The sequence below is a fragment of the Rissa tridactyla genome, chromosome 3 (assembly GCF_028500815.1).
Source record: "Rissa tridactyla isolate bRisTri1 chromosome 3, bRisTri1.patW.cur.20221130, whole genome shotgun sequence".
NCBI lineage: Eukaryota > Metazoa > Chordata > Aves > Charadriiformes > Laridae > Rissa > Rissa tridactyla.
In genome coordinates, this window is record NC_071468.1 from 20,102,558 (window position 1) to 20,234,940 (window position 132,383).

The 132,383-nt window shown below is 46.3% G+C and overlaps 1 protein-coding gene across 9 annotated transcripts; it reads right to left on the reverse strand.

Moving 5' to 3' along the window:
• Positions 1 to 2,331: 2,331 nt before the first annotated feature.
• SERTAD2 (SERTA domain containing 2) lies at positions 2,332 to 85,434 on the reverse strand. Of its 9 annotated transcripts, none has more exons than XM_054195238.1 (4): positions 84,970 to 85,434; positions 83,290 to 83,441; positions 83,094 to 83,188; positions 2,332 to 5,377 (listed from the first exon to the last, which is right to left on the reverse strand). In XM_054195238.1, the coding sequence occupies exon 4, from the start codon at positions 5,371 to 5,373 to the stop codon at positions 4,426 to 4,428; it is 948 nt and encodes a 315-aa protein (XP_054051213.1). In that variant the 5' UTR covers positions 5,374 to 5,377; positions 83,094 to 83,188; positions 83,290 to 83,441; positions 84,970 to 85,434; the 3' UTR covers positions 2,332 to 4,425. The 9 variants fall into 9 exon arrangements, with proteins under 9 accessions (XP_054051213.1, XP_054051212.1, XP_054051210.1 ...); XM_054195237.1 differs by having other exon boundaries at positions 83,285 to 83,441; XM_054195235.1 differs by lacking the exon at positions 83,094 to 83,188 and having other exon boundaries at positions 83,290 to 83,437.
• Positions 85,435 to 132,383: the final 46,949 nt, after the last annotated feature.

The window sequence follows — 132,383 nt, forward strand, 5'->3', positions numbered from 1 at the left end:
ACATGTCACACTATTTACACCTTTTTCCAGAATCTTGGCCTTTACAGGCACTAGTATGGATTACGCTCAGAACTAGAGAGGAGTCGAGGGTGGGAGTTTTAGCTGCAATTTGGGGGTTGTTAAAGAGGTTCCAGAACTTGCATTAGGCTTATTTTCAGGAAAAGAAAAAGTGCTTAAAAAAGAACTAATTTCTTTCAAAATGTTCAGTGTCAAGAATTAATAGAAGCACTGAAAGCAACTTGCACAAAAGCGGGGTACTGAAACCTGACTGGGGAGGAGGGGGGCAAAAACCCACCCAAAACCAAAAGAAACCCTGTAAAAGACGTTCACAATATGCCGGAGTGAATCAAACTGTTTGTCAGACAGGACCCATTACGAATTTACTCAATTTAATGGTGATAAAAGTGTAAACTTTGGATTCAAAACATTGGTTTTTAAACAACCCACGGGCAACGACCACACTGCATTGAGGAAAAACCAAATTACCTTTCGCAAGGTCCCAATTTATTCTTACAGTTAATTGCTGCAGACGGTGGCTTTGCTGTCAGGCTGGAAGGTGCCAGGTTGACGTGTCAGTGGATGACGCTGCTCGATGACGTTCTCCTGAAGAGGGAAGGTCCCCATCCCTTGCATACAGAGCTGCGCCGTCCCCTCGGGCCCTGGAGGGGACCTGCGGTGGCTAAGGACGGGCTGGTGGGACGGGGGTAGTTCAACCTTGAGCAAGGAAACCCTCTGCCGCAAATGCCGAGTGGGGTGGTGGCTTCTTGTCCAGCCTTATCTCCTGGTGGTGCCAGCTCTGTCACAGCTCCTGGGGCTGGAGGGCACATCCTGCCACCTTATTCAGCCCTCCAGCCTCACGGACTTCAGCTGGGCTTCCCGTGCGTGTTAAATAATTTAAAAAAAAAAATAAAAAAAAAATCTTTTTTCAAATGTTTTTGCCAGCCCAGCCGGATGGAGGTGATTGCATTGGCTCCTGGCTCCCGTTGCAGATTCCAGCAGCGTGCCGGAGGAGGCCTGTCTTGAGAGGCTGGCAGGGTAGGAGCCTGACTTAGGACTAATTTTTGCACATCAAACTGTCCCTCATCCATACCTTTTTTTTGCATATTTCAAACAACCAGACCCATATTAGAAAAAGAGGCGGGAGGGGAGAGGGGAAGTCGTGTGAACCATGCATATCCTGACTGCAACTCAATTCATCTTCTCTGAATCTGGCTCCCATACCCTTTTTTTTTTTTTTCATACAGATTTACATTCCTACAAGAGAATACATTCCTACCATACATTCTGTACATGTTACAATCCAGATGTTGTTAGCTTCACAATAAAATAAATATATTTACAGAAGGAAAAAAAAAAGAATAAATAATTTATGAAAAACAACAAAAAAAATCACTTCAAATCCAAAGCTCTTTTATTCTGCTCCCATCTTGTCACTTCATTGCACATTAATGTCGCTTCTCCATCCCTGGTGTAGGTCTCACGAGATGTTCTAGCCGTGGCTGCTGTTGGGACCATGGCAAAGGCCACCGCGCCAGAGACAGCACGTGCCCGTGCAGGGAGGAAGCCACAGCGGGAGCCCTGCCCTCCTACAGACCGGCACCAGCCTGGCTACCTTTTCCCTAGCCCCGTAAGTCAGGTACGGTTCGTGTCCTCTGGGACTGCCGTAAGGATGCGCGCGTCAGCACCAAGGATACACAGACATTGTCCTCCCAGTGGGAAAGTGGATTTAGAGCTCGTCTCCTCTGCTGCCGATACAGAAACGCCGACTAACCCCACTTAGCACAGCTCTCCAAAAATGGCACGGATAGGAACTTCTGCCTGGCATACGGGACTTGTTTAAATGCATAATAACTTCCCCCCCCCAAAAAAAAGGGGCAGCTCCAGCATACTGTAAATCAGTTTTTAACCATGGTAAAGCAAGTGCTCACCGCGTTACCCTGTGAAACTGCCTACAGCGTCCTGCAGACACAACCCTCGCATGGCTAACGTTTTTCCCAGTTACTCCAGTTACAAGAGGTGCAGAATCCGGCGGGGCTGTTGGTTTCCCTGCAGGGGCCGAGGTCTGCAGCTGAGTGACGGAGCCGTGTCCCCCCCTCCTTCCCCACTCCCGATGGTCCCTAAAGCTACACTTGGTCAATGGTTTTCTGTTTGAAGCAATAACTAACGTTTTCTCCTTTTTTCTTTTTCTTTTTTTAAGCCCGCATAAGGAAACAGCTGGGAATCCCTCAGCAGCCCCTTGCTTCACTGAGCTGAGCTTGGAAAACTAGAAGAAAGCAAAACCCACCCCCTCAGCCGGTCGTGTGTCGTTCCCCCACCCCCACCCCCCCCCTCACCTCCACCCATGAATTAGGAGCCAGAAGCACGTTTCGGAATCGTACGTGACGCATTTCATTTCGATTAGGAATTCCTTCATTGCAAAACGTATTCGCGTTTATACTGTGTCTGTGTGCATATCTATATCACGTCTATCTAGCTATACACTAATAAATAGATATGGCCTGGTTTAAAGTGCCAATTTATAAAAAGCCGCCTCCTTAAAAGGCAGACAAGACCCAATTTCATCCATGACAAGAAGGGAGCAGAATGGACTGAATATTGCCAAATGACGTAAAATATAATTTAAAATTTCTTAAATAAATATAAAAGTTATTCCTAAAGAAGCCATAGGCATGTCAACAATATAGGTTGTAACCGGCGCTCAACAGCTAAAGTACCATTGAAAAAAACCTAAAATGCCGTAGCAACTTCAGCAATAGGCATGAAACATTGCAAACGTATTTTTTTGTTGTTGTTTTAAATTAAATGTACACCACGATGAACTAAAAAAAAAAATAAAAATGCTATTGGTGCAGTAATGAGAAGACTTCTCGGGTGTTACGGGGAACGGGACCATGCATAGAAAGCTGTGTCTGTATATTCGTTGTAAAATGGGTCTATAAAGTGTAAAGCAGGTAACGCAGTTGATACAAGAAACCAACCCGACAGGAGATGCCAAGTGCTGGGACACGACTGGCTCCAGTTTCAACAGCAATGGATGTGAACACAAGTCCATCCAGTGCAGGTTGGAGATGAGCTTCGCTGCAGTAATACTGAAGTTGCCTTTTTCAGCACTTAGCACAGTGAGGCGGGGCGAGGGGAAGGAGAAATGCTCCAAGAAAGGGCGAGTGGATGCCGCGGACGCCGGTCTGCTGGCCGTCGGTCTGCAGGAAGATCGCTGCGAGAGGTTGGCTCTCGGTGGGCAACAGGCACGTTCCCCCCCGCCCCCCGCCAAAACCGTTCCCAGGAGCTTCAGGTGAGGAAATGCCGATGGGCTGCCGTCAGGCGCGATCGACGCCCCGGCCAGGGGACGCGGGCGAGCTCGGGGACACCGGTGCCAGGACGGGGAGGCTGCGGCCGTGGTGGCGCTCCGGACCTCTCGGGGTGAAGTTCCACAACTGTTTCCTGCCAACTGCTTCACATACGTGTTGGAAAAAGGACATGGCTCTGAGTTTCAGGAATCACAGTAGTGCGCAGTGGGTACAGCAGGGAGCAAACACTTGTGAAACTCCTACAAAAGCAGCTCCCAGCCCTTTCTTAAAGCACTTTTTTGTTTGTTTGTTTGTTTGTTTGTTTGCATTCAGGGAAACCGACTGCAGGCTTATTTGATCCAATTTTCTCTTTGCACCATACACATATAAAACATTACAACTCTGTATAAAAGTACAAGTGGTTCTTGTACATCTGAATTATGCAGGAACTATGTGAGCAAATCCTATCAAAATAGCTATTTTTTTTGTGTGTATAAACAGCATTTGTTTTTAGAAAAAACAATATCATAAACTGCAGAATCTGTACAAAAATATAAAATAAATTTGGGCAGCAGTTTCTAAACAGCCATGTAAATGCAACACTTAAAGAGGAGCAGGTTAATGCCTCCAAAAGGCTGAATCGCTAAGTCAACCTATACAGGGCTAAAATGGTATTGAGATTATCTAAATAATAAAATTTTTTTACCTCTTGCAATAAAACTTATAGAAAAAATAGACAAATATGCACATGCAATTTACAGCTTTCCCCAACATAATCCTTGTGCTTAGCTTTTACAATTTTTTTTCTTCTTTTTTTTTTCTCCTTTTCTTTTTTTTGTAATAACATAACATTGTCTACAATACATATTCTTTCCTATCCCAGGATATTCGGTCTTCCGTGAGGAACCACTTTTAAAAAAAACACATTAGAAGTGGTCATACATGGATGAAGGCACTCCAACTCTGCTCGAAGCAAAAACTAGTGTGATCCTTTTCTTTTCAAAAAAGGCAAGCAAGGACGCATGCACAGTGCTGTGAATCGGGGGGGTGGGAGGGACTATGGAAATACTACCAAGTGTATATACTGGTACTTAAAATAATTAAAAAAAAAAAAAAAAGTTGCTATATTTCTATATTTTTAAGACCCAACAAGCACCTCCATGATGTGATCCAGTTCTGTGAGGTCCATTTTGAAAGGCTGATTTGGAGTTACTGGTTGACTGCTGTAGGGAGCCAGAGTTTTTAGGAGCTCATCCGCTGAGACGGGAGCCATTTTTGAGGCAGCCCCCGTGGCAGACGTGCAGGGGTCAAAATCATACATGGACGTATCAATGTCAGCGAAGAGAATATCATCCAGGGTCAAGTCTGTGAGGAAACCTGTGGAAGTCGTTATCTCAAAGTTGCTGGGCAGCGAGTCCATGAGTTTCGATTCGGCCGTTCTGCCCTCCGGGAGGCCCTCGGGCTTTTGAACGTTGGACTCGCTGGGGTGGTCTTTAGAGTCATGGGCTGCTGTTTCGGCTGCTGCTACTGCCTCTGCGGAGGTAGGTGCTGGACAAAGCTCCTCGATTTCGTCCAAGGCTGAGGAGAAGCTGTCCTTTACTGGTTGGAGAGCAGGAGGTGGTGGTTTTGTCGGACCGTCATGCTGGACGGTCGGGGAAGTGCAAAAAGTGTCGTCCTCGAGCAAAGAGGCTGGGGTGAGGCAGGACTCCAGGGGCGTAGTGCTTACCAAGTCGGTGGGGAGAAGGGGCTGGGAGGCGAGATGGCTGAACGCCGGCTGAGCCTCGCGGAAGTTGTCGCCGAGCGGGTCGGTGGGCTGCGAAGCGGTCACGAACACGGGCCTCAAGCTGCCTTCTTGTTTGAGTTCTTCCTGGATTCGCCTCAGCATGTTGTTAATTAAAACTGTCTTTTGCAAGCTCGGCTCGGTTAATGGCCTGTGGTTGTAAAGTTTCATAAGGGAAATGTTGAAGATAGTCTGACGCTGTAAGGTGTAAGACACCTTAGAGGGACCGTCAGTAGGAGACACCACTTTGCCTTCCAACCCATCTTCATGCTCGTCAAACTTCCGCTTTCCTCCTTTCCCCAACATATATCTGAAAGGAAAGAGAAGAGACCGATGAAGCCACCAAAGTCTGTTCTTCCCGCCTGGATCACTACCCCAGCCCACCTCCTCCCTTCCACCGGCGGAGGGGATGGATTGGCCGCTCTGTCCCCTCCTCGCGTACCCCTAACAGTCATGAGTGGAAATCTGTCCACATAAAGAACTCGCTCCTGGCCCACAGCAGCGTGATGGGGAAGCAGAAGCCGCCTTAACACAGGGCTCTGGTCCATCGTGTTTAAGCACAGCTACACTGGTAAATTCCAAGCGGGAATTCAAACAGCATCTATAAAACTCCAGCCCTTGCACGCTTGGCAGCAAATTTCACTCTCGCATAGGTTAAGCGTATGGTCCCCAAATATCTGTACACGGGTGCACAAGCTACAGGCACAATATTAACCATTCCTTTAAATTTCCGGAGTGATGCAGTACTATGCCTGGGAATACAAACATAACCCAGGTTCTTACAGTGAATTTCCCTTTTTAGTCAAAAGCGTGGTCATGGGGGGAAGCAATTGCACCCTCAGAGAAACCTTCCAGGTGAAGTCGGGAGACACAACCCTTGGCACAGCAGGACATATCCACACCTGGGTTTATTTAACTGAGCACCTAAGGACTAAACTGCAGGAAAAGCAGTTATTGCACTCCGATAAAGAAGATCCATCGGGTCTTCTAGTTTAATCTCCAAGACCATTCTCTGCAGCAGCCAGGGCATTCCATCCCGACCGTGCTGGGTCCCAGTTCGACCCAGCCTCGGAAAGCTTCACAGGAGTTTGGTGTCTCCTGAAGTGCTCCAGTTCCTCCAGGAACTGGGTCCCCAGGAGCACCCTTAGTCCCACACTCTGCGTCCATCCAGGTGGGAGGCCTGTGTGCCCCTGCCCTGTGTGTGTCCCCATCTGTGCACGCAGCAGTGGCAGCTCTCAACCCCCCTGCTTTTCTGGCTATGGGAAGCATTTTCAGACAGCGGTGGTGGAAATCCTTTCCTCAGCTTCTGCCTGGCTAAGGCGTCCTCCGGTAAGACTTCCAGGAGTTTACTAGCCACAGACAGAACAGACATCCCTCCAGATGCACCATTCGCCTTCGCTTCTCCCCCAGCAAAGCGTGCTCCTCACTCAGGACTACATCCATGTCAGGTTTCATCTGAGAACAAAAGAATGCCGTAGGGCTTTCTAAAGAACAAAAGTCAGCGTAAACGCGTGTGCTTTTCTCCTGGTCAGATGGCAGATTTTGAAGAAGGAAACAAAGGGAATTTTACCAAACTTGCCCCGCGTCATAAATCATTTCTGAGCTAAGAGTAAGTAGGGCAGTTCGCTCCCCAGTGCTGTTTCTTCCAGGATCTTTCAGAGCGCCTGGAAATGCTCGTCTACGCAGCACAGTCCCAGCCTCATTTTGTCACCATTATTTTCGTGACATGAAGATCCCCCCGCAAACGCAGAGGAATGCAGGAACTGCTGTGCTGTGACATTATGCATCTGAACAGTGGGGGCGTTAGGGTCAGCAACCACCACCCATCTCCGGTGAGTAACCGGGGTCTGGTTTATTGAAATATCCGTGATTACTTGGGTGAAACAGCAGGGTGCCTGTGACAGGCACTTCCTTCAGTGCTTGTGAGATGGCAGGTTCCCTCAGACTCTCTCCCCCACTACCCGCATGGACCCGGTTTACCAGACGAGCTGTTTTATCACATCTAAATCACAACTAGGAGGAGCAGAGGCCATTCCTACACTTCGCTTGCCTGTCCCATGGGCTGCATCGAATGAGACGAGGAAAAGTCCTGCGGAGGCAGGGGTTGGATCGCAGGTGTTGCAGAGCAGCACCCCGCACTCGGCCGGCTGCCACGTCTCAGGGCAAACGCTTGCCCTTCCTCTCTCATTTTCCCAGGCAGAGCCGTGAGGTGCTGGAGAGCCAGCCCAGTCGCTCTTTCAATAGGATCACAGACAGACCCCTGTTCATCCCTGCATCCCTCCCTCCATTTAACAAAATGCAAATCACAGAATCACAGAATGGTTAGAGTTGGAAGGGACCTTAAAGATCACCTAGTTCCAACCCCCTGCCATGGGCTGGGACACCTCCCACCACACCAGGTTGCTCAAAGCCCCATCCAGCCTGGCCTTGAACACCTCCAGGGATGGGGCAGCTACAGCTTCTCTGGGCAACCTGGGCCAGTGTCTCACCACCCTCACAGGAAACAATTGCTTCCTGATATCTAATCTAAATCTCCCCTCTTTCAGTTTGAAACCATTTCCCCTCGTCCTATCGCTCCACTCCCTGATCCAGAGTCCCTCCCCATCTTCCTGTAGCCCCTTTAGGTACTGGTGGGGGCTCTAAGGTCTCCCCAGAGCCTTCTCTTTTCCAGTCTGGAGAACCCCAACTCTCTCAGCCTGTCCTCACAGCAGAGGTGCTCCAGCCCTCTCAGCATCTTCGTGGCCTCCTCTGGTCCTGCTCCAAGAGGCCCATGTCCTTCTGATGTTGGTGGCCCCAGAGCTGGAGGCAGTACTCCAGGTGGGGTCTCATGAGAACAGAGCGGGGGGGTAGAATCACCTCCCATGCACCCTCCATGCACCCTAAAATAGCATTAATATTTCTGCCTCGTTTTTCTTATTTTAAAAAAGTGGAAGATGCTTTCCAGCCCCAGCTAACCAGAGAGAAATTGCAACAGGGATATAGATTTTTAACCCCATACCCGAGTCCTCTCATATGAGCTTTATTATGCGGTTATCACCTACCTATCATCTAGAAGACAAAACTCGCCTTCCTCATTTGAGTACAATTCCCGGTTCCCCAGTGGGATCCGTGCCTGCAAAATGACTGCACCAGGCAGGTCTAACACCAGTTTGATCGCCACACACCGGTCCTGCAGACAGACAACGTAGCTAAAGACTGGCAAACATCCCCAAGACAAACATTTAAAAGCAAAGAGCCCTTGTGAAGCGGGAGAGGGGGCAAAAGAAGTCAAGGTTTCAATGCAAAAACAAAAGAGCTTCAGAAAGCATTTGCTGGATGTTAAATCCAAAATCAGATTGGGTGAAGTGAGCCTCTTCTGGTTAAAAATAAGTCCCAAATCCAGATCATTTTCTAGCATATTATGCAATTAAAAAAAGAAAGGCGGGGGATAGGGAGCAAGCTGAGCGGAGCTGAGGAACGGGTAGGCTGCCATCCAAGCTCCTTGGCCAGCTACCAGCAATCCCCGCGCCTGGAATCTCGGGTGAACAAAACCTCTGAAATTTAGCACTACTGCCGAAGTCTGGTTTTTCTCTGCTCCCTAGTTTCACTTCCATGGACTACTCCAGAGCTGTGCACGTGGGTTGGGGGTGTGAGGGGGAGCTTTGCCGTTCAAATGTTCACGACGGACAGGCTTCCTTCCACTTCAGACAGACAGAGCAAGAAAAGGAGGACTGGGCTTGCAAGAACCCAAACCCCTGCCCAAGCCCAGCACATTTCCAAAGCAGTGATGGGTTAGGAGGAGAGCGAGCAGCTTTCTGTCCCTTCCTACTAGCTCCTCCCCCTGAAAAAAGACAGACTCTGTCCTAAAGACATACCAATGCTCCTTCCACAATGCTCTATTTAAAGGAGAAATTTTTAAATGGCTTGGGGACTAGGAGAGTTTTGAAGTTTTTCAGGCTCAGCGAGGAATGTATAAAAATATTCACCGCATAAAGCAAACCTTTTTTCCCTGATGATAAAGAAAACAGCCCATTCAGGTGGCCACGCTCTGTCCTCTGCGCTCGATTATTAATTATTATTGTCAGGGGACGTTGGCCGGCCGGCATTTCGAATGAATCCAATTGAGCCCATTTGTATCTAAGATTGAGGGGCTGGTAGTTAAGACATTTTTTTAAGCTGGTAGGTAAGAGCGATGGGATCATCATTAGTAAACACGACAATAACTTCACTACGTCATTTTCCAGGAAGCTCAGAAATGATTCAAGGTTTCCTGTATGCATGACTGTCAAGCTTTCGCATCTCACTCCATCTCCACACAGCTCGGTTCAGAGCTTGTCCTTTGAAAAGATAAAAACTCCCAATTTCACCTACTCGCTTTTCAGCGCAGCTTTCGGTTTCCTTTTCCCCAGAAATGATCTCTGAAGTGAGTTTTAACTATTAAAGGGGAGAAGCAGGATGCCAGCCTAAGCAAGGGGGGTTTTATTCCCCAAAAGAGGGGTTCAAATGAGCCCCTTCTAGACTCTCAGCTTTACAGAGTTTTCTTTTATCCCCTTCTCCTCTGGCATACAAATGGGAATTGTAAAAACATTTTCCTCCAGTTTCCATAAATCCCTTTATTCATTCTAAGCAAAGTAAGGAGGCGGTATCTTTTTAGACCAACTGATGGAGCTGATAAAAACAAACAGGTTTCAGGCTTGCAAGCTTTTCTCCGGATCTCCAAAAAGGAATTTTATAGTTTCTGACCACCACCGCTTAAGACAACGTTGCCTGTTTGTTCTTTACAGTTCAAACCATCTCTTCCCTCCTTCAATCCTTTCACGCCTACATTAAAGAGATTGATTTTGTACGTCTTAAAATACTAAGATGCTGAACAACATTAGGAAAAAAAAAAAAAAGCAGCAAGCTGTACAAAGACAACATTTGATCTGTTTCAGTTCTGTTCATCTCAAAAAAAACTTTGCTCCTAGCCTTTCCAGCCAAAGCTCCTGCTGGGAAAATGAAAATGCCAAACTTACAGATCAGCTTGGCCAAAATCAGTACAAAATGAGATATACTCACACCCTCCCAAGTGTCAGAAAACAGAGTTGGCCTACCAAGTCCTATGGCCATAATGGGGATGGCCAGACAATGGCAACGCCCCCCAAAACGCAAGACTGGACAGGCAGCGACAAAGGATCACGTCCATGGAGGGTCTTTCGTGTATCTATTTTGGCGGAGCCACAATCCCAGCCAGATGTATTTCTGCTGCATTTCCATCCGTCTGCCAGCAAACGTCATTTTGGGGCCAAGCGTTAAGAGTTGAGATGGGATGTCGCTTTGTTTTTGTTGTTGTTTTAATAAAGGGTGTTGCAGGGTTTTAGTATGCAAGTTAGTTTTCAATGTCACTTAGGTATGTGGAACCAGAAAGCTGAAGAAAGGCAACGGAAAAACTGCATTTATCCGGGGACTGGGGTGGGTGGGAGTTACTTGGAGATCTTCCCCGATATTATCCACCAGTTGGCTCCAGCTCTGGAAGACCCAGGCCCAAAAGCTGAACCATTGTTGCCGAGAAAGATTCAACTTGCTTTTTTGCCCATTTAGGGCGATTGCACGCGCCTCAGAGCCAGAGAAACCCTCGCATTGTTTGGGAGTTGGCTTTTCTTAATTGAAAAACAAAAGTAATATATATTTTTTTCATTTGCATGTCATTTAGCTTCCTTTTATTGGCCCTGCATGCTCTTCAGACAGAGCTGGGAAAAAAACGCAGTCGGGGCTCAGTGGAAGAGATAATCAGCCTGGAGCGGGTGGTTCTCTGGAGTCAACCATCATCGATTAAACGCAGAAAAGCTTGTGCAATGCCTGATGATGTCTCCGAGCCCACTTAGTGACGAATCCTCCGCTCTCCAGAGGACAGGGGTACGCGCACATCGTGAGAGAAGTACCGTATTTATCGACTGTACTTAGGACGTTATACCTTGTCACTGCTGGACTATTTCTTAAGTCTTTAATAATTGGGAGTTCAGCATAGGGAAGCACTGGATATATAAAAATGGAGGGGAATAAGTGATTTGGTTATCTCACCAATAATAAAAATACCCTTTCATGTTAATTCTCAAAGGCTTTTAACAGGTTAGTTTAAAACGCCTCTCAAGACTGAGGGCTTTTCTTGGAAATCAATTCCACAACCCACTAGTCCCTCCCCGCTCATCAAGGCAGACAGGAAGGAAAAAAGAGGAACCGAACACCAAGAGAGACGGTAGAAAAGGATCTTTAAAAAGTCACCTTTCCACTCGCATATTTATGCCACCATATCAGTCAGTTTAGAGGATGATCAGCTTAATACAGTGAAATTCACTTCTAGAACTAACACCACGTTGCTCAGAAAGGTAAAAGCATCAAACCCCAGAGTCCACAGGCCCCAGAGTCCCCATTCCTCCCCACACAGCTGAAAGTCGAGGGAGTCACGTGAGCAGCAGGGACTCATGCAAAAAGTGGAGTTTAAGGCAGGACCTGTTACTTTCTGAAATCTTGGGTTATTAAAACCACAGGGGGAAATTAAAAAAAAAAAAAAAAAAAAAAGAGAGAGAGAGAGAAAGAAAAAGGCAACTTGGGGGAATTAAAATAGAACACTAACTTCACACACATATGTGCGCAGAAAAAAAACCAAGACGAAACAGAAAAGCCCCCCATAAAAGCCCCCCAAACCGCAAAGAGAGTACTGAATTTATATATTTCATTCCCAAAACAAAGTTTCCAAACCTCAGGTGTAAATGAACCTCACCAGGGTTTCTCCGAGACTCTATCCAGTAAATTACGCAAGCGCTTTCTGTGTCACTTCTGGCACATGAAATATTATTTTCCTCTCCTCCATCCCTCACCCCTCATCCTTGAGGGTTGCATTGGCTGTATCCTGGCCCAACGGTAGTCAATGAGTGTTTTGTTACTGACTTCAGCAGGATCAGGATTTGGCATAGATAGCTGCAGGACCAAAATAAAAAGGCCTTTTGTGCCAACTGGGTTCAACTGGCAAGAGGAGGGCTAGATCCTCTCAGCGAGCAGAGTCAGGCTGGGCTGCCGTGAGGCATTTCAGCGCTGCTGGCTCCAGCCTGAGGGACCACCTGAACTTCTAACCAGTCCCCAGGACTTCAAAGCATCTGTCCCCTGGAGCTAGGGAGGCAAACGGGTAAAACGCTCCCTCCCCATCCATGTTTCCACATCCCCAAGGCCACGGCAGGGAGAGCGGCCGCCTCTTGGGAAGACCCCCACGGGCTCACCCACTGCAGAACGACGCTCCTTGGCCTGCAGGACCCTGGCAAAGCAAAGCAAACCTGCCCCAGCAGCTGGGAACCGGCCTGCCCCCCGAGAACGCAGGCATCCTCCTCCCATTCAAAGTTGGAAAGGAAGGGAAAGAGTCGAGGGGAACGTCAGCATAAATCTGGCACCCTTCTCCCAGCCTCCCTAAAAACAAGGAAGCACGCTGCACAGCCCAGGTGTGGAGGTTTAACTCCAGGACTGGAGCAAATAAGCAACGTGGACTTTCAGAGGCGACAGCCACCGCGCGATGAAAACCGTCCCTCCTTCACGATTTAATCTGTTGACACCGGCATCTTTAAATCCTGGCACGGCAGCATCCCTGGGAGCTAGTACAGCGTGTACCCCGCAGTAACGCACGGCTACGTTCAATATCCTGCAGCTGGCTCACGATTTGTGCACTGACGGGTGGTGTGGGGTTGTGTAGTGTTTGGTTATTTTCTTTTGCAAGGCTGCTTCTCAGGATCTGATGCAGATTTTACTTGTTCGAGTGCAATGTGTCCCTGTTGCCTGGCTAGAGAGGATTCCTGACAACTGCGGCCTGGTAAGAACTGGGTCTCATGTCACATGTGAGAAAATAACCTCCCCCCAACCCTAGGCAAGAGGTACAAGGAATGGAGCCGTGCTGGGGTTCCTGTCCTCTCCAGACCCAGTGCTCAGACATTCCCCATTTACAAGATTTGTTTTCCCTGACACTTACATTTTACATTAATTCTGGCAGGTTAGTTTTTTTGGTTTTTTAAATATTTTTTCTTTAAACTGAGTGAAGTTTAATAAGCACGTACAAAATTCTCCTTTAGAGCTATATCAAAAAATTGGCCTCCTGGGTAGCTCTGTGCTTCCAGAGAGTACAGGGAATTGTTTTTATGTTTGCAAGCCTTTGCTGCAAGGCTGGGGGTGCCAGCAGTAACTATAAGTGACAGGTACTTCTCACGTATATTTTACAGGGACCCAACTCTTCCCATGTCCTGTGGTGGATGGGTGAACCTCGGCTCCCCCAGAAGAAGCAGAGGCGCAAGCAGAGCTGCTCAGCGCCCCATCGGGATGCACCCCACTCCTGAATATTTGGCAAGAAAGGCAGCTTCCCTCTCCCTGCAGAAACGCAGCCTTGGCCCCCCGCTATAGGCACCTACAAATGAAGATTGGAGGAGAACAATTAGCAAGCTGAGTGACAGCAGTCTTTTTCTAGCCTCAAGTTAAAATCAAATAATACGGGAACCCATAGTGGGTGACTTTCAGAGGCTAATCTATGCAGGAATTAGCAGGGAAACCTCCCAGCAAACAGGAGACAAGACATCAGAGGAAGCTCAGACTCGCATCCGAGGAGCATCTGAAGTCACACAGCTCTCGAGGGGCTTGGACTTCGGTACTCAGAGCCCAGAGTCCCCAAGCCCCCAAAGGAGCGTCCGTGTTAATCACAAAGTAAGGTGAAGCCTTGCCTAGCAAATAAGCAATGCAATTATAAAGCCAGTCAATAGCGTAACGCCAGCCAACGTGTTCCAGCGATATTTTGAAACTGTAATCTGATCCTACTGTTTCCATCCTCGTGCCTTGCCTGCTCTCCCTTGTTGCATACTGTACTATTTGAGGCCCAGAGGGCAAACCAAGCTCTTGCTGTTTGTTAATGATCAGAAACTGCATTTCAAGCGAGAGCTCTACACACGCCGCCCACACTACTTTCTTGATAGTTTCTTAAAACTTGCAGCCCATCGAAGCCCTGCTAGAAGGCTCTCTGAAAAACAAAAGCCAGCAAAACAACCAAAAACACCGCTACAAACTCCACTTCTGCCTTCAGTTTCCAGCTCCTTTTTACCACGCTTTAAAAAAAAAAAAAAAAAAAAAAAAAAAAAAGGCAAAGCCGCAGTCTCAGGCAATCTCCGACTCTGTAGTGTGTTAAGTCTTGCAGGAAACATATGCTTCTATTAAATTGGAAACAGTTTCTAATGCTGTCAGTTTGCTAAATGTAACATGTTCCCTTGGAAGAAGTGGAGCAGTTTTAACGTTTTTGACTAACTGCACACACCAAACAGAGTATGTCTGATAAAGCTGGAATGGGCTCCAATAAATATAGCTTAGAATAAATTACTGCCTCATTAAGTAATTGTTTGGAAAAAGGAGAGCAGGTTTTCTCGATTATAGCCGTGTTATTAAGGGTGTTTATAATATTAGGAATTCTATCAGGGTAGCAGAATGTAATGCAAGTTTAAATCAGACGAGCACTTGTTAGCTTGTTAAGCCATTAAAGACTACCTTGGCAGAATTAGAAGGTGAACAAGACGGCACAGGTTCTGTGCATGGAAAGCTAGCGAGGTGCATTTCAAACCGGCCCAAGTCAAGAAGCAAAAGCTCCAAGCAACTCTGACAACAACTTTTCAGCACGAAGCAAGAGGGGGTGAATGCAGCTTTGCAACATACTGAGGCTGGAAAACATTTATTCAAAAATAAGTTTTATTCACGTGCAGGAAGGCAGTTGTCCTTACTGGAAGAAAGAACGGGTTTGGATTGCCCAGCAGAAGTCATTTCTGTGTCAGAAGTATCACACAGCCAAACTGTCAATTCTCACATGTTCTGCTTCAGACAGGACTTCCCATCAGCATCCTTCCAACACCGCCCAGCAGATGCAAACAAGACCCCAGCCTGTCCTTTTTTGGTCTTGTCCTTAACTGGAAGTTTTATGAAACAAGCTTTCACGATTGCTAACGCCACCTCAGCCCTCCCCAGGCCCAGTGCAGATGTAGCCCTGCTGACCACCAACCCCAGCAGTACCTGCTTTGAGCCCAACTAGGGTGGAGGATTCCCCCCTTCCCGCTACCGGGAGCTGTTTTGTTAGGGTTAGTCACAGCAGGGAGAGAGATTTCCAGCAAGACCCTCTCCTCAGTCACCTCGGCGCAGAATCCTCTTTACATCCTTCTCCAGGATGGCTGCACGCACCGTCTCCTCACGAGAGCGCCTGTGCCACCACAGGGGAACTTCCCAAGGGCGAACGGCTTGCCTGAGACTCTGCACTTCCAAGAGCCACCCCAAAGAGCTGGGACGAGGCGATTCTGAAATTCGGGTCTCCACATGGCAGCGTTAAGGAAGCAGCCAGGCCTGCCAAGCACGAATCAAATTATACCGTGCTGCGTACACATGGGCTGAGCAACTCTGCTGCCAACAGCAAAAGCTGGAGGACCCGGAGCCGCATTACACACCTGGGCATCAGTAGGAAATCAGAGCTGCAGGAAACAAAACCAGGCACAGTGCTAGGCCAAGCTCCTCAGACTTTACTACGTGATTAGCTGATTATTCAGCATCCTCTGCATGTTGTCACCCGAAAAATATGCAAGGGCTTCTACGCACGAACCTCCCCAGGATCAGCCAAGAAGCTCCCCCTGCTCCACATCGTGGTTTCTTTTCCCCAAGTCCGGCACCCTGGGCCTCCCTTGCCTGGAAGCAGGAGATGCCGGTCCCAAAAGCAGGACCACAGCACGACGACAACTCTGTGCCGGTGGGCAAGGTGCCACACTGGAACCGGTGAGCACAGCTCCGCGCTGGGAGAACCGGGGCCATAATCTCTTCAAGCGGTGGAGCGGCAGCAATTAAGGCGGCTGTCGACCGCTTCAGGGCCCAATTCAGCCAAGGGCTGACTGCCTTCCATTTCTTCCCACTGCAGAGCCCCGGAGGCATCGAGCGCTGGCTAAAAAGAGGCACCCGACTTGTAAATGAAATTCAAAACAATCTGAAACAGCTAGTATGGCCACCAGAAAGTGACATGGGCTAGCAAACACACGCTCCCTTTTCACTGCTAAAATTACACGCCTGTAACGACAAGATACAGGTCAGACTCTAAGGGAGAGTGATGAAATAGCAGGACCGGCCATACACCATACACCCCTCCTCCCCTGCAATGTCGCTCGGAACAATAGATTACAGCGACGTTGTGTTATATTGTACAAGACATCTCTATTGGCACCGGCGTGTCACGGTCTAGCTGATATTTTTAGCATACGTAGGGACTGAGTATTGTAGACCCATCTTCGCTGGATGTGTATAATTCCTACAAAGGTTAATGAGAATTGTGCGTGCATCCAAGAGAGACGAGACCCCTTTGTGTATAATGAGTGAGTTTTCCTCTCGTATGTATAATTACTTGGATTGAATCCTTGCTTTCAAGCGTATCGTAGCATCTTTTCCCCAAAGATACCTTGTTTTTCCCCCTTGTCGCAGACCCTTAATAAATACATGGGGGAAAAAAAAAATACCCACGCTACTGTGGAAAGAACTGAATGGTTTGCCAAAAAGTAGGTTATTGCTCTGAAAACACTGTTGAATAAATTATCACAGTCAAACTGAAAAGCAGCGAATGGCAGGGGGGGAAGGAGAGGGGGGAAAAAAAAAAACAACCAACCAAAAAACACAACTCTGAAGAAACGCATACTGCAAAATGCAACATCCATCCCAGCAATGGCAAGTCATTTTCATTTCTGGCCTGCAGGTTTTATTTGCTAACCAGTTTCTCGCTACTGAAAGTTAAAAGGGGAGAAAAGAAAGAAGGTGTTTCCCTGGCATTTTTAAAAGCAGTTAAAAGCATGAGTCGTTTTCAACATTTTTGCTTAAATGAAATGAAAACAGGCCTGCAAACAACTACATCGTGTGAAAAAGCACCCACCCACCCACCCCCAAGTTTCTCTTAAAGAGGTGGAAAAGCTGTTGGGCATTTCTCTACCAGCAGTGAAAACAAAACACACACGCAAAAAAAAAAAAGGTAGTTTGACATGCAAGTTTGCTAAGATGGTGTTAAGTGATGTTAGACAAGATGATAACTGTTGGCCTTTCAGTCCAGTGGACTAAAGCTCTGGCGGCTGTTGAAATACAGCATGTGTTTTCACGTCCAAGGAAGGAGCCTTCTGAAAACTGATAAAGGGAACTTTGGACAGCCTTGAACTATTCTCAACCTCTAGCAGCTACAAGTTGGAGATGAAAGAGATGCCATTTTTCGTGGCACCTGCTTGATTTCACAATAAAAACTACTACACCAAAGCGATACCCTTTAAAACAGGCACCACGGGATCCACGTAACTTTTATGCGTAGTAATTTAAATCTCAAAGAAATCGTTTAAACTTACACGGGGACACCCTTTTAATAGCATATTTTAAAGGCATATGTATTAAACCAGTATTTTGAAGCAGGCTTAGTACAGGTCAATTAACATGGAACAAACAAACCTAACCACAAACTAAGTCTTTGGAAATTGGGAGTGGAAAATACAGAAGGAGAAGAGAACAGGAAACTGAAACTAAATGTCCTAAACTTCATTTCATATTCAGTCAGGCACAACCCATTCACCTCACCCAAGATAGTATTACACTGATTTTCCCCACAATTTAAGAAAAAAAAAATAAACAAAAAACCAAAACAAAACCAACAACCCAACTGTCAGAGCACATACGTATCACATATGTTCCACTGCCAGCGAGAGGAAGCCGAGCAGCAACAAGGAAGCTTTACGCTGCATGTTACACACACAGAAAATATTCTCTCCTATTCATCCGCAAGTTATTTGCGGAATACTCTAGTTGGGGGAGGAAAAAGGGGAAGGGTTGTATAGAAGAGCCAATTTTGCCAAACAGATGGAGTAGGAGGGTAAGGGAGACCGTGAGCTAGATGACGGGAGGGTAACCTAAGCAGGTTATTGTACCCCTGGGACAGCCAGCATGAAAGTAGCCCGGACCAAAATCCCTCTGACCGCAGCATAGACTAATAAAGTGTAAGTCACTCCTCCTACACAGGGACAGGCACAAAAACTGACAGGCAACAAATCATGCTATACAAAAAAAAATGCTTCAATAGAGTGGCTTCTCTCTCACATGGACAGAGAGTGGTAAGAAAGCAAAACGTTACCGCTGTTTAAAAAAAAAAAAAGCGCACTGTGGTTTGTGCATGAACGCCCGTCTCCTATCTTGATGAAATGTATATTTTAAAAATACGCAAATGATATGCATGCACGTGTGCGTGTATCTATTAAACACTTCTTCCAAGGGTGAAAGACTGCCTGCAAAAACACATGAAAAGTAAAGAGTTTGTGGAGGCACCGGAAGATGATGATGATGTATTTCTGAATTAGGCTTTAAAACTTCATTTTGCAGCTACCTGAAGTCAAGACAAAGCTGCCTTTAGGCATCTCAAACTAGTCAGACCTGCTGTAGCAGTTGCACAGTCTGCTTCAAATATGCCCTCCACGCTCCTTCCAACCTCCACCCCAACATATATCCGCATAGTTTACCTCCAATCATGGGTGGTTCTTTCTATAGCGCAGTTCACTCAACCCTATTGCCTGCCTGGCATGGCAGGAGGGGTTTTTTAACGACTAATGTTACAGGCTACTATAAGAAACTGTAAGAAAACAGCTGATAATTGTCACCTTACCATTAAAGGTGAATGTGGTTTGAACAGCACAAAGGTTTCCCGGGGGATGGAAAATCTGGGATCAAGAAAACAGTTTTATTTGTTACAGATCATCCGAGCAAGATTTAGGGCGAGTTTAGATCTTTCCACCAACTTCGGAGTCCTTTGAAAAGGGAACTTCTTTCTTCTGCTACTTCCATATACCACCCAGTTTTAAAAATAACATTAAAAGAAAACAACCCACATTTGTACTTTTCGTATTCTACTACATTAAGAACACGATTTTTATTCTGACTTCACTGGAAGCAGAAGCTGTCAGATGAAATCCAATACATCTTACTGGTGTGAAAGCAAATTAAACAGGCTTTCGCTCCTAATAATTACACAGACTGAGACTCATGTCATTCAACGCCACTTAAAACTCAATTCCAGAGCGGTATTAACGAGAAATTCCTCTTTAAGCCCACTGCTCCTCAAAACACCAATCATGTTGCATAGGTTGGGAACTTCAGGCGTTGTATGGCAACACCTATGGTTTCACGTGCCGAGCAGAGCAGAGCAGAGTTCTCAACCCGGCCCCTTATTTGGAAGAATAATGGTTTGAACTCGCCTAATGCGGGACTCTGAGTATGGTTTTAATATCACTGCAGCAGCCTGAATCCACAGTCACTCTGATGTGGTAGTGGCTGCTGTCTCACTTGAGCTTGCTGAGCCTCCACCCTCAAAAGGACATGTGAAAACCAAAAAACTGGCTCTCTGGTGACTTGACAGCTTCTTTGGTCTTTTCAAACCACCTTGCTCCTTGTCACGACTTAAAGTCATTTCTGAAGATGGATGAGGCTGTACCGCCAGCTGCCCAATGCCCCTGGAGACCGGCCCCGCTCTCCCTTGGAAATGCCCCCGAGATCAGCTCTTCCCCACCCAGGAATTCCCCTTTGTGCTGGAGGAATCCCCAGTTGCAGGTCCGGCCCGTCTTCACAGCTCCTCCTGGCCACTTCGCATTGACACCAAGCATCCGACAGAGTCATCGGGAGCCATCAGTGAAGCAAGTGTGGACGTGCAGTTTCTATTCTGCATGACGATAGATGGTCTAATACCCGTACAGCCGTGAGACGGAGGGCAGGGACCCTGCTGTCATCAGTGCAGGACGTACAGGCCTATTTCCTCCACAAAACCTCTGCCGACTCCCAGCCACACGTTTGCTTTGGACTCCGTTTTGCTCCACTTCAGCGCACCCAATGGCAAAGTTAGCACGGCATTTCCAGGGCTTTCTTTCCCCACTTGTGTTGAACAGTCAGCATTGTTATCTCATTTTTTGTTATAGTGTTTGCGTTGCTAATGCTGAACAAACCTGAAGCCTCCACTATAGCAAACACAAAAATTGACTTTGTTTATAAAAGAATTGAAGAACTAACACATGTTGAGGGTCTCTTGTCATTTACAGAAAACAGGCAGTTCTTCGTGACAGCACAGTTTCTCTGATTGATGGAAGTTTAGAAATAAAACAAGTGGCAGAAAACAGGCAATTATATCCCCCAGAAGAAAATGAGCTCTGTTCTCAGACTGGCAAATTCCATTTTCTACCAACTATTAATTAGCAAAAGATTCATCTACGCTAAAGATCTGTGCTGACTGCCAGCCTGCTTACATTGAAGCTGAACCTTGCTCTCTCCTTTGGAACGCTCCTGATCTTTGGACTTGGTAACTGAAAGCTGCTGTTTCTGGCACAGATCCGCGTGCGTGTTAAGGAACCCTCCGCAACTGGAGCCGTCTCCTCATGAGCTGGTTACACGTACAAAGCTGACTCAAAAGAAGGTGTCTCTCCTGCTACCCAGCCCTTCTAAAAAGTAGATCACCAGAAGACTACTTACGCTTTCAAAGTACTGCATTCTCTTTGCTTGACAGATTACACTTTAAGATGTTACATAAAAGCAAAAATAGTCACAAGTATTTTGGATCACCTGTCTAGTGTTAGCACTGCTGGAGATGAATTGTGCCAGGAGTGTTTTACATCAGTGTGAAAAAAGTCAGAGTTTCCAAAAAAAAAAAAAAAAAAAGAAAATTTTTCCCTATTGATTATTTATTGGGAAAATAAAAGCAGCTTGTGTAAATGATGGTAAAATCCTTCAAACTAGATATTGCATAAGATCTGCTGTACTTCACGAAAAGCTAAAAAATAAAACATTAGAATATGCAATTTGAGGTTTTCCTTGATATTAGGACATTATCTCAAACTCCATGAGGCCTCTCAGGCAGACAATTCGAGCACTTGGATTATTTATATTATTATTTCCACCAAAACACTCAGAAACTGTCATTATTTCATCTTTTCCATTCAAAGGAGCAGGTGTATAAAGGAATACAATTACAATTCTTAATAAATCAGCACCTACAGATGTATTTAGTGCTCTTTAAGACTGCTTCATCTATAGACAAAACCTGAAGTACCTACGGCTAGCAAGTTTCTTTTTGTTTGTTTTTAATCAGCTTCAGAGGGAAAGAAATCAGCTTGACACAAAAATCAAAGCGGTGTTTTAATATGCACAAAGTCTAGCTTCGTTCGTTAGCAGTCCAATCCAGTTCCTGCAGAAAAGGAGTGGGTGGTTTTTGCTACCAACTTAAATGGAAGTAGGATCAGTCACAAAAGAAGGAAGATCTACAGCTGTTACGCTAGATGCTGCAATACTCGCCTGGACAATGGAAGTATTCCCTAGAACATGCTGTCAGGTACCTGTCTGGCAGCACAAACTGCTAATCCTCTTCCTATCTCTACCACCACCACTTGCTCATTAGGTTAAATCAGACTCCAGAGATACCACCTTTTTATGTAAAAATGTACGCATTTTAACTTCAAGCAGAAAGGGCTACTTTCAATTTACCCCGGTTAATCAAACTGCCTTATTTCTACAGCAATATAAGTACCACCAGCAGCAACTTTTAAGAAAACAATTCATTTCTACAGTTCGTTTTACTGTTCGCTTTACCACGTGAAAGCTTCCCGTGCACTTCGATGGAAGCTGAGGTGCCTCTGTCGATTTTGTACCCTGTGAGAAGCCCCTAAGACACAGGCACCTTCATTTGGGTCGAGTGCAGGTGAACCCCTAAAAATCAGAATCAAAAGGAAGCTGTCACTGCAACTCACACAAACAGAAACTGTTTACTGCATTTGCGAGACACAAGCGTAAAACTGATGTTAGGGGGCAGCCAAGCCCTCTACCACCATTGTTTGAGCAATAGCATATTTCTACGGTGGCCAAATCCAGCACCCACTGACAGCGGCGAGAGCCACCCTGCTGACTTCACCGGGCACCAGCCGAAAAAGGCTGGACGTTCCTCATGTCCCGAGAGCTTTGGACTTGTCTGAACACAGACTGCCACATGCAACAGCTCTGCCGTGCTGCGCTCAAGTTCGGGTAAGGGGCTGGCAGCCCCCCGCTTCCCCCAAAATGGGGATGAAATGGGCTGATTCTCTTTATTTTACACCGGCAGCTGACCCGCAGCTGTAAATCAGCCACCAAGGGTCCCAGGGGAGAAGCGCATGAACCCCTCCATGGATTTTTCAACAAAAGTGGCCCTGCGTTTTCCAGCTGTGCTTCACAAAACACAAGAAACGACAGCAGGTAACTGCACTCCTATTTTCACACTTAAGGAGAACTTATCTTTCCAGATCCTGACAAAGCAAAGCAGCAAATGTTTTAAATTAAAGCGGCATCACAAGAGGGGTTTGGGGTTTTTTGTTTTTTTGGTTTTTTTTTTTTTTCAAGCGTTCCCCCACCCTGAAGGAAATCCCAACAGTTTTTTCGCCGTCGCTTCCAAAAGATGAACCACCCTGCTCACAAGAGCGCCCCCCCCCCCCGACGCCTGTGTCTCCGTGCTGGCGATGCTCCCAAGGAAGACCCAAGTGCGCTATTGCTCGGGGAAAAGACAGGCTAATCCCTAACTCCAAACCCCTGGAAAGGTCCAGCCAGCGGGGCCAGGCGAGTCCTGCCCAGCCATATGTCAGCTTTGCTCCAGCGGAGTGAAAGTCTCCCCTTTTTCGCTCTCCCAGCACTAGGGCACGGACTCTCAGGGGTACCCCCAACCCCCCCCGCCCCGCTCCGGCTGGGGGACACGGAGGGAGGCTCTGCCTTCCCACCCCCACCCCCCCCCCCCCGGGGCACAGGCTAACTTACCGGAGTAAAGCCGGTTTCTTCGAGCGGGATGTCGCACGGCACAACCGCCCGCACTATCAGGACCCCGATTAAAAAAAAAGAAAAGTATATTCCAACTACACGCAGGCACCTGCTTCTGCCTAGGATCTCCCTGCATCGACGGGAGGAGAGGTATTTTAAGAGCAACTCCGCCGCTCCCCCTCCTCTGCTCATCTCAGCACGATCCCCCCCTCCCCGCCCCCGGCAGGAGAGGGGGAGGACACCCGCCCGGAGCTCCTCTGCCCGGGCGCAAATTTAAAGGTAGAGATAAAGCCCCGATGACTCGCAAAGCCGGGGGCGGGGGTCGCCATCCCCTGTTCCCCCACCGACCCCCCGCAGCCCCCCTAGCCTCACTCACCACATGCAGCTCCACCTGAGAACTAACGCATGGAGGAGGCTGAGGGAGGAAGGTCGCAAACTCTCGCCCTAGAGCAGCTCCATATGTCGCTCCCTCGCCGCGCCGCGCCGCTCCGGGGAGGGGCCGGGTGGGATGCGGAGGAGGAGGAGGAGGAGGAGGAGGAGGAGGCAGGCGCAGGCGGCGTGAGGATTTAAGCCTCCGCTCTGCCCCGGCGGCTGTGATCACGCAGCATTATACAATGGAGGAGGAGGAGAGGGAGGAGGAGGAGGAGGCACCAACCCCGGCTCCCAGCACTTGCCGCCAGCACTGACGACAGGGGCGGCTCCGGCGAGCTCCTCGCCCTCCGGCCGGCGTCAAAGCTCCGCCTCGGCCTTCCTCTCCCCGCTCCGTCCCCCCCCCGCCGTCCGTCCCTCCTCCTCTCCCCGCGCTGCCCACGCGTGTCTCTGCCCCAGGGCGGGGTGGGGGGGAGCGGGCGGCGCGGCTCCCGCCGCCACCGGGAGGGGGGGGTTCCCCGGGCCCCGCGTCGGGACAAAAGGCGGGTGCCAAGACGCCCCGACCGCAAATATGACAAGTATCCCTGCTATCCGGCCGGGGGACGGGACTCGGCTGCCCCCGGCCAGCCCTGCTCCCCCGCGGGGCTGGCCCACGGCTCGTCCCGGTGCGGTCTGTCCGTCCGAGCTCCCCCCCCGCACCGCCCCCGCCAGGCGGGTGAAGCGGCGGGGCGCTGCCGGCCGCCCCCCAGCCCGGGGAGCCCACCTGGGAGGCGAGGGAGGAGGTGGCGGCCACCCCCCCTCCGTGGGATGCTGGCTGCTAATTTGGGCCGTGCAGATCCCACCGAAGCACAAAAATGAGGCCAAACAGAGATGTTCGAGCGCACGAAGACTTGGGGGGGAAGGAGGAGGGGGGGGAGAGAGGTCGGCACCAGGCGCTATCTGGAAAGACGACGATTATTTTAAGTTCCCTCAATTACTGCATTTGGAAAGGGGCTGTAATCCCGGCCGGCGCTGTAAAATGCCGTTCAAACACCTTACGATTTTAACTGCAGCCCCGGCGGCATCTCGGACCATTCCGGCCTTTCATGTTCCACTAAACCGTTTGTACTTCGGGAAGATAAAGCTTTAAGACCGAACATAAAGGCGATTATTAGTCATTAATATCACGACTCGTTTAGGTATTATGCTCAAAATGGTCTGTAATGATTTGCGATCAATCAAGCTGATGGTCTTGTTAGAAATTAAGTTCCATTTTCAGCTAGAAAACCGAAAAGGAAAAGGAGGATACTTTTAGAGGAAAGATTTCTTTAAGCTGGGAAATTTATCTATCAAAAAGCCACATAGGGAAAAAAACCCAAACAATTAAAATAGTGAATCTGTCAAAACAGAAGGAGAGTAAAGTTATGATTTTATGGGTTCTTACAATTGAAAAGACCCCACCTAATCAGAGTTTAACACCAAGAATGGTATTTCATGTAATACTCTGCTGAAGCCACTAAAACAGGAGGAAAGACCTAAAAAACTGGCCAGTTCTGGAGGCCTCAGCACACCTTTCTCCCTCCATCTGCGTTGTCAGCCATTCCTTTGAGGACATCCAAACTGTCATCCTCTGCCTGTGGTACAGAGGTAGCCCTGAACCAGATCTGCAAAGCAATTCACGACTGTTTACCGAAATTTTGATGAGTGACTTGTGAATTGCTCAGGAGCTGGCAAAAATTACAACCAGAATTTCCCCCGGCTGGATCCTTTCCAGCAGCCAGGCGCTGAAATTTGGTCCTTCTACTTGGGAAAGCAAGCCCCTTCTCGAAATTACAAGTGTCCTAATAAAAAAGATCATTACATAAAATGAAAAGCTTCATTTTCTTTACAGCAAAGGTGGAGTGGTACCTGTCTGGTGGGCGTCAGACTACTCAAAAGCCAGCCAGAATGTTTGTACGTTTTTCAACTGAGTTACGTGGGGGGTTTTTGCATGCCAGATCCACCAAATTTCATGGCCATGTTCTGCCCTCCTTTTACATCAGATTTGTAAAGCGGCAGGATCTGGCCTTGCGCAATTGCGCCGTGGATGCACCCAGCTGAGCAGTGCCTGCCTTCTGGAGCTCAAAGTCCGCAGCAGGTTTACAGTCCCGGTGCCTGGGTGTGTGCACGCTATCGCCAGCACCATAGGCATAACCACAAACATTTGCTAAATAAGCAGCTGAGCTCCAGGCCGATATCCACAGCCCTACTCTTGCCGCGTTATACTCGGCAGTAAAAGGCCTGAGCCTGTATTTTGAGTTTCGAACGCTTCTGACTTTGTTAGGTTGCTCCAATTTTACGCCAGCAGAAGAGAAAACTCACCGCCCCTTCTGTTTCCTACTGTAACTCCCCTGGGCCTTTCTTGGCAGGAGTTTATAGTCACGCTGTAACTCAGATTGTTCCTCCAAACACAACTAGTACAACCTGCATCCACACTCAGAAGTGCTCTCAACCGAGCATAGGTCACGATACAAATCGATACGAGTCGAGCTCCTTCCTATGCTTTGCACACAGCAGAGGCTCCATCGTGGCGGGACGAGGTTAGGCTACCCAAGGCCAATAATCCTACTGCCGACTGCTCCTCACATCGCTTCCTGTCTGGATTTAACGAGACCTTTCTAGCCAAGAAACTAAGCTCTGCAGCTCCAGAGCAATCTGACCAGAAGGTGTCTGCAAGGCCCGATCACAGTTTTGCCCGAACATGTCAGTAAGCACGGAGAAACAGCCTGTGACCGAGCCACGGAACGCTGTACAAGGAAGCGTGTCGGCAGAGACTTCCAGAGCCTGCAGGAGCGAGGGAGAAAAGCCTGCGTGTCTGCGAGGAGGAGCCACCCAAAACGCATCCCATTTTGGAATGGGGCAGGGAAGGGCTTCCCGAGGAGCGGGAGCACGGATGTAATCGTGCAGTTGTAGCCTGGGCGCAGGCCCTCCAACTGCTCATACATGAAGACAACAACGCTAAAAAGAGAAGGAACCAAACTGCATTTTTTTTCTACAGTGGTACTGACCTGACGTGGGCCAGAGGCATAGTCTGAGCGCAGGCTTATCTTTGAGCCAGGATGGTCAAAGCTTGCCTGATTGAGACCAGGTCTCCTGTAGATCATTCAAAACCCTTCCCGTGTTAAAGATAAATACATGAACAAACAGAAATCAAAGACTGGAAAGATTGGGAGGGGGGAAACGGACACGAAATTCATAGGGCAATTCATTAGAAATACTACAGACTGCCAGGTAATCTCTCTCTATCAATGTGCGTGCTAATTAGGAAAGAGCAGCAATGTTTGGTGTGCTGGAACGTCGGCATCTCTCACCTTTTTCAAAAAGAGAGAGGCAGTGAACTGCTTCCTATGTTTCTAATTGCATCCTTGGCCTTTTCCTTTCTAATTGCAATACATGCTAATACTGTGAGATTTCATCATGTAATCGTACTATACCACATCTTCATTTTCTCCCTGGATTTTATTTTTTTTTTTGGCTTCAGTGCATGCAGGAGCTGACAGGCAAACACCTAATACTGCCCCTAGAAGCGGACAACTTTTTTGCAAATAAAGACCCCATCAGCACCAATAACTTGGGAGAAGCTAAGCAAAGGGCCTCCCCTCCAGCCAAGGATGCTTGTTCCAATAGAGCTGCTCCCCACCAAGCAACGTGGGGCTCATGGATGAGAAGCAAACATGCTACAAGAAAAGGCATGATTAAACACTGCTAAGACCTCATGCCGTCTCCGTTCAGGGGTCAATGCTGACCTTCCGGAGCAGGGCTCTTCTCATGCAAGGTTCAGCCACAAATAAAAGCAAGCCCCTCAAAAAAAACCTGGGGCGCTGCATTACTGCAGTGTGCACCTCTACATCAGCAGGGAGGGAGCTGCACTGATGAGCTGGGCTGCTTTCCTCGAGATTTCTGTTGCTTTTTTTCACTTTTTTTTTTTTCTGGTGCAATTCTTCCACTGTAACAAGGCTGCCCCACACGTCCCAAGGCACAGAAGAATCGGTTAAAATTGAAGGAAGGAATGTCATTCCCCCCTTCTCACTCCAATTTTAGGGTTTTGGTTTTTTTTTTTTTTCCTTTCCATTTTCTGCTTTAGCTCATGTTTTTCTCCTTTAATGTTTCTGTGGCAGTAGGAGAAACACCGTTCCCTAGAATGCATAATATGCTTAATTATCATTCTCCGTTAGTTCTCTAGGAAAAAAAAAAAACCTACAGGAGAAATCAGTTTAATTAATGAGTATGACCAAATGCAGCCTTAGTTGTAATGCAGTATCATATATTATATGTCCAGTTGGGCAGTTGATCTTACTCGGGTAAAATGAAGAGAGATGCAAAAAACCATGGAGCTCATGAATCAATATTCTGAGTGCAACTAACCCCTTTTGTATAGTTATTCTAAGCCTTCCTACAGATTTCGATGCCAACGTCTGTTCCCAAATACTGCTTTTGGCTTCAGCAACACAGAATCGGGCCCATACAGTCTAGTAATAGAAAGATGTTGCTTGGCAGTACCAAGGGTTGTGCCACATGGTAAATTCATTAAATAATTAAAAAAAAAAAACAACCCTGAAGTCCACGATAACTCTCAAATAGTCATAGCCAGTAAAAATCCCTAGTGCACGCAAGGAAAGGTTTTGCCTGAACCTAAGACTTGGTGATTTAGATGCTTTTCAAAAGGGCTACTCTTCACATATTAAATTATTAAGGAAATATTATGGAACAGGATTATCAGGAAAGAAAAAAAATGCAGTGTGCATTAGCTGGCTTAGTCAGAGGAGGTTTTGCTGCATTCCTCATGCATGGAGATGACTCCCTCCCTCTGTAATTCCCTGTGCACTCCCAGTCCTCTGGAGACGGCTGGTGTGCATCATCCTCGCTCCAGCTGAAACACTCTGTCCTCTGACAGAGATTCGGGCTGCCTACCATTGCTGTACATCACAGAATCCTATCTTCTCGCATCTTTTTGCCTGTTCATAAATATCCCTGTTCTTTTCCGAATCCCATTCAGGCTGTATCACCTGCAAGACGTGCTTCATTTTTGACCCAGGCCAGAGTGTTCACACCGACGCCGTCTGTATGGCGCACAGGCTCCTAAAGCAGTCTCCCCTTTCCAATCTTGCTTCTCAAGACACAGTGGATTGTACTTTGCATTGAGCCTAAATGATTTTAGGCTGCTTTTCTTTCCCTTTCAGTGCTCACTCTGCAGTCTCTATCAAAAGCACAAGTCATTCTTTTCTGGAACACTTGGTTACTTTTTTGAAGAGAGGCTATGCTGATGTCCTGATACTCGTCTCATACTGGGGCTGGTGGATTAAGAGGGAAAAAAAAAAATAAATCTGCAGATAAACCCAAAGGTTCTGTTTTACAACCGAGGAGGGAACACTTTTAACGAAGAAAAAAAACACAGAAACGGTGGGGAAAAATACAGAGAGATGGCAGGTCTTCAGCCTAATCAACCACTGGTGTAAACAGACGCCGCTGCAATCAAGCCAGAAGACTTCGGCCACCCCCTAGTCTTGAGCACAAACCCAACATGAGCCTGAAAATCTTAACAACACAAAGCTGTCAAACAGGCGAGCCACACACACTTCAATACAAAGGTCATCGTCATCATCTCGCTTATGCTGATGGACTCCTGGTTCACCAGGGGAGAGCAGCTCCAACCCATGGGGCTTCTCACGTGTGCTGCACGTATTACAACCCTTTTCTGAAGGAAAGCTACTCCAACAGAGCTGAGCCAGACATTTCTGGAGCACAGATGCCCCTCGCACTCTTCTTAAGCACTCTTGAAACCTGTAAGAGGCCTGGCTGCACAGGCAAGTTTGAGTGTGTTTAGCACTGCTCAACCCTGCTGAGATGCCAAAGTCTTGATAGACCAAATGGGGCCACCAGCGGCTTGACTAGAGGCTTCTAGAAGTGGATGTTCCTGCTCAGATTTGTCACATTAAAGCATTGTACAACAGTAGCAATGTCTTTGAGGCTGGGAGGGCAAAACCAAAATGGTGTCGTGGCTGCGGTGTTGATGTAGGGTGTTATATAGCATTGCAATATGTTATATAGCTCTTAAAACCATGTCACTGGAGTTTAATGTGTTCGTGTTCAGATGCGTTACCAGGGAAAACACACTATTTCAATCCTTATTTACATGAAAACATGGGTTAATACATCGACATCCAAATGAACACACCCACTTCTATCTGTTTCTGCTGGCTGGAATACAACCTGTAGAGCACATTAACGCTCATATACCATTTGGAGGACTTGGACATTTTGCTTAAAACTAGTTTCTGTGGTGTCTTAGAGCCACTAGATTCAAGGAATGCTTACCAAGTAAGAGAGAGGCATTTTCAAGGTAATTCAAATTGGCAGTATAAATCCTTCCTCTGATGGTCCCAGGTGCAAAATTCTTTACAGACAATGTTTATCTGTACTCCTTTCAGACAGACAGAGGGTCTAATTTTAAGTAAACAGTGAGTGACCTACACCACTTCTTTAAAAAAAAAAAAACCACACAAAACCACAACCAACACACCCCTATAAAACAGAAGTTGAATCTGCAGGGACAAATTTAGAAGTTGGGGGGGGGTGTGGGGTGGGGAAGGAGCTGGCAGAAAACCTAGCACAAGAACATCAAATGTAGCATAAACTCCCACTGCCATTCTGTTCCACTACAAATAAATGAAGATCATATAGAACTGAACTCATTGAGCCAATGCAGTGAATGCACAAGTCTTTCCGTTTTAACCCTTCACAAAATGCGTGATTTCTTAGATTGTATGCAAAGAAGAGATTAAAAAAAAAAAAGAGTGAATGAGTACCATCAGATGCTTTTACTGACTATGCCTGCGGTAATGATTCATTTTGCCTCTCTACATTCCCTCGCGCTAGCACAGCTAAGAGTCAGCAAAAGCTTGTACAGTATATACAGGTAAACAGACTGTGGGTGAAGCATGTATTTCTTAACTCTACCTAAAACCGCCCCTGTAACGGTCAGAAATGAATTTTAGCTTTCTGAAGAAAAAGGGAACTGCACAAGTTAATTTAGGTTCTCCTCTAATCCTTTTTATGCTCTCTCACTTTAAAGGAAGCTGTTCATTTATAGTGACCATTAGCCAAAGGCTAAAAGAGGTTTACACCTAATTAGTATTCCCAAGCAAAGATGAAACACTAAATCACTGCGAACCCACACAGTATTTAGGATCTATCACCAGGACAAAGAAAAAAGCTGAGAATCCACTATTTATCAGCAGCGTCCATCTTCACCTTCCTTTCACACCTCTTCGGCTCTCTTTCTTCCTCCCACAGTGGCTTTGGGGTGTTAATGTCCTTGAAATGTGGCAGGGGGTCTGGAAGAGGGGAGAGGCAGCTCTCCTGCCTGGTCACCCCCATCTCTCTCGTACCACAGCATGTGTCAGATTTCGCCTGGGGGAGAAGGAGGGGAAGAGATATGTTGTGGGCAGGATGATACGGAGCTAGGGAAGGAGATGCTGCATGTGGCGTTCTGCTCCCTAAAGCCAGTAGTGGCTTTCTGAGCCATAAGCAGCTCTCTCAAACAGTCATAATTCTCCCTTTTTTTTTTTTATTTTAGCCTTGGTGGGGGAGCAGAGCAGAGACATAATGGGAGTACAAAGGAAAAGAAGCCAAGGGAAAGGAGCAGATCCAAGAAACAAGGAGGAAGAGCTGCACCCCCATCGATGGTGCTGCTACTGAGCGTGGGGTGGTCTCTGGTTTGATCTCTGGACAAGCAGCAGGAGAAGAAAATATCACAAGGAATATCACTGAGGCTCTCCCTGCTGCTTCTCCCAACCACGGACTTTCCCAGCACAGAGGAATGGGCAGAAAGCTCCCAAACTCCCTCTCTCTATCACAGAGAGATCCACTTTCCTGCAGAGATTCAGCTTTACAAAATAGCTTCTCTCAATTTTATTTGTAGAAGGAAAGATGTGAATGGCTGTCTTGAGCCATCACTCTTGTTCCACAACCTGCCCGCAAGAGCGGCGAGCAGCCAGGTACTTCACAGAAAGGGGCACCAGCCTATTTGCAGTAGCTGGGCAGAAACAGGCACCCTCTGCGAGGGGCTCACAGCCAGGGGCCGGCCAAGTCAAGGAGGAATGACTGTCCATCTGCTATATAGCTCATGCCCCAGGGCATTTTCTAATCATCCACATCCAGGGGACATTCCTCGTGTGATTCCTGCTAAGCAAGTCGTAATGGACCCCGGTTACTTTCCTTGCTTACCTACACCTACAGTCCAGTAGTGTTAACCTTCAGGTTAATTTTATTTTTGTTTCCTATCCAATCTGGTCTTCTGCTAACTTTTCTTAACTCTTAACTGGACGTTCAGCCCCTGCCATAAGAGCAAAAGAAGAAGTTAAACAGATGTCGAAGTGCTGCTAATTTGACTCCACACATATACACAAATACTATTCCCATGCAGGTCAGCAGACAGAAACCTCTTTTTGCTGGCAGCGCTCTTCAAAGGAAACTCCTTCTCATCTGAGCAGCTGGGAAGGCGCAAGCGCCCACTCCTACTCTAGTTGTGGGGTTCATCGAAAGAGCTGCCCCCCGAGAATGTCGGTGTGTTACTCTTACCAGCGAGAAGGGAAGCCTGGCATTTGATAAGTTTGTTTTGGTTTTCAAACCAAAAAAAACCTACCCTAAACCAAACCACCTCTGTTAGAGAAACATTGTCTTCCATGAGGTGTTCAGGTGAAAGACCTCAGACTCCCAATATATTTTTGCTAGCTCTCACAGCTGATGCAGGCAAAATCATAAGAAGGAAATGCATTTGTTGTTTTGTACTTCCCCCCCCACCCTTTCATTTAGCAAAGATTCCCCTTAAATAAATGGGAGTGGGGAGATCTTGAAATAAGCCTTAGCAAGTTTTAATCACACTTTTTCTTGTTGCAAGCGAGCCGTCATTCAGTAGCTAGGTGGTTCTAAATAAAGAACTCTAGTCAACAACAGGAAATAACTCCCACAGAAAAAAAGGGCAGAATACAAACTCTCAGCAACTCTCGTACATAGCTCACAACGGCCTTTTGTTCCATGCACATTAAGTCTAAAATCTTTACTTTTCAGAACATGTTCTTGCTTTAAGTAATTAAAACTTTTTTTCTTGTTGCAAGTACAGATCCCTTCCTTGCCTTTCTCCCAAAAGAGTCATGTCTGAGAGTCCGAAAATCACAAGCTATTCCATTTCATTTAATAAGTAAGGACATTCTAGGAACACTACATGATGCCCAGGATTCTCAAAAATTACTGATGGTGGTTTTTTATCTTTTCCCCCCTTCCCCGCCCTTTTTTTTTTTGTCAGGGGGAGGTGCATTGTTGTGTCCTCAGCTGCAAACAGTTTACATCCTTCTTAACGTTCAGAAACCACTTTGTGTTCAGAAAGTACAGAGCACCTGGTCTGTGGGGATGGGGATAAAGGAGAAACCACACATCTCTAGCCACCTTAAAAAAAAAAAAAAGTCAGGCTAGTGTCTAGAATCATCAGCTTTTAAATTATACAAGACATCATGGGCCAATGCCTGCAAATGTTACCAGCAAAGACCACCCATCTTCTCCTGCACAGTCTTCCCAAATTCATCAGAAGATCCTGGCACCGGGATCTGATCCAGCCATAAGACAAGTGTCACACACAGGAAGCACTGGCTGCGCTTTGCGGAGGAAACATTTTCAACCACGACCACTCCAAATAATTTTTGGAGTTTTGATAGTTCAGATTGACCTGCCTGGGTTGATGGCTACTCCTGCCTTCGCTGCACAGGTTAGGCGGACAGGACAACAGCATTCCCACTGATCCTACTCCTCAATTCTCTTCCTCCTCCCAGGCTGTGGTTCATCCTCCCAGTAGGAAAACAGCGATAGTCCCTGGCTATGGGAGAGAGCGGATTAGTAAAGCTGGTTGGAGCTGAATGCATTCAGCCTCTTCAGGCAGGAGAGTACAAGAAGATGCACTTGTTCTGCTCAAGACAAGGGGCTTTGACATGCTCTAGGAGGAAATCTTAGCTAGTATGGATTCAGGCAGAAGGGTAAGTAGGATAAAAGCCTTTAGGAGATACTGGAAAGCAGGCTGGAGACAAAAGCAGCACAAACCAACCTGGAACAGAACATAAAACTCCAATTAACAAGGAACTTAGCCGTACCAGCACTGGATGGATGAGAAACCAAGGGAATATAAATAGGAGGAGAAGAGGGGAAAAAAAAATATCAACACAAAACACCACAAGAGTTTGTTCTTGTTAAACTTTAGGCTGTGAAATGGCATCTAAAGCTGCTTTCACGGAGTTTGTCTAGCCTATAGTACCCGCAATAGCTACACAAACAGTATAGTCTTGTAACAGGGCTTTCAGGAGAACCAGCATTAACAATCTGTTGGTTTTGTTGGCTTTTTGTTTTGTTTTCTTCCCTTTTTTTTTTTTAATTCCCTAAAGTTTTCACTTGTAGTCTGGTGCTGTCAACAATGACGTTCTTCTATTAGGTGTCATTTGGGAACATACCTTAGTCCTACCATAGCTTCTAGTTTATGCTGAGCAAAATCAATTCCAGATTTCAAGAAAGGGGATATATTCCCCTTTTCACCCTCAAAGAATCTTAATCTGCAATCCCTCTTAGAGAGGTAAGATTGTCCCCCTCACTGGAGAGGTACAACTCCAAAACATGCATATCACAGACTCAGGCCAGATTCTCTCTTCTCTATTAGGATGCAGCAGACGCCTGAATTTATAAGAAACCGGAGGAGACTATCTCCATCCAAAAGCGGCAGTATCAGGCCAGAAGAGAGAAGAGCCTGGCAACCTGATCCATAGTCCACAAATGGGTCCCTTTGCTTTGCTGGAGAAGTAACAGGGTTAGGGCTAGTGGGGGAAAAAAAAAAAAAAAGTACAGATTGCAGGACTGAGCACAACATACAAAAACCCACAACCAAAATCCCTGAAAGAATATACCGGCTGACTCCATCTGGCTTTGAAAAAGTGCAGTTTTGGTGTGCCAGGTGGGAATTTTAACATGGCTGCTGCTTGATAGCTGCCATGGATAAGTCTCTGCAAGAGGTGGGAGAGCTTCTTTAGGAACATTGCTATCCTTTGTGGCAATTATCTTCTGGAGTGCAGACACATATATAGGAGATTTTAGTTGATTCCAGCATCGCTCCATCAAATCACCTGATGTGGCTCTGTCACATTACAGACTGTAAAACATCACTAACTGTAAAACCAATTTCCATTTTAGAATTAAGTCCTGTTTCAATTATACAGCTTCAAGAATCAAGGTTACAGATCCAGACTGGATTTTTGTAGCTGGAATATGTGAACTAGCTCAGTGTGCATGTGCACCATCAAAAGTTTACAGGAAGAGCAAATCAAAGTTGCTTCCTAATGCAAAATGAACATGCAGACTGAAGCAACTCCACATTCAAATCTAGCCCAGAATAAATCTTGGTGGTTGTATTATAGAGTCCTCGAAAGTGGGTTCAAACCTGAACTTGCAATTATAGCCTTTGCTGGTTTAGAAAACAGATGTCACTGCTGAGAGGTCCAGAATCCTCTTGAACTTTCAGAAAGGAAGAAAAATTGATGTAGCAAAATATCCTAGAGCAGCTGTCCCACCATTTCCCAGCTCTCACCCATTAGGTTAAATACTACAACAATTTCAGTGGGACCAGCTCACTTTAAAAGATGTAGTCTCTCCGTCTTTTTCTCTCTCTCACTGAATGATATTTCTGCCCACATGCACTGACACATACAGTGTCTAACAAGGCTGTGATTCATTTTCAGTTCTAGTCATGCTCACAAGTGATGTAGCACACTTGCTGTGCCTTCAGGATCTGCGTAATTTAGCTTCATTTTCCTCTGCCCCCACCCTGCATTAAGTGAAGTTCCAACAAAGCCAAGTCATCTCCCACCAACTCACCCTCCCACCTGCTTGGGGGATGTGTACAGCAGGAGTCTGAATAATAATAATAATAATAAAATTAAATTAATTTAAAAAAAAAAAAGGGAGAAGGGGATGAGAGCTTGAGAGATACTGTGAATTGTTAGAAAGCTTTCTAACATGTACCGGGAATGAATAATAATAATAATGGGATGTATACTACCAGATCACTGAAGAAGATGCATCAATCCTGAATCATCTCCCTAACGTGTTAAAAGCAGCAATGTGTCTTGCATCGTGAATGTCATGCATGTTCATGCTGAAAAAAAAAAAGTGATTGACACGAAACCGGAATCCCTGATTTACAGAGGCAAACACCTCCTCAGCCTCTCCGACAGTAACCTCCCAGTGACCATTCACTTGTCCTCTGTCCCACTGCAGTGACTTTGACCAAGCACAAATGCCAGTGAAAGCTGTTAGCACGTCCCAACTGCAAACCTCTCGTATCCAGTGGCTACCATCCATCATGAATTACACGCGGTGGTTTTGTGATACAAATTACAAGCTGCTTCTGAGCTAAACTCCATGTATTTGAGGCATGAGGCCAAGCTTGAACAAAGTGAAAGACGGGCTTTTTATTTGATAAATCTCATTATCTCACTGGCATTCAAAATTCATCTCAGACACAGAAATGCATCACAAAGCAGTTCTCTAGTTACTTGGAAGAGTGAAGATGTTTTAACAAGTAAGTTAAAGGTGTTTACACCCCCATCACAGTGACAATTTCTAGCTCTCCCCCACCTTCAACCTGGAACTATGTTTTGATGGAACAGAAATCTTGATTTTCAAAAGAAAAACAAATCAACTGCATTTCTTCAGTAAATGTCCCCAGACAGAAGTGAGTCACTGCGGACTCCTTCAAGCAGATCTTAGCGATCTGCATGGTTGCCTTAATCCCTAACCAATGACACCGGGAAAGAAGAATTAGAACCAAAAGCCAGAAGGTACTTCAACATTATGGATATAATGCTGAGAGGGTGGCTGTCACCACCCCAGGCTTGTCCAAGCCTAGTGGCTGGGGAAGGTGGAGTTCCTCCCTCTGCCTTCCCACCAGTCTCCTCTTTTGTGCCAGGACAAGCCTGAGCTGATCAGGAGCTGAAGAAATACACTGAAATTTCCTGATGGTCATTTGTTCCTGATCCCTTCTCCTCCTCAGAAGCTCAACTCTGTCACAGAAATGGAGGAGCAACCACAGCCAGGGAAGGGTTGATGTACATTTCTGATGTATACCACATATGACTGGGAAGGAACTGGATCATCCCACGAGGCTGATATTATGAAGGGCTCTAGAAGCTCTGAAACATTTGGAGGAGGATAGTACTGAGGCTGGATACTCATTGGGAGTAACGGGTCAGGCAAAGAAAGCAGCGGCCTGTCATTTCAGCAGACAGGCCGCTGCCTCATTTTGCAAATTGAAGAAACGAAGCACAGGGTAACTACGGGATGGCTTACTGGGGAAATGAAGGTCAAGCCCTTGTGTTTTGATTTCCAAAGCACTCAACACAAGTTCAGCCTTCCTCATCCACGAAGTCATTGTAAACATCCTTAGGGCAGGGCCTGCACCTCACCTTTGCTTTACGTCTGTGGTGTCCAATCTTTCCTGGTTTGCAGATCCCTTCACGCTTTCCAATAGAGACGTGCATTTAAACCTGCTGACAACAGGCTTGCTTTCCCTGGCTTCCCTGCACATCTTACACGTAGCCTGTGGATCCTTGTGAGATGAAAACCACGGTCTGTTCTCCTTTGCTGCGGATTCCCCCCTGTCCCTCTCTTCCTACTGATCCCTACACACGACAGGAGTCAGCAGCAGGCATTTTCAAAGTAGCCCTAACTCAGTCTAGTTGCCCTAATTCAAGGCGAAAGCACAGAGCTTCCCTGTCATTTCAGCATTTCCCATCTCAAGGTATGGGAGCTGTTGATCTCCCACATGAAAATGCATTATGCTGTCAGCCCAGCCTAAGGGCTGTTATTTAATTTACTTGAGGAGGTAAGTGAAAGCCCCTTCATGCAAATGCTTACAATGTGATCTGGAAAACAGCAGGCGTAATTAGATAAAATGGCAGCAAAGCCCACCAGGGAAATAATGTTAATTCATGAGGATTTTCCTCTCCACCTCCCTCTCAGCAAGATTTGAAGCCAAGGAGGGGAGAAAAAAAAAATTAAAAAAAAAATCAGAATGCACCTCAGTGATCTATCTCTTGGTGAAATAGCAAAACAGGACAGCAACCGGTGGGGTCATCTAACAGATGTCTCAGCACGGCACCTCTGGCAGCCCATGCTCCTAAGCGGTGAAGCACTGAAAGCAAAAACTGCTCTGTCACTGTCATAAGTTATTCTGACTAGAGACATAACAAGCCAACATCCCTAAACCCATCTCCTGACCAAGGCCTAAGCAGGCGATAGAGAAGATATATCACATGATAACTTCACCAACTTGCAACCCCCTGCCCCCAGTAATAGTAACAAAACCAGAGCTCTTTTGCAAGTCTTGAGAGCAGATCTGGCATTTCCAACCCACTCACAAATTCTTTCCCTCAAAAACATCCAGCAAAGGGTTTTGACCAAACCGTATCATGGTCATTGGTAAAGGAGGATGCTAGGGCACCGATACGAATGGCAGCGATGCTCTGGCAACGGCCTCGGGAAGCCGTATAGCTCCGGGTTTGTTTTCTGCCGGCTTCTCCCTCCCACCTAGAAGCCAGCCAGGAAAGTCACCTCCTGATTGCTGACCTGCCACTACCAAAATGGATTCCAATTAGCCAACTCACTCACGGCTATTAGGAAAGAGAGACATTTTTTGTTGTTGAGTAATTACTCCTCATGAAATGGCTTACATCCCTAGTTGATTAGGTCACAACACACTGTGAATAAACTGATGTAACAGAGATATCTTTAACCTGCTAAATTAAGGCATACTTTCTCGATATAGAAAGCTTAATTGAAGCCATGCATGGGGTACTTACCAAAGGCATCTAGACACAGAATTGTAACATTCACAAACAAACAGCGGTTGAGAGGGAAAGACAACCCATACACATCCAACTTGCATATTAATTAAAAAAAAAAAAAAGAGCTGGTTTGTTTGCTTATGGTGAGGACTGTAAATGACTCAAAGTGAACAGAGTAGTTTGACATCAGCAGTTAAATATGTAATGGCAATATCCAGGTGGCACATATGGAAGAAGAAGAGAGACTTTTTTGTTTCCCTATATACTTTCTGCCAGCTAACAGAGAGAAAACCTCTTCCTCTAGTCAGGGATTTGCTTGTTAAAGCAATCAGAAGTAGACAAAGTTATTTTTCATGCAAAGCCTAAACAACCACATGGTAAGTGCCAGCCCTGGACACCTATGACGAGGGTTCCCAAAACACACGAAGCCCCCCAGAAGAATCTTTAACCAGGGTCAGCCCAAGTTGCACTGCAAATAAATTTGATTAGATTTTCTCTCCCTTCACAAAATCCCACCCTTCAGTGTCCCTCCACAAAAAAGCCTTCAGCTGCCTGGAGAACAGCAGCTCCACCACCATTTCTATCAAGCCATCCATCGTAGTACGCTGGTTTACTTAAAACCAAACCCACTTCCCCAAGCCTGTAAATACCGATGACCTCCTGATTTTGGGACTTGCCTATCCATTCAAAAGGAAGCCATTTGCTTTAGGGATCATGGCCCTAATCTTTCAAACAGTTAACGCCGGTGCATAGCAGGAGCACGCGAGCACTTCAGTCCAATGTAAGCATTTGTCGAAGTGAGGCCAATATTTCCTGTCGCTGTTAAAAACACATTATACAGTTAGGATGGAAAAATATGACTGCGACATAAAATCAACCCTTCTCTTCCCATTTCGGGGTAGGGGGGAGGGTCGAGGAGGCACTCACAATGTAGATAAACGTGACAAGGGCCTGCATAGAGCGAGTGCCATGAACAGCTTTATACCACGTTGGCTTTCTAAGTCGGGAAACCGACTGGGTGTCATTTAATCTCCTAGATTAAAATCACTTAGCGAATATTGTATTGTTTCACTGTTCTCGCTGTCATTTCAGCGTTTGGGGCCTCGCCGGAGCTCTGCTGCTGCCTAACTCGCTGCTAATGAAACCTCGTGCAGGAGCAGCTGCCGGAATCTGTGTCAAACTGCATCTGGCACCCATCTATCTTCCAGCCATCTAAATTCACCTCTGAAATCATACAAAAGCAGCCGCAGAGCTCCCTGCAGCCACTCCAACACACCAGTCTTTGTCTCATCAAGCCTGTTAAGCAATTTAAAGCAATTTATTTTTTTAATTCGCCTTGTATTTTACAGCGGCAGCTTTTTTCAAAAGAACTGAAGAAGTTTAGAAAAAAAAAAAACCCAAAAACAAATGGTGGCAGGCAGAGAGGGGGGGAAAAAGTGCCTTTTTTAAAAAGAAAAAAAAAAAAAAGAAAAAAAAAGCCTGTCAGGCTCTCAGTGGACTATCATTAAACCAGTTTTGGCTGAAACTGTATGTTTAGGGGTTTTCCAATGGAGACACTCTGGTGCCTGCAACAGTCAGACAGGGAGGGGAGGCTGCTATACAATTGTTGAATTGTTGTCATGGCTATTAAATATGCTGTAGCACAAATACTCAACAGGGCTGAAGGTTTGCAGTGTATTGGCTCTGGAGAGGTATCAAAAATACTAGCATTAACTAGCAGATAACTGAGTTATACAAACACCGAATAAAAGATTAAGTCAAAAGTTTTAAAAGGTTTATTAACTTCACTCCAATCCCTTCTCCCCTGTCCTCCCCCTTGCCCCCCACTTGGGGCTTAAAGTACCCTATAAATTCAAAATATTTGACATTTACTGCAGCGTTAATTTGATCAAGTCTCCTCCAACGTTTGGGGTAAAACTGCCTCTTCTCTCTTTGCATTTTCTGCAGAGGACCAGAGTTTTGCTCCACCGTCTCATTAGGCTTACAAGCCGCAGTTTCAGAGAGTGGCACAGTAAAGCCATGACTTGCTGACTAAAACAGGTTAATGAAAAACAGGCTAGTGACTGAAATTGAAACTTCTCATTTCTCTCAAGAAAAGGGTGTATTGTCAAGATAAAGCAGAGCCTCGCGTGTCTATTAAGCAACTTTCAGAGAAGTGCTGCTCAAAACAGCAGGAACCGCAGGCTCCACCATGGGAGAGGAGGGGACGCGGCCCCTGGCCCGTCCCTGTTGGGAGACACGCCGTCCTCTCCACACCAAAACCTGGCCAGCTGCCGTGAAGAAGCATTCGAGAACGTGGTGCGCAGAGGGCATGGGATGTACTGGGCTCCCCTCCCAGGGTGGAGTTGTCCATCCAGCCAAACAGGTCATGAGCCAGGTCCCAGTGACATCCAGCCATAGAGCATGGAGGACTCTAGGTGAGTGTGCCAGGCCTACCGTGAGGACACTAATGGGCAAATTTCAGGAGGCGTTTCCTAGACTGAACGCTGCTAACTGCGGAAGGAGCAGGAGAAACAGGATCTGTCAACTCATCTAATTAAGGTGCGTTTTCCCCATGCAGACTCATACACGTCTCTCCAGGCTATAAGGGCCCTGGTTTCTTGCCTCAACCCAGAACAGACTGAACACATTTTGCATTTCTATGGCAATTTGTTCTCAGCACTTCTCCGGAAGGAGAAGCACAACGTATTTGTCCTAAGAAAATGTTTGCATGCTCGCAGATACCTTCGTCTCTGCTGCTAATTGTGTTGCGTCCATCCCCTTTGCAGCTCATCTGTTGCCCTGTTACTCCGTGCTAACCCCATCTGAAAAAACCTGAAAGCGTGCTCCTCTCCTGTGAGCTTCCCAACCTAACCACGTAGGTGAGACATCGCGTTCTTGTGCAAAGGCTACAAGTCTGGCTGCTGGCGTTGCTGCTCTTCTACCCACTAAGTGAAAAGATTTGTTTATGTCCTGCATAGAGTTATGTTATAAGGATGCCTAAAATGAAATCATTAGCAGCGAGAGGCCAAGTGAATATCCTGGATGGCCTCCTCCAGCCCCCAGTTTTGCTCTGCAGTAAGACCGACAACAGCCCCAGTACCGTGGCCACTAGGAAAAGCAACGCAGATCAACTCATTTTTTACAGGCCAACGGGCCGACCTCTGGGCAGCATTGGAACGAGTCAGCATAAAGGTGACAAAGCTCTGTATACCATTATAAATCATCCAAACCAGCCGTCAGAAAACCTGTGCACTGATGGAGTTGGCTTATACCTTTTTCTATTTTTTTTTTTCTCCTTTGTAAACAGAGTTCTCCCCCCCGCAACCCGACATCTCTGAACGCCCATATGGCGGGTATCACAAGGGGCGTTCTCACATCCCGCTCTGCGAGAAAGCCGGTCCTGCTAACCAGGCGCTGGCACAGCGTGCTATGCGTCTCACCGGACGTCACACCAACAGATGACGCAAGCAATGCCTGTTGTCCAGGTGGCAGTGTGTGACCTATTTCTGGGCTACAGAAGTTTGGTTTGGGGGAAACGCGCAAGTCTAATGGCAGAGCGGGGAGAAGGACAGAAATCATTGTGAGAAAGTCGGGAATGAATCCTGAATCCTATGTATCAGCTCTGTGTTTTCAGAGGGAAGTAAGAGGCCAAAATGAAATCACAGTGTCACAGCCTCGGGACCTTGCCATCAATCTGGAGTGGAAGTAAGGAGGAGAAAGCATCCCCATTGTGGGAAGTAGAAACTTTTGCTGCTTGCAGAACTAATGTCCCCAAAATCTGGTTTCCTTAACAGCACGTGGCATCAAGGAGGAGAAATACTGTAAAGACAGAGAGGCAATTCCCTCCTCCCCTGCTTTCCAACAAGCCCATTCATTCAGAAACAATCTGTATCCCCATCTGACCATTAATAGACAGTACCTGCCCAGCACCACTACCTGGTGTCTCAGGCTTTATGCAGGTATAAGCCATCCTGTAACTGGGACAAATGTATTCTCTGTTCGTTTACCAGGTGGAGTATTTTCTTCAGTCATTCCTCTCTCACATGATACATGCAACCAAACGAGCTCTGTAGCAACAGGGTAGATTTTCACAGCTAACTCTCCCTCTTGCAGGATTTTCTTTGGCATGGGCTGAAGCATTGCTGGTTTTCGTGTCACTTGACAGTTTTGCCATATTCTGTGGCTCCTCCGACCCATGAGGAGGCCAGCTCTGTCCTACATGTACGAACAGTATTTCAAAATTTACACCATTGCCCTCAAGTTGCAATCCAGAGGGCATCCCACAGAGGTTGGTAAGAAAAGGGAAGCAAAAGCTGTTGATTTGCACAAGGCATAGCGCTCCTTTAATTAAAGGAGACTGACAGTTGGTCTGCATGTACTTTCTTGAAATTTTTGGGGCCTTCCAACTCTCCCAACCTGCTGATCTCTTCAGCCATAGGGAAGTGTCTGCAGATCTCCGTAGATAAGCTGTCCTGTAACTTCAGTCTGCACACACGGTCCCTGCAGCACTGTGGCTGGTTTGCACTGCGTGTCATGTGCACACTACCTATCTAGAAAAAAAAAATAATACAAAAAACCCCCTCTCCAAAATACCCCAATTCCCTCTATTGATTATGGAAATCTCCCCAGTTCAAATTTCCAGAAACTCCTGGAAAAGTAGGCAAGCCCTTGTACCTACCATCCCTTACAGTATCATTTGAGGGAAATTATTGTTTGAATAGTAAAGGGAAGCTTTTTTGATGGGGATAACCAGAAAATTGAATAGAGCTGGTTTTGTATCAGATGCTGTGTTCATTTTGTGAGTTTTTCTACAGTGTAATAGTTTTCAAAACAGGGCAGCCAAGAATTCCCTTCTCCAGTTATCTATAAATCAGGGCTGGAAAGAGAAGAAACAGTCCCAGAGTGTGGTATGCATCAGTCTGAGCAATCGCTCTAGCGATGTCATGCAGGTAAACAGCTACACAGCCTCAATTAGCAAAAAAAAAAAAAAGTCATCTACAACCAGAGTACAGGAAAAAAAAAGCTTACAACTCCACCAACTAGCGACACTTATCTGTTTAAAGAGGGGAGAAAGGCAGCTACCTCCCCCCCAGCAGACACTGCCCAAGTCAACCAGAGAGACCAGATTCCACTTTTAGGAGTTTCAATTGCAGAAAGAGCACCAGACACGGGGACAAAGCCATTTAGCACGGCAGCCATCGTGTCCTGACCACACTCCTCCCTGAGCTGTGTGAACAAGCTGTGTAAACGCTCTGGCGGACAGGCAGAGGGGCAGTCACAAGGCCAGTACGCTTAATGGTATGTTTGAGCCATACCTCAAATTGTAGGGGTCACCAGAAGGCGGCACAGAGAAGTACGGACAGAGCAAGGGAAGGAAGCACCTGAACAGAGAGGGAAAACAAGGGCTAGAAATTGGTCAGGAGGCTTGCAGGCAAATATAAGATAAAAATAAAAATATATATGTACAGGCAGGGAAAGCTCCAAAGCAAGGAGGTGGGGAGGCAAAGGTAAAGGGAAGAGGGGGATCTGGACCTGACTGTGGCAACAGGAAACAGTTTTGGCACCATTTTCCCCCCCACACAGACGTTCATTTGGATAAAAATAATAAGGACTGAGGTGTGAGTCCAAGAGGCCAAGGATGGGAAAATTTGCAAAACTAGAAGCAAAAGATGACTCAGTTTGGACAAGACGTTTAAGCAGAGGGAAATCAAGAGGAGAGAAGGAAGTTTGGAACTTGTGTAGAGAAGATAACAGCAGGATTTAGCAGCCATAAGGAATGGGAAGGGGGATGGGTAAGGAAGAGGGGAGTTAAACACAACAGAGTTGCAAGCTATGTTTCATGGCACTAATTCAGCAAAGAAACAGCCTCAAATGGATGTAAACAATGGACTATTCATTAGGGGTTTCATTCCCTGCAACCCAGCAAACTATTGTCTACAAGTTTTAAATACTCCTTTCACAGACACATTCTAAATTACAGAAAACGCGAAACATCAGATAATCTCAACAACTTGCCTCAAAATCACTGCCCTCAAGCATGCACCGTGCTCGGCAGGCTCTTCTTCCAACCATCTGCCAACATGTGTAGGAAAATAAATGATTAGGACCCCAGTGCAGCAGTTCTGTAGGGGTCTGAAAGGAAAAACCACTCCGCAAACATCTGAACAATGCACATAATGTTTGTGAAGCTTAAAATGCAATTCTGCTCTTGCCTGCTCCCGTCCATCTCTTCCTCACATTTAAAGTAGGAGAGGGCTGTTCTGTGTGTCCCATCTGATGGCCACACCACTGCCAGCAGCCTTTGCAGGGCCAGAGCTGGTCAGGTCCCATGGCTGTGCCTTACCTGCCCTCATCCCATCTCTAGCACAGCTAATCGGTTTCCTAAGTGCCATACTTTGCTTTCACACCGCCGGAGACACTGCAGCCGATGGGGAGCAAAACCTGGCCAGCAGAGCCTGCGAGACAGGCTCAGGGCTAGGGAAAGACGCTGCTGTGCTTAGGCAGCTGATGGTTGCTTATAGCGGCTGACACTTCATAAGTAGTTAGGATCAGGGTTTTAAGCTTGTAAGCCAAGTACTGCTGGTGCAGAAATCATCAGGAGGTAGCAGAGAGGAAATCTGATGGTGCTATTTCCATTTGGTTGTTACAAGGTAAGCTTTGTGCGCCTGGGGTCAAGAGAGTGAACAACAGCAGCCAGCCTGAAATGCATGCACAGCTTTGCATGAGTAAAGGATGAGCAGTGACCAACAGCACAGGTAGATGAGCTCTCCGGAGCCTTTTTAAGCTGTCCCACCCCAAGCATCCTTTCCACCTTGCAACAGGAGCCTCCCACACTGACAGAGGGTGATGTGTGCTGGTATCTCACACTACCCATCTGACACAGCAGCTAAACCAGCAATTCAGAGTTTGGGGCTACATTTTCAGTTGCAGAAGGTATGGATGCACATTTCCTTCTGGTGCTCTACAATGGTAAGGGGCAGCTTGGATAGCTAGAAAATATGTTTGACATCTGTATTTGCTCATCTGTGCTTTGTCTGTTAGAGCTGTCTAGTAATAGCCTTTACTGAGCACCAGGGTGTGTGACAAGGCATGCGGGTACCATCCCTATATCCTCCTCTTCTTCTCAAAGGTGACTAGGCTCTTCGGGCTGCCCTAGTGCAAGCACTCACCACCTTCAATCCGCAGCTCCTTGGAGGGAAGGGTCTTGTGCTTCCTGGTAAAGGGCTAGTAACCATGGGAGGCATTTGTAGGGCAAGATGGGAGAGAAGGCAGGTTACTTAGGCTCCCTTTTTCCTTGCCTATATGAAGGCACCCACATAAAGGAGCTTCCATAGTGTGTCCTTCCTGTACTCTTGGGCAAAGGCTCAAAGGACCTATCTAGTCTGCAGACCTGCAGAGCACAGGCTGTACAGCCTCACTTGGTGTCTCTCATGTCTGGCAGGATATGACCTGTCTTTCAGGAATACAGCCAGCCTGTCTGGAGGACTGCAGAGAAAAGCTCCTAGCAAGAAGCTGTCTCAAGGCATTTCTTCCCCTCGCCTGGGTCCAAAGTTATGCGAGCACACTGCTTCTGCTCAGTGTTACGTCACATCGCTCCCACCATGAATTAACACAGACATAAAAAGAATTTGGGCTCCCTTGAGGTTTTCACTCAACTTCTTCAAACTCTCTCTCCTTGCGCTGAAGGTCTGTGGAGAGGACGGAGGGAAGAGACAAGTCCTTTCTTATCCTTAGTCTTGGGCATATGGAGAACAACAAAGCACCTAATTCTGTTTTGTCTGTTATCCAGAAGTGCTGCATGTTTCATTGAGCTCTGGAAGCACGCAAGCAACACACAGCCCACACAGGAAAAAATTGTCCTGGAAAAGTGGCAGGAGGAGGGGAAGAGTCAACGGTTTTAATTCAATTTGTGTCTTTAATATTGCATGGGCACTCTTTGTTCATGTTATGCAGTGCACAAGTGGTACACACAACAAATCACTGCCCACTACACTGGGAAAAAGACAGACAGATAAGCTGAAAATACGCAAATTCATTTACATTTCCCCTCTCATCTCAGTATGCTTTTACGTATTTGGTTCACATTTAGGGTTCATGGAATATCTCAATATAGCAATCACACACTACGGTTTAGAGACACCTTCACAACGGCCACATAAGCAGCAGGAAGCAAAAAGCTTGCGTACAACACTGAAATTCCCCTTTTTGGCTCTCTGAAAAGCCCCTGAGTTGAGTATAAGGCAGCCTTTGGGGCTCTAGGAGATGTGTCCCAGACCTTCTGCAGCTCTCTACATGTTTTAATCTTAACCTAAGCTTTCAGTGTGAAAGGGAACATAATTTCTACCTCTTTTCATGGTGAAGATAGCCACCAAAATGTGAACTGAAGGTTGGGCAGAAAAACTCAGGAAGCGCAGAGAGCGGGTGTTGCAAGTCACGTGTGGTCTCCAGCATATGGGTAACAGTCACACTTAAATAAGGAAATCAAATGTCAGTCCACTACTACCCTTTCCAAAATGAATCTCTCCACTGCCTCCCAAGAATATCCAGCTTCAAAGGCTGAATGCCTGCTCGCAGGAACGGGCAGACAGTAGAAAAATACACACAGGGAAATAACTTGAGTTTTCCCTCCTCCTCTCTCCGCCAAAAGTCCTTTTCATTAAGCATTTTTCACTGAGCTATACAAGAAAGAGAAGCAAGAGAGGAAGGGGGCGGTGGGAGGAGAGAAGGGGGAAATACGGCATTTCCCATCAGTTCTACCGGAGGAAAGGCACGGTGGGGACACGATAGAGGAGATCTGGCTGCAGATCTCTTCCACCCAGACAAGTGCAACCAAGGAATGAGAAGCAGTAACACGTGGAGAACAGGGAAAAGAAAACCAGCATGCAGGGGAAAGACCAACAGAATACATAGGAAAAAAGAGGGTGAGGAGGCTCTGCGTTTTGGTGGGACAAACTACTGAGGAAACAGCCAAACACACACACCAGTTTAAGAATCAAGGGAAAAAGCTGAAGGTTTGAAGAAAAAGCATCCAAACACAGAGGAGAATAGGCTCTGCCTGAGTAAAAACCATGGTCTGGAAAACACTGACAAGAAAAGAAATGATAGCAAGGAGGTGGAAAAAAGGTAACAAGAAGGAATAAACACAAAACCAGAATACAGGGGTTTGGCTTTCTTTTACACATTGAACACTTTGCTCAAGTTCACGTCTAACTTCAAGAAGAGTCTCAAATCTCAATTTTAGCAGAAAAGATCCAAGTTTGAATCCCATAAAGGATATTTCACCACCACCTCTAACGAGCCTCCTATCACAACCAGGGACATGCCAAACATCTTAAGTAGACTTGGTTTAAAAGCTAAAACAGTACCAGTAATAGTAACAATTCCTGTCTGAGTCACATTTTCATTTTAAGCTACACACATTACCCATTCAAAGGATTTCATTTGAAAATGGTTATTGTTGAAACTTGCTGTTTGTTGATTTATTTTTTTTTTTTGAGTAGGAACAACATTTCCTGTACTATGGATGAGATGCTTTTTTGAACATTACAGGGTTTCTCCTTCCTCCTCTTCCCAGCCCTCACACACCTCTATTGGTGGGAACTTTACTTGCAGTCACTGTCCTTCCCAAGGACAGACCTGTAGAAGAGATGATTTCCCTTCCATAGTTTTAACATTGACTTGGGGGCTGATGAAAATGGTTGCTTGGGTGTACTGTGTCAGCCGATGAAGCTGCAACCAAATGTCTTCACTCTTTCTCTTGTAATTTGATACCTGGCTTTAGCGATCCCTCCAGCTCTTGAATTAGGAATGGAAAATATGAGAGCTCTGTTTCGCAGCAAAGGTTTAGAGACAGGAGAGAAAAAAAAAAAAAGACGACGACATTTCGGGGCTACTTGCAAATGTTATTTGCTTTACGCTGGACTTTAACACCTGACAGGAACAACACATGTAGGCCGTGTGTACCCACACACGCATACCTACAGCCGTGCTACAAAGCACGGCTCAACCCTGTCAGAGCTGGTGGTTTGAAGCCTGAACCCAAATCAGGCCTGAAGCCTGATTTCTAAAGCCATTTCTTTTACTTTGTACCTCTCGGCTCCAACTGCTGTGGGTGCAAATAATGACATTTAAAAGCAAAGAGCTACTGCTAGCTGCCGAGGGAATGGGATATTAAAAATGCCAGTAGCTGCCTTCTGCATTACTGCAGTTTGTCGCAAGAGTAAAACAGGATGCCGGGCTGAAGACTTTATAAAAATATTGTCCCTAATTGTCATGCTCCTCTTCCAAGTCCTTTGAAAAAATATTTTTAAGGCATCTCTCTAGTTCTATGTCTTGTTACATGCTCTCAGCCACACAACCAGCAAATTTCAAATCCCAAAAGAGAGTACAAGAAAACTCGCCGCAAACACAGCCCTCGCGGCAGTTCGCAGCACAGCCGGCATTCCCAGACCGCCCTCCTGCACCAGGCAAGGGTACAGTCCGTTCACAAGGCAAAAACCTTCTCCCTGAGCCTTGTGGCTCAGCCATTTCAGTGACACAATTACAGCATTTGCCAAGTAGCTTGCATCATGTAACATGCTGTGAGGCTTTCCACGGCAACACGACTTGCAGGCTTCCCTTTGGGGGCCCATCCCCAAAAGCCCTGCTGTAATTCCCAAGACCCGCCGGCTTCCCCCACCTCCGCGTCAATTGTAGCAGGAATCCTGCGCCTCTTCTGCTCCCTTTTGTATGAGGGTGAGCCCCACCGAGCTGGGTTTAACACTGGCTCCCAGCGTTGCAAGGGAAAGATAACTCTGCCACCTTTCCGAACATCAGAGTCATCTTCAGGACAAGAGGTAATGGGCACAAACTTGAACATAGGAAGTTCCACCTAAACATGAGGAGGAACTTCTTTACTTTGAGGGTGGCAGAGCACTGGCACAGGCTGCCCAGAGAGGTGGTGGAGTCTCCGTCTCTGGAGACATTCAAAACCCACCTGGACACGTTCCCGTGCAATCTGCTCTGGGTGACCCTGCTCTGGCAGAGGGGTTGGACTAGATGATCTCCAGAGGTCCCTTCCAAGCCTATGATTCTATGGTCTTCGCGAGAGGGTTTTGATATAAATCAGGTGGGAAAGCGATGGGGAATCAGTGAAAATACTTTTGGTGCGTTCTCAGGAATATGAGTTTGTGGTACCACTCATTGTTTGATAGAGGTCAAATTTTAGTTAATGCAGGATTAAATCCTGTCCTTAGAGCCATATGATACGAGCAGGTTATGTTGAAGATCCAGGTGGGGAAAAAAGCTTAACTTTGCCTTCTTCCACTATAGCATAAGAGCACTCATTTTTACAGACTGGCTATGAGATTTCTAAAACAACGCTCTGTAGCTGCGAGATGACATATATCAATAAAGCCATAGCTTTGTCAGGATGGTGAGAAACGAGCGGTGTGCAGTGCAAACTAAACAGTACAAAAACACAGCGAATTAAGCAGTTGGTTCCTGAGCTGAGGTTTGTAGAGATCTGGTGAGCTGCAGGATATTGGCTCTCCATCTTGCTTCCAGCTGCTTCTACAGATGTCCGGGCTCCTCATTGCCAAGAAGAGCTAGGAGGCTAGTGAAAGCAGCTGGAAGAGAAGGAGGTGGAGGAGGAGCCAGGCTTGCTGCCTCTGGGGAGGGTAAGAAGAGGAGGAGAGGGAAGCAGGCACTGCCCACACATGCTCCACAACTTTGGCTGAAGGTGCTGACCACTAGGAAACTGCACAATGTCCAGGGAGAGGGGAATGAGGCACTGAACACTTAAAAGGATTTTTCCCTTTTTTCCTTCCCCCCCCCCCCTTTTTTTTTTAAGGGAGCTAGGGGAGAGAATCAGGTGCTCGAGTAGCATCTGTGCAAGATTCTGGGAGCAAGGCGGGCAGAGACTTGAGAAAGAAAAACCAAGGAGAAGGAGAGAGACAGAGAAAGAGAGAGAGAAATAAACTGATCCAATATTAGTGGTGTATGCAAGAGCGAGAGAATCACTGAGCAGATGGGAGGAGGGAAGAAGAAATGATTAATAGAGAGTGTGAGGCCCTTCCCCCTCCCTCAAGAAGGGCTAATCACGTGGAAGACAGCTAAAATGTTACTTCCTAATATTGCTTTGCTGCAGTAGCTGCCACATGATGGAGGAGAGCGAGCCTGTCCCCAAGACAAAAATCTCCCTAAAAGATGGGAACAAACCCCTCGCAACAAGATGACCACTGTCTTTTGACAGCTGGTGCTACGGGGCTGTCTGTCAGGGCATGTCTGCCATATCCTGAGAGCTTCTATCTTGTGTGTCCCTCCCACCAAGTCCTGCAGCAGATCTAACGTGGCGTTCTCGCTTTCACCCCAGTCACCTCCCCTGCCTTCAGAGTCCTGGAGAAAAATGACTGGTCTTCTTGTGCAAGCCAAACACAAATGTTCAACTTCCCTGCCTCAGGAGCCAGAAACCTCCTTGCCTGGTGTGAGAGCATCCCTCTGACCAAGCACTTGCGGAGATGCACCTGCATACTCCTCCGCTGCCTCCTCAGCAGGAAAGCACGGGATGAGTTTTGCCATTACACGTATTGATCGGAGGCATGGGTCAGCTCTGCAGACAACCTCCTCTCCTCGGCTTACAGGAGGGGAGATGGCTCTCCTGCAATGGGAAGCACAGGCTCCCTTTGCACCCCACGTCTCTCAGGCCGGCCACCACGACACGGGAAGAAGAAGGGACATTGCCACAGAAGCACAGACCCAGAGAGAAATGCACTTGCTAAAAAGAGAATGAGGCTCCCGTGGATTTGCGGTGACAGCCTGTCACCAGGACTGCTCTGCACAGAGCTCCCCCAAGACGCAATACACAGTCTTGTTCCCAGGGTACAGCCTAAACGGTTTACATTTTACAGGTGCTATCATGTCCATCCATCCCCTCAGTTTTTTCTTCCCTGGCCTGAACAACCCTAATACCTTCATTTTCTCCTCATAGGTCATGTCTGCTAAATCACCCATTCATGCTAGTTTCCTCTACATTTTTTTTGACTCGCTTTTGAGTTGTTTTGCTGTTTTTGAAGGCTGTGAGCAGAAAAATGGCAAAAGACTCCAGCTGAGAGCTCACCAAGCTGAGCTGCGTGGAAGGATCCCTGCACCCTCTTGCTTATAAACCCCAGCTTGCCCTTGTCACAACTGCAGGAGCCTGGTGACTCACAGTCAGCCTGGAATCCACCATCAACCCCAGCCCCTCTCTGCAGAGCTGCTGCTCAGCCAGCCATCTCCCATTTTGTATCTGGGGTCTGCATCTGTTATTCTCACCTCAGTTTACAACTTTGTGCTCGTCTTTTTCTGAATCACCTCTTTCTTTTTTTTTTTTCCCAGGTGATTTCTCCACTTGGTCAACATTTTGAATCCTAGCTCTGTTCTCCAGAAAGCTCAGAGCTCCTCCCACATCGCTATCACTTGCAAGCATAGTTAGCATCCACAGCAGAAAAATCCCCAGTGTGCATCACTTCCGGGGAGGACACACAGAAATTGACCACTGTGGACACAGACTGGTCCTAGTGCTTTCATGACATTACACCCCACAACAGCCAGTCCCTGGAATTTCCCCTGGAAGTAACCTGAGAGCCACAATAAAGCGTAGAAGACGAGGGTGTCAAGGGTATCATGCAAACTTGCCCTGCTCACGATGGACCACTGTGGTCTGCCACAGGACATAACAGAAATAATTCAGATCAAGTGCCATGCTCCGATTCAAGCCAGTGTGAGGGAGATAAACACAGCTGATTAAAAAAAAAAAATAGTGCGGAAGCCTCAGCAAGACAAAAATGAAAAGGAGCATTTGCCTGATCATGATGGTGGAGCATCCAGAAGAACTAACCGTGATGTACCCTGCCAAGAAACAGACCAAGTCCCTTAAAAACTGTCACCAGCAAGCATCGCTCCTTCTGCGGTATTCATCAAAGCCAGTTAAATCCGCAAAATACATCTTTCCCACCAGGCATTGTTTCTCTCCAGGGCTTTGACACTCTACTATGACAGCAGGTATCTTTAGACTGATACAAAGCAAGCAAAAATTCAACTGTGGCTAAAGGCAAGGAGGCAGAGGTAGGGAGAAGGGGTGTCTATGTTTGCATCAGACAACTGATCTGGAAGAAAGGACCCAAGGGCATTTCACACACAAGTTACCCCACTCAGCCTTCCCTCTCCTCCCTGTGGAAAGAGCAGCAAACATGCCCTGGGCTGCAAGAGCTTCTGGTCACCATCCATAGCTCATGGGCAATATGGCAGAAGGGTGCTTCGATCCCAAGCAGTGTTTCAGGGCAGCAAATTGCAGGTGTCCTACAGGACACTGCTTATTAATCCTGTAGCACGTAGTACTGGGCTATAAATTCCATCAATTGCCCACTGTTTAAATAAATTAGTTTTCTTAAGAACTGGAGCATGCCGGGGCCAGTTATAAACACATCTGAATCAAACCCATCTGATCCCTCTCCCAGTTACACAGCTGGAAGGACTTTGACTTTACACTGGGAAAACTGATGCTCAAAATTTGACATGTCCTTTTACTCCCAGTGTCCGTGCTTAACAGAAAAGCAAAGAACAAAACCGAGCCTGTGTCTACTTTTATAATTTGCATTAGCAGCCACGTGGGACAAGCCCAAATGCCAGGAAAGTAAGGAAATCCTGGATCTTAGGGACATCCAGCAGAAAAGTAGCTGGTCATAATGCCTGTTGGGTCTCCAACTTTTTCCTTATGAATAAAATCCCCTCTTATAACATGGTATACAGCAGTAAGATTGCCAAGAAATTATTATAATCACCATCACTGTGAACCTTTGCTTTGGGCAGTTTCAGCCCCAGAATGACCAGCTTCTACCTCTGAGGCCAGACAATGTATCCACCGGCAAACTAAATGCTGCCCACAGCGTTTCACAAGATGATGATGATGACAGTCTAGAAAGACACTGCGAGTGGACCACTAAAAGCAGTAAGAATGCATTTTATTTACTCCATTATGACAGATCATTTTAAAAAAAATCACTGCAGGAGACTGCAGTAGAGATAAACTAAGTTTTTTTGTTTGTTTGTTTCTACTTAGGGTAGAGCAGCCTCACCAAAGTTTACCCAGTATGGGAAGGGGGGGAAAAAAAAAAAAAAAAAACAGAAAAAAGTTCAATATTCATAATCATTTTATTAGGATTTTTTTCCTAAACTCAACAAAGCTTTATAGTTTTTCTAGCTCCATACACTGTATGAGTCCCCCAGTCGGCAAGATTTACTGCATTCGGAAGTCCTGGGTGGAGTGCCCCAGCACAACTGGACCACTGCTGCAGAAGGATTTAAAATAAAAGTGATGTCAGGAAATGGGTGGGGGCAGGGAAGGGGAGCAGAGCAAATGACATAGCCCACGATCAGGAAACTCACTTGGCAAGATTTGTGGAAAAGCGGAGGTATACAGGAGTAAAGCCCCATAAAGCAGTGCTCCGGCTGCTCCCACCGCTAATCTGTTCCCATTATCAGAGCTCAAAGAAAAGAGGACAGTTGCCAGCTCTGGAGAATCGGGAATGGTGCCAGCTGACGACACGCTGTGATAGGCAGCCGCTTGGGTCTGGGTGAGGCCTGCTATCATGTGATGTGCGCTCCATCGCAAGGGAGCAGGGGAGGAAAGCACCGACTACAGAGAGCACCTACTCTTTAGTTATTGAATAAAGGTAAGAAGGATGCAGCAGGAAGGGAAAAAACAAGAAAGCATCCTGCAGCTGTAAATCAGATGCAGCAGATTACTATTACAAAGGTAGTTTTCCCAGAGATGGCAGAAGCCATGAGGCTTCACAGCAGCACGCAAATTAGGCAGTGCCACCCTGAGCCAGATGCAGCTGCAGTGCTACACTGCTTTCAGAGGGAAATCTGTAGAGACAGAAATGAAATAGAAAAGCCTTTTTACGCCTGCAGACAGGACAGCAAAGCCCCTAAACCTCACCAGAAAAGGGGTGAGGGCAAAGTCACTCCGGGGGGTGAGGTCCGGTTAATGGAATGCGGGGGTCGCAGATAACCAGCACTGCATCTCCTCAGATGGCATATGTAACATGGGCCACAGCAATTGCAGAGCCTTGGGGAAGGAGAGGACTAGATGTGGCAGGATGCTCCTGGTTATACGTGCTGCAGCAACTTGCAGAGGAGCATGGTTTCCTTGTTCCTACACTGAGGAGTTACCTAGAGACAAGCAAGCTCGGGTACAGGAGCTCCCAAGATGGGAATGTGCTTGCGGCAGCTACGGGATGGTAAGGCTGTCACTGCTGTCCTCTCCTCGAGCTGGGAGATTCACCGGGGTCCTGCTCTGCACACACATCCATGACTGGACACACAATTCTGTGCCACACACCTTAGAAGATGAACAGATATGTCAGAGGGACGGAAAAAGGCAATATAACCATCAGGAATTAAACAGAGCAAAGGGAATAGCAAATGCAATGCAGCAAAGGGAATGTTTAAGGGCTGGGCGGTCCACTCACGTCTCCTGAGTTGCCCTCCCACCCTGCACACCCTCTGCTCTCCTCTCCTGTATTCCAGTCCACTGGAAGACACCTGTTTTGGGTGGATTTTTAAAAAATTATTCTCCAAAGCACCTATGTTATCAGGTAGGTTAAGTATTAACCAAAAAGTTTTCCCCTCTAAGAAACCAGTAAACCCAAATGAAAAAACAACACAAGCCAGCTTGCAAAGCCAAAGAAGGTATTAGCATAGCATAATCATTACAAATTTGGGGCAGCAGAGAAAAGATGGAAGTACGTATAACATAGGCAAGAGTTAAAGCAAACACAGCCAAAAAGAGGATAATTCAAAGGGATGAAAGTCTCTGAAGTCATCGATATTCTCACAAGAGTTTGTAGTCATAAAACATTAGGTACCAAACAATAAAAATTGGGTGTTTCATTTAAAGGTGCCTCAGCCTGGAAAGATAATTCTGTTGGCACTAACAGGAACGAACAGGAGTGCAAGATGCACAAACAGCTCTGCACCACAGGCAGAGACTCAAAGCTACGAGTTCACAGATCTAAGAGCTCAACCAAGTTAGAAGCAAAAGGATCATGGATGGAAATTTTACCTATAGTAGGTCTGGATTTTCACCAAGGGCCATATTAAAAAGAAAAAAAAAAAAAGAAGTCAGACACTAAGACTATGTATCCCTCGGAGCATCCTACTTAGTGTGCCAAAATGTCATATTTCACATGCACAGTAAGTACCTCCTAAAATTGAACGTTTTTCATTACTTCATTTCACTACCAAGCAGTTATTCACTGAAAACAGAGGGCTGAGCCTCCTCACGTTATTCTGCTAAACAAAATACATTTTGCTGCTTCCTTCCTCCATTCTACTCGCACAGAGAATCGGAAGCTTTACTTTCCATAGCTGTTTTTTCCTCATACACTCACACAGGCACACACATTTAAGAAGCGAGGGCCCAGTTAACACTTAGGAGCAGGTACTTGTTGATAAGCCCTAGAAATTTCCCCTTCCAAACCAGCCATCCCAGGCAGCCGTCCAGCACGCTCACAGGACACCCCAGTCCTGCACACTCATGACAGATATCACTTATGGTTTGGCACTCCGGTGGGAGGCAGGCAGATGATTTAACACCATGTATCTGACTTTCCAAGAGACAGAAAAATCCTTGGATATGCTTAGTAAAATGCAGCTAATGCTGGGATCGTGTTCTTTTTGAGACTGTTTAATTAGGCCATGAGTCACACATGATACAACAACTCGCAATGCGGTGTGGAGAGAACCAGGCTTTACTCAAAACTGCAACATAGGGGGGGGTTTGGTCCCTTCGTCTAGGGGAATCTGTTTTTCCCACTCATCAAAAGAAGTCAAAATTAGAGGCGCAAAAATCAATCAGTTGTGGCTGTCTGAGTGGTACTTGGAAAGCTATCGCTGGCACTATAACCTAACACTCCCTGTGTACACTGTCTCTGCCGTGCGAAACCAGTACAGTCACTACCTGAAACTAGAAGCACCAGTTTGGTTTAATTTAATATGTCTAGTTATTGGTAAGTCTCTCTCTCTTTAGGTGTCTGTGCTCCTGCTTAATTACCTCAAGTCTCTGCCTCTGGGCAGTGGCAACTCTTACAGTCACACACCCATATCTCCAGTTACGTGAAGGAAAATATCTTCTACCCCTTTACACACCGTGTCTAAACTCTTTCAAAAAAAAGCGTCGGCAGGTGACACTGACTCCATTACAGTCAGTAGCAGCTGACTTTCCAGGGCCCAAGTTTCATACCAACTGTTCAGCTGACTTCCAAAAACATTATCATCTCCTTGGAGTAATTAGCATGTTTTAATGGCTGGTGGCTTCAAAAGCTGCACAAACTTCAGCAGCATTAGCAGTACCAGACTTTCTTTTTGCTTTGCTTTGCAATTTGAGTTGTCTTCAGAACTGAAAACAACGCTTCTCAGTTTTGCTTGCTTAGTTTTGAAATCATTCACAGATACTGAATTTTATGACATTTATGCCTAACTTCTATCATTTAAATCACTGCTGAAATTTGCCCAATTCACCCCAGGAAATGTTAAGGTAACGGAAAACTTATGAAAAACAAAACCTGAAGTCAAACAGATCTTTGACTAGTCAGTTTCTGGAACAGAAAGAGGAAAACAGAAGAGAAAGCATTTTTGGTATATACACAACCAAACAAAACCAATGCTTTAAGAAGAGTATGCATTTCAAGTAGGAACACGTCACTAAAAATATTTCTGTGCTCATGGATACCTAAACACAAAGGACCACGTTATACCTTGAGTTATACCCCAAAACCAGCCCTCCTAAACCCATCAACACTGATCATAACTAAGGAAAAAAAAATTGACCCACTATGCAAAATCAAATCAACTGAAAAAAAAGCTGAAACGTGAACTCACTGTCAGAGAGTGGCAGCTCAAGGGACCAGACTGAAACTACGCACCCAAGCCCAAGGTGAAATAACCAAAATCCAAAAGGCATCCTCTTCTCCTTGAAACCTACACACACAGAGCTTCCCTTTGGTGAATTCATAGGTAATTTTTGTCCCCGCAAAAGGTACATCACCTACCAAAGGTCTTGCTAACAGTATAAAAATCACCACCGACCATGGCAAGAAAAAAATTTAGAGTCTGTGCTCCTTGCATCCCTCCAGAATGAGGTCACTTCAATTTAAGGCTGAATGATCCTGTCAGAAAACCATGAGGGTATTATGCCCACATTCATGCCCATCATGAATAAGAAGAACGCTTTGGAAATGGTTTAATTAAGGGGGTTTGCCCCCTTTTTTTTTTTTAGCATGTAGTTTTCAAACAACTGTTAAATATGCTCTACTGATAATAGATGAAAAGAGAAACACACGAATGTTTTGGCTTCAGCATTCATTAAGAACACATAGAGCTGCGTAAGGCTTCCTGCTCATTGATACAATCAGTGTCAGACCTTACACTTTCTTGCCTACAGCCATACCACCTTTAGCTGTGATCTAGGCAGTTCCTGCAAGGCGAGCAGGGTCAGGTTGGGTCAATACGCAAAGGAGAGGCCCCCAGGGAAAGATCCAAGTGCTGCAGATACTAGAACCGGTAGCGATGTAGCAGCAATGCTCTTCTCTCTCATGGACTGCCTCCCCCCAGGGAAGCTGCAATATAGTCACCCGGCTGTGTATCTGCAGCACGGTATCTTACAGCCTAACAGCTCTCTGCATAGATTATCAAAGGGGACATACGATGCCCTTATGCAACACAGATAACTCCACTTTCACAGCAGATATCGCATTATCCATATAGGAAGGGGTAAGGCAGAGCACCTTGTACATCGCCTTGCATAGCCCATGCCTTGGCTCGCTAACTAGCCTATAACCAAACCTGGAGTAAGTAAAGTTGAACCAAAGAACAAGCAGGTTTTCATACGTTTGGGGAAAAAAAAAACAAAAAACCACAAACAACAAAACAATAGCATGCACTTCGCAGAGAAATGCAACTTCTCAATCAGCCAACTGTTAAACCTACGTGTCCTGATCAGCTTCCATTTGGGGTTACCTTAAATTCTTCGTAGTTTCTACAGGACACAGTGGAGTTCTACTTCTCGTCCCAATGCCACATGTGCTGTCGTGCTGTCAAACAGCTGCTGTGTTCCAGCCCACACCAGGCTGTGTCAGAGGAGAGAGGAACAGTTCCCGTGTTCAAGTATATATCATTTGCAAAGTGTGTTAGGATCTTCCGTGAGTAAATCGATCAGAAGTATGCACTGTTGAGTTAATTTTGTTAGCATTATTAATACAGCATGGGGGAAAAAGGTATCTGGAAAGCCCAGAAACTCTTCTTCAGCATTTATTTGTGAACAAGCTCTAAAATCTTTTGGCAAAAGGTTTATGGGAACCTTTAGTAACATGATTGGGTATATATGCCTGGAGTATACATGGTAATCCCTGCCACCCCTGTCAATTTGACTTGACTGGAGAGGATATAAACTCTGTGGGACATGTTTTGCAGAGAACTTTGTAATCATTGCAGGGAAAGGAAGCTGCAAGAGTCAGATGAGGAAAATCCCCAGAACTCTCAAATATCTACCCCTCGGAGTCAAGGTGATTTCATAGTCACGCAGTTTTAATAACGGGACTTCCTCAGGGACACAGTATTAAACATTTAGAGGAAGCATTTGAAGAGAAACTGCGTTATCAACTTGATTTCTAATCTTTTCCCTTTCAGCTACTTAGAGGTACTTCAGGGTTACTCCTAAATGATGCAAAGTGACTATGCTCGGCATTCTGCAGGGGGCAGGGCTTGGGGGGAGACATACTCAGCTCCTCTCTTAATAATATTTCCTACAGATAAAGTTCAGATTTTTATTTTTATCAATCAACATTTTTAATTTCTCAGTCCACTGGGTTGTTTTCAATATTAAAAACAGTGCCTTCTGATAGATAGCTGTATGAAAACCAAAAGAATTAATAAAACAAGCCCCAAAACACAGTTTCACTTTCCACTGATCTTGCAATAAGTAGTCCATCAGAAACTCAGCCTTCTAAAAAACATATATGAAAATGGAGGGAACAGGAAGAGAAGGCAAAAGCAAACCACGAAAGTCCTTTACTGTTGCAGCCACCTGCAGACACCAGGATCATCGCCACACACACTCAGTGTGTACTTAGAAGGAAGAAACAACTGGATTATTGTATAAGGCTGATTTGAGTGAAGTACAAGACAGTCCAACTTCAGGCTGCCTCTTGTTAGAAGATGTTGTTAGAAGAAAGTCTCCAAATAAATCATTACAAGAGTCTTTAAAACTTCTCACATTAGGAAATTGCATATAAAATAACCTCAGGAACTCCCCACCCTCCCCCAAAAAATGGATGTGAAGCACAGCATCTCATTACTGCCTATGTTTCCTCTGTATGTCACAGGCACTGTACAACCTAAGAACGAGCAGTAAGATCACTACTTGTTAGGAAATGACAAGTCTGAGATAAATGTACATCTAAGAGTAAAATTTTTTTTTTCCATTGACTTCACATGTGATATGAAATTGACCAAATCTCCACTTATTCCTTGAGGTGGCGTTGTTGGTTTTCCTTAATTTGATGAAAAAATTAAAAGTAAACAATGAACCAGTCTTAGAAGGCAGCAGAGAAACCTATGTCTTACTTTAAAAACGCAAAACAATCCAAAATACTTTTTGTCCCTTCCATAGAAAGGGAAACCTAGCCAACTCTGGAGCAAACAACTACAAAATAAATAAAGCAGGCTCTGCATCTGTCTTTACAGTCTGCTCATTTTCTTGTGACTTTACAGATGTCATGACCCTGTTAAAATATATACAAATACATCTTCCCTCCTAGTTGCTCTGGAAAATACTGCCACCATCAAGGAAACCTGACAGAGCAAAGAAAAAACGAAAAACTAGTGACTCACAAAACGTTGTTGAAAAGACAGAAACAAGTTAAGAAATGGATTGTGAAAGAAGTGTGTTCTCTGTAATATCTGTCATTTATAGTAACTTTCTAAGTCAAAGCTAATAGAAAATGTTTTCAGATTCACATGCTGATCTGTTTATCCCCCTTGGCTATTTTGCTTAAAATAGCGTTCATTATTCAAAAAGAAAAAAACCCAAGGCCTGCCGCTTGTGAGAGTTAGTGCCTATGAAGCTAGCACGAGATAAGCAAAGCCCTGCCCATCGTGCTGAGCCTGTGCTGCTGCTATCGCGGACGCAGCTCTGCCCAAGCCTTTGGTTGGCAAAGCCACACTGGGTGCTTGGCACGGGGCATCCACAGCTCCAGCCTCCTCCACGCAGCCCTGCCCGACACCAGCGCTGCAGGAGGAAGCGAGCTCCGGCCAAGCAGATGTTACTAACACTTACGCCTGTCACCAGCAGAAAGGACAAGAAAATAAAAAATGGTCTTGAAGAGGTAGCAACTTGTTTTCTTTGTCAAGAATTGGGAGATGGGGCTGAGGGGAGAGAGCAGGATGGCGCCCCTTGGGACTGCTGCTCATTCAAAGCTGTCTTTGTCGGCATGCCATTGCTTGACTATTATTGCTACCAAAAAGAAAAATAAAATCAGTGTTATAATTAAAGAAGGTCTTCAGCCATTTTAATACAACACATTATTGTAGTAATGAAAAAATTGAGCGTTTAGTGGTAGAAACAGGCATTGCAGTTGCAAGACCTTTTTTTGGGTTAGTTTTGGTTTTTTTAACCATACTGTTTTAATCAGGGTGAAGTAAAACCCACAAGGCATTTGCACAGGTAAAACCAGGGAGCTTCATCAGGGAGCAGCAGTACTATGGAGCTGAACGTAGGGCCGTCCCCTTTACCTGACTGTCCAAATAGCACACAAATACGTTTTGCTCAGTGTAGATCCATAAAACTCTGATTCCTCCTGCTCATCATTACCCCACCCTCTGGCTCTTCGTCCCTGTTGGGCTTTCACAGCATTGTCAACAAGAAGAAATCAGTAAGTTTTGTGTGCTTGATACTACCCTTAAAAAGAAAGAGAAGCTTTCCAGCCTGAGGAAAAGGCTGTGGGGTATTTGGGGATCATTCTGGGGGGGACTGGTCTTCTGTTCAGCGAGACATGAGCAAGGGAGGGGATGTGAAGGCATCACATGCTCCATAGGACCCTGCGTCCACTGGGGGGAAATAAAATAATAATTAAAGAAAAAAACAAAACAAAACAAAGGGAGGAACAGGCCATGGTGGCTATCTCTAAGCTATGAAGCAGGATCACTGTGGCTCCCTTCTTTTTTGCTCTTGCCGGTCTCCTTCTGTTGGAAACCCAGACTTTACGACAGTAAGCTGTGAGGACCCTGCCAAGGTATGAAACCAAACCTGGGAACTGTTTTTGGGTTTTTGAGTTTAGATGGTCCTTCACCTCATTAAACTCGCTGATGTGCCTGCTGTAGCAGACACAGAACAGGTCAGGGAGCAGCTCTTGCCTTATAAAGCAGCAAAGCTCCAGTGGTAAATGCTGGTAAGAAATCTCCCTCCCTCAGTCTTGTCCAGAGCTGTTTGTGCAGTCTTCTCCCATCTCACATTGTGATCAAGTATGGGGAGAAGCCATCCTTACAATCATTCTTTACTAATCAGAAAAGCTGTAACTGTTATAGAAGCACAAAGAGGTAAAGGCAGGAACATGCAGTGTTGCCAAGTACTGAGAAGTGATTAAATAACAACTTCAGCTTCACTCTTTTTCTTTTGGTTTTTGGCCCCTGATGTTAACATGGAAATATTTAAAAAAATCAACCTGCAAGGATCAAACAATAATCAGAGAAGTACCCAGCATCATTTCTTTAGAAGCCTTGCAACATTAGGGGCTGACCACAAGGTTTTGCTGAACCTTTGAGGAAGGATAATTCCTTTTAAGATAACATGACAAAATCATACCAAAATTGCACCTTGATAACAGACCAGCCTATTTGGGAACCTTTTTAGGACTATCTCCGTAAAACCAAAAGCAAATTCAAGATTTTTTTGCAACTGGTTCAAAATTCCATGTTATCAGATCCCTGGCCACATTAAAGCTAAATTTAATGCTTTGCTCAATACAAAGTGAACCATAACCTCAACAGCCATTCAAGTAAACTTTGTTACATGAAGAAAAGAGCCAAGCAGGACTGGCTATCCAAAAGGCCATTCTGCAGGTTCCCAGCAAGAGGAAACATGCTACAACATGTCTCTGGGTTGTGGTTTAGGTCAAGGCTAGCGTGAGGAGTTCTGGCTAACTCTTACCATTGGCAGCAAATGCAAATGTTACCCACTTGGATGTAGAGGCAAAGTGCCCAGGCCTTTCCCACCAGCTCATCTCCCTACTTAGAGCAGTAGCAGGCAGGTTAGACAAGATGAGAGACAGTAAAGGAAGGCAAAAAAAAAAAAAAAGGGAACATAAAGGAACTTTCCTACTGCACGTCTCCTCCCACTCATGGCATAACAGATCTTCAGCGAGGCTGCAGCTGAGAGATTAACTGCCTTTGCTAGTCACTGGTACAGTTTTGGGAAGGGGAAGTTCTGCTGGGGGCTGTGTCAAGCCCCACATAACACACAGTACTGCTGAAGTGACCTAGGATAGGATCCCTGCTCAGCTAAGTCTGCTGTAAGAGTTTCAACAGTCCTACAAGTCACAATTTCACCCTCCCCATGCACAAGCCAGACCCCGGAAAAGGAGGCAGGCTGTAGGGAAGACACTGACAGTCTAGCAGGCGTCCACCAGAACACAGAGAAGGAAAGAGATAATAAACAGACCTAAAGCTTAGGCAACCTGCTCCAAAGTTTGTATGCAGGTAACACTGCCCAGCCTGTGTCATACCTGCCTGGGAAGGACAACCGAAGAGGCCTGCCTTTCTCCTGCACGCCAGCCAGTTCACATTTGCATGGGGCCAAAGTTGTGATGCTGGAGTTGCCCCATGGGCCCTGAAGTGTAAGAAGTCTGCAGCTGGGGAAAGGTCACCTGGCCACACTGAGGCGGCTCCAGGGGCCTCATCACCCACCTCACACGTCTCCCGCGCTGCAGCAGAGCTCCCATTTTGCCCACAGCCAGTCATCAGCTCGCTTATGACCAGCCTGGCTATTTAGCCTGAGAATTTGGAAAGTTTTGCTCCAGCCAATTCCTCTTGAGCAAGTTTCCTTACCTGAGCTGTCAACCCTCGTGTTACTGCAAGCTCTCAAGCATAAGCTTTCTGACGGCTTGGCTCCTGGTCTTTTCTAAAACAGTCCGGGGCTTTTCTTATAAATCAAGAACGGTCAGGCCCTGCCACATGCCAGCCCCTCTGGGGAGCAGGATGTCAAGCAGCCACACGAATCTCCAAGGACAGACTCGCAGCGAGTCAGGACTTTCCTGGTTTTGAAAGAGCTGCTGTTCACCCTTTCCTTCCCCTCTGCAAGATCAGCAATCCCAATTGTATCGTTCTCTTAACGAGATGCACACATCTATCCCACGCTTGCTTTTGATCTCGATGAATTCATTGAGAAGCACGGGCTCAGACAGATCCTCGCTTTCTTGACCAGTTTTACAGAAGTCGTGAATCTTTGAGACTTGTGCATCTCCATCAGATTTGGTCAAAATGTTCAAAAGCTACTAGCAGGACAGATACCATCCTAGGAAAAGTCCAATTTTTCTTTCCCTCTTGCATTCTTGTCCCTCCCTACTCAGGCAGATTTTATGATTAACCTAGTCTGAATATACCCTAAAAGCAGATGTAAAAATTTGTACATTAGAAAATGTTAATATTGGCAGTTATTCACATTCCCTTGCAGGATTTCACAAAACTCTGTAAATCCCTTGTGACAGGACCTAGATGGAATATGAACTTTTTGCTATCTTTGCAGCAGTACAAGAAACAAAGCAGAAGTCGATGCACTACTCTTTATATTTCTGAAATATTTCCTTGCAAGTGTCATTCATTCAAGAACAGCCCATCAAATAATTATTCTGGTAGGCTTATCAACTATTTTTTACTTTAATATTCTGATTTTCTGTCACACAACACAATGATTCTCATGTTTGTTTTGTCCTGTTACCAGAGCAAACCATTCATTTTTAACTGTTGGTTTTGGCATAACAGTACTGTAAGTTCATAATGGAAATGTGTTTTCAGTGGTAGTACTGAACAATAGAAAAGTCTCTTTCAACTGTCGGGTTATGAGGAGAACCATCTGTTATTAAATTTAAGTCACAGTGGCTCTGTTTCAGAAACGCAACAGAGGCTTCGCTAACTTTGCAGTCAAGGCGTTTGTAGCATTGCAGGAAAATTGCTCCTTTTCTAAAAGCCCGATCTGAAACCAGCACCACAAAACAGTGCCTTTATTCCAGCCTAATTCGATAATGATAAATAACCAAGTATGTTTCAAGTAAGCCTTTTCTGGGTGTTGTGGTTGCAATTTGGGGCCTCAACAACTTCTGTACTTACATCCCAGTAACAGAAATCGAATATACAGAAACCAGTAAAAAGCTTAGCGTTGCCAGGCTCAGTTGTTTGAACTATATCTACACCGAATAAAGCAAACATCAGGAATTAAATTCATAATGAAAGTGCTTAATTCAACACAATAGAAAAGTCAAATTTCATCATCTGCTTGATTGACTGTTATACGGCACTTTAATTGTTCTCCGACTTCCAACACGGAACGAAAGTGAATTCTACAGAGCAGCCAGGATTTCAGAACCTGGAATAACACTGGAGAGAAAGACTGCAGCTGCCAAGGTGGGAATCAAAATACCCTTCGGTGGAAGACTTAAAAATCACCTCCTCACCCCATATGAAGTTATCAGGAATTGCTCTATTATTTCTGTCATTAACCGACCATTCCTCCCCCCACCTTTGCACCAATTCCTCTCAAGTGCAGCCAGAGATTATCAAACCCAGCGATAGCCTTTCAACAGCTTGGCCGGTTGAAAAATCTCTCAAGTTCTACTGCTATCACCGCGGCATGAGCTGACGTCAGGCTGTTGTTTACTGGAGATGGGATGGTGCCAATTTCCACTGAGCTGAAGACAGCCGTGTTCGGCCTCTTTTGGCTGTGCACAAGCAAGAACAAACTCCTTGTGTGTGTCTGCAGGCACATGTGGGAGAGAAAGAGTGTGCACGTGTGTCTATTTGTGGGCGCACACAAATGCGGGGGGGAAAACGACTTGCTCTTATTTTCCACTGCAATACCAGAAGTAAAAACAACAAGAAATGCAACGCTCCGTCTTCTCTGAGAAACTGCAAAGGAGAGAAAGGGAAACACTGATAGTTCTCCTGCAAGAGCTATCACAGCACGGATGAAAATAATAATGAAAACATAACGGAGTAAAAGAAAGCTTGGGATGTTCTTAAAATCCCTACAAAGAAGCTTACACAATTAAGTAACTGAAAAACAATGCCTGTCCATCAATAAAAGGACCAAGGTGAAAATTTGAATGCTTCACAGCATAGAAGAAATAGTGAAGTTTTACTAGGACTATTTAAGTTTTCAGAGTAACTGCATTGCCTTCCTCTTCTAAGACTAGGAAAGCCCCAGGTCAGCGTTAAGTAAAATTACTTAATTAAAATTTGCTATATGAAAATATGCTAAAACATATTAACAGTCCAAATAAAAAAAAAAAAGAAAAAAGAAATCCTAGCAAGTCTGACTTTTTTGTAACATTTGTTCGCTTATATTATTCCCTGTAAAGGGGCAGACTTTATTTGTGAGTGAATATGTGCAGATGGGAAGGGATAGAAGATACATGACAGCATCAAGTCCCGTTTTCAAGCACAGCTTTTACACATTACAAATACAACTACCTCAATAGCTGTAAGGATCCATTTGAAGTTTTAAGTGTTATACTATCACTTCTGCCTGGAAGAACACTTTAGTGTATTTGAATTTAAGGAATACAAAATGCAATTATTTGTACCTCAAGTGAAGTTTCCAGTATTTGCCACCAAGGATGGACTGCCACTGAAAGAAGTAACTGTGATGAAGATTTTTTGGTTCCACTTAATGGCTTCTTCCCCTCAGCACCTAAATGCACACTCCTCTGCCTTCTTACTTCCCACAAATGCATCACAAGAGGATCTTCATATACACACCAACTCCCTCTCCTGATGATTTTAACTCCATCTTATCGCATCTTCTCATGGAACTTCTCTTTCAAGTTTAAATAGTTTATCCAAAGTTTCTATTGAGTCAACTATCTGAGGAGGTTTTACAGACCATTAATACTGCTCTGTAGGTTAACCACAAACAACATAAATAATTGTTTTCCTCCTCATTTAGGGAACTACTGAGTTTGACATCCACTCCCCCCAACATCAGTGGCACAGTACACACTGAAAAAATGCAAAACTGGGGGAACTTAATTTGAACTACCAGAAATAGTGAACTTAACTCCTTAGGTCCAATGTTCTATATTTACGTTTATCGAGTCACCTATAAAAGAAAGCTGGGAAGCAGCACATCCATCCCAACCCCCAAGACAGCTAAAACATGAAAGACGACAAAATATTTAACCTTTAGCATAAAACGTATGAATAAAGCATGTTGGCTACAGGATGCAAGTTAGTCAAGACCTTGCAGATCACCTTCAGAAAATCACTTTTCATCACTGCTGGTATTAAATTGATACACTATAAAACAATAAAATACACACTGCCTGTGACAAATTTTGAGGGCTGGTGACAATTTTCAATATGAAAGTTTGGTAACTTTTACTCTGAAATTATACATGGCATGTCCTCATGTTATTGACTGTTTCCTTCTCTCAGTCATTTCTTTCTCCTCCATACAGGCTCAAAGATACCAGACAGGATATCACCACCTAAAACAAAACTGAGAACTGGCATTTTGAAGTCTAGACATGATTTCCTCTTTTGGAAGTCTTCTCATATCTGTACCTTCCTCATGTAACCACATAGGGGTAACGAGTCCTCAAGATGGCCTCATTTAGACCTTCAATGTACGGACAACGGTTCAAAATAGCATTTATTTCTTTAAACCAGAACCATACGCTAATAACTTGGGTCGATAACTACATTGAATCAGCAACACTTATTTTTAACACTTTCACCTTTTGCTTCGTGTCTCAGGCACAAGGGGGATGCAACACGGATCATACACACTGTTGGGGTGCAAGGACCTGCATCAGTATCTCTCACAACTTAATCCGCTCTTCCTTGAAACGCCTCTTGTATTCTTTAAAAACACTGTTCAGCGCATACATTTGTAAAACTGTGTTTGCAGAGTGTTTCCAGTCCGGCTCATGAGACTTTCTGTTACACAGCAAAGCACTACTGAATAATATCAAACTTTATACAGACATGGGGTTTGCCACATGGTCTGATCTTGTGCCCGAGCAGGTGAAGCTGAGGGGGTTTGTTTTTTTGGTTTTATAAGGCTGGCACCAATCCTTTAAGCTTGAATTTCCACTGTACCTCCAGCACCTATTTGTAAATTCACTTCCTTTGCATTTGCTTGCCAGTGCATTGTAGACCCTTAAAGGGTTGCTTTAAACAAAGTGACCCTCAAGGAACACTGTTTCTGTGGTGATCTTGGTATTATGTTCTCGAGCTACGTCTTTTTGAACTCCTGTGTGCACTCTGTGCTTGGCAATTTGTTCTGATGACAGGCTTTCAGAATGTATGATTGCATATATTATCTACAAATATACGTATTATCTATGCATGGTAATATTCCTTGGGAGGGCCACCTTCATCTTATACTGCACTCTCTGTATGTATTGCAAATAGGTTTAGCCTCTGTCTGCATTCGGTCTACACGGTTTGACCTTTGGTTAGCTGTGCTCTTCAGCTCTTTTACTGCTTTTTCATTAAGGAACCATTTTCACTTGTCTACCACACGCATACTGCTCTTTGGGGGTGGGGGGACACAACCAAAAAACCAAACCAGCAGGGGGGTGTGGGGGGGTGGGGAACACAACCAAAAAACCAAACCAGCTCTATTTCTCACTGTGACTTTCAGTTTTATCTGTTATAGATGCTGGGAAGATTTTTGGTCTGAAGAAGTAGTTCAAGAGTGTGCACAGCACCACTCTGAATAAGGGAGCGGAACAGTTGTGATTACACCCTTGTGATACAGGAGACATTCCAGCTGCTAGAAGCTAGATTCTGCTGTGAGCAGCTGGGGGGACTACAGCTCCCTCTCCCTCTGCAGGTGAATCTGTCCCACTTTATGTTCAGCAAAATTCAGGAGGACCGAACTCAATCTGAATTAAAGGAACAGCCCTTAAGATTCCTATTTCTCTAAAACTAGAAAACTGTCTTCAATCACTTACTCTTTAACCTAAAGGAGTTTAGACAATCCAACATACTTGGTTTTAGGATTACCCAAAACCTTAAATTTTCATGTTAGCAAAAGAAATTTTTCATCTTTCAGTTCAAACCAACACACATTTCTGGTTCAGCCACAAAAATCAAAAGCAACACAGTTAATCACGGCTCTAATGACTTCTATTACAACTCCCCAATTTGCTAACTATTCAAAAATTAAAATCCCATGACTGAGTTCTACACTACTATGTAATGCTAGAGCAAACGGTCTCAGCTGATCTCTAGTTCCTTCTAACGAAGGAGGAATATCCCTTTCCCAGGTGGTATTCCTCATGCAAGTACACACAGCATTCAAACGACCTTCTGGGAGTTTGCAGTCCTCTCCATTTCTCCCACTGGAGCCTACGGTAAATCTCGATTATCACATATGCCAGATTCAGAATCAACACAGAGGATTTCAGCCTCTCCAATTCCCTGACACAACATCACTCAGGCCAGGAAGATGTGCAATGCTGCAGCCAGCATCTCCTCTGCCAGGCTCTGTTCTGCACACTAAACAACTCCAGTGGCTTCATTTACTCAGTTTATTTTTTTTCCCTGGTCTAAGACATGGTTTACTCCCAACTCCAGTCATTGAATATCAGTCCCTTAGATGCACACATGGGAGATTGTTTCCTTCCTCTTGCCACCTGACACGGTATTCCCTCCTCTTTGTGCACACACAAGACTATAAGGCAAGCCAGCAGCTAACAAAAAACCCACCCCAGTGCAATGTGTGAACATTATAGTAGATCACAGCCAATTACTGCAAGAGTTTTGATTATAAGCTCAAGCCAATTCAGTTATAGGTTTTCAGCATATCCCTTTTTCTTTTTCCAATGAAACCAACTCATACTTCTTTCTTTCTTCCTTCCCCCTCCCCTTTCTTTTGTTCAGAAGTTGACAACCTTCAGTATAAGAAGAGAAATCCAGCCCCTGATCTCCAGAGTCTCAAGAGACATGGATCACTGCTGTGATCTTTTGTGTCAGAGCGCCTTGATGCTGCCAAAGATACAATTTCCCTACTTGGTCTTCATCAAGATTCCAAGTTTCTGAGATTCATAGGTTTCATTTTATTTTGTCTGGCATAACATACTTGAGAATGGCTTCTAGCAATATCAAGGAAGCAAAAGAAACACTTTTGGTAGGTGAGCATACCAGCTGTATCCACTGATACACAGGCAGCATACAAAAGCATTGAGTCCTTACTGATGGGTGAGAATACATCAAAATCTATAATGGTGCCCCATGCAGAGCTATATAAATATTGATAGCAGGCCTCAGGGCTTAGCTACGGACCTCTGAATTCAACCAGGAGATCCCATGGAAGGTTAGGGTATGCTTTTGATACCAAAGAAACCTCTTTCAAAAGACCCAAGGCATGAGGGAAAGACAGACCACTGCTTGCATTCTCCAGCCGGCACACAGCCTCGGCGTTGTTCCAAGTCAACAAAGCTGACTTCTTTTTGTCACAGTCAGCAACAGAAGCCAGAAAATGACTCTTACCGCCAGCTTCTCTTTCCACAGGCATCAAAACACCAAAGGGACTCTCTGTGGACTTGTTGATTGTTTAGCCAGAAGCTTGTCAGGACTTCCTGGAACAAGGAGGACATGGAGGGGGCTTTGCACCTTTGGTGGTTCTTGATTAAGTCAGAAACGCACATCATGAGCATGCTGTGGTGGAGTTACGCAATCAAATTAAATGTTGTACCGAGTACTCAGTCTCCTCCTCTCTACCATGCCCCCTCTGACAAACACATGCAGAGTGCGAAAACCCACTGCAACAAGTCCTAGAGATCCCTCAGTAACCCAAGTGTTTGGTTCTCCGTTAAAAAGGAAAGGCTTTTATTCATGCTACTCCCTGGTATCTTCAAGGACAAGAAGCTCAAGGTCATCGCAGGCCTGAAGGCCTTGAGTCAGAACAACAGCGCAACTTGTCTTTCCATGAGCTGTCCTGCTTCGTGAGCTGTGGCCATGTTGGAAGGAGACGCAGGCGGAGCACGGCTGTCAGGAGCAGCGTGCTCGGCAGACGTGACACTGGCCCCACACACAGCTTCTGCTGCCTGTGCTTGTCAAGGTGCCAGGGCTGGATACAGTTAAATACCCCACGGTGAGGGGAAAGCCCCAGGGATTTTCAAGCCGCAGCTGCTACGCCATTTGTACAGTGGAGAAAAGCCTTAGTAGGTAGAGAGGCGCAGAAGGAGCTGGCAAAGGATTGCAAGTTTTCTTTTGCTGTCCCTTTTCTAGGCAGTGGCAGATGATTTTGCTGTGGAGTCTCAGGTGTCCTGAACAATAGCTGCTAAAGCCTGTCCCTATTTTGGTGGTAGAAAAGGAACTGGCTTTCTGGGGACAAAGGCAAGTCAAGCCAGTTCCAGACTGTCATTTTTCCTACTGGCTCATTCTGCTCAAATCACAAGCTGGAAAAACTGGAAAGGTAAGCAGTCCAAATTAATGGGAACATCAAGTGAACTGGTTTGTTTATGTATTGGTTTAACTGGAACAGGGAGCACAATTCCAGCTTTGGGCACTAGCTTTGCAGACATTCCCTTAGCTTACTTTCTACCTGAGAAAGCCATGTGCAGGCCCAAATTATTCCTGGTCTGTGGAATACATCCTCAAAACACATCACAGTCTCTTGAAGCTTCATGCCTGCATGGCACCCATGACCACAACTCTTATTATGGGATGGCAACATTCATATCCTACCAGCTCATTCTTCCAACTCCACATAATTAGGAAGGAAAAAAAAATAAATCAGAAACGACGCAGAACAGGAAGCTGTCTTTTTCCTCACACCGCTCCTCATGCATTATTGTTGCCACATCTTACCTGTAGCATAGCCTTTGCCCACCAAACCAATATTTTTCTTATGAAAGAAGAAAAAGCAGTTTTTAGGAGTTGTAAAATGGGTAGGAAATAATCAATTTAAGCCTAACGATTACAAAATCCCCAGGTATATATTTATAGTTAATTTCTACCATAGAGCAGACTTCACCAGATGCTCAATTGCATTTCATCCTTAAGAGCAAACAAGGGCTCCTGCAGATTAGACCTTTCCAGCAGAGCTGTTGCAGATGGGCAGATCGCGGTGTCCTGCTAACTATCACCGAGACCACAGCGGTACAATGATTCTACTTACTAAAAGCAATAAGTTAAAGTAAGCACCACAAAGGGAAGAAAAGTGGCATGGATCTTGCACATCATTCCTCTAAAAATTCTTTATAAACTGCAGGATGGACCCACATTCTGTGGATAGGGAAATTCGAGCATAGCGGCTTTGTTACAAAACTCAGTGAAAGAGCCAGTGCCTAATACCCCTGTACACCAGGGCTGGTCGTCCCCACCTCCGGTCTGTATGATCAACAATCCCAGAAACCAGGTGCTTCTGCATGCTCATTAAAGACCTGAATGCGAACATGAACGAGTCAAACTGCCTTGCACAGTTTAAAACTACAGCATGACGGAACTGCAAGTCATTGCCATTAGAAGTTTAAAAAAAAAAAAAAAGTCCACACCTGCCAAATACAGCTCCATTGTCCACTGCTGAGTTTTAATGACAACTGCTGCATCTTGGAAAGCTGTTCAATAATAAGGTACTACATTTCCCCTCCAGGACCAGAAATCAGGTACTGTCACTTATCTATATAAAAGGCACACATAGGAAAATATCCTACAGCCATGTGGCTCACGCAGCAATCAAAATCTTGGACACCCTCTGCACACAGAAATTTGCTCTTATTACAATATATTCCAGTTGGTCAGCACGCTAAAAATCTCCACTCAAGATTTCTGGCTTTTCCAATTAAGCTTATATACAAAAAGCCTTTTTTCCTCTAACGACATTGCCATTTATTGCAAAGCTATGATGAGTTCTTATCTCATTGTGGTGCCCCATGATAACTCATTATTCACTGAACTTCACTTTTTGATGTACGAGGAACAGCAACATATACTTAAATAGCTCTATTTAAACTGGCCCTATAGTTGAAACAAATCATTCCAAGAACAGCACTGCATTACAGTTAGAACCGCTCAAAAGTTTAGGATGTGATATTCCTCAGTATTCACAGAGCTTAGTATCTTCAAACAGAAATTACTCAAGCTGATGTATCTCTCATTATTATTAAGTCAAAGTTCTTCCAAACAAGAAGGGGATGATTGATAGTCAGAGATTACCAGGGCTAACACAGTGAGAGATCACACTCTTTATGGCCACAAGCAAACCTGGGAGGGCTCAGTTCCCCCAGAGCCAAGCACCCTTAGCATCCCTTGTCTGAGAGCCCCAGCATCTCCCTCATTCAACACCAGATCTATCTGCTGCTGACAGGTAACACAGCATTGCCTAGTCCTTCTAGGCTATGGGTTCAATGCCAGCCTTCACACTTTCCAAGAGGGAAAAAGAACCCACAAAAACAACAGCAAAAAACTCCACGGCCAGAAAACAACACATGCACCAGCATAGCTCCAGGCTTCTCCCCCATCCCAGTTACCCTCCAGAAGGTAAATGCTGTGAGATGTCAGGACCTTTCCAGGAATAAGAAACACTGCTTGGATCAGGTTCTTTGCTCTACCTAACACTGATGGGATTAGCTTGAGAATTCAAATTGGACATAGGTTAGAGGTGGGGAGTCCAGTTCGGTATGTCTAGAAACACTTTGGAAAGTGAAAATACGGTCATTGGCCTGGCCTGTTCACTTCTGTCTTCCCAGATTAGATGCCTATGGCACACTGGTATCGCAGGACAGAAGGATCCAGATTCACATGCCCTGAAATTGCACCTAAGTCCCTGTATCTTTTATTTGCTTCCAGCTGACTCCTGGCCTTCAAGCACAGAGCCTTAGGTGGGATTTAGGCCATGAGAACCTGGTCTTCAGCCTCTTGGAAAGTGGAAATACCCACAGCTGACTCAGGCTGGAAGATATTGAACACCTTACACCTGCTGAGTGTACACATACAAACACACACAGCAACGCAATTCTTCTGCCTCGGGGGTCCCCACACTTTGAACTCTGACCTGTCACACAAAGAAAAGCAGAGATGAATTCATATACACGGAGCATGTTGCCAGCAGACACTGCAGGCAAAGCAATGCGAACAACCCCCGCCTGCTGACCATGCTCTGCAGGATCCAGAAACAAGTTTTCAAAGTAAGACACTGTACGTATCACCCCTTATCCCTATTACCGCTGCACTGCTTACCAAAGTCAAGCTACTGAAATGTTTCCAAGAGCATGGGGAGTGTTATTTCCTTTCCATAGCTGTTATGTATCAGGAAAGATCGTAACCAGATAGCATCTCAGGCACAGGTAAGAAAGATGGCAGAATGAATGTACCCAAATCTTTTTCACACACAAGCACACACCCTGAAATAAGCCAGAAATGCTAATTGTGTTTATTACACTATAGTATAAACAGCAATCATAAAGCTAAAGAAAGTAACAAAGTATCCCTGCCTGAAGGGTCTCCTCCAGGCTATTGTCAGAGGAAAGATAAAAGCAGAAGCTTGAGACATAGTGAAAGAAAGCCTCTCCCCAGATACAAAGTCCAGCACTGAGCCCTAATATGCAGGAGGACTTCAGTCTCCAGGGCAGAGTGGCTTTCTACGATACCGTTTCATATCCCAGCTCCAGAGCATCCTCCCAAAAGCACTTTGGGAGGGAGCAGACATACCATCTCTCTCACACAGCGTTCAGCTTCAGCAGCGTGGGAGGGTTCACAGTCCCTACCTGCAGTGACAGTGCCCTGCCTCCAAAGGAAAGGGGCATAGGAACTCTGCTGCAGAAAGCCTACAGACCCCATCAGCCACCTCCGTCTCCCCCAGCCCCAAAGCACACTAGGGAACAAGTTAGTACTTCACACCCCTAAGCTCAGCATGACGCTGTCTAGAGTCAGCTAATAAGGGATGTTAAGAACAGGGCTGCATCTTAAACCCACCCATCACAAAGAAGCAGAAAGGAGGTTCCTCCATCCACACACTATGACAGGAACCTGCCTTTCAAAAAATCCAAAGTTCCTCACTTCATATACGAGGCACTAGCAGCAGTGGCCACAAGTCTGTATCCTCCATGCAGCAGAGCAGGATTTAACTCCCTCGGGTGAGGCAGACTGATGATTTCCTCCCTGCCATTCTCACCCCAACCCAAGATGGCTGAGGTCTTGCAGGAGCAGTGCCATAAACCTCCGGACTACGCTGGACTACACAAGATGGAGAGATGACTCTCAGCTCCAACAGCAGAAACGAGCCTGCCTTGCACAACAGACACTGGTTAAAATGCAGAGCGGAGAGGCTTTTCCTGTTTGCACAGGCACTTCCCAGACAGAAGGAGCCACTGGTCCCAGCTCCGAGAACAACTGGTCCAAACAGCAGCACATTAAATGCACCAAAGGCCCTGGGGGCAGGCAGCATACCCTGAACTCTCCTCTACCTCATCTCCAACTGTTCTTCAGAAGAAAGAACTGCAAAGACACAAACAATCCCATGGGCATGCATTTGTGGTGAGTTTCAAGAGTGTCTCAAGGAGCGTCAGCAGAAGAACATCCAGCTTCTACATTTAGGTTTGAGCTGCATATTGAGCTGGTCACTGCTGCAAGACGAGGACATTTCCAGTCATGCTCAGCAACAGAGAAAGATAACAATAGATTTGTACTGAGATTAAGGGGCTCTTCTTTATACTGCCCATTCTGGCAACACATTAAACACCCCTCTGCAAAGTGATGGGCAATAAAATTCTTTCTTGACATCACAGGAACACTTGAGACTAAGTTAATTGAGTCAGGGCCTTGGTCTTTTTGCAAATCAAATGAAGGACAGGATATATACAAGGTAGACAGTTTACATGAACAATGTTATGACATTTTTTTAAATCAGGCTTTTTCCCTTGTGTACTCAATACTACTAAATTTTGCCTTGTCCTGTGGAAAGCACACAAGGTTAGATGCAAAACAAGGTCTTCTCCCACACTTGATGTTACACTGGCAGTGCTAGATTCCTTGCTGCTCATCTTCCCACACCTGTGGATGTTCCATGAGTACCCCACTGTTCCCCATCCACTCCATGTCACACTCTAATAAAGAAAACCAATTTATCGCTGTTACTACCACTTCCCAGTTCTTGTGCCGCTGAGGAGGCACCACAAACAAAAGTGAACAACACGCAACTGCTCTGTTTGCGTGTCCTGAGGACTGGCTCTGTGCGCTGGTGCCTGAAGAACAAGCACATTGCAAAAGCATTATGTTTCCAGTGGCAAGATGGATGGGAAAAGCGCCAGCCACTAGCTGTAACCCTTTTGTCATGCCAATTGCTGGCTGCTATGAGGATGTACGTTAGATACCTCCTTAGAAAAGAGCTCTGCATCTCATCCTTCCAGATGGAGGAGGAATGATTCATAAGCACACAAGCAATGCTAGAATGACGGCTGAAGAGAAAACATTTGCTTTTTGTTTTCCATTTTGTGTTACAGACATGCTCGGGGCCTTAATCGCAGCAAAGACTGAACTGAAGACGATGACACTTTGTGCCCCAAGGAATGCATGTGCAAAACCCCAATGCTACTTCTCACTGGTCTTGTCAAGCCTCATGTTGCATGCGCACACCTCACGTGCCTTGTTCCCCTGCTTTCTCATTTTCACAGCATTTCTCTGCATAGAACATGACAGAATAACTCCACTTACACAGCCATCACATCGTGCAATGACAAATGCAGGGGAAAGCATCCAAGAGACCGATCAGGTGTCAGGAGCTCTAAACTGACCAAGGACTGACTTGTAATGCAGAAGCAAAGCAAAGGACCTCTTTTCTTTCCAGACACACCAGGGACCCAAATGCACACATTCACTAGGCCTAGATGGCTGATAAATGCAGAACAGACAGAAGGCTCGGCAGTCAGAGCACTTGTCTGCACGGTGCCTGTTTCTTTCATGGAGGCCACTGCGCATATCCTCCTGCCCACTTCACCTGCACAGCACCTTTGCCACATACTGGCGCTCCTCTCAAGGGCCCTGTGTCCCATGAATCTCTTTCTGTTTCTCAGTACTACCCTGTAAACTGCCACCTATTTACTTTCCTCTGCCTCTCTCAGATTTCTGAATTCCTTGGAGCAGAGATTATCCATAAGCACCTGGCACATCCTGAGTCTTACTGCAAGTAAATAAACAAACAGCAATGCATAAGTACACAATATATACATTAAGCCAGGCATACAGCAGTCATCTCTGACAACAAAAGTAAGGGTGGTAGCTTCTCCCTACAGACAGTGGTAGAAAATTTACACTTTGGAGAATATCCACTGACCAGGAAAATCATCAGATTCGCCTTCCCTGCCACCCACTTCCCTCCTTCCCCCATCACATGATCCATTTCTGAAATCCATGCCCCACTTTTTATTATAAGTTATTCTAATCAGTTTTGTGGCATGGCAAAAATCCAGCATAACCTTCAGAAATATGCATGCACACATTGGCTATACAGCTTCTTCATTTCATAGGAGCCTTTCACAACAGCCTGGTGCAGAGTCTGGGAGGATTTGGCAACCTTTCTTAGCAGCACCCCCATGGTGGTGACCCTTTCCTAAAGGGCGCTAAGATGCTACGCTACTTCCTCTCTTTGTAAAGGAAGGACTCTTCCTTAATCTCTCGTTAAAGACAAGAAAAAGTGTTCAAGCGGGGATTTTTTCTCTGCTGTTTTTCAGGTTGAAGAAGTGTGACTTGGGGGTGGTAAGGGGTCTAGAAATAACATCTGCAGTCTGATGCAGAAGACCTTCTTTCCTACCCCACTCTCTTCTGAATTGAAAGATGTAAGATAGGCTGGGCAATTGCTCCAACTCCTTCAGAATCAGGTTTCAAGTGGGGAAGAAAGGGTAAGGAAAAAGAAAAAAAAAGAAAAATAAAAAACACAGAAAGGCCCCAGAGATGATAAAGGTTCGTAACTTTTCTTGGGTAAGGAGCACAGGCTACTTTCGTAGCTCTTGAAAGAAGCCCTACACAGTTGTTCACTCATGCTGCAACAGCTCCAGAAAAAATCTGGATCTGTGGCTTTCCCGTAAAACTAATAAGGAGGTCTGAACCCCACTCTGGGGAGGGAGAATAAAAAAAAAAAAACAACAACAAGCAATTTAAGCACAAAGCACTACCATCTTGTTAAATAATATGTTAAGAACTCATCTGCAAGTCTGTCTTGGCCAATGAGGGACATAAATCAGGAAGACACAGTAATACTCCCTAGCATGCAATTAGTCACTGCTGAAAGCACTTTAACTCTGGATTTCTTGGATTATAACATTTCAAACACTGTTGTTTCATAGGAGTGACATGCTAGGTGTCCAAACACCACAATCAAATTTTGCTACCAGGACATTCGGGCAATGGATTATCACAGCAAAGGAAATGGATATTTTATTCTGAACAAGGGAAGACTATCAGGTTTTGAACATGGCAGGGGACAGAATAGAAGACTATACCCAAGATTTTTTTTTCCTCCCCTCTTTTGGCCTTTCCAAGATAGGAATGCCACAAAAATCTGCCAATCTGAAAGACAGAGTGCCTTTCCCTACAATTTTCACTGTAATATCTGAAAACAGGGAATAAATTTAAAATATTCCAAATCAAAGGGCAGTTAAGACAGCCTTTTTGCATTGGCTGAGTGCTGGAAGGGTGCCCTGGGCATTTTCCCATTGCATATCTGGCTGCTAACTCTTTCACTTGATATCAGGCAACAACCATCACCAGGCCTAGAGATATCAGCTCCGTTTAGAAACTTTACTATCAGATATGTTCCCTCTCACAGGAAGGAGGGCCACTTACCTTCCAAAACCTTCAAATTAGCAGGTTCAGCAAAAGATTGGTGCGTTGCTTTAAAAAGGTTTAACAGTTTAAAGGTTCTCTTAAAAAGGCTACAGCTTTTACCCTTACATCACCACAGAAAACCTTTATACCTTAGTTCTCACATTGTATCACAAACCAATTATTAGCTTTTTTAACTTCACTAACCTTGTTTGGTCTTTGTTTTTTAAAGAGTATTTTGGTACCTTCAACACCTACATATGTATTTTTTGGTGCATGGTATTCAGGAGGCCCTGATTCTGACCTCAATTTCTTTGGCAAGAGACAAATATTCCAGCAGAGAATGAGGGAAAACACTCTAAGTCTTAATAACATCCCTGTGATGAGAGGTCACTAGTAGCCATGACATATTAAAGATGAGAAACGACTAAAACAGAGAAGACAGCCAAATAAATAGAAGAACAAAAAAAAAAAAATAGAACCGAGCTCCACAAAGCATAGAAGAAGCAAAAAACCTGCTTTGCTACAGCACAGGGCACGTGTCTGAAGCTGATGACACCTGAGTATTATTCCTGGCTGTGGTCCTGACTCCTTCTGGATGACTGCACCAAGTCATGTCACACCTCCAACAGGCTCTCCCTTCACGTTTTCCTCTTGGACTACAGGTCAGCAGTGGTGAACCTTTTCCTTGCCAAGTGCAGAGGACACTAAATATTACTGGCATCCCGCACCTCAACATGTGCCTTAGTACTACATGACAGCAGCACAATGGCTCTCCATACCAAAAACTGAGAAGTGTGGGCCACAGAAAACAGGAGCTGGATGCCAGTCCACCCAGATTTCACATTCCCACTGTAAGCTTTTTAAGGAAGGATCAGTTGCTATTTATTTGTACTCTGTGTAGAGCAGTGTTATTCAGAGCTGTTGATGTGATTCTATAAGCAAGCAGCAACACTGGTAGTTGATTAAGACTAGAAAGAACAACAACAAATGGAGGAAAAAAAATTGGCTGGAAAGAAGTGGAGTGAATCAAAAACAACAACAGAAAAGGAATTCTGTAGGACAGAAAGAAGGAAAGCAGACAATGAAAAGATACTTAGAAGAAAGGAAACTAAAAAAAGATAACCAAAAGTAAAAAAGGCATCCACAGGAATATCTGACTTCATTTCAACAAAAAACAGGGTGTGTTTTTTTTTTTAAATGATAATTTTGAATTTCGATAATCAAACAAGCAGTGTCTTATTTTGCCCCACAGCAAATATATGAATATAGACTTTTACATTTTAAAGAGGAAGAATCCAAGCTCTCAATGCACTTGTCCTCAGAGCTAATGCTTAACCACATTAGTAACAGCTTATGAAAAGACAGCAAAGTGACTACAATTCCTTCTCTATCTAGAAGCTATTTTTTCAAAGTCACCATCACTACTGTAATTTTGCAGTTATGAAAGACTTTATCCTCATTATTTCTTGGGACCTTCCTCCCTAATTCACATAATAGGAGCTAAAAAGGTTTGGTTCAGGTTCAGACGAGATCTCTTCATCCCTGGGTTTTTTTTCATTTCTGTGTTCTTAAACTGTCCTTAACTGGATACTCGTGGTGATGCCAGAGATACGAAGTACTGTGGATGACTACAACTACAGGCAAATATTTTAAAGAATCACGAATTTACTTGCATACTACATTACTCCAACTCCCTGGCCCTTCCTGTGACTTCACCTGCTCATAATCATTAGAAAGCAGAGTGTCATTTCTAAGCTGTAGTTGAGCACTGAAAGCACCATGCTGGCCCTCACTGGCTCTATTTAATTAGAGATTAGCAGAAACAATAAAGCATAGGGAGAATATAAACATAATGTTGCCAGTTTCTCAGTAAAAAGGTTTGGGTTACCAAAGAGATAAGAGGAAGGCTGCCTATTTTATCTGCGCAGCCGGACCGGCAAGTTTACATTCACTGGAACCACGCCCCCATCAGAATTCCCTCTGAAATGTCAACACAAACCATATTATTAATTTTCCAAGTTGCTGACCTTTACTGTTGCCTGCATCATAAACCCAGCATTTTGAACTCTTTCTGTTCATACAAGAACATGCTCTGCACGCCTCACGATAGCCGAGCTCCGTACACATGCTGCTCGCATGGCACAAGACAGACGTTCGCTGCAGCATTCCTGAAGAAGCTGCCGAGTTGGACCTTCCTAGTTCCATAAAGTCCGCCGGATCACCATTGGTTATGCTATCCACCAAGGCAGCCCGGTTCCCCTCAAAGCTCTTAATGTATCTTTGCTCGAATAAAATGTGTCAGAGTATTTTGTGAAGGGTTGTAGCATGCAGATATTCTAAAATAAAATAATTTGATTATGAACTTAAGTTTAATTCTCAATCAGGAAGAAGGAAAAACAACAACCCATAAAGTCCTTGGATTCGAAGACAACCATTCCCATTTACTGTTCCTCCCAATTAAAATGTTTTTATATAGATCATCAGAACTTAAGGTATCATACGTGTTGCACAGTGCTCAACATAAGGCTGTCGATCTGTCATTTCTCTGCAAGCACTTAATGTGATGAATGATCTGATTACTTGTCTTTCTGGTATAAAAGCAGGAGAAGCTTTGAGACAAAGAAATAAAGGCCAATGCATATTACAGATCTTACAGTGATTAATATCAGCCTTCCTGACTCACATATCTGAAAACAGTTAAGGTCACTACTTCTTTTTTATTTTTACTGTGGATTTCAGTATGTCTCATCAGCACCCTCCAAACACTTGAGATAATTTAATTTAAAGCAGAAACAGGAATGTCAGGAACATACAGCATTTAGGTTACAATAAACAATGCCACACCAGCATGTCATAAGAAAAATAAGTGACCTTCAGTCTTGTCTCTGCTGACAGACAGACACACTTGAAGCCACTTGCAGGCCAGGATGTTAGTGTGATTTCTGGAAGATAATCTAATAAATAAAGGTTTAAAAGAGTTAAAAAAAAAAAACAGACTACTTATTGTCTGAACTGAAAAACCTGCCTTTCCAAATCAACTAATGGTTTGGCAAGCGTACACGAAAGGCAGACAAACAAATAGCATCTTTTCCTTTAAACATGGAATCTGCAATAAGAAAGAAATCAGCGTTTTATTGATTTCCATAATACCATCTCTACAGCTTAACAAACTCACTCAGCTGCTAATGCTAATTCACTGATGCTATGGAGCCTTCCCATATAATTATACACCCTCCACTTCGCTGAGCCCCAGGGCGCTGTTTCTAACTTTCCAGAGGACCACTGCACTGAAAGTAGAAACAAAAAAACCCTCTCTTTCATTACCCAAAGCAAACTGCAAACCAAATTTTCCTTATTTAAATGGGAAATTAGAGAGACTTAATTTTTAAGACAGAGAATAGTCTGCCAGTCTGCGTATATTTTCAGGCTTGATATCGTGACAACAAATTCTCATGTAAACTCTTCTCCCCACCCCGTTTTTTTTTTTTTTCTTCCTGAGAGTACGCAACAATGCAACGACGTATAAATATTGCAACAATTACAATTTCTAGGGAGAGATTCTAAAGTCCTTCTCAGCTCAGAAGTGTTTCAAGGGGGTGATTCAGAATCAGACATAGAGACTTTTGTGAATGTCACTATAATTAACATTTTAAAAAAATTGTAAAATGCTATCATTGCTATAGGGAATATTTTATAACTGGATGTATATTTCAAAGATATTTTTGAGAAGTTTTTCTTTAAAAAAACCCCACCCTTGTACACCTTCTAAACCAAATTAAAGGAAGATACCTTCTCAGAGTTAAAATCCAAAATGTCCTAAATAATTAATGAAGTAAACGCTGCCATTTTTTTTCTCAATTTCTCAAACAAATTCAGCAGTCCACAACCAAGCAGACGGCTCCAGTGTACTTCAGTGTGAGTTTTGCTCAATTAGGGACTGCAGAATTTGGCCCAATTAATCTAGTACTGTCTATCTGGAAAGAATGTGGTGTAACTCCGCAGTGTAAACACCCTCCCCGAATGGCTGTACCTAGTCCCCTTTTCCTGCTCCCCAGTTTACCCTGCCTTGATATTTCAGATCCAACCGTACTGTATTCACCATCTCCATCAAGATTCAATGTGCCGTTTGAGCTAAAAGAGCTTAATTTTGCTATGGTTTCCCATGCATATATTAATTTGGAACCGGTTAATCTATTTCCTCTGAGAATGGTGAAATGTGTGGATTTTTGTTCAACAAACAAACAAGTTGACAGTATCAATACAGAGTTGGAGAGCCTCTAAAAACAATCTAGTTTGCATAATTAATGTTAATTACAATAACATCTCAATCAGTGACACAAAAGCTTAGCAATGAACACAGTCATACAAGGAAGTGAAAACATGAAACAAACATGAAAGAATTGTGTCTTGTTCTGAAAGAGTATCAAGCAAACTTTCAAGACATTTATAAATAAGAACATAAAGGCAGAAGACAGTTCTGCTTTGTTAGACATATTTTCTTTACGGGCTGCTTAGTACGGAGCTTTCTTCTGAGATTGTAATAAGACAGTGGATCTGAGCTGTGGACACACCAGATAATATTATCTTTCTACAACATCACATCCAAGCCATTATCAACTGCTTTAAAGAAAAACAACCGAGGGCCTGATCCTGCTGCCAGTGATTTCAATAGCAAACATTTAAACAATGTGATGTGAATGTTTGGGGGTGGGGGGGTGGTTCTGGAGAAGGAGGGGAAAAAAAAAAAACAAACCAAAAACCACCCCAACTTGAACACCGCATGTAGGTATGGATTCCCTCAGGCACAGAGGAATTTCAGGACAAGATAATGAATTTTTCAACAATCTTTTTCCTACTTTCCATAGCAACAAGGGAAAGCTAAACACACAGAAAACTTACCTGCCTGTTTCACTGGTAGCACAGAAGTCTTAAACAGGGCTTTTTGGGTACGGTCACTTAACAGAGCAGCTTTACATTTAATCCTCAGAAGTTTTCTTCATGACCCAAGAAAAATAGTTATCCGATATATTCTTATTTCAAGGGAAGGGGGTGGGGGGGAATAGTTACGAAAAAAATAAGCGCCGCTCTACCTCACCCAGATTGGTGCTGTAGTACACAAGTAGTCATACAAGCATCGCAGGGAGTACTTGCGCAGTAAAGTACCACTCAGCGTGAGTAAGGGTGGCGTAATCGGGGCTGATGAGAGAAGGCATCGGAGCTCGTCACGTCACTACTACAAGGGCCTTTCTGAAAACAGGGGTTTCTTGATTACTTTTCACATTAATGCAAATCCACTCCGTTAAAGTTAACGAAGTTACACTGGTGCTAAACTATTACCAGAGGAGAAGCAGGCCCACTTCATATTGATTTAAGATCTCAAGGACCCCCCCATAAAGGCAAAATAGCCGACATTAAGGAAGTTTGTGGGTTACAGTGGGCAAGATACACCTTGGGATAAGGAGTGATTTTCTACTTGGTATCAATCTCAGGGCTGATTTTTTTTTGTTTCCCTCCCTCTCTTTATAGACAGAAGCAAGACAAGATTTGCTAAAGACTTCATTTCCTCTAGAAATTCACTGATCTTAAGCATACTTGAGACTACACTTAAGTAGTCACCAACTAAAGCCATACTTTACTACTTATTTAGAAGAGTGCTTGTCTTAAGAAAAGAAACTTCTTGTGGAGGATTCTCATAATGATGCTGGCCTTTCCTCTTAGGAAAAGTTCAGTAGATTTATTTTTCAGATGTCTGAGAAAGCTGATTTTGGAGCGCTGTGAGGTTTGGTAAACCTTCAATTCAGCAATTAGTTTCCATACGATATGAATTACAAAGATCGAGCAATTAATATTAATTACTAAAGCCAGCAAAGTACTAAGGCTTCAGACACCCTGTGTATGGAAATGCTGCTGTACTTGCTGGGGTTTTCCATGTATCTGTTTTATTTTAGCTACCCTGAATGTACAGCACATGGGAACGTACACTACATTCACATTTCTAAAAATACATTATGGAGGGGGAAAAAAAAAAAATCAATAGCAATGAAATAGAGACATAACCGTTCTACATGAAGTGCCCCCAGTATCAATCCAAGCCACCAAAACACCCCACTGCGGACCACAGCTTCGCCCTACAATGGATGGATTTTCCTTCCACACCAAGTCAAGCCCAGGTAATACCGAAATACCTGGGCATGACGGGGTGGGGAGGAGGGATGGTGCACCTGGAAATCAAGAAAGCTGGGTTTCCCTGGTTTTTTTTTCCCCGGGGGGACTGTGGCCAGGGCCCGGTCTGGAGGGGTCTGGCCCAGCGGCTGGACCCGGGTGGGTTTTGGGAGACCCTCGTGTCCACCTTCACCCCAGCCTCAACTGCTGTCTCAACCAGGTGGGTGAAGGGGGAGAAAAAAAATAAAACAAAAATCACAATAAAATGTGTCATCGGCAGCATGACACGCATTTGTAGTTGGTAACGACGCCGGGGTTTTATATGTTGTATTTTGTTTTTTGTTTTTTTTTTTTTTCCACGTTTCCCCACCACCACCACCTTTCTTTCCCGCTCTGAGGGGGAAAAGCGTCTCCTCGGCCGGTGCCAGCCTGCGCTGCGAGGCGACTAGCCCCCAACTTTCAAAACACTTGCCAGCCACCGCCGCCTTCCCCGGGCAACCGGGGGCCGCCCTGCCCCTGCCCCTGCCCCAGCCCGACCCGCACCACCCCCCTCCTTAAACCGTCACCCCCCCAACTCAGAAAAAGAGCCGGCAAGGCCGTGCCCGGCACTCACCCGCTCCGGGGGGCTCCGCCGCCTTCAGGACCGTTGAGGGAGGCGTTGAGGGGAGCGTGGGAGGTGGCGGGGGGTAATAGAGAGAGGGGGCGCGGGGACACACACACAGGTGAGGAAATTAAACCGGAGAAAGGCGGCGGGGGGGAATTAATTTAAAACGAGCGTGCGGCGGGGCGCCGGGCTGCGCGACGGAGGCCAGGCGCTGAGGCGGCTGTGCTCTATCCCATGCCGCTGGGGTGGCCCCGGGCGGCGGCAGCAGCCGAGCTGGGGGGGAAGTTGTGGCCGCGGCCGGCGGGGAGGATGTGACAGCGTGACAAGTACGGCCCGCCAGCCATGTACCGGGGGAGGAGGAGGCGGGGGAGGCGGCCGCCGGCGCGCAGGGGGCCGGGGCAGCCCAGGCAGCGCCGCCCGCCCGCACACGGCATTTAACGGCGCTGACGGGCCTCGCCGTGACTCACACACGGGAGTTAGTCACAGGGCGGGACCGGGGAGAAGGGAGGGGGTGAAGGGGAGGGGAGCTTGCCCCGCCCCCTGGGCCATCAGCCAACCAACGGGACGTCGCGTCCCGGCGGATTGGCGCGTCGGCCGGCCAATGGGAGTGCGGGTCTGCCGGCAGCGCCGGAGCGCCCCCCCCCCCCTTCGGCCCAATGAGTCTTCTGAGGACACTGCCGCGAAGTGTTGGGGAGGGACAGTCCCCCTCTTCCCCACCCCGCGGGGCGGGAGCTGCGCCCTGGCCTGCCGCCGCCGGCCAATCGATGTTGAGGATTGGGTTGATGGGCGACCCGGCTCGCCCAATCACAAATGGTGTGAGGGATAGCGTAGGGGGAAAGCGCCTTCTCCCGCCCCCTCCCCGGGAGATGGTCACGCAGGGAGCGGAGGGCGGGGGAGGGAGCGTGACTGGGGCCGGCGGCGCCGCACGGCCCGGGGAGGGGCGTGGGCATCCAGCCGGCCCCGAGGGCGGTGGGGCTCAGCCGGCTCTGGTGTGAGGGCGGGGGTTACCTCAGCGGGGGCGGGCATCATGGTGGCCAGGGCGGGGGTTACCTCAGCGAGGGGGGGCTGAGGCGGGAGTTACCTCAGCGAGGGGGAGCACCGAGGTGGCCGAGGCTGGGGTTACCTCAGCGAGGCGGGGCGGAGGGAACGGGCCCGGCGCCTGTGAGACCCCGGGGAGGGGACCCGGGGTTGGCCGCCGAGCGGGGTCGGCGGCCGGGAGATGTCCGGGGCGGAGAGGGGCTCGGCCCGGGGCAACGCGGCCCAGCCAAGGTCGTTTCCCGCGGGAGGAAGGAGACCGGAGCTGGGGCCTGCTCCAGGGGAAGCCGGGGCGGCCCCGCTGGCACCGGCCGGGGAAGGGCTGGCCGAGCGCCGGCCGGGAGGTAAAAAGCCTGAAGCGGGGTTGAGGGGAGGCCGATTGCAGCCAGCTCGGCTGTGAAAACCTCAGCTTCCATTGGGGCCCCGCGGTTTGGAAGCGGGACGTTGTGTTTTTCTTGTGTTTGACAGGTGTCACGGCTCAAGATCTGAATATTTCCACTTCCCCACCTTTTCCTCTGTTGGTTGTGTCTGTTGGTTTTGTTTTTTTATTCTGACATTTTTAGAGAAGAAAGCTCATCTCGGGTTCCGGTGTGATGTCGAAGTTAGACCAAATGAATGAAAAAAATAAAAGTCATAGTGCTGACAGATGGGTTACAAAGTGCAATTCCTCTTGTGCTGCTGGGGGAAATCGACAGATAGGAGGGTATCAGTAGTGTGAAAAAGCAACACTGTTTTCATAAGTGCTTATTATTGGAGGAATTTATTTTGGGTAGAGTAAGGAAGTAATGCCCACTAGGAGTTTCCAACAAATACTGGAGCCTTACCAAAAACTTCATCCCGGTGAAGGAAATTAGATGTTCAAATTGTATTTCACTTCTTCATCTCTACTTAGAAACTCTTAAATTAAGACTTGGGTTTTTTTGCAGTAAAAGCATAAAATAGCTGGTACACTTCTGTAAGATAATGAGATAACACTATCAGAATAAGGGACTACATTGGCATTTTCCCAGGCTGAAAAAAATACACAGTTTTGTTTGCTTTAAAAACTTGTTCCCTGGACAGAGTGCTATAAATACAGATTATTTTTTTTTCCTTATTTTGGCATCCACAGTAATTGAAGAGCTGAAAAACTGTAACCTGCAATAATTCGTTCTTGTTTTTCACTTTAGAAATAGTGGGACTAAATACAGGGAGCAAAGATTTCACAGCTCTTCATCTATAACAGTAATGTTAAATCACACACACACAAAAAACCCGTCTTTCAGCGTTGGCTCTTAGCATCTCAGGCATCATCCTGCCAGCTGTCCATAGTGTCCTGCAAGAAATCCGGGATGGACGGTACTCAAATTGCTCTAACATGAAAGGGGAAGAAAAATAAGACCAGCAAGGCTGTAATGTCGGGGGAAAAAAGGAGAGGGAAAAAAAAAATGGTGGCGTGCAGCTTTGGTGGGGTTTGAGTGGGATTTTTTTTCCTTCATCAAAGAAAGAGCAGAAGGGGGGGTCTTAGGCCTTCTCAAGCATCTAGCACTGGCACACAGTGAATTTTAAGAAATTAGCTATATTATTTTGTAAGGTTTTTTCCAACATGACCTTCATCACACTGGGGCTTCGGGGAGTTTTCCTTACATGCAGAATTCCTTGGGCAGTGGCGCTGCTCTGCTCATCAGCTGCATAAAGCCATAAATCTTTCAATTCTAAGATAAAATTGGGAAAATAACGATGTTTAATAACTACCCCATCTTCCCTGCTCCTTCAGCCTGCTTTGAAAGCATCTGAAGGCTTCCCCACCCCGACTGGCGCGTTCATAAAACTTTGAGGATTTGTTGACTAATATTTCCTTTCCCATTGGAATCTGCTGAGCTCTGCTATTGTAAATGCTCTTGCTTTAACTGCTCTTGGATTAGAATAAACTGAATCCACCCTATTGTTATTTTATTGCATTTTATTTTACGCGTACTGCATTTTTCTCTTCTTTGGGGTGTTTGGCTGTTTGCATTAAGATTGATGAAAATGAACTTGCGTTTTGTTTGGCAGAGCCCTGTTTCCACTGAAGCCCAAAATGTAAGGATTAATTTCAGCTAATCACTGGGAATAACAAAGGATTTTAGTGAGTGATCCCCGTATATGAATTGATAGCAAAAGCAGAGAATTTAAGATCTGGGGGTCGTTTGCAGTTTTGTTTTGTTTTTTTTTTTTCTTCTTTTCCTGCCATAGGTTAAAATACTTGGAAGATTCTGCAACCTGCAGCAATGCTCGCACACAGATTCCTGCTCAGCAACTTCTGAATGCTCTCAAAAGAGGACTTTGCATCGAATTCGGTGCAATTTGGCAAATAACATGAAGAACAGAGTATTTACTATTCAATGATAGCGAGATAAATATATATACGCATGCACACACACACACACACCCCCTCTTCAAAGAACCGAAAGGGGTGGGAATTTCAGGGTAGACGGTCTTTTTTTGTGGTTGTATCTTCTTTAACAGCAATATTCTAACGGAATTGAGACAGAAATGGAGCTTGCAGATTTGGTCACGATTGCTTCTGGAGGGCGAAAGTCTACAAGCAATCATCCCGCTCCGCTGCTACAACCTACTGCGGGGGCTCTGCGTGCCCACGTGCTCCCAGAGACAGCAACCGAGCTAATATTTCATATCATCGCCACGCTGCAGCTTTCCCAATAAACAGCAGTTTTTCTTCAGGGCCGGCGCCGGCGAGGAAGCAATTATCTGGCGATCTCGGCTTTTACTTTTAAAAGAATCTCAATTTCGCAGTGACAGAGAAAAGTTTGAAAACACGGCCCGCTGCCCAAGGTGATTTCTCTTTGGGGCTGGTTTGTTTTTTTTTTGTTTTTTGCGCGTTTGGTTGATTTGGGCCAGTTGTTTAGGAGCGCGTTTGCCTCGGCTCAACCGAGACGAGCTACTCTTTAGTTAGGCTGGGTTTAGAAATTACAGCATTTACACTGAACTCCTTCAAAAACTGGTTACAATTAAACTAGAGTCGGAAGGCATGTATCGTGTTCAAGGGAACACTTGCTAAAAATACTCTTTTGAGCGTGCCTGGTGGATAGCTTCCACGCAAAGACCTCCGAGCCTGGCTTTTTTACCGCACGATAGCTGTTTACAAAATCAGGTTGTTTAGTTAGTTATTGACCTCGGGGAATACCTTTAAAAACCTGCAAGTACTCACTTATATATGAATAAAAGCAGTGAATTTCCTTCAGCTGTATTTGCTTTTCGAAAATATTCCAGTCAATTAGATTAGCGGCTAGAAATGTTTATGGAAAGAATTTTAAGCCCGTTTTAGAGGGTATTCATGGAAAGCAAAATTTTTATCTCAAAAACACAGTCATCTTACCGGGTGTTAATTTATGTTTGTCAAGTCAGGGAAACGCAAACCAGTATTATACGTCTGATTTGTTCAGGTCGTGTATCTCTCCTGTTTATCCAGCCCTGGTCTCTTTTTCGGCCGTTAACTGCTTCCGATTCCTCTGCTGTGCCAGGGATGGAAAATGTAACATTTTATTTGTTCGCTTCACACCTTCTGCATTTCCCTCTGAACAGAGGGCTCCTTTCTTGAGCAACAGTGAAAGCAAACCGCTATCACAAAGCAAACTTGGGGCCCCGGAATATAAAACCGCTCCCTGCAATACTTAAATTCCTTTGAAAACCATCCTCTGCCATATGTCTATAAACACTGTCCAGCTGCAACGAGCTTCTAGATTCTTGGAGACCATCTGAATTTAGCAAAGAAATAACAACGCTGTGTGCTGAGATAGAGTCAGTTGCCATTTTAAACTTTTCATGGTAGATCTTCAGATACTTTTTATTCTTTCTCTCTTGGCAATTGTTCGGTAGAACTGGGAACAAAGGTGTAATATACTTACTTTTCTTAAACGAGGTTCATCTTTCTAAATGGTTATATGAAAATTATCGGGTTTATTACAGGACATACAATATCATTGTGCAGTTTAAAAGGCTGAGATTTAAGTTCAATGTCATTCCTACTGCCACATTATCAGGCTAATGTGCGTGCTCCAGCAGTTCAGCTTTGTGTTCCTGATCCCTTCGCTTAGCAAATGGCCCAGAGAGGAGATCCAGAGCTCTTCTTGCAAGAAAACAGACCTTCCTTTACCTAAAGGGGAAAAAAAAAAAAAAATCTCAAACAGTTTTTATCTCAAAAGCGTACTGTTTACACGCGGGTTTGTAAGCTGCCCCTACACCTTACACCATGCCACTTCTGCTGGTTAACACTTTCGGCTGTCTGAGCTCACTGTGTCTCTGCACAGCACTGTCAAACACCAACTTTTCAAGTAATTTTAGAAGTCAAATCACTTCAAACATCTTGTGAGTCCTTCTGCTCAATCAGCTTTACTGCCTGGTTTACAAACATTTCTGATCTAATAAGTGAATGTATAATGCACCGAGTTGCTTGTATTATTCCATTACCAGAAACCATGTGGCATTTATTATATAAAAATACAATACTGAACACTTCACTCTTAAGTCCGAAGTCCGAACCACAGTTTAAACATCATCTTTCCCCCCCCCCCCATATTTATCATAAAAACTAGCAGAACTTTCACACTTTTAAATGCCTAATGGGTATTTGTTTCCAGACTTCCCCAGCCAAGCGCGCCAGAAGCATTAGGATTACCTGCAGCACCTCCGTATTGCCGGCTGCCATCTCAGCTGTTAAGGCTGTTAAAGGCAGAGGCCTTAAGGGTTTTCCTGCTTAGGAATGGAGCGGCAGAACCGGGATGCCGACAAAAATGCACGGAATAATAGCAGTGAACCAAACACACTTCCCCTGTCGAACGCCAAGTGCTAGGTACTTGTAGCGGGGATGCTCTCGTGTGGTCCCTGAGAACAGGATTTTGTTGTAGGAAATACCCGGTGAGAAAATTTTGAACACAAAAGTTTGAGGAAACCAAGCTGCTTGTGGACAAGCGTGCTGAATTCAAGAGTAAATTACACCCTGTGAGGTGTTTGTCCAGCTCAAGTTGCAAGTCCCTCAAAATCAGGATTTTATCATAGGATAGCTACCAGACATTCATTGTGAGCCGTGACCACCGATTCCTTACACATCGCTGCTGGCAGAAAGTGGGGTATAAATGAAAGGAACAGTTTTAGTCATATGGCAATTGGGCAAAGTGCTTTTACATCTTAATTGTGCTGCAGAAAGGTCAAGGCTGTATCTGTTTCGGTGGAGGGATAATTTGCTTTTATGGTTTATGAATGTGCTTCTCCAACACTGAAGAACCAAGAACTGGAGAATAAAACAAAATTTTCCTGCGTAGGCTGACAGTTCTGATCCACTTTTAAAACAGCCCTCTGGAGGCTTCCTGAAATTTTACCGGCTTATCCCACATTTCCAGGGTGACTGTGCGGTTCTTAAGGCAGGGCTGGAGCATCTCCAGGTTGAGAAGGATGCAAAAATCATAGAATCACAGAATGGTTTGAGTTGGAAGGAGCCTTGAAGATCATCTAGTTCCAACCCCCTGCCGTGGGCAGGGACACCTCCCACTAGACCAGGCTGCTCAAAGCTGGCATCTCTGCAGGCCTCAACCCTCCCCGAGGGATGTGGCTGGACTTGGTGCTCTATATGCCTCCCCGGCAGCGGGAGACAGCCCCGGAGCCTGCCAGTCTGAATAGGAGCAGGGCACCATACAAAAATCGAGAGGTAAAGTGATTTACTTTACTTAAGGATAAGACTCCTCTCTCCCGAGAAGACACTCCTGCGCCCCTTGATTGCTTTATCTCTGCAGGTGCTGATGGAGCTGCAAGGAACTCAGTCTCTCAGGCAGGGCAATGGTTAATTCAACAAGAAAGCAGAAGGAAAATGTCTTGCTGCAGATTTAATTCCCACAGTTGTCCTCGCTTACCTCTGTTGTAAACCTGAGGGCCTGCATGCAGGCGGGAATATCTCTGTTAGAAATGCTTCTGACAATAAATATTGTGAAAATCAGCATTGCTTTGTTAAAAAAAGAATGGATGTGCACCTCCAGTGACCTCTATTTTTCACTTCACTGGAGTGATTATAAATGGCTTTACTTCTCCATCAATGCCTTTGCCGTGGACACTGTTCATTGTTTTTACCTCGCTGCCCATACCCAGGTATGCGGAATTTTTCACTCACGTTTCCAAATGCCACCTTTGCCCTGAGCTGGGATGGACTGTGCTCCTGCAACAGTAATTTAAAACTTATTGCTATGGTTATCTATGCTGAAGAAGTGCCCAGGATTGACGCACAGGTACTGCACTGACCATTTCCATGCTCAGCTTGGTCCTCATCGACCAGCATGGGACCAGGGCAGGGGCTGGAAAGATGTGTGCGTGAAATAGGGTGCTGGGCCAGCACCCAGTGGATCATAGAATCATGGAATGGTTTGAGTTGGAAGCAACCTTGAAGATCATCTACTTTCAACCCCCCTGCCATAGGCAGGGACACCTCCCACCAGACCAGGCTGCTCAAAGTCCCATCCAGCCTGGCCTTGAACACCTCCAGGGATGGGGCAGCCACAGCTTCTCTGGGCAGCCTGGGCCAGTGTCTCACTACCCTCACAGGAAAGAATTGCTTCCTGATATCTCATCTAAATCTCCCCTCTTTCAGTTTAAAACCTTTCCCCCTTGACCTATCGCTCCAGTGCCTGATCCAGAGTCCCTCCCCACCTTTCCTGTAGCCCCTTCAGGAACTGGAAGGCCGCTATAAGGTCTCCCCGGAGCCTTCACTTTTCCAGTCTGGAGAACCCCAACTCTCTCAGCCTGTCCTCACAGCAGAGGTGCTCCAGCCCTCTGAGCATCTTCAGATCCTTCAGAGAGTGATCATCTTCAGATCGAATCCTTCAGAGAGTGAGCGTGGGAGCTGTAGGGTGGCCCTGTGGTCAGGAGAGCATCAGAAGATGTTGTGGGCCAAAATAAGGGTCAGGGCTCAGCGTGGGTATATGGGAAGAGTCACACAGGGAAGCGCTTGGCAGGAATCAGGGGAAATTTGCAGAGCTCAATAGAGAGGTCTCCCCCTCTCTGGGCTTTAGCCAGCCCTGCCAAGGAATAGCCGAGCCAATGCCAGGAACTGGAAAGTGAAACCGCACAAAGACAGAGACGGCGGGGGGGGGGAGCAAAAAGAGAAAGAAATCCAAGCTGAAAACCTGGGACAAAAGAACACCAGAGTGAAAAGCTGATGCACTGGAAATAATTTATTCAGACTGAATCCACTGTGTGATTCCAATAGTGGAGGGGCAGGATCCTTGCCGTGCTCGGGAATGTTGCGCTTGGACCTCACCGGTTTATTTACAGCTTTTCTTTTGCTCCCCCTCCTGCACTGAGCTGAAGCCAGCGAGCGAGACGGAGGGAGGTGGGGAGAAAAAGAGAGGCAGAGAGCCTTCTGCGGTCGGCAGGGGCCTATAAATAGCTGGTGAAGTCTTCTAATACCAATAGGGTGCGTCATTATGGCCCTCCCCAGCTCTGATCAGCAGCAGCCGTGCCAGCGGGAGCTGCAGCAGCACCCAGAGCCGAGCAGCTGGGCTTGGCACGGGACTGAGATGGGAGAGGGAGGCCAGGAGGTGCAAGGGGGGAAAAGGAGGGAAAAAAATGAGCCACACGTCCTTACGAGTTATCTCACCCGAGAATTGCAAAGCGTATTTCGATTCTTGCTCTCTTGGCTGCCCAGTAGGCACCGGGGGAATGCCTCTTCCCGGAATAAATGGGCATCTGAGGTCTGTGTCTCTGCCTGACTTGGATGTTGGGGGGATTTCTGAAGTCCTGCCTCCCCCACTTCGCTCCTCCTCACCCTATAGTAGGGGTCAGAGGAGGAAGAAGAGGTGATGGAGTAAGCTCAGCAAGATGGGCAGACTGGATCCGTGCCACCAGCCAGTGACTCCTTCTCCACAGGTTAAGTGTTGCTCTCAGAGGTGACTACAGGCAAAAGTTTGAGGGATGCTAGAGGGGATTTCTAGCCCAAATTTCCCCTCCTTGTCACCACCACCCGACACCGCTGGAGGTAACCCTTTTGTAAATAAGGCTGTTGCTCCTGCCTGGTCTTTTTAAACCATCGCTGTCTGATCCGGATTTCAGGGCTGGGGTGTTAGAGGACCTGGTGCCTTCATTTTCTGAGCTCCTGCTCTCAGCCCCATAGCAGCAAGCTATGGTAAAGGACTTCTTGCAAAGAACCTATATCTAAGACAGTATTAAACACTTGCATAACTGTGGGGAGAGTATTTTTATACTAATTAAAATGAGACACCAGTCATTTTTCCTTTTTTTTTTTTTTTCCACACTGCTATATTTTTTGAGCATCCTGACCTGCTTTATTTCAATCGCTTCTCTTCTCCATCTGCTTTGTGTCCCTTCTTTGCTCCTTGGAAGGTTTTGCAAACTCGGATGCAATTTGATGTATATTTCCAGGAGTGCAGTTAATGGACATCTCTTTATCAGACACTGGTTTCAGCAACTTAAGCCACTGATAAAAGGGTGAGGATGGACTGGCCAAATCTCACAGTTTTCAACCCTCTTCCAGAAGAAATTTTTCATTACGATGTGTCGTGGTAACTGCTGATGTCAATCCAACGGAAATAAGTGGGGTAACCCACTGGCAAATTCTTCCTATCTGTGTCTACTTGCTGGAAAATTGACCTGTTAAACAAAAAGATGCCAGGCTGACAGAGGCAGGTCTCTGCCGAGCCCATGCTGTCAGATATGTTCCTTTTCACGGAAGAGGGAAAATTCTCCCAGATCGGGGGCTCTTCGTGGGGTCTACCAGCACCGCATCAATGTCCGGTGGAGGAACCACCTCTCTGTGAAATTGCACCACATCCAGCAACGGGAGACCCCTCCAGGCACCCTAATTCCCTAAATTTCCTGAAGATGTTGATGCCCCAGTGCAGTATGGTGTTGGCTAAGAGCAGCCTCTGCAAGAGGAGATGCAGCTCTCCATGGATGTTTGAAACCCGGCGGCTTTATCAGTATGAAACCCAGCAGAGAGGGGGATGAGGACAATTTTTAATCTGTTTGGGTATCGACGGAGGTCGATGGCACTTAAGGAGCAGCACATGGTGGGCTCTGCTGTGTCAGGGGAGACTGCATTGCTTTCAGCAAGGGATAAAATGCCACTGAGAGAGAGCGAGACCACTCCCATGTAGGAATAACTCGCTCCCAAGCTGTGTTTGACTCTGAGCCTCCCTGTTTTCTCAGTGTCTGAAAAGTTTCAGCTTCAAAACACCTGGGTTTTGTGAGCGTTTTGGAAGGATGCGCGCAGAAAGAACTGGCAATCCTGCCTCCCCCTCCAAAAAAACCACCCTAAAATCCAGTGAATAAAATTCTTGATGTGAAACTTCTGCCTACGCTGACTTTTAGGAGGAGAGAGTGGATTTGGGAATAATCAGTAAATGATTATAATATAATAATATTATGTTCTAGAAAATATAATTATTATAAATTGAGCTCTGAATGCGGGAGCCAGGCTCACCCTCGGATCTGCTCTTCTGCATCCCTTTGCACCCCAGCCAAGCTCCGTGGGGGTTGCAAGAGCCTGGGACAGAGAAGGTTGGTCCTTGCCCTGTACTCTCCGCAGCAGGCAAACCCCACTTCTGAGGATGTGGTGTCTTGGGTGCCCACGTCCCACTGTCCGCTTGCATTTTTCCGTTGTGCTGGAAATGTCTTTATCACGTTGATTTGGTCCCCACCTCTGCTCTCAGCAAAATGCAACTGGAGCAAGAGCAGCCTCCCCAGGGAGAACTGTTCAGTCACGGGGAAACCTCAAACCCCATTTCCCTGTCCTTGTTAATCCAAAGAAATTTGGGCATGTACATCTTTTCACAGGGAAAAAACCCAACATGTGACTTAAAAGAGATTCTAAACATCTTTTTTTTTTTTTTTCCTAACAGGGAGGTCCACACCGGCAACAGGCTTGATAAGAGCTGGGATCTACCTTTCTGAACTGAAATTGTGAGGATTACTCACATGTTTAAAAATAAACCCACGTTGAAATTCCCTTGTTGGATTAAGACCTAAGCCCTGCAATTGTCACTTTTCCCACCAGAGGAAAGTGCCAGTGGCTTAACTAAATATACTGTCTGCCATTTCCAGATTGTTTCTCTTTCCTCTTTTACTGGAACTCCTCCACGTTTCTCTAAGTTTATTTTACTTTTTGGTTTGCTTTTTTTTTCACCAATTCATCACCTTTCCTGCTACATCCCTTCCCCTCAGCTGTATGTGATCTCTCATCCTGGCCTTTCCACTTCTTCCCCAGCCTTCTTGCTTTGAACTTGGGAGAAACCACCTAAAATATAAACGGTGGAAAAAATTAAAGCCAAATTCACCCCAGAATTCTGTCTCTTCCGTGTCTAACGACATGCCAGAGCTGATAGAAGTTTTTCCCAGGGTTGGGGCAATTTGCTGGTAGGGATTCTCTGAAGTCTAACAAGAGTTGTGCTGACATGCAGCCATTTCCAGGTGGTACGCAGCCTTTGGGAGGAGTCCGATGAAAAAAGTGGACTCATGTTTTTGTCAAACGTGAAGAAGAAACTATGAGCATCAACAAGAAAAAAGCAAGGATTTCACGCGAGTCCAGTGTTTTACTCTGTGCTTATTTTGCTTTGCAATGAAAAATGTTCATGACCAGTTTTTAAAGCGTTTTGGGTTCTGTTTGTTCACCTGGTTTTGCCTCTCTCTCCCTCCAGATTTTCCTTGCTGGAAAAGAAAAGATACTAAATAATAATAAAAAAAAGTAAAAAACTTAAAAAAAAAGAAGGTAAACAGATTACTTTTGAGAAAAGCTTCACAGAAACCCAGAATACTTCCATTAAATCAGAAGTGTAGCGTGGACCAGCACCCCTGCTTCCAGTATAGTGCTGCCCCTCGGCGCTTGCTTGGGCTCCAATCGTGCTAGAAACGCGGCAATAGAAGCGTGCAGCATCTTGCTGATCACCGAACCCACGCCACGGGAAAAAGCCCAGCTGTACCCGAGTCGCTCCCAACGCAGGCGATATCATGACTCTGTGGGACTTCCCTAAGAGACAGGACGATGTCAGCTCATTAGCTTTTCCCTCAGCGGGGCTCTTGTACCCAAAACCCTGGGGAAAAGCCTTTTCTGTGCATTCGTCATATATATTGCTAAATAAGAGAGCCAGGGAGCAGCCTCCAGCCCCAAAGCCAAATATGTGTTCCCTGTGCAGCGCCCCAAAGCCATTTGTACTATTTTTTGTATGGGTTTGGGTTTTTTTTTCAGTATTTAAAATAGCGTCAGCTCTCTGTTGCAGCTTGCTGACAAGAGGTTTTCATGGCATGCCCGGGAAGGGGGTTTTGCATGCCCAGGGACAGGTGGCATGAGTGTATTGGGATAAGGTGGGAGGATGGGGGCCAGCAGTGCTGGAGACCAGCTTGCCTCTGTCCCAAGAGACCATCCATGGCGTCTGAGCCGGGGAACCAGCTAACAGCCAGGTGGTGCTGCCAGGGGCCTCTTCTGTTTGGTGGCATAGACACAGCCTTCGGGTCCCTTCTCCGTTTGTTTTCTGCTTGGGGGGATAGGACCGAAGGGGAAAGAGGGGGATGTCAGGAGAGAGGCATACACTCGAGGATCAAGTGCCTTTCTGTAGGAAAACTTCTTGAAAAGCTCAACTGGCCAAAAGAAGTGAGAGGACACGGCTGATACCAAAGCTGGCTCACAGTGTTTCAGCTGAATTCACCACCTCATTTTACAAGGCATATCCTTAACACATTCAGCCACAGCCCCATCCCTGAAGTAACCCCTTAGCAGTACTAAAACCAACCTCTGTTTACTTACCGATACCGGATGGATCATCACTAGCGATGTTATGCTTCTTCCCAGCTCCCGTTAATTGCCAGCAGCAGCTCGCCCAGCCTGTCCCTCTCCACCAGCAGTATTTCAGCCCAGGATAGAGCAGGGTGCAGCCCAGGGCTTGCACACCACTCAGACATACCTAATTATCCAGGAACCAGATCCGTCCTAAACCCTGAAGGGTTGATTTTACCCATGTCAGGTCATTATGTTAATTCCAAGACACCTCCCCTCCCCTGCTGTTTATTTTTGCCAAAACCAAGAGGTCGCAGGAGTGATTCCCTGAGAACCTGCACTCTTCATCCCCCCGAAATTATCTTTCCACAAAGCGAGGAGGTCTTTGTGTTAATAACCCTCGTGTTTTGATAGCTCAATCAATATTTTGGCAGCTTTAGGCAGCACCCATAAATTTTGATAAGCATGCCAACGTGATAGACCCCTCTCGTTAGCTGCCGAGAGCCAGCTAATGAAACAAGGTGCGGGTTCATTCTTCTTTTCTGACTGTCTCTTTCCGTGGCCGGCTTGCAAGGGCTTCGCTTTTCCATCATCACAGCCCAATCGGCCACTGAGATGCTATAGCAGTGACCGTGATTTAATCGCTTCTCCAGCTCTGCAGTAACAGCTGCGTTAGACGCCGGGAGTTTAACAGCACATGGGGTATTTACCCACACGCAAGGAGGACGTTAAATGCTCTTAAAGTGGGACTGCCTCTACAGGCACCTTGCCTGGGTGCAAATCCACCAACTATGGTCTCGGATAGGTAAAATTAAGACACAGCATAAGCTACCCCCATCTGTGTTTGCAATAAATAGCCCTGTCTTGCCAGGAGGAAATAAATTTCCCTCTCTGAGCTGCTTTTTTTTTTTCCTCCTGGCCTTCCTAACTGCTGCATTGATCAGCGTCCCAAAGAGGTCTTAATTTCAGTTGTTTCCTAATGCACAATGTGTGCAAGATTAAGCTTTTTTCCCAAGAATTTGCTGGTACAAAAGAAACGTATTTCACAATGAGGAGGACGACAGCCATTAAAAATATCAGAGTGTGATGATACCCACTTTGTAGTTACGTTCCAAAGGACACTTTTTATTCAAATTCCCTCTTTTCAGGAGCTTCCCCTTCTGAAATTTCTCTCTGTTGTTAAGTAGCCCAAAGGGGGATTTTTTTTTGTGTATGCAAGTGCATGGCAAGTTTGGCATAATTCATTCAGGATATTGTGGTAATGGCGTTATTCTAAGCATGAAACAAGATAATTTTCACGCCTCGTGGAAGCCGTTCTCCTGTTAGCCTAATTTCAAATCGTTTCCCTTCCGATGGGTTACTCCTGTAGGTTGCAGCTGATGTGTCCCGGACGCCGGGGCAGCGTGTCTGACCAGCCGGGACTGATCCTGACACAGGCACCAGGCTCTTCTCCATCACCTGGAATAAGCCCCAGTGGTGTGAGCAGGAACCGTGGATATGGCCGAGGGGACACAGCAGCCTTTGATCCCCTCGCTCGCTCCTCCCAGCCAGTCCACTCCATCGCCTGGAGGTCTGACGGTACACCCCAAAATAGAGAGGGATATCCTGCAAATTTGGGAAGGGCTGGCAGTAATCTTGCTGGGCTCACTCCCTCGCTGGGCTGGGTGAGCTGTGATTTTTAGGGAACGCACTCAGATCCTCCTCGCCTTGCCAAAAAGAGGAGGCAAACAGCCAGTGCCTGCTCTTACAAGGGACGCATCCTCCACTCCATCCCATCCCTCTCATATTATCCCCTGTTAACCATGGGTTATTTGCCTTGAGTGTGTTTAGGGGCCTGGAAGAGCAAACAGATGCCTAAAATCCCACTGACAGGATAGGGAAGTAGACGCTGAACCAGCTTAGGTGCTTTTGGACTTTCCCATCCCACAGCAAACTTCTGCCAAGCTCCTTGCTGTGTCTGTAGGGATGAAATAGCCTTGGGAGTCTGACCCAGGAGCACACACGTATGAGCTTTGCTGACTGGAACCTGGGGGTGTAAACCTTCGAGATGCTTTCCCGTGGCTTGGGAAGACAGTGATTAACAGCCGATTTTTGCCATATGCCAGTCCATCTCACTGTTATCCTGAAAATATAATAGCAGTATGCATGATTCTGATGATGATGATGATTTATAATACCTACGAACACTGCTACTATTGCAGCTAAGCCCTGCATCCCCCCTTTCTCAGTACACGTGACACTGTTATTACGGGCATTTAAAACACACGTGGCAAGCGAGACTTGGCGATTTCGGGAGTCCAGACCCCCCACGCTCCAGCGTGACGGCGCTGCCTGTCGTGCCAGGCGGAGGAGGGACGAAGGCTTGCCAATGGAGGCTTTATATCATCTCGGGGCTGCCCCCGTGCTGCAGCTGGCTGGGGACCAGCGTGGCTCCTGGCACCCTTTCTCGCCGTCTCAGGGCAGCTCTGATTTATGCCTGGCTCCGGTGGCCCTCCAAGGGCTGTCCCAGGCGCTTCCCTTATCTCCTGGCCATCTCCACCCCGAGCCTGGTTCTGGGCAGAGAAGCAAGGATTGCTACGCTTATGCATAGCATATCTTCAGATCCCAGCTATACAGGAGGCGATAATCTTATGGCAGACAGAATACGCAAATTCATCAATAAACCCGCTTCTTGGTGGTGGAACTGAACATGTATTTCCCTGCTACATAAGAAAGGGGCATTCCCAGCCCCTGAATCTTACAAAATAAAATAAAATGCCACTGAAAATTTAATGCTGAACTGTGAAAGGGCAACCAGAAGAAAGGCTTTTGTTTTCCCTCTCCTTTTTTCTTGAACCGAACAGTACCTAACTGTTTAACTTGCGGCTGAGGATTATTTATGTAGGGCTCTTGTGTAGGTAAAGCACCACGTCCCTGGCCCTCTGCCCACGTAGCACAGCGCGGGATCTCTCGTTACAAATTGCAGCTGTATAACATAACAGGAAACGTGGGGCTTTAAGTTATTCCACTGGAAAGATTAATTATTTGGAAAATAGTTATGCAGCGGCTTTGTGTATTTTTGGAGCAAAGGTGACCAGCACCATCTTAAATTTAAAGAGAGAAAGTCACTGGGAAGGAGGAAAAAGAGGCGTTTTAGAGAGTGGAAGTGTGGGACAATTTTATGTTTTTTTTTTTAAATAATGTTTGAATCGTCTGCTGTCGTGGAAGGAGCAAAACCGGCCTCCACAAAGGGAGCAGGTTGAGGGTGGCGGAGGAACGGGAGCTGCTGGGTTCAGCTGGACCTTGACCCTTCCCACCCAAAATCCTGTCCACCTGCTTGAGGGGAAGATGCAGGAGTCCTGCCGACGGGGGAGGAAGATGAGAGGCGAGCTTGGAGGCACAGGCTCAGTGCGACGGGTCATGGTCTCCTCAAAGTATGCTGCGGACAGCCCTGGGAAGACACCAGACCCTGAGGAGCTTTTTCCCTCTGGGGAAACGCTCCTGAGAAGGCAAACATGGTAAATGGAGAGATCTTTTCCCACGGGGCAGAGGATGGGGTGACAAGTGATACGTCCCACTCATGTCAGTCCATCCAGCCTTGTTCACCTAACCGTGAGCTTCTTTATATTAGCCTAGTTCACGGGATCTTAATTTGCTCCTCTGCATGCGAGCGATCACCCCAATTAAAGGAAACCACTAAACCAGCAAACTCGCTGCTGCAGTATGTAGGCATGGGTGGTGGCCAAGTTCTCCCATCGCCTCTGCGGATGCTGCCCAGTGACTTCAGAGAGGTCTGCGGCCAAAGCAAAATGTCTCACTGATTAGGATTCCTCTTAGCATCCAAATGTGCTTAAATACTGGAGCTCTCCGGAGGGATGTGGTTTGGATAAAGGAGCAGTAGTTATTTTTAGGCAGCACAATGCACCTCTTAGTAAAGTTTTTCCACTCAGACACTTAACCCGCGGCCATTTCGTGAGAGCAGCTATCCCACACCTAGCTTTGCACCAACCTGGTCTCCTGGGGCTTTTGCCTACGGCTGTGAGAGGGACCTGGTGGTCCCTCTCTGGTTGCTCAGCTAGAGCTGCAGAAACAAAAGCCCCAAGGGAGAAACCCTCCAGCGTGAGCATGTCAGTGGGTTTTGGGAGGAACCTAGTGACAACCGTGACTTCTGGCCTGGCAGTCACACTCCTGGACTCCTCTTCTCCCCTGTAGGCAGGACAAACAGGCAGGAGGTGCCCCAGGAACAACAAGATGTGGATCCCAGCAGCCCATTTCCAGCATCCCTCCTTCCATCAGGGGTAGCCTGTTTTCAAAGCAGCCTGGTTTTCCCGATCCGTACTGGAACAAGGACGATTAATAATAGATTAATAATAGCAATAGGCTACATTCAAGGTGTAAATGTCTCATAATTGATGCAGGATGGTCCATTATTTTTAATTTTTATGTTCCAGGTCCTGGCAAAGAACAACGTCAGATTAAGGAGGGGTGTAAAGAAAGTTTCCTATAAAATGAAGAATGCCTCCTGCGTAAGTAGCAAACCGAACAGAGAGAACAGTCTCTTAACTTTCCAAGTTTTTTATTTCTGCCTCATTTGCTGCTACCTCAGACTAACCAAAACTCCATGTTTGTCTAATATAAACCAACTATTTTTGCAAAACTCTTCAAGCCACAGCAGTTTAGCTCTACCACAATAATTCACCACTCTACTATAGTAAATGCTAATATATGAAAAAAACTGCTGTGTATATTAAAAAAAAAAAAAAGAAAAAAAAGAGGAGGAAATTGTTTAATTTAATGTCTGTATGTTTCAGTGCATTTGATAAAAGACAGAAGGTGTATTTTTCATCAGCCAGAAAATAACATTAGTGGAAGGCTACTGTCTTTGTCATGTTGCACCTTGTGGGGCTGTTGGCTCTCAAGCTGAGCCCCACACATACCCCCAGACTGAGCTGAATTTTATACCTCTAGTCCTTCCCCAAAGCAGATATCCACGGAGTCCTTCTGTCTGGGACCTGGGGAATCCCACCCTGCCCCATAGCCCAGCTCTTAGGGACTGTCATTTTGCAAACTTGTGTGGTGCCTGGCCCAGGTCTGGACAAAGCATCCCTGGTGTCATCACATCACTAGGCTGTCCAAGGTAGGACCGTGGTCATTCAAGACCTTCATCTAGACTCAATGGAAAGAGAAACCCTATAGAGGACAATCCTGCCTAGCTGTAATGCCTGTTGGGAGAAATGTCTCCTACATCTTCTGGGCCATTGACTATAAGGACAACCCAGGATGACAAAGCTGCTTATTTATGTTTTTCAGAGAACTGCTTGAACTTTGGGTGAGATAAACGTATGGCAAATGTGAGGTATGTGGGGAAAAGGTTGGTAAATCTTGGTGTCATACATAATATAAACCTTTTAGAAAGAAAGAGGAGGACACTGTAAATAGCAGAAGGGTGGTTAGTTCTGAAGCTAGCAAAAAAGTTCATCTGAGAAAAAAGGACAGCATAGATAAGCTGAGAAGCTTTCAAGAAACCAGGTCTTTTGGACAAAGCAACAGATCTTCTACATGCAAAAATCACCTGAAAAGAGAAAGTGCCAGGAAGAGCAAGATTTTATTGCCAACTCATGTACAACCTCATTGTACAACTAAAGGCGATGCCAGACAGGTTGATTGGCATGATGGCCTTTTGAGTTCGCCAAAGAACCAGATGTTCCTTGCCATGGGGAAATTATCTTCCGCACCTTGGCATCTGGTTCCTGTAGCTGACAGTAAAAGAACAGGACAGGCACATTGTGTGGAGGGGCAGGTGGCACATTGCTATGGCTTTTTCAAATAATTACCAAGAAGAAGTATTACGACAATTTTTGGCTGAAGAGATACAGATAAACGCTGTGAACAAGCTCTGTGAATGCGGCTTGGGGAATCGCTGTAATTAGCATTTATCGCTTGGTATTTCAGAGTGCCAGGGTAGAGGATTTCAAGAATGAAGGATTATTTGGCAATAAACCCCTATTCCTGGTGCTATGCGCATCAACGAACAGATCCCTAAGTGAGCAGCCAGGCAGGCAGGCTATGAGTTAGTGTGTGCCCGCTCGCACTGACTTCTACTCTAAGGGGTGAACACCAAGCCCTTGCTAACCTTCCTGCAGGGTTGGGTATTTCGGAAACTAATCTAAGAGCAAGCAAAGGGCTTGAGAAATAAGACAGAAACCCAGCAATTCTCTCTATACTCCATTCGAGGAATGAACAAAATGCTTTAGAGGCTTTTGCAAACCTGGCATCTCGATTAGCTGCTGGGGCCAGACTGTTGCCTTCATAAAGCTTCTGTGAGGTCCTTCCCTCAAATAGGGCATTTTCTGGTGAAAAAAGCTGTATGAGCACAGGAGCAACCCCTCTGCTCATGGGAGAGGGTTATCCATTGCAGATCCCCACAGGGCAAAAGTTACACCAGCCTCAGTGCTCCCCATCCTGGGCCGCAGGGTCTCCAGCCAGTTCCTCCTACCTTTCCTTGGCCACCAATCCACCACCATCTCACTTTGGCCGATGCCAAACTCTATGGGGCTAAAAAAAAGATAATGGGAAGGTGTTAAGAAGTCTGGAAAAATCGGGAATGCTTCATAAAACCCTGGCTTGTGTGACATCCATCTGCTCAGAGCACACATTAGCAGGTTGTTTCTTCTAAATTAAAAGCTGTGATAAACTCAGCTGCTCTCGGCTCTGTCACCATATTTATCCTTTGGAGTTAATTTGCTGAGATGAAAGGGACTATTCCCACCTCCTAGGTAACTACTGGCCCGAGTTGCCTGGGCACTGGGGGGGCAGTTGCCTGGGCACTGGGGCAGACCTCTGCGTTCCACCGTAACAGATCATGGGTCTTTTTGATTTTTCCAGAGCCGCCAACAGAGCAGGGCCAGGGCATGAGCGGCACTCAGCATCCTTGGGATGCAGCTTGGACCATGCACGGTGGACCTGCTCAGCTCCCGAGCACCGTCGCTGTAATAACGGTGGAGCCTGGCAGACGTCTGAGCCACCGACACTAGCAATTAAGTGCAATTATCTAAGGGGGGGTGTGTGTGTTATATGGAAACACAGCCCTGCCGTGAGTGCTGGTGTTCAGAGGTAAACACGGAGCTGAGTGGAGAAATAAAAGTCAACTCTCTGAATTTTTATTATTTTTTTTTATAGACCTGCTCACTGTTAAGGAGCTGAGCCATACGGTGGGTTTTTTTTAACAGAGACCCTGTTCCGGTGGATGGGGGGCACCCCACTCCCCCCCAGATGCCATAGAGAGATGAGGATCCGGCCACATCTGCTGTGCAGAACTACTCCAGCAAATCCTACCCACAGGGGGATTGGTGAGACATCACCATGAGGGAGTAAGTAGTCTCATGAGCTCTGGACTTGGTTGGAATAAGATGGAGAAGGTGAGGTGGGCATCCAAAGGATGGGTAAAGACAGATCCTGCAAACTGGGAGCTCCCAGTGTTATGGTTTATATGTGGTTTTGGTTTACCTTGAGCGGGGCTGAGCTGGGAAGGTAAAACAATGACCTAGATAACATTCCTGGGCAAAACAAAGGAGATGTTGTTTATTGGGGAGTAGCTCCTGGCTGGCTCCAGCCAGGCGGTGAAGAGTTTACTCTTCTCAAGGCTAAATCCGAGATCAAAAGGGAGATCTCAAACATTAGAGGACCCCAGGACTCACCCAAGGCGTGGAGAGGAGGGGGATGGAGAGGCTACTGATCCATGCCCGCTGCCAGTATCTAAGGAGAGCAGCCACATCTTTGAAATAAGTACAACTGGCTTTACTTGGATGGGACTGGTTGCTGTAGATCAACCATCTGGCTGGGTTTGTGGGCCTCCAAACTGAAGGGACTGCCAAGCACGAAACCCCAGACAGATGTGCCAAAGCCACCTGGGAGGGCTGTCCCTCTGCCTTGGGTGGGACCACTGGACCACCTCACTTTGGCTTCCACGTGTTTGACACCTCAAAAAGGTGCTAAAACCTCCCCGCCCTAAAAAAGGAGATCCTGGGGGAAAAAAAAAAAAAGATAAAGTATCACAAAGAAAAAACAGCTTTGCAAAAACCATCTTTCTTTGGGTTAAGGAGCTTTTGGTGGTATCAGGCAAGATTTTCAAACATGGCTTATAATTATTAAACAAGAAGCCATGGGTTTGTGGCAAAGTATCCTGAAGCTACCAGGAGGGGGTTGACCTTGAAGCTGTCCCAGTGGGAATCGAAGGGGATAGTACATCATATCCCCTCAACTTTAAATTGCAAATGCCTCAGGACAGTGGGGTTTTTACATATCAAGCAGAGTACTTGGTAAGAGGCTTTGAGGTGGGAATGGCAGCCCTTTATTTTTCTGAGCATCCCAGAAATGTATCAAGGCCGTAGGGAATGTTAATATATTTTATTGGACAAGCCGCTAGAGCTGGGAACAGCTTGTCGGCTGTTGGGCACACGAATGCTTCCAGAATAAAAGCAAAAAAAAACCTTAAAAGCTTTTAAAAAGTGCCCAGAAATACTTCACTCGTGTGAACAACACCTTAAATAAACCATCAAAAGTAGCCAGACAAAACCTAGAAATATCCCCAGAAACCAAAAGAAGTTCTGTGAGTGAGGATCAGTTTAGGGCAAATTATAGCTGGTTTGTTTGAAAGGTAAAATTTTTCCCTACAAAATTTTCCTAGAGAGTGTACTCAATCCTCCTTTCTTTTCTATCAAAACTTGAAAATTTGATGAAAAGGTTGATTGAAAACCAGCCAGCCTTGACATGGATGGAACACTGGCCTAAGCAGTTTTTCTTTGATTCAAAATTCTCAATTTTTTTCTAAAAATAGCGCTATAGGAAATCCCTATGGATTGGCAGGGTATTCTTATGGTTGCTGGGAGACCCTGAGCAACCCAGGCATCTTGAATGAACAAGACCCGGTGGCTGGAGAAATATCAATATTATGAATGAACCCAAACTGAACAATTCCAGCTCTGGAGCCTCATCCCATTTTGTGTTTGATCCTGTTCAGTGTCCAGGACCAGACACCTCGTAAGTATGAAGCTCTCCCAGTCACTGGAGTAGTTCAAGATTTGAATTTCTAAGAAATTCAGTTGAAAAGACAAGACAAAAGTCAAGGCAAAATAGAGTATTTCTCATGCTCTGTATTCTTTCTCGCTTCTTGCATTCCTGCTTCCTTTGTTTTATGAGTTGTGAGGAAGATTAGACGATTTGCCGTGAACCCATGCAGCCAAACAGTTATTTAATCACTTATTACCCAGGCACTTGCTACCTGCTTTGCCTATCTAGAAGGCATTAAAAAATAATTAAAAAAAATATTTTTGCTCAAGTAGGAGCCTGGATGTTGCTTTGACATTACTTATTCGTATTCCAAATTTGTCATGTTGGGCCAAGCTGTGGAGTTTATCCCTGCACTCCCTCTAACTCTGAGCACTTCTCCATCTGAAGAAAAGGAGAATGTTACAAGCAAAGTCCACAGGGTGTGTTTCTTCTATTGCTATGCAAAAGGCACTTCAAGCGAGGTTGACATCAAAGCGCTACCGTAAGCACCAAGCATTAATAAGCGCCGAGGAAGGACTGCCACGATTCATACATCAGGAGAGAAACAGAGACTGCAGAGCAGCGGTTCCCTCTCTTTGGGCTCCTTATTGTGGTGAGGTTCTTGTCAAAGGCACAAAAAACCCAGCCCCTTGCAATATCAGACATTTGTTTAAGTCATGGTGGCTGCCAGAAGATAATAGCCGTCAGTGCAAAATTACAAATCATTCTGCATAATGCCGTGCTGATTATCGTGAAAGCAATGGCAGTATTTTAATTTTACTCCCTTTTTTTTTTTTTTTTCCTCCTGTCTTTGTTGCCATGCTTAGCTGAAGAGCTCGATGTGGCAGCCTCACTAAGGCAGCGTTTTGTACTCGGATCAGGGAGGGGATTCTGTCCCACTGCTCTGCTCTGGGGAGACCCCCCTGCAGTGCTGCCTCCAGCATAAGAAGGACCTGCTGGAGTGAGTCCAGAGGAGGCCATGAAGATGCTCAGGGGGCCTGGAGCACCTCTGCTGTGAGGACAGGCTGAGAGAGTTGGGGTTCTCCAGAATGGAGAAGAGAAGGCTCCAGGGAGACCTTAGAGCCCCTTCCAGTACCTAAAGGGGGCCTACGGGGATGCTGGGGAGGGACTCTTGATCAGGGGGTGGAGCGATAGGACGAGGGGTGATGTTTTTAAACTGAAAGAGGGGAGATTTAGATTAGATATCAGGAAGAAATTCCTTACTGTGAGGGTGGTGAGACACTGGCCCAGGTTGCCCAGAGAAGCTGTGGCTGCCCCATCCCTGGAGGTGTTCAAGGCCAGGCTGGATGGGGCTTTGAGCAACCTGGTGTGGTGGGAGGTGTCTCTGCCCATGGCAGGGTGTTGGAACTAGATGATCTTTAAGGTCCCTTCCAACCCAAACCATTCTGTGATTCTACAATTCTATGATCTGTACGGCTGGCCCGATATCGCTTGTGCATCACTCTTTTGTCGCTCAACAAAAAGATTCAGCCGGTACCCTGGGGCAGCTGGAGGATCCTACTGCACAGCGTCCTTGTGGGAAAGCCTCTGTGCGTTCCTCCTCGGCTTCCCTTCAGCAGCAGCACCATAAGGCTCTTTCCTTTCAAGGCTGAAGAAGGGAAGCACAAAAGCCTGCAGTCGCTTGCCTGCGTTCACCACACAAGTGGCAAACACGGGGTCTACACCTGGATATCTGGAGTCACGAGGAATGACATGCTCAGCTGCTCACCCAGGTGTCCTTCAGGTGCCACTAGCAGCACCGATATCATCATGCTGCCATAAAACAGAGCTCAGCTAAGATTTCCCCCACCACCTTGGGTATTTACTCTGAGTATTTCTCTGTAGTCGTGGCTACCCTTCCTGCAAAACCTGAGCTAGACTGTTTAAGATGAGCTCAGGTTAAACCATGACATCAGTGTCACAGTCTTTTTGCAGTAGGAAGGTCCTGGAAGTCTTGACCAGGGGGATAATTAATGAGGGATGCTTGGGAAGGTACTGTTTTGTGATGAGCAATTACCCAAACGGAACCCTCTGCCGAGAGGGGAGAATGTCTTGTAGCCACGACAAAAGCTGGCACTTAATTCTGCTTGATGTGAAGAAAAAAAGGATCATTGTCAACGTTTCTCTGTGCTACAGGATGAGAGACTGCTTGAGTCAGGGGCGTTGCTGTGGGGAGTCAACTGGACTAAAAAAATAATTAAAGGAGATGGAGTAGTGAAAATGACAAGGGGGATAATTACGAAGTGTCCTGGTTTGAGGTAAAACAGAACCAATTTTCTGATTTGTAATTTTACTTTTTAGCTGGGCCTCTTCTAGCTGACTAAAGTCTGAAATTAACAGCATATTGTTCAGAAACTGTTCACTTTCAGAGCGATAAGACCCGATTATACCAAGGGATGGTACACACAGAGGCTCTTGCTTATACTTATTGCTGTAACAGCCAAGGTCAGCTCACTTTGTTATTTGCCCCGTTAGAGGGTCGGAAGCGGAGAAGCGTAGAGGGGTCCCACCTGCAGGGAGGAGCAGACGGAACAGGTGACCCAAAACTGACCAACAGGGTATTCCACCCCATGTGCATCACACTCAGTATAAAAGCTGAGGGATCAAAGGGGCAAGGCTGCTCTGGCTCGCTCTTTCTTCAATGGCCGACGTCTGAGGAGGACCCTGTCTGTTTGTCTGCCTTTGATCCCAATCCGAGCATTCCTGACTCTAGTTCTGGAAGTCAGTTCCTGTCCGTCGCTGACTCCAGTCTGGGACTTTCCCTGTGTCTGCTGGTGACGCGATCGTCATCCTGGGAGCTGGATATGGTTTTGTATATATTGTATACTTTTTTCTTTAATTTTTATTATTCTGTTATTATTTACTATTTTCTTATTTATTATTATTTTCATTAAAGTAGTTTAGTTCTTTTTCTAAACTCGTAAATCTCCTGAGAGATCTCCTGAGGAGAGACGAGGGGAGGGCCATCTGTCATTCTGATTGGCCAATCCGGCCAAAACCATGACGCGAAGCAAGGAGCAGAAGGAGGGTTGATGTTTTTACCTTAGCAATCAGGAGACCCAGGCAAGACAGCTATTCGGTCACAAACGAAACGTATTTCAATACCTCTCCTTGCCTGGACAGCTGGGGCTCCTGTGACCATCCCCCCCTGCGAAGGACATCCCATGCAGGCAAAAAGCACGAGAGCAGCACATCTGGGGCACCAGGGTAATCTTTGGACAGACAGACGTGTCTGTTGCCTTCACTCTGTGCCCTGCCTTGGTCAGAAAGGGTTTGCCAAAACATTGCGAAGCTGGAGGTGCCACGCTTGCCCGGTTTCATGCATCCGGACTCTAACCCAAATCAATTATGTATTGGCTTAATAAACATATAGGTGTCTCCTTCCTTCGGTCCTGTAGCAATTTAGCTGGTAAAACTGCAATTCACATGGCATGTCCTTGAATACCTGGCTCTGCTGCACGCAGCGCCGCTCACGCGGGGCTGTGTCTGAAGGGGGAACGTATAGATGGGGTTGAGGGTGATGCTCAGGTGCTCTCCTGATCCCCACTCCCACCGCTTCTTCTCAAAGGAGTTGGAAGGGGATTTGTGAAGAGCCTGAAGATGGGGTTTTTGGACTGTGGGAGGGTTTATGGGTCACAAAAGCATGTGGAAAACATGCCAGGCCCTCTAAAGCATGGGGTCCTGCAGAAAAAAAGAATGTGTAGTGTCCTCAAAGCAGCTGACATGTCCTCTTCCCATGCAGGAGCCTTCCCCACGTACAGCTGAATCCACCTTTAGCTCACAGTCAGGCTTTCCAAAGCCCGAGAATTCACTGTAAACGAGGCTTTCCGCCTTCTAACCCACCCCTGGAAATGCTGCTTCCCCTCTTCCTGGCATCACAAAGTTGCCAGCAGTGCTATTTCAGAGAGCAGAGAAGAGCCGTTCATCTTCTTCTTTCACACCCTCTGTTTTTGCTTAGGTCAAGACATGCTCATCTACCATTTTCTGGTGATTCACAAGCCAGAAAAAGATCCTGGCTGCTTCAGAGGAGGGATGCACGAAGCCCTCAGCCACCATGAGTCACTTCTCTGCCAAATGCTAATTTTGCATCAGAAGCATGTTTTACTTGGATTTTGAGAGGATTTTTTTTTTTTTTCTTCTCAGTTCTGTCATTTGAGGACGCACCCTGCCTGGGAGGCGATGAGCACCCAAAAATCCTGTGAAACTTGTGGGTGCCAGAGCCTCTTATGTGGGATTTGGGACTAGAGCTTCCTGGGGTGTTAATTAGTGTAGACCTCCTGATTTTAGAGGAGCAGCTTAATCAAGTTCATAATCATGGTGGTCCAATCAGGATGTTAAAAAATAATCAAAAACGCGAAGCTTCACATAGGCTCCTGTGAGGAGGAGGATTTCTTAGGGGGTCGTTGAAAGCACATGGTTTTTTTGTTTCTTTGGTCTGTTTGCTACCATTATACTTAAAAAACCTTCTTCCACAGTGGCAGCAATAAGGAAGTCTGCTAGGTTTTATGGCATTTTCAGGAATTTTCCTCTCTGGCGATCTGTATGCTTGATCTTGATCTTTAGCTGTGTTCTTCTCCCTTTCTCTTCCATAATTTTATCAAGCTAAACCGTGTGATTATTAGCTGCCATAGCAAATACACGTCGAGGGTGCTGAGTTAAGAGGAAATAGAACAGTGGGTACCGTTGCAGGCTTCCCTTCTCCTTGTAAATAAAACTTGGTAGGTCATGTTGAGTCCACACATGTTGTCATGTTTAAAGGATTAAACACTGGCCCTTGATGGCCAAAGCCACCTGTGAAGATGAAGCTTGCAGAGGACATCTGTCCTCAATAATGAAGTCAGTTAAGATGCCAGAGATCTAAATTCCTGTTCCCCAGCAAACATGGTACAGGCTGTACGACAAGCAACCACATGGAAGTTTCTCTTCTTTCTTCCTTTTCCATCCAGTTGAAGGTCAGAGGTTTCCACCCAATTGAGTGTTAGAGTGGAGGCTACAGACGGATGACAGCCCACAGGGCCGTACTGTGAGATGCCCTTGTTTGGCAGGGTAGCTCCGCTGGGAAGCAGAAACTGGGGCCAAGGTGGGAAGGGTGGCAGACAAGAAAAAAGGAGAAAGAGAGGAAGCAGAAGCCAGAAAATTCCTCTTTGACCCCCCTCCCACCACATGTGTGATCACTGTACACTAACACGAACACTAAGTGCTGGTGAAACAGCCTGAAACGCCAAACATAACACAGGCTGTAGCCCCAGGGGTGGTAGAAAGAATGAAGAGAGCCAAACCTTATCCCTTCTCCAGGAGATGTGGGACATAACCTGGCACAGGCAAACCTGCTTTGCTTCTTGCGTGAAATCTGCCCAAGCAGCTTCTTCAGCGCTTGGTCCCTGAACGAGGACTTCTAGTTACTTATTTACATCGGTGGTTGTCTCCGCTTGGTGCTCACATATCTGTGTGTACTCTTGAAGCTCGCTCTCAAGGGATGGGAAAGCCCTATTAAATCATTAAGCCTCTCGCTGAAGTGCAGGCCGCGTGCTCTCAATCTGATAGAAACCGATACCGCAGTTTATCTCTGTCAGAAGCGCTGGTAACACTTAGCGTCTGTCGTCTTCATCTCATTGTTTTCTTAAAATGTCACATCCTTGGGCTCTGCTGTTCTTTCAGCAGAAAAAAAGGGAAATGCGAAGGGGAGATCGTGCTGAACCAACCTGATGGCCTTCTGCAATGAGGTGACTGGGTGGACGCTGCGGGAGTGGTGGGTGTTTTACCTCCACTTTAGTAAGGCTTTTGACACTGTGTCCCATAACATCCTCATAGATCAGGTGACAAAGTACACATTAGATGAGTGGATGGTGGGGTGAGTTGAAAACCCGCCAAACGGTTGGGTCCAGAAGGTTGTGGTTAGTGGCACAAAGTCCACTTAGGGGCAAGTGGTGCACCCCAGGGGCTGACGCTGGGGCCAAGGCTGTTTCACATCTTCACTAATGACCTCAACGATTGAACAGGGTGCGTCCACGGTGAGTTCACAGACAATACCAAACTGGGAGGAGTGTCTGATACACCAGATGGTTGTGCTGCCATCCAGAGGGACCTCAAGAGGCTGGAGAACCGAGCTGTCATGAAGTTCAACAAGTGGAAATGCAAAGTCCCACCCCTGGGGAGGAGTAACCCCAGGCACCAGTACACACTAGGGGCTCTCTGGCTGGAAGGCATCTGTGCAGAGAAAAAACTGGGGGTCCTGGTAGACACCAAGTTGCACATGAGACAGCAGTGAGATATTAGCAAGTTCTCCCTCTGTTACATCTTGCCTGTAAGTTATATTTCAATTGGGGAAAACATTCGTACCCTGCCATCTCCTGAGCTGGCCAAACATCCACAAGCCTGTTGCTAATCTGCTTTCTCTAATGAAAGCATCAATTCCCAGCAGCGATAGTTGTCATTAAATCAATAAGACACATAACCCATTCTTCTGCTGCCTCGCACGAACACTTGAGCAGCTTGTTAACAAGGTTTGCTAACGCTGAGGTCCCACAGTCCAGAAGTTTCCCACTGATGCCACAAAACATAACGGCATTTGGCTTATGGAAGAACTTCCCCAGTTTGCTTTGCCCTCCTAGATATTTTAACCCTCTTTACCCTCTGATTTTTCAGTGTTTGAAACCTGTGGAGCAACTTTGAACAAAATACCGACAGCAAATGTCAGCACCATTCTCTGCAGGTAGTCAAACATGGCCCCAGAGACAGTCAGTTCTTGATTTGCCCAGTAATTTATTTTTTCCCCAGGGAAGCACTAAACTAACTCCTAGCCATCCCTAAGGGGTTTCCTTCCTTCCCTGGGATCTATTCCTGATGGTTTTTTTTAATCACTTGAAAGTAAAACTGTGGCCTCTTATAGTTCTCCAACACTCTGACACTGGCCAGTAAAAGCCCCATTCCTGGAAATCTGGAAGCTGGCTACTGTTTTAGGGATGGGGAGATGACCCCAAGGTTGGCAGCTTTGCCTCCAGAATATTTCCTGATGTTAAATTGCAGCTGACACCTTTTTTTTCTCAAGCACCAAGAGCAGCCAGTGCTGACAAGGGAGTGCTCCTATGGTGTGAACCACCCTTTTTTTTACTGGTTTTACAGGTTTTTGGTGGCTGGGTCTGACCGTCTCCCAGAAACACCTTCATCCTTTCTCTGTGCACGTTTGTGTGTGCATTGACATAGTGGGATCGAGGTCTGCAAAAATAAGGATCATACTGCTGACCTGCTGTCTTGTAGACGGTAATTAGTTTATGCCTGAAAAGCACGGCAATGGTGAAATGTTTTATGTGCTCAGAGGGACAAGCAGGGAGGAAAAGAGGGTGACGATGCTAGAAGAAGAGGGGAAATATAAAAGGAGCGAGCAAGCTGGCAGAGAGAAAGTGGCCAGAGGTGCTCAAGGACGGAGACACAAGAAGTCAAGCTGATTATGGAGGAGAAGAGGCTGTGCTTCAAAACATAAAGGGGAGCAGCGCAGAGAGATGCGAAAGAGCAGTAATGACAGGGAGATGGATCGGACGGGCAAGCCGTGGATTGAAGGCAGAGGCACAAAAGGGCAAGGACAGATACGTACGGCTTTGCAATTAGTGGCTGTGATTTATGTTTGCTTCTTTGTCGCATCATCCTTCCCTGGCAGATGTCCTGCAAGCAGCGGCAGTCGGGGGGGGATATTTGGGGAGGGGAGAGAGGGGATTTTAAATAGCCAGGCTAACCCTGAGGTATGAAAGGGACTTTCTAGTTGTCTGTACAACCTAGCCAGGCAATTCTCATTAGAAATGTATTCTGAATTAAGTAGTAGCTCATGTTTTTTAAGAATTTTAAGAGATCCCTTCTCCCTTTACGCCAACATTTGTGCTTCTCCCAGCAGGTATCTGTTCCCTCGGGCAAAGCCTGAGCCCTCAAAGCTGTTTTGGGCTTCAGTTGGTGGCTGGTGAGGGGCAGGGAGGAGGGAAGCAGGAGTGAAGGTGGCATAGAGGAAAAACTTTCTTTGTTGGGACAAATCTGCTGTGCTGCTCCGTGATCCTTTCTACTCATCCTGAACATCCCCTTCCCTCTGTACGCACAGACAAAAAAATTTCTATCCCATCCACTGTGCCAAAGATTGAAGCAACATGATTGCATGGCCATCACTTGATTAGCTGGCGAGGCTGTGAGGCTAATGGAGGAGCTCGAAACTGGGGAGATATTTAACTTTGACTTATTTTCCATGAGTTTTTTCCGCCTCTGCTCACATGGCAAGATTAACACCATGAGTAGGGATCAATGGGCTAATCTTAACCCAGGGATGTCCTGGAGGGAGCTCCATCACCTCTCGCCCCTGCCACGGAGGAGGGGGCACCCGAAGGAGGAACCAGGAGGAGAAGCAGGAAGCAAACAGGGTGAATTTGGGAAAGGAGGGGTGCACCCCCCTGGGAGCAGAGGTCGGAAAGTCTCGGCTGTTCGAAGGGGGCCAGCTGCAGCCACGGCAAAGGCGAGTGGTGGGGCAGGAGGGATGTGCGGGTGACCACGAGCTCCTCTGCTGGGTGTCCCTCGGGGAGTGAGTCAGGATTGTGGGCTTGCCCTTTCCTATAGTAGTTGGGGCCGAGGGTGTTTACCCTGTCTGCTCGGGCAGCCCGAGCACAGGAACCCTTTGTGGTCCTTCCACCCCTGCAGAAACCCACCCGCAGCTCCAGGCTGACGGGATTTGTGCCCGGGGCACCTCGAGACTCATGTCCCTCTCAGGAGAATCAAGAAATAAAGCTCCTGGGATTGACCGTGTTAATAATGACACTATAGACTCATATAGAAATGCAACTACATGAATATATTAACTTCGCTTCGTTGTTCAATTGGTCCATGAAAGCTTATGTTTGGAGTGAGCACACCTCAGTAAATCACTCCCAAACACTTAATCTGTTGGCCCAGCAGGGCTCATACCACAACAGCCTGGAAATGAGACTCTTAACTGCATTTTTTTCCCTCCCTTATTCTTCTTTTGGAATTTCTTTTGCTGTTTTTCTCTTATCCACAGGTGCTTTGGGTGAGCATCTGGTACCTGCTTGCCCAGATTGGTGGCTTTTTCTTGGTATCTTCCTTGGAGGCTGTAGCATCTCCCCTGCCCTTCACGGAGCTCAGGAGGAGCCTTGCCAGGGAAGTGGGGATCTGCTGCCTTTTAGACCAAACAAGAGCACACACTCGTGGTAGTAAAGCATTAAATCACCTCTGGTGTTACGTGTGAGAGATGCAAACCTCTGGTTTTCTCTCTGGCCTCGGGAATGGGCATCTCTGGTTTTCCTCTAAGGGAATCTGCAAACAACAATTGAGAAACAAAAGACAGGTAAAATACAGGGGTCTCCATTGCCACTGCCAGCTTTTAAGAGAGTCCGTATAACCTAAAAAGGCTGGAAACAGCTGCGGGGGACAGTGACCCCAGCTTGCTCCTGTCCAGAGCTCATCCCTGTGCTTGGAGGTGACTTCTCCTCCCAGCTGTCTCCTACTTCCCTCTGGAGCCAAGAGCCTGCAGCAGGCTCTTGAGAAAGATGCCTTGTTAAAGGTGGCTCAGTCAAGCATCTGTACATCCCAAATTATGAAATAAAAGGAAAAAGTGGAATCCTTTAAGAAGTAAATCCATTTTTATTCAGGAAAGCATGGGTTACTGGCCCAGCTTGGTGCAGTTGGGTGCTTCAGGTTCTCTGGAGGAAAACTGGAGGGTTCCACCTTCCTTGATCAGAGCAGCTTTGACGAGTTTTGGAAGGAAAGAGGTGGTGGGAAGGGATGGGAGTGAATAAAATAAAGCTGGGGGAGAGAGGATTTCCTGATGCTGATATTCACTGCCTGGTTGCAGACAGGGAAAAAAAATGCTCAGACGTTTGTTGCCCTTCTAAAAACACATTGAAGTGGAAGTTTATAAACTGTTTAAAAAAAACACGTGTTAAATAATATTTACCTGCCAAAACTCAAGGCGGGGGGGGGGGAGGGGGAGGAGGAAGAAAAGAAGAAGACATCAGTTGGAGGGAGAGCAGAAAGTATTTTGATTGAAAAATGTCAACAAGCTCTCCTAGAAGCAACAACAAGCAGTGGTGATTGTGCTTGCACAAAACAAGACCTATGTAGAAGATTGGTTTTATTTTTCCAGTTTCAGTTCATCTACCTTTCCCACAAGAAAGCCAAATAAAACACCCCAAACATCCAGACTCCCCACTTTGAACTCTACAGAAAGCTTTGGGTAACAGAGAGGGGGAAAGAAAAAAACAACAACTCAGAAACGAAAAAAAACAGCAAGGTCCAGATCCTCAAAGACCTAAAAATAGCCCTAAAAATGGGCTCTGCATTGACAATGATGTTTCGGTGGAGAAGCTCTTCCTGCGCATCCTGGCTCCTAGCTCCAATCTGGGCATGGAGCGGGATTTTCTAGGTGTTTGGGTTGTTGCAGGTTTAGTGCCTCGCTGATGCCTTCTAGGTTTTTTTTATTCCCTAATCCTACAGGAGCATTGTAGGCTGAGAGAGACATAATCCAGGCTTCTTGAATGAATCTCGCAGAGTTTTCCTCTTAGACAGAAAATGAATTAGGTTAAGCGGGGATTAGAGGAGACACACCACATGCCCGCCTGGCCCCGTGTAATCGCAATTGTTTGTGTGTGAGCTGGGGGGAAAAAAAATCGTTTGGGAGAAAACAGTTGTAAAAATTAATGGGTTTTCAAAAGCGAACAAAAGTAATAATAAAAAGGAACCTGAGAGATTGGGGAGACTTTGTCTAAATGGCAATCCCATGGCACTGGACAGCCCCAGATGTCCGAGGGAAAATATATGTAGGATGGAGCCAGCATCCATGGAAGGATGGGGGTTTAATGTCTGTGGATGGGTGTGAGAATAACGAGACAAAGCTTTGCTGAGCAAAGAAGGGCTGATAGAGAGAGGATACCTTTAGGTATCACAAAGATTCAGGTGATGTTTTAAAAACTGCAGTCGCAGAGGGTCCCATGGGTTGTCCCTGGCATTTCTCCAGTCCTGAGAGGTCAGATCCTGCCCTGCCTGCCATGCTGGAGCTGGGATTGCCGAGCACGGAGTGCGATGCCCGCTTTCTGGATTTTCTATTTTAAGCAGCTTCCGTCAGAGGTGAGGAGTTGAAAGTTGCCATGCCGACAGGGAAATTTCAGGCCCTAAAATAGTCAAAACTTGCTCCTGCATCACGCGAGCGTGCGTAAGCTTCCTGTGAGGGAGGCAAGGACCATGCTAGGAAGGTGCAGGGAGGATGTAAGGATCCTTTCTATGCAGGAGGGAAATGACCCCCTCGAGAAAACTTCTATAGGATGCTTTCAGGCTCCTTCCCTGTAGGCATCTGGGTAAATTAAGCAGCAGTGGGCAACAGACAGCAGAATCAAGGGGATCCTAATGACCGCAGCATTAAAAAAATGATTATTCCTGGTTTTACTATTATTGCCACTGCTAGAGATCTTAGCCTGATCTAGCCCTGATAAGGAACCCAATCCTCAGTGTGGGATGTGGAGAGCAGAGGAAAAGAAACTGGGTGGCTTAGGAGGGAATACACGTTTCTCCAGGAGGTCTTGCACTATGCTGGTGGGGCAGTAGTAGTCCATCACAATGTAAAAGATTCGCAGCTACATGCTGGAGATACCTGAGGGCTGCACCAAGCACCCAGCTGTGTTCTGCCGGTCATAGACCTGAAGCCTCCTGTCACGCAGGACTAAACGAGCTTGCTTTTGCATTTTCCCCTGCTGTTCAATCCAATTTGACCAAAGATCCCAAAATGTGGATTTGTTGGTTTGGGTTTTTTTTTCAAAGTTCTTTAAAACTAGGGTAGCGCCTGCAGAGGTGCCCAAACCACTCAAGCCAGTGACACAGATCTGCCAGTGGTTAGGGGATGGGTTTGCCGCTTGCACGTGCTTGGGTGAGGTTATTCTCCAGCCTCGCAGAAGCACGAATGCGAACGTTGTTTATCCATCCCTGAGCGAGGAGAAAATCAATTCACTTCACATGCTCAGAGCCAGCCACACTCCCGACCATAACAGGTGCTGGAGCATCTCTGCGACCACCAGAAACCAACCCCGTCAGAGCGCAGGAGGCTCCTTGTCGTGGTGAGACTCAACCTGCATTTCGGCAGGGGGAAATCACAGCTCCCCTTTCAATTCCCATGTTCTGCCTTTTTTTTTCCCTCTCTCCCTTCCTCCTATTGTTTTTCCCCGCTCGCCCCTCTAGCCAGTTGTCGCTCTGCAGTCCACGCTTACAAATGTAATTTCTTCTGATGTATGAATATTTCACAAGTGCTCCCTCCCTGGGGACGGTGCCTGCTGAGGAAGAGGCAGCCTCTGCGGGGATGGAAATGGTAGCAAATGACAATCTTAATGAAAGATCTCTTCTCTGAGGGCGCCTCCGCAGAAGAGTACACCATCCTGCAAGAGCTCCCAGCTCATCATAGTACGGCCTGCTCTCCGGCTGCTTGAGTTGCCTTTGGCCATGGGTGGTGGATGTATACAATCAAATACAATTTGATCTCTTCCCTTACACTGTAATCACAATACACTGTATCCTTACACTGTTTCGTAGGTTTGGAGATGTGTTGGGATGCTCTGGTCTGAGCTGGAGCACCTCTGCTCTGAGGACAGGCTGAGAGAGCTGGGGCTGTTCAGCCTGGAGAAGAGAAGGCTCCGGGGAGACCTTAGAGCCCCTTCCAGTCCCTAAAGGGGCTACAGGAAGATGGGGAGGGACTCTGGATCAGGGAGTGGAGCGATAGGATGAGAGGAGATATTTTTAAACTGAAAGAGGGGAGATTTAGGTTAGATATGAGGAAGAAATTCTTTCCTGTGAGGGTGGTGAGACACTGGCCCAGGTTGCCCAGGGAAGCTGTGGCTGCCCCATCCCTGGAGGTGTTCAAGGCCAGGCTGGATGGGGCTTTGAGCAACCTGGTCTGGTGGGAGGCGTCCCTGCCCATGGCAGGGGGTTGGAACTAAATGATCTTCAAGGTCCCTTCCAAACCATTCTGTGATTCTGTGATATCCCACTGTATGGATAGAGCTGCCTTATCGATATCCTAGCTGTCTTAGATATCTGAATGATACGTCTTAGCTGCATCTTAGTTAATTATCCAACTAGCAAGTGCAGCCCATGCTGGAGCAGCAGCTACAGTGCTGTCTGTCTCTCCAACAGCGGGTGGCACTATATAATCAAAATAGCTTTGCTTCCCCTTTATTCCACTCTTAATTTTTCAGCCTGGCGGCGTTGGAGCAGTGCGGTTTCAGAGGGGCAGGGAGCACGGGTTTCACACCCACGGCATCTCGAAGCCAGGGTTCATCAGAAGGGAACTGGTACAGCAAACTGCGGGCTGCCCGGAGGATGCTTCCCTAGGAAAATCAGAAACGGCAAAGCTTCTCTGAAGGCCGAGCCTGGTTTGAGTTGTGCTCTTCATCCCTTCTTTTTTTATTATCTATTTATTTATTTAAGGAGCAAGAAGTGTCTATTAGGAAAAAATGAGTATGGTTGCTACTTTGTTGCCCTTTTTTCTTGTAAACATAGAGAATAATTGCTGGTCCATTTTTTCAGGACGGTGTTAAGCTGTAACACTCTCTCCTACAAATAACTTTAAAATATTGGGACCCGGTGTTGTGCTCGCTCTTGGTAACAGGAGATGTGGAACTTGATTGGCATCTGTTGCAACACTTTTTCTTTGCGTTTCTCTTCTGTTAAAGAGACAAAGGAGATACTCAGGTCCGGCTTTCATCTGCCCCAGGACTTTCTCATCAGCAGGCTCTCCCTAATTATCTCCCATTGCAAAACTTCTGCTAAATTGAACTGACCACAAGCGAATGACAGCGAGACGGTGTGGTCCATGTGTACGAGCATGTTTTCATACATGTGATGGTTCATCACTAGGGGAAAGGACACAGAAATGTTTGCCCAGATTGCTAGGCTTGGCAGGAGCGCAGAGCACTCGAGCCCACATGAAAACCATGTTCTGGAAGAAATTAATAAAGTTTCTGGGATATTAGCAAGCACTGAGCTGTGTGGCAGACTGTATTTAAGGCCAAATGGTATTTTTTTACCTATATACACAACCTTGTATTGTATTTTACCAATACACAACCTTGTCAGGGAAACAGAGGGATGATAAAGAAATAATGAGAAAACAACCACGTCTTCATGACAAAAATGCAGAGTCTCCTGACATTTCAAAGGATGACCCAGATTCAAGGTGGCCTTTTCACCAGAGCAAAATCCAGTGTGTTGTGTTGAGTATATTCTATGATATCCCAAACCAGAGTTTCTCAGGTGATGGCTGGTGAACCATTTCCAAGTGGCATGTTATACCAGGAGGTGTTAGTGTCTCCTGCCTCTGCTCTGTGTGCTCGTGACAGCTTTAAGGTAGGAGCTGCTCAGAGTTTGCCGTTGGGAATCCTGCTGGATCCTATTAGATGGAAAGTTGCCCCTGCTTTAAGCAGAGGCATGGGACCAGCTTTCAATAGCATCATGGTCCGTGGAGCAAAGCAGCGTTGTTTAAAGAGGCTGGTAGGGGAATTATGACTCCATTTGCCTCTTCAAATAGGACAGGGGTATATCCACATTCGTCCAAGTCCATGAAAATGACCACTAAATAGGATGCTAGGAGTAAAACACTGTGCTCACACTTTACCTAGGCAGCCCAAGTAATGTGTAGTACCCTGCTGAAGTCAGGGTGATGGAGCATTAGTAAAACAACAATACATTGTCTCCCTGGAGCGCATTTTATCCGAGGGTCCTCCACTGCCTGTCACATCTTGGCCAGTTCCACTTCCCTGAGGCAGATGAGGACCCAAGTGAAGAAACTGAAATGCAAACATCTTCAGAGCCAAAAATGTTGTGTGACCCTGGGGGCTGCTGGATGTGCCTGCAGCGTCTCAGGCTCAATTTAGAGGACAGGCTGTGCCCTGCCGGGGGTGCTGGCTGTGTGGACATGTCCATCAGCATGAATACAAGTCATGCCTGGGAAATAAAATGCAAACAAAGCAAGTCTGCACGCTGGAAATTCTCAATGTCACATAATGGGGTGTGCACTGGTGGTGGCAACCAGGAGGGCTGGGGGTGGCCCTACACATGGTGGTGACACGGGACCAAGCTTCCCTCCACAGAGGGAGCTTCCCCAGGACCTTGGAGTTACGCAGGAGCTAATTCTTCATTCTCTTAGAAGATGTTTGGAGGAAGTTTTTGGGAGAATAACCATGTTTCTTTTGTGGGTCAGGACTAGAGAAAAGGAGACTTTCACAGCACTCAGAAACCTGGTCCCTACATGCAGGGAGAGCAGCGATGGACACCAAATCCTCCTGAAGCACAGTGAGAGGCTGGGCAAGCATACACAGGGTTCATGCAACCCTGGTCGACAGTCATTGCAGATCCCAGGAGAACGCTACACCAGCAAAGGACACGACTGTGCCAGGGAGAGCACTGCTTTTTCCTCTTCCAGAGGAGACCTCTTTGGCAATTGCAAAGCACACTCCACTTCTGCAGACCAGAGCAGGTGACTGGTGTCTCCGGGTACCACTATGTCCAGCTCAAAGGACAACAGCTCCTACGACGTCAGCCCATGTCCAGGCCCAACCACCTTGTGCTAACAGTGGGTGTCCATGGGTGTCTCCTCTCACAGCTGTGTCAAGGTCACGCCCTGCTCTTTATTTTAAAGAAAATGACTCCATGGACTTTATGCCAGCACTTTATATTCTCTAGTGTCTGTATATCAGCCTGGCTTCTGCAACCACTGAGTTTATATTAACTAACGGCTGGCTCAGCCTGTTTGCTGACAGCAATGCCATATGTTTCAGTGTAGCTCCAGCAAGGTTCATCTTACTGGGACCAGATGGGACAGCAAGGGGCTCTTCCCCCAAGGGAGATGTCTGTGTGTGAGAAAACACCGGTTTCCCGGGTGCACGCTGCCTTTCTGCACCTCGGCATCTGAAACAGCAAAGACCTCAACACATCAGCCTCCCTGCGTCCTTTTGCAGAGGCCCTGGGGCTCAGGCCACGAACAACATTGGCCAGACCTTCATCCTCTCCTTCACAGCATCCTCTCTGCTCGGATGGATGGTGCTCAATAGCAGGGGAGCACTGAGTGACAATGTCCACCGCTGTGGGAGCTGCTGTCGGTGTGGTGTGGGTTTTCAAATAGAAAAGCCAAACTCTGCCCTCGCAGTAAAATCTGTAATGTTTTATGGAAAAGCAGGTGAGGCAACCATGGTCCTGTCACCTATGCCAGAGCCTGGGGGTCCAGTTTCTTCTACTATCAGCCCTACCAGTCCCCCGTCTTTCTTCCTCCAACGGGAGCAGCAGCTCATTGCCCAAGGGCTGTCCCTGCCATTCCCTTCCCATACAGCGTATTGCCCCAGTTCCTCGTCCTTTGGGTGGCAAAGTTAAATTCTGCCTACGCAGCTGGAAAATGTTGAGCTTCGCCCAGACTTGTGCCTGCCCGGTGCCCACACAGGCTGCAACGCTCAGAAAGCCCCTGGCTCAGATCTGCCCACCCGGATTTGATTTCCATCACTCCTCTTCATGCCCAGTGTGGACATTATGGGTAATGTGGGGGATTCACAGCCCTGGCCTGAAGGACTTACCATCAACGAGATGCCCTTTATGAAACGATTTCTGCAAAGGTCGTTTAACAAGAAGCGTTTTGCCATGTTTTATCTTGGTCGGATGCCTCAGTAGGACTGGTGGGAGGTTTGCTCCCATGGGGCCAGAGTCTCTCCCGTGAGCCAGAGGCTCTCAGAAGTGGCTTTGGTTCTTCTCAGATTCGGCTGCTTGTGACTCACAAACTTGTGTCTTGCTTTCAGATGAGAGAGAGAGATAGAGGAAAGATGGGTAAATAGGCAAACTGCTGCAGGTTTCATCCCAGGCTCTGCAAATTGCTTTAGCTAAATCAGAGATGTTGCTAGTGGGTTTTTGACACGCAATTTCTGCCTGCTCCTCAGTTAACCCTTCCCTGGGAGTAGAAAATGATGGGGTTTGGTTTCCTTACCAGGATCAAAGCACAGTGCTAAGGAAGATGAAGTGACCCATCCTGCTTCTGTGCTGCAGGGGAATGACCATGTGATGTGTACTGGGCTCCAACAAGGCTCACCATGCGGCTGAGGGACCTCCAGGTTTGTCCAGAAACCCCTCACCAAAATCTGTAGCCTTTCCCACCAGCCTTCCCATCTGCCTGAGTTCTGGAGGAGGAAACTCTGCAGCAATAAGAAGTTTGGTAAAACTGTCCCATGTCCCCTTCGCGCTGGATACCTGCTTCACAAATTGTGGGCTATAAGCTCCCAGGAAATTATTTTTGAATATGCACAAGGCTAGGAGGGAATTGCCGTATTCCTGCTGGCTACAAGAGAACTGAGAGTACAACCGAATACCTGGTTGCCACAGTTTAATTATTAGAAACTTGAATTTCACCAAATGTATCCACAAATAAAAGCTGTATTTGCCAGTGAGGCTTCTGTTAAGATGACAAGAGAAGCTCCTAAGATATTTGTGGGTTTTTCACTTTTGGAATTGGTTTATCTGATGCTAATGAAAATCTAGGTATACATTTAGGAATTTTCCTGCTGCTAGTTGGAATGGCTTTCCATAGAGCCCATGTCCTGGGGAAGGGTTTGGTGTCCTGAATAGAATATTTCCCTGTTTCAGAGTTGGAGCTGTGTATCCTAAGCTTGTGCATGCACCCTCACATAAACTAACACATCCCTTCTTATTTATCCGGTTCTGCCTCTTGTGAAATGCTTCTACCAGATTCTGTGCTTTTTCAGCCCATTTGCTCTGAATGTAATTACCCAATCTTGCTAAAACTGTTTAAATGCTATTAGCCAATGCAATTATCCAATAATAGAGTTGGTCCAAAAATTAAAAGCAGCAGAAAGAAAAAGAGGAGAGGAAAAAAAGAAAATTGAGGCATTTGAGTCAGATTTTTTTTGGTTACTTTTCCTGTTTGACAGTATGGAGGGAACAACCCTCTGAAGCTAGCAAAAGATTGATTTCCAAGTGGAAAAAAACCAATCCTGCCTTATCATCTTGAAAACAGTTTTCTGTCTGAAAATGTTGACCCAGGGAAGATTTTTTGCAGTTTTCCCCTCTTTAGTCCTCTTTAGTTGGCTGGAGGTGCATGAGAGATGGTGTCGCCTTGTTCCACATGAGCGGAATCAACAGTGGCCAATGTCCCGTGTAGAAAAATGCATCCAGAACCTGCTGGAGCTGGCTGGTGATGCTCTCACGTGAAAGACGCTAAGCCCTGGTGATCTCTTTGTGTTTCTGGAGGAACCATCTGGGGATGAAGTGGGAACCTTGCTTCAGGTTTGTGGGCAAGTGCTGTGTCGTGCACAGCAGCATCTCAAAGGTTTGCATCCTTTACCCAACGTAGTCCTTCCAAGAACATCACATGATCACTGCCTCAGTCTTCGCTGAGAGGCCCTGAAGTTGAGGGCTATTGAGCAGCCCAGTCCCTTTCTTTGCAGATTTGTCACCATTTTCTTCACCATGTGAACAGGCATATTAAACCTTTAGACACGGAATCAACACAACCCTCCCAGCTCAGTAATGGAGGTTATAAGCCAGATGAACAAGTCGAGGCTTACTTCTATGCAGTCACTTTTCATTCTTCTTTTGACTAATTAAGCAAGAAACCTGGGTCATAAATTAATATGATTAAAACCAATGAAGCAGTACACCCTTAACTGTGCAGATCATAGGTCACTCCATCTGTACTTGTTTGCTTAGCCCACTCCGGACAAAGTCCTAGCAGATTTTGACCATTTAATTGTCAACTCTTCATTTTTTATGGTTCACTGCTTGCAAGCCCACAGATTGTGCAGACAACAAGAGACAAAGGGCCAGATCCTGCCCCATCCTGCCCCACTGGGAATGAACTGAATCAACAAGACGGGGGAGTGTGACACCGAGGGTGGGACATGGCTGTGTCCGTCCGCTCGCCCTGCACTTTGGATTGAGCAGAAGTAGGAGGCAGCAGTGTTTTATTGCGGAGGAATTTCCTATCTTGGAAGACCCACGGTACTGACCTCCTGTCCCAATCAGCTTCATGTTTTCAGCTCAAGCTGGACCTCGCAATTTGCCCTGGACCCTTTCTCTGGCTCTTTCATCTGGGGGCAAGGGGCGTCCAGTCTCCGGTCATGGGGTTTGTGGAGGTAGCTCATCCGTGTACGGGTCCTGGGGTACCCTGACTGCTCCCCTTTCTTACTGCTCAGCACCAGGCCATTAGGGGACCCAAGTACCACCCAGCCACCACTTGCATAAATGTGCTACTGCACTGGAGATGTCTGCGCTCTCCCTGGCAGCACAGGCAGTCCCCTGGAGGAGAATTAATAAGAACCCAATCTTTTAAATTTGGGGAGGAAAATCAGGGAGACCAAAGTGACCTGCGCTCCTGTCTCAGCCACATGTCTCCTGGCCATGCGGGGATAAAAAATGCCACAAGGCTTTTGCAGACAGATTGCCAGCCCCTTCGTTAGCCGGGCCCAGATGAACGTCTCCTTTCCTGTCTCATTAGGAGCTGTGGCCCCTGCACAGGTAAGTCAGGATTTGGAATGGATGCAGGGAAGGGCAAACTCCAAACACCAGTGTTTTTCTGTGCCCCAAGGGTGTAGGTGAGACAGTGCATCTGCTGGCTTGAAGTGGCTATCATTACTGGAATTTGGGATTCCTTTCGGATTAAGCATCATGCAGCTCTCACAAGGCTCCACTTAACTGACATGTCTGAGCTCTGCCTGAAAATCTGATCCCCCTGTCATTACTTCTAAAGCTGCGTTTGCCTCTCCTTCTCTCTTTTTTGATTCTTTTCATCCTGGCCGGTTGTAACATGCACCTCCCTCTTATGTTCTTCTGATGTACTGCTCTGTTTTTACTTGAACTAAATAATTCTCTGTGCTCTTTTCTCCCCCTTTCCCAGTATTGGCCCTTTCCCCAAATTCCTGGCGCAGGCAGTTTGTTTTCTATGGTTTTGCTTCAGCTGAGCTTGGTTATTGAATGTGCTTTCTTCTTCCCAGAGAGACTCCTGGTCCAGCCCCTGGGCTGTTTTTCCAGCACATTAAGTGTTTCCATGTCTTTCCTCTCTTGCACTCTGAGAAGATTTAGTTTTATCCTTTAAATAAGTAGCAGTAACCTTTTGCATCTCTACTTCTTACCCATTTTCCAAGGACGCAGGGTGTATTTAATGGTGCTATGCATGGGTATGTATATGTCTGCCTATTGATTCCCTCATGACTTGAACCCATTGGCCCAATTTAATGAAGGTGGACAGAGAGTTAGGGGGCTCAAAGACTTCAGGTTCTGAAAAGTCTCGTGAATATGCGTGAGTGAGCAGACAAAGGAGATGCTCTGTGTTCCCTAACCAAAGGGCAGTATAGATACTGTGCTTTCAGAGGAAAAGCTCAAAAATATGACTCAAGGGCTCCAGATACAAAGGCAAATGAAGAACATGCACTTATTTTTATTTTAAACCCCATAGGTTTTAAACCGTAAAGTCTTGTGATTTTGGAGGGACCAGACTCATGATTTTTAAACTGTGGGTATGAAAGCAGTGATGTTGGAGTCTCCTTGTAGCCAAGAGTGGTCAATAGACCATCACAATTCCATGAGGAGTACGGCCTCGCCTCCTCCTTCGTGCTGGTTCCCTGCCAAGCCATTCCTAGAGGCAGGAAAGCAACACTCCCTGCCTGGAGCTACACTATTGCCTCCGAATATGCGGTACAGGTCCAGGGAGGGGACAGCGTGGAACAAAGCAGACCAAAGAGCTGGACGTACCGGGTAACCTTGAGCAAGTCGCTTTACCTCCCTGTGTCTCCACTTCTCTTCTCACCCTGCAGAAACCCTTGATGGTAGATAGCACTTTTCCCTGCCGTATCTGTACAGCACCTACCACTACAGGGTTCCCATCAGGTCATGCCCTACAGGGAGGGACTGCATCAGGTCCAAAAAAGATAATAGTTATGGGCACAGCAATCTCATTCAAGAGCCACAGGATCAGCATCACCGTGGAGAGCAAAGGGCCTGGCTTGTAGGAGGCATTTCTCGGGGGCTTTGTTCCTTGGATGGGTGCCCTTGGCTAGGGTTTGTCTCACAGGCACTCTTCCCAAACAGCTCCAAGGAGATAAAAAGCTGAAGTGGGGAAAAGGAAAGAAATGGAAGAGTAGGAGGGAAAGGAAGACAGAAATTGGGAGCCAGAGAGCCAGAGACAGTTCTCTTGTCTGTCAGAACAGGTAGCTGCTGACTCAGGGCTAAATATTCCCATTTGAAGACTGAAACACCTCCTGCATGCACAGACCACGCACAGACAAGCGGCCAGCGTGGAGAAGGTTGGCATTGCTCCCTGCTGAGAAGCACGGCTGAAAACAGCCACATTTGCTTCCTTTAGGAGTTCAAGTCACTCCCCGCAAGGCCCAATAATTCAAGGAGAACTTGCCCAGGGCATGCATTTGCCATCCTTCCCAACCATACTTTGCCGCGATACGGGTGTTTTACCTACAGTTCCCACACGAAGAAACCCCCCTGGCTGTAACCCAGCTTCTCCCTCCCTGCAGACAGCTATTTACAGGGTTTCAATGGGTAGGTCTGAAGTGACTCCATGTCCAGAATTGCCACTGCCAAAGGAAGGAGACGAAGGCCTTTGCAAAGAGCTTTAATAATCTTCCTGTTGCTCTGGCTGGCAGCTTTAGGCATGCGTCCCACATTCTTCAGTAGCCCTTTCCTTAGCAATGAATAGGCTTTTAGCACACTCTCAATAATGGTTTCTTTTCCTGTGGCACTCAGAAAGAGCTTTCAGCTTGCTCCAGCTGCCGCCTCTGCTGCCTTTCCTCGTCCACCAGAAAGGTGCGGTGGCTCTGCTTGTCATATCCCCTGCCACTCTTTCACCTCTGAAAAGAGATGGTGTGTGAGCAAGGGATGGAGGATGGCTTTGCCTCTCTTTATTTTTCTTAAAGCTCCTTTGCGAGCTGGGGGTGACAAGGCAGAATGAGGACCTCTTCAGCCCCATCCTCCTCGATGGAGGATCAGGGGGGCTTCAGCCTGGGGCTGCCACCCTGCTTGGTGGCTGCACCGAGCCCATCGGGGACCTTGCTCTCCCCGATGCAGGAGGTCTTGGCTTTGATTTTAGGCAGGTGGAAAGTGCAGTCTCCTCCTGCCTTGTTTTCCTTGTCTTAAATCCCAGCAGGGCTGTTACTCCAAAACCTGCAGTGACAGGACTCTTACACAGCCACTGTGGTTTGTAACCTACTCTGCACTGGTATGTTGCTGTTTGGGTTTGGTTTTTTTTCTCCTGGATTTGATAACGATGCTACTTAATCAGGGAGCCAAAATTGCTTTAGTTCAGGCTAATAAAAGGGCTTTTGGAGCTCCCAGTAGTTATCTCAGACACCTACATTAGCAGGTACCCTAGACAGCTTTGAAAATTGTACAATAGATAACGTAAACTCAAATTCCCAAAGGTTTTGAGATCAATGAGAATTACACCTAGAAAAATACTATGTACCTATGTACTTTTCTAGGTCTGGCTAAGAAACGCTTTTGAAACTGTGGACTTCAGCAGCAAAAAGCCCATTTTCCGTGATGGAACCGTGATGGGAGGGAAGGGAGAGAGTGGCAATGCAACATGCTGCTGTGACTTCTCAAGAATTTGCGGTTATTTTCATACTAACCTGCAGCCTCATTACACGAGTTTCTGCATTTCCCCTTTCTCTTACCTTTGCTTTTTACTTTGCTGCCCAGGAAAGCATTGAGTACGTGTTTACCATTTTCCTTATGTAGATGTAACTTCCCCATATTTCCACAAATTTCTATGTACCTTTCAGGATTAAAAAGAAAATCTACATCCCCCCTTTCTCCAATATTAGGACAACTACGTTGTGATTCGCATGGATAGTTGGGACAATAGTGGACACAAGATAAGTTTTAGCCTGGTTCCTAAAAAAATTGTACATTGGTACATGCACTGGGAGATGTGGCTTCATGTGGCTCCATCCGTCCGTCCTTCATTAATAGCTCTTGATTGTATGCAATTTCACCAAAATGTCACCGAAGTGTGGAGATCTCACAGGAAGTGTATTTCTGTGAAATTTCATAAAAATAGACAGGTTGGCTGAAGAGAAATCTCCACTGAGGAGCTGTCTGAGATTACCTCTGAGCAGAAATCTGAAGATTCACAGCCTCGGAGACATAAAGCCTCATTGGACGGGTTGGTCTTAGGCATCTCCTGGGCCCGAATGCCAAATTGCCTTCATCCCAAAGGAGGGACTGCACTCAGTGGCTGAACAGCAGCCTCGCAGGACAGAGGCAAAGAAGCTGTAACACTTCCCTAAATCTGTGTTTCACGGATATAGCAAACACAGCAAGTTTTCAGTGGTTTTGCTTTACACAGGTGGTTAATACACCCACTTGGTGAATCCACCAAGTCAGAACACATCACTAGCTAGATGCCATCTTCTGCAGTAGGCCAGATGCAGTCCTGGTAGTTACCTGCCTCTCACTGCCCTAAAAGAGATTTTTAAGGTCCTAGGGTCTTGTCATAAATGACCGAATACTTCTTTTCTTCAACAGTCTCCACATCTTACACGAATCAGGGATAAACTATATATATGCTAGGGGCGGACATGCTGGGAAGCAGCTTTGAGGAGAAGGACCTGGGGGTCCTGGTAGACAGCAAATTATCCATGAGCCAGCAGTGTGCCCTTGTCGCCAAGAAGGCCAATGGCATCCTGGGCTGCATAGGGAAAACTGTGGCCAGTAGGTCAAGGGAGGTCATTCTCCCCCTCTACTCTGCACTGGTGAGGCCACAACTGGAGTATTGTGTCCAGTTTTGGGCTCCCCAGTTCAAGAGGGACAGGGAACTACTGGAGCGAGTCCAGCACAGGGCAACCAAGATGATTATGGGACTGGAGCACCTCCCTTATGAGGAAAGGCTGAAAGAGCTGGGACTCTTTAGCCTGGAGAAGAGAAGGCTGAGGGGGGACCTGATTAATGTTTACAAGTATCTAAAGGGTGGGTTTAAGGAGGACGGAGCCAGGCTCTTTTCAATGGTTCCCAGCGACAGGACAAGGGGCAATGTGCACAAGCTAGAACACAGGAAGTTCTGTTCAAATACACGGAAAAACTTCTTTACGGTGAGGGTGACAGAGCACTGGAACAGGCTGCCCAGGGAGGTTGTGGAGTCCCCTTCTCTGGAGATTTTCAAGACCCGCCTGGATGCAGCCCTGAGGGATGTGCTTTAGGCAATCCTGCTCTAGCAGGGGAGTTGGACTAGATGATCCCTAGAGGTCCCTTCCAACTCTGAAGATTCTGTGATTCCGTGATTCCGTAAACTTAATTTTTCAGGGAGGAGGGGAGGGCTCTATGCTGACCACTGATGTTATTTCAGAGGTGATGATGAAGTATAGCTGTTACTATAAAACTGCATCTGACGATCTCAGGCAAAGCTGCGTGGTGCTAAAATTGCAGATGGAAAAATGGGAGTAGCTGCTTTCTGCTTGGCACTTTTACTCCTGTTACAGCATTACAGCAACGCACAGAGACACACGGAGCAATTGCTCTTTGCTCCAGGCTGGTTACTTTTCTGCCTAATCCGTCCACAGCCATCAGGGGCCTTGTAACTACTGGCCGTGCTTGAATCTGCTGGCACAGATGTCGGCAGCAGTGCACGTAGCAGTGTTACTGCTGAAGGGCAGCGTCAAGTAGGGAAACAACTCCTTGGGTTGTAATGGGCTGCCTTCGTTAGCTCCCACCTGCCGACTGCCCTGCCTTTGGCTGTAGCTGGCAGGGGAGAGAGGAGTTGCCACCTACCATCAATCCGTGCCATGCTCTCGTGTTCTGCTCTTGAGGGGTCTGGATGAACTCGGAAAGGCGCAGATGGTGACAAAAGCATGTAGCAAGATCTGCACGGGACTAGTGGCATCTCTGGAAAAGAGATGACGGGATTCAAAAAACCAGCAGACAAAATTGCAGAAGGAAAACTCATGGAAGGCTTTTAAATCCGAAGGACTGCACCTGGAAACATCTGAGCTGCAGGCTATTGGGTACTTGGAAAGCATTCTCAGAAAATATCATGTTCTTTCTTTGCTTATTTTTATGTTCTTCCTTTCCAATATGACTGTTCTTAGGATGTGTTGCTGCTCTTTTTGCACAGCCCGGAGGATCTCTAAAACTGCAGTTACTTCTCAGAGACCTGTTTGGTCCACGTGTTTGTTCCCGCAGCCACTTGTTGTGGCCACTGTCACACTCCTGCAGCAAGCTGGGGCCATGGGAAGACATCCTCACAGGCCAGTGGGCTAAGGGTAGCTGCACGGTCCCCTACATCCCCTGGCAGAAGCTTTACCACTCCTGTTCGCTGTCATCACGGTTTACTGTCACCCATAATCAGGGATACAGCATTCATTGTAATACCATAATTAGGGATAAAGCGGGTAAGGATAGAGATTCCCCTCGCTGCTTCTAGCCACTGAATCACAACCAACATTCAGAAATTGCTCATGCTTTTTCTATCCCTAATGTAGCTTTTTATAGCATATTCCATAGCTCTGATGTAAATTGAGGCGTGCTCTGCTTGTGTATTAATCCTTGAATGCCAGGGAAATCCTCAGCTGTCCAACTTATCTGCCTC

Excerpts from the sequence above, each read along its gene's own strand:
- SERTAD2 (XM_054195232.1), bottom strand. The coding sequence starts at position 8,464 with ATGCTAGAAAATGATCTGGATTTGGGACTTATTTTTAACCAGAAGAGG. Across the intron at positions 5,378-8,108 it reads TTTTGTCTTCTAGATGATAG|ATATATGTTGGGGAAAGGAG; the intron begins GTAGGTGATAAC and ends CTTTCCTTTCAG.